The 132,489-nt window shown below is 39.0% G+C and overlaps 6 protein-coding genes across 11 annotated transcripts; 3 read left to right on the forward strand and 3 right to left on the reverse strand.

The window, feature by feature from the left end:
- The first annotated feature begins 836 nt into the window (after window positions 1-836).
- Window positions 837-25,704, forward strand: LOC103466157 (SITS-binding protein). 2 transcript variants are annotated; one of them, XM_008411552.3, is made up of 11 exons: window positions 837-1,109; window positions 1,192-1,867; window positions 4,036-4,207; window positions 15,363-15,570; window positions 15,652-15,802; window positions 18,289-18,486; window positions 19,816-20,084; window positions 20,163-20,299; window positions 20,988-21,109; window positions 23,522-23,701; window positions 23,838-25,704. In XM_008411552.3, exons 2-11 carry the CDS (start codon window positions 1,397-1,399, stop codon window positions 24,009-24,011), a joined length of 2,082 nt encoding a protein of 693 aa, XP_008409774.1. In that variant the 5' UTR covers window positions 837-1,109; window positions 1,192-1,396; the 3' UTR covers window positions 24,012-25,704. The 2 variants fall into 2 exon arrangements, with proteins under 2 accessions (XP_008409774.1, XP_008409773.1); XM_008411551.3 differs by having other exon boundaries at window positions 837-1,867.
- Window positions 25,705-29,515: 3,811 nt separating this feature from the next.
- cpt1ab (carnitine palmitoyltransferase 1Ab (liver)) lies at window positions 29,516-52,250 on the reverse strand. Of its 5 annotated transcripts, none has more exons than XM_008411548.3 (19): window positions 52,117-52,250; window positions 44,683-44,847; window positions 43,328-43,470; window positions 42,440-42,611; window positions 41,705-41,806; window positions 41,298-41,435; window positions 41,071-41,148; window positions 40,428-40,535; window positions 37,345-37,432; window positions 35,285-35,480; window positions 34,116-34,304; window positions 33,908-34,013; window positions 33,373-33,486; window positions 33,112-33,276; window positions 32,701-32,832; window positions 32,435-32,587; window positions 32,189-32,302; window positions 31,271-31,363; window positions 29,516-31,174 (listed from the first exon to the last, which is right to left on the reverse strand). In XM_008411548.3, exons 2-19 carry the CDS (start codon window positions 44,821-44,823, stop codon window positions 31,088-31,090), a joined length of 2,319 nt encoding a protein of 772 aa, XP_008409770.1. In that variant the 5' UTR covers window positions 44,824-44,847; window positions 52,117-52,250; the 3' UTR covers window positions 29,516-31,087. The 5 variants fall into 5 exon arrangements, with proteins under 5 accessions (XP_008409770.1, XP_017160836.1, XP_008409769.1 ...); XM_017305347.2 differs by lacking the exons at window positions 37,345-37,432; window positions 52,117-52,250 and adding exons at window positions 36,840-36,924; window positions 48,454-48,593; XM_008411547.3 differs by lacking the exon at window positions 52,117-52,250 and adding an exon at window positions 48,454-48,593.
- A 91-nt stretch (window positions 52,251-52,341) lies between these two features.
- Window positions 52,342-78,542, forward strand: LOC103466153 (uncharacterized). The gene is made up of 14 exons (XM_008411545.3): window positions 52,342-52,481; window positions 65,338-65,411; window positions 65,887-65,972; window positions 66,746-66,785; window positions 66,877-66,957; window positions 67,302-67,409; window positions 67,504-67,613; window positions 69,639-69,687; window positions 73,714-73,834; window positions 74,198-74,292; window positions 74,439-74,504; window positions 74,613-74,712; window positions 75,065-75,217; window positions 75,690-78,542. The coding sequence occupies exons 2-14, from the start codon at window positions 65,346-65,348 to the stop codon at window positions 77,093-77,095; spliced, it is 2,481 nt and encodes an 826-aa protein (XP_008409767.1). The 5' UTR covers window positions 52,342-52,481; window positions 65,338-65,345; the 3' UTR covers window positions 77,096-78,542.
- A 9-nt stretch (window positions 78,543-78,551) lies between these two features.
- Window positions 78,552-85,590, reverse strand: uevld (UEV and lactate/malate dehyrogenase domains). Its single transcript, XM_008411546.3, has 12 exons — window positions 85,381-85,590; window positions 83,849-83,933; window positions 83,017-83,082; window positions 82,780-82,943; window positions 82,116-82,257; window positions 81,928-82,022; window positions 81,712-81,817; window positions 81,331-81,501; window positions 81,093-81,257; window positions 80,031-80,118; window positions 79,817-79,940; window positions 78,552-79,347 (listed from the first exon to the last, which is right to left on the reverse strand). The coding sequence occupies exons 1-12, from the start codon at window positions 85,420-85,422 to the stop codon at window positions 79,183-79,185; spliced, it is 1,413 nt and encodes a 470-aa protein (XP_008409768.1). The 5' UTR covers window positions 85,423-85,590; the 3' UTR covers window positions 78,552-79,182.
- An 878-nt stretch (window positions 85,591-86,468) lies between these two features.
- On the reverse strand, window positions 86,469-91,538 carry spty2d1 (SPT2 chromatin protein domain containing 1). Its single transcript, XM_008411544.3, has 6 exons — window positions 90,980-91,538; window positions 90,546-90,660; window positions 88,525-90,111; window positions 87,891-88,050; window positions 87,098-87,175; window positions 86,469-86,998 (listed from the first exon to the last, which is right to left on the reverse strand). Exons 1-6 carry the CDS (start codon window positions 91,061-91,063, stop codon window positions 86,905-86,907), a joined length of 2,118 nt encoding a protein of 705 aa, XP_008409766.1. The 5' UTR covers window positions 91,064-91,538; the 3' UTR covers window positions 86,469-86,904.
- A 3,334-nt stretch (window positions 91,539-94,872) lies between these two features.
- tmem86a (transmembrane protein 86A) lies at window positions 94,873-113,566 on the forward strand. The gene is made up of 3 exons (XM_008411543.3): window positions 94,873-95,560; window positions 106,574-106,838; window positions 107,907-113,566. The coding sequence occupies exons 1-3, from the start codon at window positions 95,540-95,542 to the stop codon at window positions 108,332-108,334; spliced, it is 714 nt and encodes a 237-aa protein (XP_008409765.1). The 5' UTR covers window positions 94,873-95,539; the 3' UTR covers window positions 108,335-113,566.
- The last annotated feature ends 18,923 nt before the right edge of the window (window positions 113,567-132,489 follow it).

A 132,489-nucleotide genomic window follows, 5' to 3' on the forward strand; every position in this document is an offset into this window, starting at 1 on the left:
CCAAGCCGAAGACGAAATCACTCATTTCAATACATTACATATAATGTAATTAATATCAGACAACTCATAAAAGATTACACATATGTCAAAGATGAGTGACACCTTTTTTGTTTTGTTCTGTGGATAAATTATAATGAAAGAACCATTGAAGTACAAGGATCTGCTTCACCCTGGTGAACCAATGTGACTGGTCAGGAAAGTCTTAATGATGCACTGAGACACTGTACATTAAACATGTTGACTCAGTGGTGATCTCTGTGTTTTCACCTTAAATCATCCTTCAAGGAGTCATTTAAGTCCTGACTTGAAGTCGTGAATCTCCTCCACTTTTTTGAATGAGTTTTGCCTTGTGTTGCGTGTGCACATTTTTCAACCATACGATTTCCTTCCACATATCATTGTGATAATATGCTGGCATACAGCAGCGTCAATACCCAACTTCTGTAGTGACCATTGGCAGCTTGCCCCCCTTGTGGAGGATCTCATGGACAGCAACAGACTTCCCCATGATTGTGTGTACCATAATTTTGGCCATCACTTGACATTTTCATCATAAAAACACGATTTATAATAATCAAAGCTGATATCAAAACTGTGCAATATATATGTAATTGACTTTTTCTTAAAATAAATTTACTTTTTGTTGATTCTCTAAGTTATTGAGATGTACTTATGAATGCTTACCATCACAAGACCGGATTTTTTTAACAAACTAATTTACATGTACCCTAGCAATGTCGCGTAAAAATCAGACCCCTCACTCTCGATATGACATCTCTCAACTGTTTTTACGCACGGAGAGCGCAAGGAGAAGTTGCGCACGCACCTGAACTGGGAGGGGAGAGGGGTTCCTTCTCTCCGGGCTGCCCGCGCCTTCCTCACCCGCAGTGGGCAACTCCACGGCTCTGCCAACCCCTTTTTGATCCCCCACATCCCCCTCCGCCGTTCCCCCGAAAAACCCGGTGTTACGTCAGAAAGTGCACGACAGGCAGACTCGGAGGAGCTAAACGTAGATGTTGCTGCCAAACCCGGCTCGGGGCTGTTCACGAGCTCACTGCAGCCAATGCAACATAAAAACACAAGCCTTTTAAAAGCAGCGACAGTATGCGGTAAGTCAATTGTTAATTCATGCTTGTTCGTCTCCTCGATGGGATTTATTTTTTTGTTCTCACAGCTTTCTTCACGTGACAGGTCACTGTTGCTGGCACAATTACGCGCAAAACAGAGCAGGAGAGTAAACGGTGTACAGATAAGGAGTAGACTGACTTTACTGGTTTGAACAAACAAAAAAAAAAAAACAGTATGATATGATGATGCAACAGAGATTTTTGACACACGGATGTTTTTGCATTTTTTAAGTTTGACTCTGTGTTGATCTGAAAAAAAAAAAACAAACATGCCCCACGCTCGAAATAGGAACCCCAGTCCCATCCCGGAGGTAACATGGGACACGGGACTGAAGGAGATGAACGAGACGTGGAAAGGGGCAATAGCCTGTCTGGGGGTGGCTGTCTTCTTTGTAATGACCATCGGGATTATTTACTGGCAAGTGGTGGACCAGCCCAACAAGAACTGGATCCTCAGGGGAACTTTCAGCGGACTGATCTGGGAGAGAAGAACCCATTCGCTGGTCATACAGACTCTGATGGAGGACAGGACCTACGTGGAGATAGACGTCGGGAACGTGGGGAACCCCGACATCGAGGTTCCCTTTGTGAGGAACCTGTGCTGGCTTAATAAAACAGAGTTCTGCTACACCTGGGACTCGGTGGCCGAGGTGAAGATCTCGCTGGAGGTGAGCGAGGATGCGGAGGCGGAGTGCTACAGCATGGCCTGGACGCCGGTGAACTGTCATGTGGAGCTGAAGGTAGGTGTCCGGCCAAGATCCAGTCACTCCACCGAGGAAAATCTCACTCCGCACAGCATAGGACTAATAAAAAAAAAAGTTTCCAGCTTCATTTTGCGCGCACTGAATTTGTCTTATCAGCTACTGACTTCGTGTGCAAATGCAGTTAATTTTGTCCAAAAATAATTGTGAGAAATGTGTCATTCAAACCTTTGCAGCACATGACAATTACAGATCAAGCCATGTGGTCAAATAATTTGACTGTGAAAAAGTACATTCAGTTTTTCTGATTAAGCACAGTGTGCAATGTTCAATATCAACAACTGCTATTAGAATGTAGCTGAAGATGTAGTTGCAGGAAACCGGTATTTTTGTTCGACTTGTTGGATTTCCATCCCAGAGAGAGTCAGACTGAAGATTATGACGTCAGAGAGACGCAACAATTGAGCTAATTGGTTTGCATTTATTAATTTTATGTCAGGCATGTGACGCTTGGCAAATTTTCACTCAGATTCTTATTCATTTGAGCTTCAGCTTAGTTATGAAGGTTTCAGCTATGCTTAAGTCAAAGTGTTGGAAGTCATAGTGGGATTTGAAGACCTTGTTAGGACTTGAGAAACCATCTTAATGTAACACATTGACCACACTGTATGTCGTCTTTGTACAGTTTTGCTTAAAATAATTCCACGCAATACTCCAAAATGTTTTTCCGTGGTTCTCTCAAAAGAAGACAGTGAAAGAGCATAACTAATGAACACAAACACAAATGTAAAGAAAGACACTATGATATGAATGGCTCTACTCAAAAGAAGCATGATCAGTAGCCATATGCCTATTGTGATGAAATTACATGTTCATATGGAAGTTTGTTTTTGTATGGTATAAAATAAGAAAATTATTTTACACCTGTTAGCTTTAAGTTTGTTTTTAACTTTAACTTGTTTGCTCCAGACAAACTTTCTAGCAAGTTAAACTTTGGTAAATGCCAATGTGTGCTCTTGTGATCTGTTTTTTTTTTCCATTTTAAAAATGTAATCAGTTATTACATTATTTTAAAATGAAATCAGCCAATTTGGCATTTGCAAAAATCACAATGCAGTAAGCACAGTTTCTTTTTTTATATAAAACAGCCTCCACAGAGTAGCTGCAATCAGTTTAATTGCACCTTTAAAGAACTTTGCATCCAATAGCTTACTCACTGTAATCCACCCATCCCTCTCTCCCGCTTAAATTTCAGAAGCACTTACGATGTTTAGGGAGGTTAATCTGTTCCCACTGGAACATTCCTCACCATATCATTTGTGGCGTGACTGTTCCCAGCAAATCGTTTTGTGCCCAGGTCGCCTTTGTCGTCCTAATTTTTGAAACCCTGCCGTCTGCAGAGCCTCTCAGGTGACCGTTTGGCAACGGAGACCAGATTTGCTGACATGTTTGTGCATTTCACACGAAGGCTTTCCTTCAGAAAACCCTTGGTCATTCCCTGCTGCATGCTATACTTTCTTGGACGGCTTCATGTACCTGCATCACACAGCACTTTGGGTTCTTCAGTTCTGCAGTCAGGTTTCTTCATTTTAATGTGTTAAGACATGAAGCGTGCGCCTAAAAAGTCTAAAGGTGATATAGCTTAGTTTTAAGATGCATTTATAACTATTTTTGAGGCCTAATTTAAACAGCCCTAATGTGACCCACGTTTGTGTTTCAGCATAAATATTCTAATCATTCGTTCTACCTTTAAGTGTGGTCGTAATAGGTGTATTGTATCTTTTTTTATTGCTTTCTGTTGTTTTTCCCAAGTCTTCCTTTGTTACGCAAAGTGGTGGTTCTTGCATGAATTGTTTTTACAAATAGGATTAAGCATTTCTAAATATTAAACCAAGTTTTAAAGAACTATTCTTTGGGAAATGATCAGAATAAGATCCAACTCAGTTTGTAGTTTAGATTAAGAAGTAGATATGATCTGCTGCAGTGCTTTTAATTTAGCCCTGAAAAGGAATCTACACTCTGTATTATTCTGACAGAAAGGGTTTTTTTAGAGTCACTAACGGAAAGTCAGGGGTTCCCCATCAGGAAAAACACTGCTGATTCTTTTTACATTTGAACTTATTGTTATGCATCTTTGCCTGCATTTGTACAACTTTTGCTTGCAAGTTGTGATTCATTGTTTGACTGTATGTTTGTATCCCTGTTAGGACTGCTTCTCCATGGCCAATGTGTCCTGGTACGGCGGCGCGAATGTCCAGGGTCAGACCTGGCCCATTAACGATCAGAACATCACAACGCAGCCCTACGTCGTCAGCAATCTGAAGGACACTCCCTCTGGATATGGCTCTCCGCTGGAACGCTACTTCCTGGGTTCATCGGGTAAGGTGGCATTATTAGACACACACACACAAACAGAGATATATTTCCTAATGTGTAACATGACACAGAGTCAGCTGTTTCTGCACACTTCTAACAACGGTTGTGGAAATCTGACTCAGCACTAGCAGATTTGCAATTGCAGAGTGTGAGGGAAACCCAGCGGAGACTGTTGTGTTGTTGTGTTTTAGTGCATCTCAAAATCCTCACGTGTTTGTTTGTGTTTAAACAATAATAATAAGGAAACAGCTCTCAAGGCAGCACTTAAAAATCACAATGCTGGTTCGGTATGTCGTCTGACCCTCAAATAGAGCGCAACATAATCCTGTCTGTGGCATCTCGCTATATTAATTTTAGGATTAAACCACAAAGGGAAACAAACCACCTTTGGTATCTTAAATTAACTCTTTGGGATCCAGGCGTAATTGCCTTTTGTCTCTATTAAAAGGACAGTTTTGGATGAGAGCCCTCCCGACGTGTTTAACTCCCTGGGTTATTTTTGGGAGGTGTTAGATTTTATCCAGGGGGCAAAGCGGGAACGCAGCAACCGCCAGCGGATGTAAATGGTTAATGTGACTGATGGGGAATGTGTACATGTGCTTGTGTGGTAAAGTACAGCATTAACCTTGGCAACTTAATACTCTTGGAGTTGTCTTAATCTGGTGTTTGGCCTCTGAGCAGCTCCTCCCGATAAATTAAATCTTGTTCCTCGAAGATTTAAATTTGAATAACTATGTTTTATTATGCAACACAATGATAAATGTGGTGATGTCATACCAAAGGTGCTTTACAAACCGACTGTTACTAGAACGGATCTCGAAATCTGTCGGTACACGTCTATTCATCCCATTTATCTATTGTTAAACCTAACTATTATTAACTATTTAAACTCCATGAACCTGACCTTTTTGAAAAAGTGCCAAGAGAAATTGAGTTTTGAAAGATAACTCTTAAGACGTTGCTGTTGCAGTTTGCTGCAAGTCATGGAGGGGAAACATCCAGAAGCCTGTGCTCTGGTCAAATTGACCTAAAACGAATTTGTTTACATGTAAAACAAGACATTTGGTGCTGGCAGCAGGATCATGCCACCTTCAAAAGGTAGGGAAGAGTTGATGAAGTGATGGATGGAGCTACTGCATATTCTGAACAATCCTAGCGGAAAATCTGTTGAAAATGAAGACATGTACAGTAGACACTGAGGGCTGAAAACAAAGGCAAGCTGTAATTTTCAGATTATTATTTGCTAAAATAGAATCTGCACAATTTTCCTTCTATACCACAATCACTACTGTTCATATAGCATAAATCCACACACACTCCAGCAGCTAAATCCACACATCTCAGTGTGTTACATAACCAATGCAGCCTTAACAAGAAAGTCACATGACCTAAATCCTTTTCTTTTAATCTTGTAAGAAGTGAGCACACTTATCAGAACCTGGTCAGGTTTTGGTTCTCTGTTGATATTTGCACATGGAATTTAAAATATCTCAAATATGGCCGATTAGTCTGTGACAGATATGTTGTGTACTGTCAATAGACTTAAAACAGGGCAAGCTGTTGTTAAAAAAAAAAGACGCAGATGCTTGTTTGGGAATTATAAATTAACTAGCTCTGATATTTTAAAAGTACAAGGATGTTTTCATTCGTGAGTAAGGTTTGCCTACAAAATGAATATTTCTCAAAAAGTTCAGAATTTAATCTATTATTTTTTTTTTTACCTAACTTTTGAATTATTGTTATGCTTTATTGCACAAGTTACAAGAACATGTATTTGAAAACAAGAGTTGTCACCTCAAAATTAAATTCAAAGATGGCAAACTGTTCACAAGAGTGATGTATTTAAGCATATGAACGGAAAGCTTGTTGAAGGGAAAAATTGTGGTACAAAAAGATGCATGTGCAAGAGGAACAACTCCAGCCTTAATAAAAGATTTGTGATGCAAAACGCTGTACAGAGTCTGGAGGAGATTCACTTCGCATGGATTGCAGCTACAAGTCATTTCATTTGAAATAAAATCTCTCTCCATAATTCTGCTGAATATTAGTTTTAATTTCTGAACCACAGCAATTTAATTCAAATGGAAATTAAGTAACTGATTAAAAAAAAGGCTCCTTTTGATCATTACACGTGATTTTAACTTTTGCAAATAAACAATAAATCCCCATTCAAACCACACCGAAACCCTCCACTGTAACTACACACCAACATCTTAACAGAGATTTTCTTTTCTTAAGTCTCACAATCTTTCACTTTGTATTAAGCCCTTTAGACTCTTAAGAACTTGGAGAAGAACTGAACAAGAACTTCAATAAAAAGTCAAATCACAAACCAAGCAGCATTGTGTATTTGTATTGGTTTACTCTGTTCCTATTCAGATTCGTTTTTCAGCACGCACAGGCTTGTTATCATGAAGCTATTTACGTAAACTATAATTTTCAAATGTCTGTAAACCTGCACACGGGGGGACAACTGTGTACGTACTACATCATGAGGTGTATGCTGACACAACATGGTCCCCAATGCTCTGGTGCATAACCCTCATAGACTTTTAGATTTATTTATTTATTTTTGCAGCAATTGATTAGCTCAACGAAAACAAAAAAATAATTTGTGATAATTTAATAAAAATGTAACCCAGTGCTCCATGCACCCTGTGGAGTGGAAATGTTAAATGATGACGTTTGGAATGTCAGCCTGGATTCTGTGGAAGAATGTTAACACAAAACTGATTCATGTTGCCGTCTGTCCTGGTTCTTCTCTTTCTTTTTTCTTTCTCCCCATCCTCACAGATGAATGGTATGAACTTTGTGTTTAGTAGGTTTAAAGAGTGCAGCACTCAAACCATGACAAAAGCATAAACTTTTCATTTTAAATGAACTTTTCATTTTAAATGAACTTTTCATTTTAAATTGTTGGACAACAGTTAATGTCTGGTTGCTGCATCTGGTCAGACTTATCACAACAGTGCTGTAGTTTTGTACCGAGTGAAGACATTTAAACTCCAGCGTATCACTGCCAAGTTCCATAAATTGATCTCTTTTATGATTCACCATTTAGTTAAACAAATTATTACTGCCTGAACAACAAAATAACTCAAAACAAGTTCCTTCTTTGTTCTTGTTATGATCTGCTGTAGTTGCAAGACAACAGTGGCCAAATATTTAAAAGCCTCCTCTTCATGCACCTGCATAACTTATCTACTGTCTTTGAACTGCTTTGGAAACACATTTTTATATATATATATATATATATATATATATATATATATATATATCCCTGTGACATCGTTATTCTTATATTGCTTCTGTTTTCTGCACCAAGAACTTTCTTTTCTGCCTCACCATATTTAGCTCCATACCATCCGATGACAACGAGATTCAAATGAGAACAGGCGCATCACAGCGTGATCTCGAAAAGGCACGCACTGGATCACCTTTAGTGTGTGTGTGGAACAAAGGGACAGGAGGGAAGATGAAGGAACTTAGGGGTGTCTAATTAGTGCTGTGACTCTGTTACTAATCAACAGCATAAAACGCATAGCCACTTTTTGCACTATTGCCTCCATGTCATACTGTGTCTGCTGTACTTTTTACCATCACCCTATCAACAAACAAGCTTCAAAAATGCTTTTGTTTCTTCAGAGATCCCAGCAGCATGGTTTGATACTTGATACTGATAACATACAGATTTAACCTTTAAAAATAATTGCATTTTCTAACTTGATGGTATAATCAATGGCCTCCGCCACAGTATTGAGAGTTACTAAGTTTTTAATTAATAAAATCAGAAGAATGTTGTTGCTTTTTTGTTTCTTCTTCTCTGTTTTGGTTTCATCTGAGACTCGCTGTCTGAATGTTTCCCTTTCACAGATTCAAGAAATACTCCAAAAATAACCAAATGTAAAACTGCGACCACAGCTCCGCAACATTCTGCTGAGTGATATAACTATTTAATGTCATTAAGAAATTCCATCTCGGCTTCAAGCCTTCACTAGACCTCCGGTTTGCTCTTTCTTTCCGTTTCTGCTTTAGGGGAGTAAATATACTGCAGCTTTAATATAATATTAGGACAGCTGCTTGAACTCCTTGACCATTACACACGAGGTCCGGGCATGTGACCTGTCTTCACTTACTTTAGTTAGTCAGTGGGGCACATTATAAATGTGGTAGGGTCTGAGTGACACATGCAACCTAATAGGACCTCTGGGAGTCAAAGAAACTGAAGATTTTGTTGCTGACACACAAATATCGGGCGGCTGTTGGCACAGATGCATTGAGCAGAACCAACAGGGCAGAGGTGTTTGCAGAGAAGCAGAAAGATTAGATAGAGGATATATGGAAGTATAGGAGCGGCTGACATTTGAGAATACTGGCAGCTAGAGGAACGTCTCGCAGCCCCACCTGTCTTTATCCATACAAACATAACTGAGCTGCGAGGAGCAGATCAGTCAATATTACAACATTTTACTCAAGCTGAGGTAGGATTTTACTCCGTTTCCAATGGAAAAAGCTCACCAAACTAGCATGTAAACTAACAATAACATTTCTGAGGAACACCTAAAACCGTTGTTTCCTCTTCCAGGACATGCATCTGTTTTAAAAAGTTGTATATCTACCGGTAATTTAATACAGCACATGCAAGCAAATAATTAACATACAGCAAAGGCCAAAATAATGCATGTAGTTTCAATGTTATTTAGTTTTACCAACCATTGAGAATCAGTGAAGTGAGTGAAAGATTAGGGTGGTGATAAGGAGGTCTTCAAACTTCAAAGACTTTCCAAGAATATACTTAGCTCAAAAGTGTTAAATCGTTTGGCACCCATTTATTTAACAGAACTGCTCCAACCATATATCCTCAAAAGGAAACTGAGATCATCTGGACAGATAATCGTTGGTAGGAGAACAGGAAGAAGGGCAGAGAGTGAAGGCCAGGAATCGAACCCGGAACCTTCTTGCTACAAAACAACAGTGCTAACATCTGTGCCACTGAGCCCCCTTTAATACAATGCTTCTATAAAAAGATGGTGATGACCACACATTTAGTGTCAACACTGCTGTTTATTGTGATCAGCAATTTATTTTTCCAAACAGAAATTTTTGTCTTTCATGTAATCGTAGACGTTGGAGTGGCCTTCTTTCAGGTAGCTGACAGGCAGTGTGCAGGAATATTGGGGAAGTGTTGTTACTCCAGGGTAAACCAATAAACAAGTTAGAGTTGGATGCTATCCAACTCTAACTCTATAATAATTAATCTATTTTGTTAATTCCCATTATGACCAGCCAGCTGCATATTAAAAAAATAATTGAAGTTCTCCTGCGACATGTCATAAAGTTTGGGTTGTGTGTTGTGAGCTTGCTTTTCACACATGGTATCAGAACCAATCAGGTTAATTTACACAGTCACTAATGTGTACTTATAATAGGGCTTTACATGATTAGGAAAACATCTAATATCCAATAACATTACTGGATGTTGTCATTTTGATATGACTTGCAAAAAATCAAACAAATAACTTAAATATGGTAATGCCTTTCTTATTTGGTCCAAAGCAAACACAGATCCAACTGGAAAATCTGTATCCTATGTTTTCCACCTTGCAATTTTATGAACTGATCTATCCCATAAAATCACAGTAAAAATACATCAAAGTTTGTGGTTGTAACATAAAGAAAAAACAAACAAAAAAAAAAAACGTGGAGAAGTTGTGCTGAGTCAGAACTTTTTTTCTGTCGTCTGCATTTCTCTAGACACAGAGGAGGAATCAGATCGAAATTCAGCTTGTCTCGTTTTTTTAAAACTACGACTCTTAGAAATATTATTTATTTTCAATGTTTCTTTGTTTCCTTCTATGACTCAGTCTTTCCATGTGGGATGATATTTGATTGCTCCTCCTTTACGGTTTGTGTGTTCAACTAGGCAGGAGCCAAGTATGACCGAGTCAGAGATAAGAGCCGTAAAACCGTCATGCATTCGATTTTGACTCTTTTGCACTGACTCCATTGCAATCAAACTGAGCTTTTTGATGATATGCAAAGCTGATAAGAACTTGAAAGTATTTTATTAAAGTTTTATTGAAAGTACAAACTCAAGATGCAATAAAATCAGTAAAACAGAAGGTTAAAGATCATCTGTTGACAATTCACCAGATAAGCTACTTTCATTATATAGCTCAACTTTGTTTAATTACAACCACAGACTTTAATGGACTTTAGCGTAATTTCATGTGTTTGAACCAGCACAAGTGTTCACAGTAAGATATCTGTGTTTTTTGCTTTCAATTCATTTGAATTCAGTTTATTCCGCACAAATTCACAACACATGTAATCTCAAGGCACTTCACAAAAAAGATTGCATTATGTCACCGACTTGCAGCAGTCACTCCTCCTGGACGAGCATCAGCTGCTTGTTTTGTGTCGCTGACGGTTCCTTCCCTTCATACTGAGCATCCATGTAATGACAGAGGAAACGAAAACAGAACGTGGCTCAGTGTGAACGACCATCTGCCACAATGACCGACTGGGGATTTGAGAAGACAGAGCATTACACACACACACACAAAAAGAAGCAGATGCACTGAGTACAAACAGAAGTAAAAAGTTAATGGCAGTAATAGCTCCTTTAGTGGCTTCATCGCAGAGAAAAACATAGTGAACCCGATAAGCTTTGAGCTGGTTTCAGATTGTGAGAGCACAGACAGTTAGTTCCAGTCAAGGCTCAGCCAATGTCAGCGTCTAGGAGAGAGACACTAAAAGAGCGGGTCAAAACTCTCATCTACAGAATGACAATGTTAAGTTGTTGGCAGCAGTAACTCAGCTAATCCCCGTTATGAAAGGAGCCAGAGATAAAGTGCCAGAAATGTAGCGTCTCAAAAACTAAGAGACAACATACAGCAAACAACTGGAATAGCAGCAATGAATGGAAAACTGGAGAGCAGGAGCAGAATGTATAAAAGTCGGGACAAGTGACAGAACTTATAAGGTTGAAAAGTAAAAGAAGCATGAAAACTGTTAATATATAATAGAGGTAACAAAGCTGAAAACTGAAATGCCTTCCTCTTATTGTTTGACATATCTTGTATGTTTTAGGTTAGAAGAAAAAATTACATTAAGATGATCTAAATAACTAAATTATACAAGTGAGAACCAAAACAGAAACAGTTGTGAGTTATGACAAAAACAGGAAAGGTTCAGATTTATTTAAACTCAGACTATGGCAAACAGCATATGTAGCCATCTAGTAACAGTTATATTTAAATTAATTAAATAATTATGAAATAATTGATAAAAGCTTGTATGTTTAAACTGGAAAAAATGCTCGTGTTTCGCTTTACTTCTTTTTGACTTCTGAGTGGAGATGTTTAGAACCAGTTATGTGTTTTAATTGCCTTATTAGGTCACCAGTAAGTTTATGGCGAAACTCAAACTCTACTCTGTTCGACAAACATTAATCTGAAACATTTTCCAGTCAACCACCTTTTATTTTCATCAAAATCATGAAGGTAATAAAGTGGAGTGATGAGAGGAGTCGAGCTATAAAGGTTCCTCATTGTGTCATTATTGTTTCAATAAGGGGGGATTGGAAATTTACTTACATGGCAGGAACCCAGTTTTGTGGCTATCAATTACTTGAGGTTGGGCACAGAAACTAAATTTCCATTGTTAAGGAAATTCATGCCTTGACACACACACACACACACGCACACACACACACACACACACACACAAACACACACCCACACACACACACACACACGCAACCACGCACACATTGAGAATTGTGCACATTTTTAAAACTGAAGTCAGGTTTGTCAGGGTGCACTGGCATCATAAATAACAGTATAAATATGACAGGTAAAGGAGTGCAGCCCATCTGGTGTGCAGCAGGAGGAACTCAGGCAGCAGTGGTTTTTTTTCCTCTTTTAGAGACCCTAGATGCCACATTAAATCCTTTCTGACCCCTGAGAAAGTGTACCAATCTATCTCCACATGCCACCTCCAAGTGTTCACCTCTGCCCCAGCAAAAAGGAAGTGCATGGAGCCTTTATGGTGCCATCAGACCTACCCTGTTTTTCTTGGATGTCAGCAGTTTTCCATTAAAGAAAGTGTACATGAGTGTGTGAGTGAGTACATGCATCTCCACGTTGTGCGAAAGTTATTTGATTTGTGCGCTTGCTCACAAACTGTAAAACTGAGGAATGCGTGTGTCAAATCGCTCATTTGTGCCCATTAAAATGTCCTGCTGCTTTGAAAGTAAGAGGATACTTCTAGTAAGGCAAATAATTTCACCTTTGAGAGCTGGTGGATTTTTTTTTTCTTTTTATGGTTAGCTCGGAACGTTTAAATAATTGTTCTAAAAATAGGGTCGCCCCCTTTTGCTTCGTCTTCAGTATCCCACCTTGGCTGTTAACACAAGGCTTCAATTTTGCGTCATTTTCTTTTGAATTTTCTGGTGAATTTGGAGACATGCGATGTTTGTTACCAAAGCAAAGAGCTTGTAAGACTCTGCTTAGACAACAAAAAGCATGATGCTGTGTGCAAAGGGAGATAGATTGTATAAAAATAGAAAATAAGATTTAGTACAACGTTGGACCGCTGCAGTTTTGGATGATGCTGTCCCATTTCCTTGACTCACTTCTGTTTTACTTCCAGTAAGAATTACAGTTCAAACCAGTTATTTGCATAGACTGCATGAAATATACGGCACAGTGTTTTGAGGATGTTTTGCTACAAGAAAGGCCAGTGCATTACATAAGATATATTGCTTTATGAGGAACATCTCAAGAAATCAGCCAGGGAGCTATAGATTGGAGACAAATTTAGATTGCAAATGACCAATTTCCCCAAGAATAGAATTAAATTAATTGTTAAATGCCTCAAATACAACAAAATTGGTGTTTTGGAGTGGCTAGCACCAAGCCCTGATCGCACTACAATAGAAGGTTTTGGGAAAGGGTTTAAAAGGTGATTGCGAGCGAGGCAGTCTTGAAGCCAGGTAAAGCTGTATCAGGGATAGACCAAACTACTGTGGTTAATCAATTCTAATTAGTAAAGAAATGTATGTAAACATCTAAATTTAACTAAGTGAAAAATCTAAAGATATAAATTTTGCTGTTATTCCACCATTTTGTAAATATCAGTAATTTTCCTAAATCTTACCGTGGTAAACTGCAAAAGGTTTAGTGTGAATTCATGCCAGACGGCGTGAATAAAAGATTACACATATATTCCTACGCAGCGTACTGTATGTAAATATCTGGTTTCAACTGTAAGCATCTTTGGAAGTCACCCTCAAACGACACGTTCCGTCCTGTGCACACTTTTAGTAAAACACAGCATGCAGCCTGCGGTATCTGCTCGTCATTCTGTGCATCTACTTGGTGTTTGGTTTACTCTCACTTCATCTGTTTTCACTGCTTGTGTTTCACTTTCATCCCTTTACGAAGCCATAACATTTTCTACGCTGCTCCACTTTCAGCCACGCTCTACACATTTGCTTTAGTGCAGACTAATTCAGCAATATTCTTTTGCAGTATTTTACTGTTAAATTCAGTACAATTCATATACGGGTATCGTGGGTTGTATTGTGCAAATGACAAATATATTTGACAATTGTTTATCAGGAAAAAACAACATTTAGCTCTTTAAATCTGTATGACGGAGAGAAGTGGTGACCTAATACCTTGTGAGAAGCAGCTGAGGTGTTACCAGTATCTCTTTGACATTATCCATTGCAAACACATGAGAATTACCTTCAGGTTAAAGGCTCTTCACTGGCTTTATGCAGCACTTAAATGTGGATCTCTCAAACTATTAATCTGATTATAAACTGGTACGTGTGTACCCTGCCCGCTTTTGGTGGTGGCCTGCATGAGAACAGTAAGGGCATTGAAACCAGAGAGGGTGGCGGAAGCAGGCCAAGCGCTCACCAGCTTCTCAGACCATTTAATCTCTTCATATACCAGCTGCAGAATCTGAAATCCTCAGGTTGGGCACTTTAAGCAGCTTGTGGCAAACCCCCCTACCCCCAGAAAAACCCCGAGTCAGGGGCCGGGGTCAGAGTCTAGGTTAACGACACTGATCGATAGCAGATTTCGCTGGCCTTAGATGGGAATGGCCCGTAGCCGGACAGAACAGAGAGGTAGAGCGGGTGCTTAAAGCAGGAGAGTGGTGAGGGGAGAGGTAACCTGAGATGGACAAGACATTCCTTGCAGGGCAACAGTTACATCTGGGGACAAAATTTTCTCATGCATTTTTTTTATCGTTTCACTGCTTGCAAGGACTGCCTACACTCATGGGACACTTCCACTGCATGACAAAAGTCTTGATTTGTCCCTCACTTATTTATATTTCCAAAGCCAAACTATCTTTACGACTGTCACTGTGCCTCACAACAGTATTCATACCCCATGAACCTTTTCATACTTTATCATATTACAACAACAAACAGTAAGAGATGCTTCTCTTAGGCTTCCAGTTTTTTCAGGTTTATCTTTCCATCACGACTAACCTCCCTGTCCCTGCTGGAAAATTATTCCCACAGTATGATGCAGCCAGCACTCTGCCTCATAATATCAATGGTGTTCTACCACTCAGTGTTGCGTACGTATAGGCAAAGATGGTCTCTCTTCCAAACTTCATCGCTTGCGTCAATCGAAAACATAAATTAGTAATCTTCTGGTAACTTTTGGTCAAAGGTGAGATTTGTGAGCATTTCCACTGCTAGCAAAGGGATTTTCCCCAACTACCCGACTGCCTCTTCTACCCTAGGTGTGCGGTGCAACCTGCTGCCACACTCCTTCAACGGCGCACCACTGCCGCCACTCATCTCAGGCAGTGTTTTTCTTACGTCTGATATCAGCTGACACAGCCCGCTCTCTGCCTCCCACAACAATCTGCCGCACTCATCCAGGTCTCAGTAACACTCGTACACTATGTCATGGAAGTGGAATCTGCAACGGATCGTCTCACTCACACTGCCTCCAGTTTGAAGCCAACTGGAGAACTGAATACAAAGTGTGTGACTAAGTCCCTGTGTCAGTGTGGCTCTGTTTTATAAAATTTGCGCGAAAGGTTGCCAAATGTAGTATTTATTTGGTTCTGACGACGCAGTACATTAACGACCCCCTGTCCTGTCTTTTTCCCCACTATGCAGGAGTCACAGTGCTTGTGTCCCCTGACATCCCCGTGCAGCTCGGGTTGGACTGCAGACAGCAGTTCTGCTTGAAGTCGCTGCCTAGTATGAAGCGCCTCCCTCTCCAGTACACTGTGTGTGTGGCCCGCAACGTTAAAGCCGCTCACCTGGAAGGCGTGCAGCAGCTTTCCGAGCTTAGCAGGGAGCTGCCAAACATGAAAACGTTGTGGTGAGTTCGGGTTAGAAAGAGATTTTAATTTATTCCCCTTCAGTTGTCACGAGTCATGAACAAGCCCTGTGTTTCTGACAGGCTGCCGTTCTGGAAGTTCCTCACCAACGTGGACACGGGGCCGAAAGTGGAGAAGGAACTGAGAACCTTCTCCAATCGTCTGAGGAGACACCAGCTGGGGGAGGGAGTCATTAGCCTCAATGAACATTCCACCACCCTCCTTTCAGAAATGGTACATGCTGTACACTCGCTTCTTAGACTTTTAAGTCTAAATCGATTCTCAAGTTTAAACTTTAAGTAGTCTCCCTTAAGAGGCCTATTCAAATGAGGGACAGATGTAAGTCTTGATCTAAAGCCTAAGTACGCTAAGACCATAACCATTGCAAAACTGCTTTTCTGCAAAAATTCAATCACATTGCAACATAACTACAAATACAGATCCAGTGAAGATTTTTTTTTGTCGCCCATTCCTGCGTGAATGTATTTAAAACAATATAATAAAATATAATGTTGGCGTTAGATACCCAAAGTGTAACTCGAACCTCTAGATCAGGGGTGTCAAACTCCAGTCCTCGAGGGCCGGTGTCCTGCAACTTTTAGAAGTGCCTCTGCTGCACCACACCTGAATAGAATAATTAAGTCATTAGCAAGGCTCTGGAGAACTGAGGAGGTAATTAAGCCATTTGATTCAGGTGTTTTGTACCTGTGGCACATCTAAAAACTGCAGGACAGCGGCCCTTCAGGACTGGAGTTTGACACCCCTGCTCTAGATGGCAGCAAACATCTTCAACTTTGATCCTTAGAATGTGCTGAATATGCCTTAACGATAAGAAGTGCATTAACAGGATTAAACCACATTTCTCAGTGGTCTTCATCGAGAAATGTCTGACAGAGAATTTTAATCTCCGATACTAACATGACACATTTAAGAACAGTCACTTCCTCATCCGTTCCTGCAGACTCTCCTGTCAGATGTTTTCTCCCAACTGGAGATTCTGCATATTGTCCTCAACAAGTTGGTCCAACTGGGTTCAAGTAGGTTGAGAAAGAAGCTCTAGTAACATCCTGACACCTAAAATGCATTTTTGGTAATTTAGTTAATAAATAAATCCCTGATTTGAATAATACAGTTACAGTCCTGCAGCTAATGTTTTTATGTGGCATTTAGAGGAAAGCCAGGCTAATGCAGCAGAGAGTGTGTGCAACATTAAAACGTCGTCTATTTTGATGCAACACATTTAGAACTCAGATAACACACTTACTGGCATCATAATGCTCTTCTCATAGGGTCAGCTTTTTAAAATGTCAGCAATGTATGTCAACCACTGACTGAAGATGTCCAACTTTTTCTTTTTAGGGTTTCTCTTTTTCATTCACTTGTCCTTTTTCTAAAATGTGTGGCTCTCGTGATCTTCCTCATTAACAGTTAGAGCAGTGAGGTTGGTTCACAGGTCATGTGCATAAAACTGACACAGCTGAAGGAATATTTTTAAGTGGACCTCCACTGTGACTGAAACAGGCAGGGAGCAAAAGAGGGAGGACAGGTTCACTGAAATGGCAAAGTAAAGAAAACATCTGTCTGTCTAAATCTTCCTAAAACATCCTCGAATATTTTGTTATATTCCAACATGTAAGTATTTTGGGATAAAACTAGCTTAATATGAATTGTATGTTATGGTTTCATGTCCGTCAAGTAGCATCCTCTGAGTGATATTCCAACATGCACAGAAACATACACCACAGTTAAGTGGATCCATGTCAATACCTGGTGATGTTCCATCACAAAACAAATATAGTTTGGAGAAAATAAATAGAGCTTCCCACTCAGAAGGATCTCGGGTTGCTGAGAGTGTGGTAACTGCAGGATGGCGAAGAACTGGGTGTGCTGAGGTTCAAAGGGATCTCAGCCAAGATAAACTCCAGCAGGTGATCCTGACACCAGTGCGATGCTGCGATCTGACTGGGAGTTCGCACTGGAGCGGAAAGATGAGGAGCTCATGGATCTGTGTTTGTACTGTAAATACACAATGGTAACTGTATGTTCCTTTTCACAGATCAGTAGGTGTGAAGCGACAAAGGGAGGAGGTAAATCGTGGGAGTAATAACGTACATCTGTAGTTGGTGAACGAGACGTTTCTAAAATCAAAGTTTTCTGTTAACCTGCGGTTTCTTTGCGTCTTCATCCTGCTGTCCTCATCCCCTGTTTTGATATACAGTAGATGCAAGGAGTCCTACAGTGCGTTATGGAAAACTTTTACAAGTATAGTTGAAAGGAATCCAATATTGTAGATCATTAGTAAGTAGATCATTAGCTGGACTTTGCCCTTTCTTTTCAGTTCCTACAAAGATTTTTACCAACTACGCTGGCTCACCATAATTTATTTCCTTTCATTGTTTGGCATCTTTCTGAACAAAGACGAAACGTCAAGGTTAGAATTTAGCTTTTGTTTTGTCTTGTTTCTTGTTATGTAAACTAGTCATGCTTTCATACATAATTTACAAAGCAAACCCAGAAACTTACACAATACGAGTTAATCTATCTTTTGTTTCCACAGTTCATTCGCATCCTGGGATAAAGCTTTGTATTCTTAAGAGCTTTGGTTGCGCACTTACGTAATCTGAAATCTCCATTCGTGAGAACTCATGTTGAATGTCTTTATTGTCCACAGTGAGAGCTACCTGCGTAGCATCATTCGGCATCTCTGTTCCCTTCTGTAGGACCATGACTACCTCAACAGCAGGAAAAGAGGGATGTCCAAGAGACTGACCAGGGACCTCCCACTTGTCAAGCTTCTTAACATTTCCATCACCCTGTCTCCTTTCCTGGGCGTGGACACCACGCAGTTCCACACCTCCCTCACTGACGGCACAGAGGACTACTGGCTCAGCCTTCCCTCAGCCACTCAGGGGAAGCTGGTGAGAACCAAGCAGCAAAAACATTCGCCACCACTTAAAATTTACAGTATTTCACCTAAACTAGATTTATTACTGTCCATATTCCATGTGAAAAAGTATTTACTCCCCTACACATTACCTTTTTGTTTTTGTTTTTTTTGGCAAATAATGCCTCCAGTGAAAGTAAAAACAAATGTGTATCGTAAGTTGGAGCGAATGTCTGAAGGGAATCACTAAATATTATTAGTATTTTTTTATTATTTGTATCTATGTTAAAAAAATATATATTCAGTGGTTTTTAAGTCAACTATCTCGCGCACAGATTTTGAGAAAGTAATAAGTTTTATGTGGTAAAGTAATTACCAGGAAAACGATTAATTTTGTAGTGACCCTCTGTGGGTTTGTATCTGCCACAGGGACATTATGTACCTTATGTGACCCACTAATTTAAAGTACTTCTCCACATTGTATTCAGAGCCTGCTGTAAAAAAATATATTGCTTTAAGATTCCAACGAATAGAATATAACAACAGGGAGTCACTTGGCCAGTGTCATAATGAATGGAGATTTTGTGTTTCTGGTTTTCACTAGATTGTGTTTTTTGCATTATTTTGAGCTGTTTATTACTCACATTATGGGTGTTGAATACTTAATTACTTTGTGTTGACTTGTTTAGTTCTTTTTGGTGTTCTGCTTCTACTGTAATTTCTTCTCCAAGTGTTGATCTTTAGTTTGTGGTTCAGATTCCATTTTGTGGTCGTTCCCTCTGCCTTCCCTTTCATTCTCCCTGCTCAGGGTCTCTGGCTGCACTGTGTTCATCTGTTTAGTCATAACAGGCTCTTATGCCAATTATTTTCAAAACTGGCACTCATTACACAATAGTTGGTTATTTTTTGAGAAATGCCTGTCTCTTTTGCTGATTCACTGCCAAATTAAAACCATCACTATCTAAATCTGCCACGGCCAAGATAGTTTTAATATTAACTGCATTGTTATATCCTCCATTTTTAAGTTGCTTTATCAAATGCATAACCATGAATGACTATGGGCTTGCCTGTTGGTGCAATTATGTATTGGCAAAGGGGTAAGTTGACCCAGGGTCATTACTTTTACTTGTTTACTTGTGCAGCACTCGATCTTGTACTGGTTTTTTAATAAATGGCATTCAAATTGTGAAATAGACACAAAATATTCTAAAAGTAAACACTTCACGCTATGCACATTCAAAAAACTATAACCAAGTTCATAAAATCTATCATGGTACTATTTAGATCTTACAAAACTGAAATGCTACAGTGACATCAAACAAACCTGCATCACTTGCACTGTTTTCCTGGTCCGTTTCTGCAGATCCCAGTGCTGACCCAGTGGCGAGGAAAGTTCTGCGTAAAGCTGAACCTCACTAACCCAGCGGCTGTGAGCTGGTTCCTGGACAGAGTGGAGTCCCTGCAGGCCCATTTGGGGATGGAGTACGTGGTACTGGAGGGTGGGGAGGGGAATCTGTTCGAGGAGCAGGCCCTGCGAACGCCGATGGCTCTCAGTGGAGATAAATACATTGAACTTCTGGCTGACATGGCCACCAGCATAGGAGACTCCATCATCATGACAGCTGGAACTAGGTAATGCATCTTCCTCTTCAAGTAAGTATTTATATTTTCATATCAAGGTTTGTTAATTACAAACATTTTGTGTCTCAGGTCAAGCCACATGCCTCTGTTCATCAAGATGGCATCGCTACAGTCTGACTGGAGTCCAACGGGTTTGAGGGCGATCATTCCCTCCTTGTTGCACCATGCCTTGGTGGGATACAACTTCCTCATTCCCGATGCAGTAGGTAATGCAACAGCCTCTTTATAAAATGTTCTTTTTTGCAAGATCAATAAGATGCTTCTTTTTTGAAATTCACAAACTTTGGTTTTTGGCAAAAAACTAAATCAAACATACTCCAGTCCTTTTCTAAATTCCTTCAATGGTGGCTTGCAGCCAAGCAGACAGATGATGTCTGGGTGAAAACTATTTTTTTTGAAGTGGAGAAAAGAGGCACTTTCTGAAAAAAAAAAAAAAGTGCGATCTATTCATTTGTCTTAAGTCTAATTCGGTATTTCTCTGAGGCCCTCGGGGCGACTGTGCTGTGTGTTTAGGTGTTTCCCTGCTGACACACACCTGACTGAAACTAACCAGTGATTAATGGGCTTCTGCAGCATGTAATTATAGTATGAGGAGTTGATGAAATCAATTTGAATCAGGTGTGCTGGAGCAGAGACTCATCTGAAACATGAAGAACTGGCAGCACTGAGGAGCAGGATCAAAATGTAAAACTTACACACAAAGTTGTAGTTGATTTTAAAGCCTTCGTGTAAATATTTACATCAATATTGCCCTCCTAGAGCCCAACATTTATTAAGTTAAAATCTATGTAATACATATCTATTTCTGTCTTTTTCAAAAACTTCATGTTGTTTTTAGTGAATCAGCTCTAGAACTAGTATCACCCCCTGAGTCGTGTCTTATTATTCCCTTAGGAGGCTCTCTGTCTGGAGACCTGGTCACAGATAAGGAGCTGTTTATCCGGTGGCTGGAGATAGCAGCTTTTCTTCCTGTTCTCAGCTTCCATACGCCACCCTGGGTCTTTGGTGAGGACCAGGTACATGCAACTGTAATCCGACAATACTCTTAACCAATCACAGACCATACAATTACATTTCATGCGTTTTTGTCTTGTAGCTAATGAAAATGTCAAAATGTATCTTCTCAAAAAATATAATCAAAATAAAAGTTTTCTTTTTTGTCAAAAATATTACCCTGTGTGACCCAAATGATTCTGGGTCAAACTGCTGACTTGCGAGCTGTGTGGCAGTCACTTATACTCTCCACAATCTTAGTTGTAGAATAATGGAAAGTTGAGTGGAAGGAAGACATGGTAGAAAAGTTGTCCATCAAAAAGATCTACTCTGAGAGTATTGTGACGTAAAATACTCCAGCAGTTTGGTAGAAGCAGAGGACATAGATGACAGCTGCTGCATTTCTTCTGCTTAGACATTTTCAACTGGAGACAACTTGGTGGTGTTTTACTGGGGCTAAGGAGAAAAAAAAGGGGCAAACTTGGACCACAGTGACGCAGTCCACTGTGAAGTTTCTGCAGATTGTAGTAATCTGACAATTAGTTTTTTGTTTTTTTTAACAGGTGGGATGTCTGCATATTATAAGTCTTAAGATTAAGCTACAGTAGCAGCTACTTTTAAACAAAGATAGTAAAGAAGTAGCATACTGACAGTTGTTCTCATTGATGCTTTTTTTTTTAGCACCGTAACATTTTTTCTACACAGGAAAGAAGAAATTAGCAGTTTACCAAGCTCAGCAGGAACACAAGGTGTCTAATCTCCGGTGATGGATCATGATGCTTTTCCTAACAACTTGCAAGAGCTCAGATTCCTGAAAATACACTGTTCAAAAAAATAAAGGGAACACTTAAACAACATAATATAACTCCAAGTAAATCAAACTTCTGTGAAATCAAACTGTCCACTTAGGAAGCAACACTGATTGACCCGACGAGGGTCCCCGTTGTCAATCAGTGTTGCTTCCTAAGTGGACAGTTTGATTTCACAGAAGTTTGATTTACTTGGAGTTATATTGTGTTGTTTAAGTGTTCCCTTTATTTTTTTTGAGTAGTGTGTATATTCTTTATTTATTTCTAGAGGATGACAGCTGTTCCACCCCTCCTCCTATCCTTCCAGTCTTTCGTCATCTCAGTCACCTGTGGTTAAGAGTCCATCTGTTCTGAATTACTATCCCTGTTCTGGATTTATGACTCACTCTCACTCTCTAGAGTCACCTCAACTGGAATAATGATTCCAAGGCAATTTCTGGTAAAAATATTTTACTGTCGCAATTAAGGTTTCCATTAATGACAGACAATTGTGACAGAGTTAAAATGATGAATTACTTTTTCCGGAACCAATAGCAATTAAGACGGAAGCGGGGAAAGCGTACTGGTAGCAATTTGTATTGCGTGACGAAGATAAAAATAGAGCTTTTGGACAAGTTCTGCTAGACATTAGACAGCAACAAGTTTTCCACTTTGGTATGTAAGTGCAGCATTCAGCTTATAAAGTCGAATGACGCAAGACCGAGGTGACGTTTACTGTAAAACAGTCTGCTGAAATACATGTTGTAAATAACTTTAATATGGCTTTTTTTTTTTTTTACTGCACTTTGGTGCACCTTGTTTCCAGAATCTGTGAGACTTTATGCAGTCACAGACAGGTCACAGCAGCAACTGCAGCGGAGTCAAATAGCAGCGAAAACCTCAAAGCCACACACACGCCTGGATTCTCAATTAGAGCAAGATTCACTCAAACCTGGGCAGCAGTTCAAGCTCATTCCAAGTGTTCCCAATCCCCAGCTCATGAAAATACATTTTCTTTTTAATAGATGTGGTCAAATTAGGTTTTTGTCACGGGACTCTGAGGAGGATGTGACCCTTTTAGGAATGCTACATTCGTTTGGCTAAACGCAGTCCGGAGCAGTGCTTGGACAGTAGAGCCACTGTAAGGGGAAAATGAAGCACTCTGCACTGGCAGGCACTGTTTTATTAAACACAGGACGCTGATGGAGTATTTATACCCCTTAAATTATTTCACATTTTTCTTGTTACAGTCGCAGCCTTTAATGTTTCTTATTGGTGTGATTGTAGATCATCACAAAGTGGTGCATAACTGGCAAGTGGATGCAATTCTCAGTTAGTTTCAGTTCAGTATGCTTTGCTGGAAGATGAACCTTCAACTTTGACCAGCTTCCTTATCCTTGCTGAACAAAAGCATCCACAAAACATGCTGCGGCCACTACCATGTTTTCCCATTGGAATGGTGTGCTTAAGGTGACAGTAATGCGCCGTTACTTTGGTTTACCGTCTAACAGTGAATTAAAAAAAGAAGTCGTAGAAGTAAAAGAGAGAGACTACATTGCTTGACCCGACTGGTAGCTGCGCTGTGTGGTGTTGCGTCAGAGTACAAGCCTGTACGCATTAACTTTATGATCTGTGTCAACCCTCCAGGTGTTAAATCTGACCCGGATTTATATCACAAAGCACCAGACGGATGTGGTTCCACTACTAGAGAAGTATGCAGAGGAGTGGCAGTTGACCGGAAACCCCATCTACCGTCCTTTGTGGTGGCTCAGTCCCAGCGACCCCATGACTTTCACCGCCGATGACCAGTTTCTAATTGGAGACGAGGTAAAGAGCCACCTGATCCCTCGCTGTTGGGAGAGGATCCAGCTTACGTTTTCAGCCTCTGAGCCCCATCCAACTTCCAATTGGCCACTAGATCAGTTTTGGTAAAATGAACTGGTTTAAACTCGTGTGCTTTCAGGTCCTGGTGGCACCGATAGTGGAGAAGGGGGCAGTCCAGAGGGATATTTATTTACCAGACGGGGGCTTCCAGTGGCAAGACAGCCAGAGCGAGCAGGTGTTTGATGGCGGGACGTTTCTGGAGGATTTCCCTGTTCCTCTGGAGGAGGTGGCTGTTTTCTTACGGAGAAGCTGAGTCCTGACTAATCTCTTTAGTCACCCAACTGTTACTATTTTGAGTCAAATTCTTAAAAAAAAAATTTTTCTGAAAGTGTTCTGATCTAAACTTGCACTTTTCCACTAAAGACCATTGACACTGTCTCAACATCTGACTTGAGATGACATGTAGAACGACTTTTTTTTTTTATACTTGCACTTTAAAGTTTGAAATTGTTACCTTTTTCTCTTTGTGATATTTTTTCTTCCTTTTTTAAGTTAATCAGTGTTACCTCCCGGCTGATTTTCTGGACTTTTATTTTTTTAATTCAATCATCTTTCTTCTGTGTATAGTTCCTGAGAGATCTGTGTGTTTACATACTGCCTTTCAACAGTCTTTAATTTTTTTTTTTTTTGTTGTTGTTGTTGCTGGTTCTCTTCATAAAGCGGAACAAAGCATTGTTGGCTTAAAAGAATCTTTCAAGAAGACCAAATGAAGAAATGGAAAAATACAGGAAGACCTTTGAAACAGCAATTTTTTTTTTTTTTTTTTTTTGAGGGAACTGCTTGGTAGAAGAAAACTGGGTCACACACCAAAAGTCACAAATTGGGATATTAGCACTGTGGTATTGAAGGACTTGTTCAGTCATTGGAAAAAAGGCTTTTACTTGAACCAAAAGAGCTGAGAGGCAGATGCTTTATGACTGTACCTCAGATTTTGGATGCCCACTGCTTTGTGAAGCTGTTACAACAGTTCATCACCAACCAGCACGTTTTCAGTGAATAGTTTAACTGGTTTAGTACAGCTCTCTTGGACATTCTTAGTACTGTATTCACATGAACTTGAGGCCAAGCCACTGTTTTTTATAACTGTGCATATTTCTGCATCTAGATCTGACTTTTTTTTTTTAAAACAATTGATTAGAGCTGGTTATGAATTCAGAACGTTTTGTTAGTACAAGAACTAAGCATTTATTGGTAAAACCTTGGAAATTTGCTAATAGGAAGCTTGACACAAATACAGTCTCTGTGTCTTAGTAATTTATTCACATATGTCACACTATTCGGTTTGATACCTTATTAATATTCTGAATATTCTTATAAGATTTGTGCTTAAATTCAAAATCTGCCCAGATGAAAGAAAATATATTTTTTACTCCATAATTAATCACTCTGTCTTCTTATATGGTTGCTGAAGATCTTTAGAAAAGTTGATCTTAACTGATTTGCTCTCTGCAAAACTCTCTTAACTGGCCAGCAGTGATATTACAGGCTTTGTGTCTCCGTATACATTAGCTGAGCAGATATCAGTACTAATCAGCTAATGCACTCAGGTCTAATGACGCTTATCAGTTCACCAAATGTCTTATAGCGGCGTAGCATATTGTGATCACACTGATGTCTTAATCTGTCACAGAGCAGAACGTACAACGTGCACACAAGGATTTTCCAAAGCCCTTCTGGTGAGAAGTTCTAGTTCCGATGAGAAATCTTAAAAGAATGTTTTTGCTCTTTTTAAACGTGTTGCTGGAAGAGCTTTTACATGTTGGTCGTTTAATGTACGGATGGAGCGAACCAGATGCCTTATTAATGTGCTAAACTTAAAATTCACACACTAAGACGTGTTTCTGGATTATTGCAGCTTTAGCAACTGTGCCATTACATGTGTTTATCTTTTCTCTCTTCTGTAAATTGGGATTGTAGAATGATGCAATAAAGTTTACATTTTCTTATTTCAGGTCCTCCAATTTTTTAAGTTTATGTTGATTTCATGACACAGAGGGGCGGGGGGTCGGGGGGTGAGGGGGTCGCAGAATCACTGGCAGCATTTATTGGACAATAACAGATAGAATGAGTTTCACATGGCATAAACATGATCAAAACGAAATGGAAACATTTTTGGTTCCAGAACCTTCCATAACAAGTATTTCTATAAATTTCTGTTAGCAGCAAAACCACTTTTCATTCCCACTTGGTCATTTTTGCCACTTCTTTCTTGTCGCATTCTCAAGCTTTTTCTTTGCAGGAATGGCAGATTCCAACTGTGCCCAAATTGTCTTTATGGCATTAAACACCTTTTTACTCACAAGTATTTTTTTTTTAATGCCACTTTGTTTGAAAGCTCAATCTATTGCTATTGCTAATTGCAATTAGCCGTAAGCAATACAGGCAATGTTACAGACTGGCAATGTTGGCCATAAAGTTGGCCAACTTTTTGCAAAATACAATGTGTGTAAAACTACACATTACCCCCAAATACTCTCTCCCCAAGTCGGAACATGGCAGTGGAAGCATGCACTGAAAAATACTTTGTTTTTGGTCATTCCTGTTTCTGATTAAGCGTCCACGTGACAAGCAACAGCTCTGGTTGCAACTGCACAGGTGTACAATGGAAAAGTATCTGGCAATGACTACAATTTTCAAACTATAATAAGTGTCATAATTTTTTTGTCAGAAGAGACATGAATGTCATGTTTTACGTGTAACTACAATCAGTCAACTACTATGAGAACCTGAGAACATGTCAGAAAAAAAATTATTTGTTTCATTAGCCAAGTCTATGTGTCTATAAGACAGAGGGGGAGCAGCAGCAAGGTACTGAATCTGATGTCTCTTTTCAGTTCAGCACTCCACAGGAGGCAGATTTCCACTCTTAATTCCACTCGAATCTACTGGAGGTTATTTATAAGTTTGGTGGAGGCTGTGGGAGAGATCCTCAGTGGGTTTATATTCAGCCGTGCCGTCTCTCAGCTTCTCCTCTTTACCTTCCTCTCTCCCACAGCCGCTTGGCCGAGCTCCATCTTGAGGCCCTAGTGAGTCCCTGCTTTTTAGACAGGTGCAGCTGGTGGCAGACTTGCAGGGTTCCTCCACGCCAGCCACCGAGCTCCCCCTCTCCGCTTACACCCTTTACTTCATCACACAGATTAATTTGACTCTTCTTAAAATTGGTGCAGTTCTCAGTCGGATAAGGTTCTCCTGATGTGCTGGTGTGGCAATGTGGTTTGTGAGGCGACAGAGTCTCAGAGCGAGAGACTTGAGCGAACTTATTTCAAAAGGGACAAAACTTTAATCTTGTTACTCTCATTTTCATTCATTTTGCAGTTCCTTTCTATAAATCGTCATAACTTTAGTTTTCTTTGGAGCCATTCGTGGAAATAAAAAGAAATGTGTTCATTACCGATTCTGCTGTCTAGAGCTTAAGAAAAATCGAAAGTTAATTCCCACCACAATAGTCGATTTCTCTTGAGAAAAGCTGCGGTTCAAGGCGCCCACCCTTAGACTGCTGGCTGCAGAACACAGACTTTCTGGATATTCACTGAACAAACATTTAACATTCAACCCAATTAGTTTTGAGCATCAGAGAGAATTACGTAACCTCTCCATCGGACCGAGAAAAACAAGCTGTCCTGCCAAAGAAACAAATCGAGAATGGCACATATAAACTACATACAGTAGCAACAATTTGAACAATGCTGTTCTCCTCTGTTAACAACTATGAGTGACAAAATGGAATAAAGTCGTCGGGTGCATGCATGAAAAGCTCATAAAACAAGATAGGGCCACACTGGCTCCACACTTTTCTTTGAGTGTGTTGTGGAGCAGGAGGCACATGAATTAAACCGGTGACAAGCAGAGACCGTGGATCTCTCCAAAGTCTACTTTTAGAAAGTGCAAGTCAAGGTTTTGGGTTTCAGCGTCTGCTCACGAACAAATGGCTTTTCCAGTTTGCCAATTAGACTGTACGATTTGGTTTAAAAGCTTGTGCAGAATCAGCCATCAATTTTTTGTGGGTTCGTTTACGCATGTCTTGAATTTTTATTCTCAAAACGCCATTTCCCACTTTTTCCTAAGTTACTTCTTAATGTGCTTGAAACATGCACACTTCGAGATCTTGTTGAAATCACAAAGCACGACAAGCTAAGATAGATACGAGTTGTAACCATTTATTCCTGATTTGACCTTGTGTATTCCCACAGTTAGCTCCTGGGAAGACCTTAGGCATGCATGGTGGAAATGTCAGCCTCACATCGGAAGCTGAGGGAGGGGTGACAGTAAGAGGAAGGAGGTGCCATTGTCAAGGTATGTTGGAAGTGAAACAGAAAATCTCACATGTGATCAGTTTCTTTCTGCTCAATTTTCACTTGTAAAAAGCGTTTTTCTATAAATTAAATCTGAATACATATTGTTAGAGCTCAGACAAATAAATTAATACCCCTAAAGCCAGAACTGGCTCCTGGGCGACAACCACATGAGCCAAGCCACCTGTCCACTTGTCAGTGTAATGCCCCCAGCCAGTTTCCCTTTAAATAGAGATTAAAGAGAATGGAAAGATCACATTTTCATACAGTTATATTATGGCACTGGTGGCCTTTATTGAACAGTAAGTAAGTGTCAGGAAATAGCGAAGAATCCAACCCTGGAAAACCACATTGACCACTGAATGCAGATTGGGAGGGTGCTCTACCAACTGAGCCACCCAGCATCCATAGAAATCGTCTGTCAGTGGTTAAAAACATTGCAACTTTAGTTTGTATCTCACATAAACAGAGGAATTATCGCTACCAGTTGGACAAATACAACTCGAATTTAACACATTTTAATTTTTGTGTTTTTGCCAGGGACCACACAGACCACTCAAATATTTTCTTGAGGCACTATGAAGATGCCAACTTATCAAGAGGGAAGCTATAGCTCCCTCTAGTGCCCTACTGACGTCACTACTCACTGCAGTAAAATATCCGAGTTCCCTCCTTTACACACTTAGTCTCTTTGGTCTGTTTGCAGCAATCGTCAATCCAAAACACCTTTTTGCAAGGAAAAAAAAAAAATTGCAAAGACAGTGCAGTCACATGTTGCAAAATCATTACTACTGAAACTTTTTCCCCTTAAATGTTTACTCTGAGCAAAACTGAACAAGTCTGAAATATTACTTGGTTCACATTTGGAACATTATTTGAGAAGCATGGTCTTAATTAACCGTCTAATCTGTTGGCTGTTCTATACAAGCCCCCCAAATATTTTGAATTAAGATTTTATTTAAGTCAAATTGTTTCAATATCATAAAAAATGTTTGCGATCCCACTCTGACGAGTCCAACTCGACTTTCAGGCGAGAACTAATCTGTTCCTCCAACTGAAGGTTTTTCTGAACTCTGTCTACTGTGAGTAAAACACTGACTAATCATTCTAACTCTACAGAGACCAATTAAGTCAACCAAAACAACTTATTTTGAGATGCAAAGAGCATCTGGCCAGTTTGCTACATTCCCCAAATGGTACTTAATTAATAATGTTCTCTGGGGAACCAAAGTTGGTGAGAGTGACCAATTAGTGGGTATCATTTATAGGCCACTTACCTACACAATACAAAGAACAGAATAGAAATAAAGTAATCAAATAAAATTCATCCTAAAGTCAATTAAGTGATTAAACCAAAGTTTTTAATAACAATAGCTGTACTAAATGTCAACTATTGGTTTTCAGTACAAAGTCCATTTAAAAATGAGGTTAATAACACTGGAAATAAGAGTCTAAATGAGACCAATACAGCTATCTGACATTCACTTTATTGTTAAAACTTTGTTTGGTATATCAGCTGCTTGTCTTTTTACACAACTTTAAATTAAAAGGCAAACATGTACAGCTTCATCTTCAAATAACATGCAGCAGTGTAAACATGAGATCTACCGAGATAAAAAGTCAAACAACTACGACATACTGGCAAAGTATAACAAAAATGTCATGTTCAAAAAAAAAAAAAGACTCCTCTTCATAGATCAAAACAAGCTTCAACTTAGTGCTCATCAATCACTACGTTCAGTTGGTAAATATGCATGTTTGTGTGAATTAGGAAGGTTTAAATGAAACAAAAACAAATTAAAAACCCATAATGGATTGACAACATATAAATAAAATCCCCAACTTTAACCTAACGTTTTTGAGAGTTTTTTCGAGAGAAACTTCAGTTTTCCTACAGTCCTGGAGACCAACGAGCTGCTACGGTTCAGACGACGAGGCAACAACAGCCATTCAACTACCACCAACCAACACGTCGTCCATAAAAGTTCACAAATCATCTCAAAGATTATTTTCTTAAATAATCTGAATAAAAAGTTACAGTTAAGCACATTGTGTCAAGTTTCCTCTCCTCTTATGTCACTCCAGTTCTCACTCTCAAAGCAAACTTTACTTTTATAACAACCACAAACTTAACAGGGTCGTCATCCGCAGAAACCAGAACGAGCGCCGCCAAGAGCACCTTACGATAACAGGGTAGCTTAGCAAAACCTGAGTATGAAAATGAAACGCAAACGTCAGAGCTGCTTTCATGGCAACCTCGTAAAAATCATAGCAGCTAAAACCAAACAGACTGTACAGAAAGGCCATGGAGATTAGACAGTGGCGCCCGTTTCCTGTCTGGCGTTTTGTTCAGAATCACACTGACACATATCATATCATAGTTACATATCAGAGCTTCCCATCTACGATTCTTGTGATTACAGATATACAATTTTACCACCAAGAGAACCTACTTTCATCTAATATGCTAGCCCAAGTGAAATAGGTGGACACTGTGTAACCTAGAAACAAGCTGATATTTAACATCATGTTTGCCATGTCAGTAATGGTGAGTCAAGAGCTGCAACAGAAGGAAGCAAGTGATCCCCACATGCACAGGGTGGAAACTAATAAAAGTATTGCGTAATCTTGCAACTTAAAACACCGTTTGAAATTGAATGATGCTGCTGAACAAAACTTCAACCAAAATGTTATTCAGTGTTACAGCACAGATTTGTTCCCAGACTAGAATGTTCTCCTCCCTTTTCTGCCCCTTTTTGCTTTTACATTAGTGGGTCACTAAGGCACCGCTAAAGTTTAGTTTCGCAAATAAATACTTTGATCTGCACACCACCTGTGCTGGAGACTCGCCCTAAACCAATCTGTACACGCAAATCTCTTCACAACATATTGACAGTGACGCATTTTAATGCCTTCCTTATTTATGTAACATTAATTAACATAGAAATCCCAATTCCACGAAGTGATTCTGTACAATCTACAGGAAGATTTGATAAATCAGAAAACCAGAAAGAAAAAAAAAAATTGGGGAAAATCATCAGATGGACGCCTTGTTCTCTAGCTGGAAGAGACCTAGTATGTCCAGCATGGACTGTCTGATGTTGTCACCGAAACGACGTGAATCCTGAAACATCAGAAAGAGAGAGAGAGAAAGTGGTTTTAGAAAGACAAAATACCTGAAAGAAGAGCACAAGATATGCCTTAAAACTAGGAAACTCACAGTTTCTGGACTTGAGTATTTGCTGGAGATGTGGAAGTTGATGAGCTCCTCACCGAGGATGATGTAGGAGACACCATACCCATCATCAGCCACCTAATGAAAATAAAATCTGATATTTTATCTCAAATTGCATTGCGAGATTCTACCTGGCAAAGGATGCAAACGGCACCTAACTCTTTCTTTTTCTGTCGATAATTAGAAATGTAAAAGTGCATGGTAGGGCTCCAAGCCTACCAAGATATGGCCATTCACTTAAACTGAGGCAAGGAGAGCAATGGAAACTATGTAGAAACTACAGAGATCCATCTATTAGTTGCCACATGTGAGAAGAAATCCAGAGAAAGTCACAAGTGGCCCTTCTCAAAACTCGCAATAGTCCACATAACAAGCATGGACACCCAGTCGACTGACCCCTTCAGGTTGCAGAGCATTCCAATGCGCCCCACTCAACCAAACCAAGCATTTTGACTTGTCAACTTGCAACTACAACACAGCTGAACTTCGACTACTAAATCACTGCAAAGGAAAAATAAAACGGCAGATTCACAAAACTAATTAGCCAGCAATCCATGAATTTGTTTAGCAGTTCCACAGTAAATGACATAATAGACAAGGAAACGTGATAGGGAATAGAGAAAAATGAACAGGTGGAGAAATATGACCCAAAAGGAATATGGAGATATCTTGCAGCACTGGGAGAAAATAAATTTTTATTTTTTGCACACCTAGACACTCCAAGTACACAGAAAAATGCATTTAATGGTTAAAGGATTTTGCATGATATGTCCCCTTTGAGGGGAATGGAAACTTTTTAAAGATACTGTAAAGCACATCATTTTGCCTAATTAGATATTAACAGTCCACCATTCCCTCAAACTTTAAATATGACTTTCCAGACAGATGGAAATTGTGACTTACTGGACCGAATCCGCCTCCAGAGGACACCAGCTCTGGATGTCTGGCCAGGTCAAACAACTCAACCTGCTGTAGAGGGGTCTGACTGGTGGACAGCCTCCATGGCTCAGACAAGACCTGCACATGAAGTTATTCAACTTATTCCCATGTTCAGCAAAAACACACGTTGTTCTCCAGTGTAAAGAAAAACAACTTTTTTTTTTTTTTTACAAGTAAGGTGCAGGAAAAATATTGAAACATATCTCAGACCTCCTTGAGGAAGGGCGATTCCTCTCCAAGGTATTTAGAAACCACATAGAGACAGAAAAGGTGCCGGTCGATGCCCTGCCCCGTCATTGCCAAGCGGTACATGTCTTGGTGTTTCTCTGCTGCCACTTTAAGCAACCTGAGGCGCTCTTCTCTCTGCAGAGTCAGGAGTTCAGAAGAAAACCACAATGAGATGACGATTTACTTATTGCAACAATTCTCCCGCTGTAGCGCTGCAGAAAAAGTTCAAGGGGTTCAGTAAAACTCACCGTCTCCTGTCTGACCATGGAACGGACAAAGTCGCAGGTCTCCATGGTGCAGGAACGCACGGTTTCTGTTCGACCCTCACGGAAGAGTCGTGTCATGGAAGCTTCGTATGTCAGGCAGAACTTCCCTTTGTTCTGTTGAGAAAGAACATTATCTAGTGTCAATTTCAACACTATAACTGAACCACAACATTAAGAAGTTGTTTTCTTTTAGACATGAGGTGCACATCCAAATAACATACAACGGTTTAACAATTGCTTTGGGTCTTGGCCTGATTGTTACCGTCCTCTAATGCTGACAATTTGAAATTGCATCAATTGCCAAACACACTGGCTCAAACCCTGGTGAGTTTTGTGTTTTGGTACAGTAAATTGGTACATTTAAGTGAAACTGAAAATACAACTGGGACTTACTCTGAAATGGGCCAGCTGCAAGGCAATCTGGATGAAGGCGTCTGGACTGGTGCGGCACTTCTTAATCAGACCCTTTCCGAAGTCATTGAAGGGGATTATGTGGCAGTCCACGTCGTCTGCCAGAGCCCTGGCTACCCTCAGTGAGCTCTCAATGGTCTCCTGACACTAAGAGATCGGAAAAAGTCGGATGTTTTGTTTGGAAAATATGAGCCAATATGAACGTAAATAAAACATACTCAGAAGTAAAGTATCCAAAGTTACCTCTTTGGACATGTCCCATTGTAGCCTCTGGGGACCAGGAAGGTTTGGGTGAGGGTTCCCTTGGCAGTGACCATCCTCAGTATAGCCCAGCTTAGGATCCATGGACAGTACGTGCTGGTTTAAAAGAAAAGATGTAAAGACTGCGTTATGCTTTTTTGTATTTTTTTTTTTCCACATTCATGTATTTTTTGTGTATTAATGATCAATAGTTACTGAATGCATTTTCTTGTTGTAGTGCTTTGAAAAATGCTCCTAGCATGTGAATATTTTTACATTTTATCACAAAATTCAATGTAATGTTTTGGGATTTTATGCAATAGACCAAAATAGTGTTTTCATAACCTTCGGCAAATAAAAAGCTAGAAGTGTGGTGTATATCTGTTAAACTCCATTCATCAACTCTGGGCAAGGAAGAGTTAATTTTCCATCAAACATACCATTAGCTTAGCAACAATATAGATAGAGGTTTGAGTTTATAATGTAAAAAAGGTTAAAAGAAGGAAAATGATAAAAACATAGAAAGTATCTGTCGAACCTCCCACAGATGACCAACGATTGGAGCATCAGCCCAGGAGTGCTCTGCGTTTAGTCCCATGGTGCCGTTCTTGTAGACAATCAGATTGAAGGACTTATCAAACCACCTGAAAGGAAAAATATAACCAATCAACATCCAAAACTCACTACTAAGCATTTTTAATATGGCTCATGATACAAAAAAAATATCTTTATTTGTTATGCTTCACCTGTCGTAGCACTTTCCATGGAGCAGGGACTTGGCGTAACAGTCCAGAGACTGGACTTGGTTGTCTGCATCATATCGCTGCTCGGTGTCATCAAGGCTTACAAAGAAGGCCGCCTTCTCGATGGCATCCAGGGACTGCTTGTTTTTACCACTTTTGAAGAATTGCTCTCGGGCCTTTGCCCATGGGGTCCTAAAGAAATAAAAGAGCAGAAAAAAAGAAAATGTTGATATTGTAGCAAATACAGAGAGCATGAAGACTGGAAAAAAGGTTTTGCATTTATTAACAAAAAATAAATTATGTATGTTTCTCATGGCCAGGTGTGGTGAAAAAAAAGTGTCTGTTCTGCATTTCGTAAAATATGTTTGCTCCCATGTTATCAGATGAACAATCTTATCACTTTGTATTTTCTGGCAATTTCGTATTGCAGCACAGATTCACATTTTATATTACACACCAAACAAAAAAAGTAAGTCATTATAAAACATGCCTGTCACAAGCATTTTAGTCATAAAATAAACAAACTAACAAGGATGTCTTCACTGAATCAGGAAAACACAAACAAAACTGGCTATCATCGCAGAAACGCATTGTAAAGTCGACTTGTAAGGTTATGCACAAGAATAAAACCACAAAGTTTCTCTGCGTCCGTTTCATTTTTGTAGAAAGTAGTGCTACCCTTTGCCCCCCTTTCTTTTGTTGGATCATTCATGACCTGAACAATCTACAACAATCCAGTTTCAGAGGTGAATTGGCAATTCCTTCTGGACAGCGCCGGTTGCTGCTCTGAATTATGCGGCATTGTAGCTTTCCTTCATTGTAGCATAACATCTGAATTACTCAGTAGGAACTACAATAAACCAGAATGAAGAAAGGCAGCCAATATATTGCTGAGAACAAAAAAAATCAAAAACTGTTAACTGAAGAAAAATATTATGAACAAATGTTCATAGTTACCTTAAATCTAGAATCCAGAACAGAAACATTTGATGCACTTAAGACATTTTAAAGTGAATGTTAAAATGAATAACCTGAAAACTTTATGATCCAGCAAAATACCCTTATGCTCCAAACTGAAATCTATGAATGCCCTTTTCGTAGCTATTGTTGTCAATAGACATTGCTGTGGATGCTTCCCCAACTGCAGTCTCTTCATCTCTGGCTCCACCTACCTTTCTCCTGCAGTAAGTGCAGCCAGTTTCTCCTCTCCTGGCATCGGCTCAGACTCGTCTGCCAAGATCCTCTGCATCTGCTGCTCGATCTCCCGTGGCAACAGCAGCCGTCCGTCGTAAAACATCCACACCTTGAAGAAACGGCCCTTGTGGTACACAGCAATGTGTTTGCTCTCGTTCATGTGCTGGAGAGTATCTGATAGGTACCCACGGGAGGGGAAAAGAAGAGACGTAGAGATGCAAACACAATTGGAACCATGTTTGGAGAAAAGATGCGTTTTGCTGACAGTCAAACTGTATTTTTTAAGTTAATTCTTATCATTATTGTTTGCAGTCACTACATTTTAAAGTTAATAATGTTTGAATTTTAGTCTTTTTGGGGGTTTTTAAAGACACTGAGGGACAGACAATGAATGTCACATTGTTCCATTTCTAAAAAAAAAAAACAAAAAAAAAACACACTAATTGTGTTAGTAACCCATTCAACACTGATGAATAAAACAATGTGACATGTACAGTTTAATTTTAATGAAAAACATTTAATGTGTGAAATTTACAGGAGAAGTGCAGTTCATGGCTAACAAACATCTAATTACAAAACTAAAGAAACTTGGAAAAGGGGTGTGAAGGAAGTGAAATGAAATGAGAAAGCCATTTAGGGAAAGGACTGGACTGGGCAGGAATACATTGAACTACAGCAATGCTTGTTTGAGCAGCACAGGGCACAACTAAACAAACATGTCTAGAGAATTACTTTTGAATTTTGAGTTCACTAATGATTTTCTGGTGATACCAAGTGTTCAAACAAGCATTGCTCAGGTAGCAGGCAAGAATATAGACAGATGGTATTTAAACCCAGGAGGAAACCACAAGAAAACAACCCAAGTATGGTGGCACGGTATTAGGATATCATGCAATGTACAGTAACATTGATGAATGTTTCCTTGTTTGTTTGTTTGTTTACATAAATATTGAAATATCTACTTATACCCTAACTAATCTTTAAGATAAGCTTGAACACTTTGGCTGTAGTCCTGATTTTTCTTATTCACATAAATCTTCTGAAATGGGGCAGCATGACATCAGAAACATCATGTGATTCAGACATTTCTGGTATGTATTAAGTTGAACACATAAGTAGAGTGAAGTCTAACAATTTGCATTGCAGTCAGTGATATAAGCTTTGAATGCAAATAGTTGGCCGTCAAAGTCCACTCCATGCTGCTGTTGAGCTAATCTGAAGACTAAATCAGATTTGACTCTGCAGAAAGTTGGCTAACTTTGATCACTAGGGCCTCGGCAGCCGTTTCTGGGAGCAACCTATTCTTTCCCGTCTGTCTAGGTTTGACTGGGACCGGATTGAATTCGACGATTTTTTTTTCAAAACGGAGAAACTGGTTTCGAGTCTCATGCAAATTAAAATGCGGAATTCTATGCACGTATGCATTATTAATTCATGGAAGTTTGATTATTTCTAATTCAAAACACAGAAATGTCCCGTTGAGAAGGACAGCAGGAGAAGAGTGGAGGAGGTGACACTGCTAAAAGACTCTACCTGTCTCTACACCTGGGACACGAGTCGTGTTGAACAAACGCTCGAATTGGGCTGAGCACATGGGAATAGTTTGTAGGAGCATGAGCTGAAAAGCAAAAGGGGAGAGTGAAAAACAAAACAAAACACAGAGATGATAAAAGTAAATCACTAAAAAACCCCAGAGACGAAGCAGCGGACACACGACTAGATGGAGGAGATTGTGGATGTAGTGGATAAGGAATTAAAATGGATTTAGGAAGAACCTCAGAGGAAAAGAGGCAGGGACCAGAAACCAGTTGGCTGCCATCTCAGTGCCACCAACAAAACCCTGATGCAACAAGAAGGTTTTATTTGCAATCAAGTAGACTTTAGACAATTAAATACTAATTGAAATAGTACTGTGAGATCTATGAGACTGTTTCAGGGTTGTGCTGATGGGAATGAGTGATGGAGTCACTGTTTCCGAGGACTGTAGGGTCAACATGGCTGCGGGTCTGAGGGCAAGGCGGCTGTGCCCTCCTCTTACCTGTCTCCACACCAGGGATGCGGGAGGTGTTAAACATTCGCTCCCACTGAGCAGAACACAGAGGCACCTTGTTGGCCAGCAAGTATATCTAACGCAGCGTCCATCAAAACGAAAGAACAAAACAGTAGAACAGAAACAACCAAACGTGAGCGTGTAACACAGCAAGCTCATGCATTTGAGTCTGTATGTAAATTCAAACAATTGATTTTAGAACAAACTATTCATTTTGACTTTGTGGTAAGAATGAAAATTCTACCAACAGGCATGCTGAAAAGATCATAATCAAAAAAAGATTAAACAAATGACGGTGGGTAAGTGTTAGCAACTGGAAACAACAAAGCGTTGCCGACTATTACTACTATGTGTTTCCAGTAGGAGAAGCAAAAAAAGCTCAGAGGTTTTAAAGGTTAGAGTAGGACAGTGTTTTTCAACCTTTTTTGAGCGAATGTACATTGTTTTAATTTTGAAAAATCACGAGGCACACCACCAACCAAAAATGTAAACAAAAATACTCTGTAGCCACCTATATTACATATATAGTCATTCTTATCAAAGTGTCTTGAATAGAAATCAAATAAACACAAAAAATTATTTTTATCATGTTTTACATTTCTTATTTCAAATTGCACTTAACATATCCACTTCAAAAATACACCTGAACAGCCACAACACTGTGGTGTTAAATTTAAAGAAGTTGTAGAAAACTTCAAAGTGTTCTACAAACTAATCCACAAGCATTCTTTTAGCCAGAATACAGAAAATAATTCTTATTCTGAAAGAAGCAATTATATTTGGGAAAGATTTCACTTCATATTCATTGTTATAATATGAAGAGTTGCATGTACAAAATATCTGTATATTTTACCCACCTAGTGTGAAACTTGTGCATGGTCGGATGAAAACAGATCTGATTTCCTGACAGAAATTGAAGAAAGACAAAGCTCTTCCTCAACAGCTCTCAGTCTCTATTTTTAGTTTTTATAGTAGCCAGGCTTGAGAAGCTCACTTCACACAGACATTTTGTGGGAAATGGACTCATGCTCTTTCCAACTACTGCTGAGCTTCACTGTCTTTTCCATCACTGCCGTCACAGACTTACTAGATACAATGCTCTCACCGCTACCTGTAACATTTATGCATCACTAATTCTCTTGTTTTAATGTAAAATGCTTTGTACCTACTGCCATCTAGTGGTAAGAGAATTACATGATTAAGCCGCTAGTCTCTACTACAGCAGAGACACTCGAAGATGGCATTATTTGCAGATAATCAATTCATTTTCAAAAAAATCTTTCAAGACCAATTACCGTATTTTCCGGACTATAGAGTGCACCATACTATAAGCCGCTGGAATCTCTGCTGCTCTCGGTTTTCCATAAGGACCCAGCAATGGGCAGCAGAGGCCTGCGTCCTAATAAATCTGCTGGATATAGGATGCAGCCCTCCGCCTCCAAAGCCGAACCATTGATTCGTTCACGCCAAGTTTACGTGCAGCAGCTCTATTTCCCTCCTGTAGTGCCAGATTGAAAGCTCTCACAACTTAAAATCTGCATCATATGAGTTTGAAAACATTTCTCTGTCGTCCCTGCTGCTAGCAGTGCTTGTTCTAAATGAAAATTAACGCGTTCTTCTTTGATTTACAATTTTGACTTTGAATGATTCACTTCCTGCTAAAGAGTCCCCTGGTGGTTGAAGAAAAATCCACAGAAAAGCCGAACCGGGCTACAATTCGCATGGTTCAAAGCTTAGGAAAAAAGTAGCGGCTTGTAGTCCAGAAAATATGGTATCGTAGGTAAAATTGGATCATTTAAACGGCACACCTGACGATCACTCACGGCACACTAGTGTGCCGCTGCACAGTGGTTGAAAAACACTGGAGTAGGAGACAGTCAGCTGGGTTAATATGCATCAGGTATGGGCTAGTTACACGCATTGAGGTATATCCAGGTTTTAAAAAGTGACAGTTTCAAAACTTTTAAAATCTTCTGTCATTCTGTTTATACATTTTAAAGTCTGTTTATGAAATGCTAAAGGAATTTCTGGATTGTTGTTCTTTTTCCTCCTGCTTTTTTAAGCTGAGAGTAGGACCAAACTCCCTGCCTCCAACTGCTGCTGCGCACTGCTAGTCAGCTGGTTGAAAGAAGGCTTCTACCCTGTTCCCTTACTAACGAAAAAGGAAAAAAATGGTCAGTTTGAACATTTTTTGTAAAATCAATGAACAGTTGTATTTTGAAAACTAAAACTTATTTTTAATAAGGTGACAGTATTTTGAAACTACTATTGGCAAACTAACAGCATGACGGATAAATAGTTTAAAACAGGGTCAATTAACCAGCCGGTTACATTATTGCCATTTCATAAAACGTACAACACAAAATAATTACAATCCAAACTGTAAAAAGTTAAAAATATACAGTAAAATTTAGTTAAAATTATACATTTCACAGACATTAACTAATCATTTGATCAGAGATCTGAACTAAATCTAAACAGCAGGACAAATACAGAAAAATCTCATTTTCTAGTCTTTGATGAAAGACTTTGAAGCTGAATGATAAAGGCTAGAGAAGTGATTATTTAAATGAGAATTATGAAAAAACAGAAATTGGCCACTGCATTATTATTCTCAGAATAATCTGAAAGTTTTATTCATTTTAAAGCTGTGTAAATTGTTATTGTTTTTTTGTTTTTAAAGAAAGCTGTCGCATTATGTTTTTGATTTTCCGCGTAAAAGTTTTGGTATTTTTACAAGTTTTCACACTTTAAGGATTTAAAACCAGCCCATGCCTAATATGAACAGAATTAGTAGGATTGTGGATTACAGGCTTACCTAAAAGAGCAAAAAGAAAAAGGTTGTGAAAAATAAGTTCTTTATGTGAACTTGAAGGACAAACCAACTGAGATAAAATGCATTATTCATTAACCTCTAACAAAGAAAGTTAAACATTTAGAAAATAAGGTGTGGTCAAACAGATTCCTATATAATGGTATTAATTATTCATTTACAGCTTGATTCAAATAGATAAAGTACAACTTAGTAAAGTAATTGATTGAGGCAAAAGACCAAATTGCTCTGTACTCACTGGTGTGATCTGAGCTCTGTCCAGTTTTCTCCTGTAGAGCATGATGGCATGAACAGCATTACCGGCCCGGGCAGCCTGCCTGAACGTGGGGAACACGTACAAAAAGTCCTGCAAAAAAGATGAACCTATTAATGAATCAATCAGCAGCTGCATTTCAGTAGGTTACGTTTACAAAAAAGGTAAGGGCAGCATGGTGTTCTTTGTAATCGCTGTAATGACCGAGTTTGGCCAGAAGTTTACATGCACACATGACGGGCATAAATGTCAAAATAAATTTGAGCTTTTAATGATGCATGTGAACAGTTCTTCTTCCAGAGTGAAAAAGCAAGTTGCGCATCCTTAACAAGATTTTTTTTTCGTAGCCATCAATACCTGACATAAGTGGTGCTGGATATTTGACATCTCATCAAGAAATTAAAGTGTATTATAACAGTGAAGCTTTCTTGGGGCCAATGCATGATAATTTATGCCTCACTGTTAGACCATGGCAAGCCGATGAGAAATGTGAGATTTGTTTCAAAATGTTAAAACTCCGACAGTTAACAAGTTCTGAAAATAAGGAAGAGACACACACAAAATAATTTAACAAACTATTAAAAAGAAAAAAAAAGGAAAACTTGAAGCCTGAAGACAGGTGACTCACCATGGCATAATAGTTGCTGTTGACCATGATGGGTCCACGGCCTCTCAGGTAAATATACTCTTCCCACCAGTCACTGACCTGTGCCAGAAATGCAGAAAGGATAAAAAGCAATAGTGTAACATTATCAGACAACCTGCTTTTAATTAAGTAGCTTATTCAGTAATAAGGACAGTGTGTGAAACTATAGCAAAAAAAGCATAAAGCAGAAAAAATTCCTTCTGGCTTACATAGTTGGATGCCCACCAGGACTTGAGTTTGAGGTACCACTGCACCCTGGGTCCCAGATTCTTCTCAAAGTCTTTTGACAAGGCCTTCATCCTTTCAAACTGCTCGTCATCCATCAGTGGGCGCACCGACTCCAGGTACTGTCAACAGAAAGAGTCCCACGGGGAGATACAAAGGACTTAGCTATTTTGAGAAAGAGAGTGGTTAAAAATACCAGAAAAACTGGAAAGCTCTTTTTGTTGTCGCTCAGAAAACAAGTTCTCGTGCAGGATTTTCAACATTTTAAACTACTTTAGTGTCCCTCCTCAAAAACACAAATATAATCTCCCTTTCAAATCTAAAAGCACTATAAATTATAAATAGGCACAATCTAAGTACAAACTCAAAAGGAAGTGGAATGGGAGATTACCCTTCTGCATGTGTCCTGGACAGAAGGAAGAGGTAGCCGAGGCAGTGAGTTCTGGAAACTGTAGAGCAATGGCTTTCTGCCAGAGAACACCTTCACCAATATCTGAACACAGAACAGATAAGGACAAAGTTAGAGTTCTGTTTTATTTGTACTTTGCAGAACAGAATACAAAATGTAAATATGTACTAAAAGGCTTAAGCTAAAAAGGGCTAAAAAACGACAAGTTAGTTTGTAATTTTGATAAGACCAAACAGGATTTAAATGACCAACAATAAGATTTCTAACCCTCTGATATTTCCCAACTCCTTACTTTCCTAAGCTTAAATTTTCCAAGATATTTTTATAATACAAGCACAAGTGTCTGCTACGAACTTATGCCACATTTGTACACTGGTCAGACTTTTAAAAAATGCAATGTGTAAAACCACAGAATGAATGTTTCAGAAGGAGGAATAGATGGAGATTTTATACAAAATGAATTCTGGAAATAGAAATGTTTTAGTACTTTTATTTTTTCCCATATTCATCCAAACCTGGAAAATACTCAAATTAAATTGCATACTTTCCCCCAACCTTTATAAAAAGCAAGCATATAAAGCATTTACATCAAATTATACAAAACAAATAAGCCTAATGAAACAACAGAACAAGAAAAAGTGCCGAATGTAACTTTTATTATAGACATATCGTTCACATATTTTTTTTAAGCTAATCCTTGTAAGGTCAACATCTCACCAGCCACAAACGAGTACCAAACGGCAGAGAGCCGTGGCGCGACTCCATCCAGCCGTGCCATGACAGCAGGGTTTTCAGGACACTCCTCATGATCATTATGATGGTGACCCAGAGGCCCGTGCCCACCAGAACCCCTCCAACTATCCTCTGGCTATTTGTGGACATGTATCGGCTGCAGGTAGAGGAGAAGAAAAGAACAAAAAGCTTTCAGTGGCACATCTTAATGTTATAAAGACATGGCTCACTAGAAAGTAAAATGTGATAAAAATATATATGACTGATAATATTGTGTTGAAGATAATTGGAGAATTGAACTTTTAGAAAAATCCCAGTCTAGTGTATTGTGCAGCATTCAATTAACACAGGAGAATAAGAGCCACACAGCAGCTGTGGGACAAGGCCTAGTAGTCTAAAGTCAACAAAGACAGCTTGCATTATGAGTGATAACAGTTGCATTATTCAAACCGACATGTGCACATGCAGACACTCAACACAACTCATTAAATCATAAACGCAGTGTAGTCGTTATTAAAAAAATAAAAAACACAGGACTTTCACCACCACATATTCTTAGATTATGCAACAAAACCAAACTACAAAGGATTTCTGGCACCCCAAGTTGGCTGTATGTTATAGAATAAAACCTGAATGAGGAGAGCACTCATCTGTGTTGATAAACGGTGTACTACGGGATTCAAGAGAGCACAACATGTTCCCTAAACAAGGATTAACATCGTTATCAAACAAAAGGCGTGGAAGAAAACTAATAAGGAAGCGTTGTGGATAAAATTATATCCCTGACAGTTCCTGGCCAGTCTTCAGCGGAATGTTGTTTTATTGGTGTTGTTACCGTTTGTGTTTATTCATTCAGAACAACCCCACGCTCACCTGATGGGTATGTGTTGGCCAAGTCTGGCAATCAATCCCATAGAAGGATCCAGTTGTTTGTATCTGTTGTAGGACATGTATGACACGACAACTACCATGAACCCAGCCGGGCTGCCCGGGTACACACCAGTCATTACCCCATTCTGGAAAAATGAAACATAAACTCAGAAGCTGTGATAACAATCTGTAAAATGTTGTAACACACGTGATGATAAAGACACTAATTGCCTATTTAAAAAAAAAAAAAGTTGGCAAGTCTGGGGGGGTTTGAATGATTCAGTGTGACTGTGTGTAAACAAACCACTAGGCCAAAGGTTAGGACACAAAAAACACTCGGGAAGGTTACTGTCACAGTTTGCAGTTCTTGTCAGACAGGGGTGACCTTCTGGTGTAACAGTTTACAGTAACACCACAGTAAACAGATTTACAGTACGGCAGAGTAGTGCTGTGCACAGCTGCGTTGAAAGTTTCTGTTGCCTGTAAACTAAGGCAAAGAAACCCAGAAACTGGAGAAGAGGTCTTTTTGCACTGCAGGGCCCATCCTGCCCCCTTTTAGCCCGGCCCTATTGTACTCCAGCCCTGGTTGTTTTGCATTGAGCAGAGTGTCGCTTCGAAGGTGACCAGGGACAATCACGTCAGTCAAATTTCTGCTAAAGCTGCCAAAGCGATTGCCCCCTGAGATTAAGGAATACTTTTGTTCTTGGTTGTCGAGTCCAGCTTTTCTGTACGCTCTTGTCAGCGAGAAAGCTGTGGGAAACATTTACCTCAGAATTTTTTGCAATCATTTAATTTTATTGTCTGTATGCAGTCATTGGACATACATCAGCATGTTTTTTTTTTCTCACTGCCAAAAAAAGTTACATATATTTATCCGTTTGATGTGTGATGACATGATGTGAATCCTCCGTTCAGCTTTTTGAATATTATTTCAACCGAAATAAAATAAAATGCAATTGAACATGTCATCATTATCGTTTAAAAACTTACAAGTAAAAATAGATTATGATGGGAATTTTTTTGGTGCCGCAAGTTAAAAATACAGACATCGAGAAAGTCTAGCGCTCCTCTGACCCAGAGATCTGGAAAAAGACTCCACTCTTGTCCAGCCCAGCAGCGAAATGCACCAATCAACAGCTGACTCCAAACCAGACCTGTGTGGCAGGCTCGAGAGTGGAGCGGGACAGGGCATGAAGTGCTAATGCAAAAACGCTCGGCCTGACTTTGAAGCCAGGCTCTGCAGTGCAAAAAGAGTTCAGGACACATCAACCAGATGAAGAAATTACTTTATCAATACTGTGTTTTCTTTGAAAATAACCATCTGGACATTGCCCTTCAGCACATCCAGCGACTCTTACCTTGAAGCGAACGAACCTTTTCTTCCAGGAGTGGAGGCCAGAGAGGTAGACCTGGCGTAGGGCCTCGTGGCACAGATGTAGGTCGATACCATCAGGGCCGACAGTGAACTGAAAGGCCACCGCCTGATGCGCTTCTGCCATGGTGGCTGCTCAAAAGTAAAGTCACTGAAAGAACAAACAAAACAAATATGTCACAATCTGCATCATCATTCAGCAGCTTGAGTTTGCCTAGTTTCAAAACGGCAAAGAACTACTCGGAAAGCAAATTACAAGAGTGAAATGCAATTAACTTTTATTTACAGTAGCAGAGGTTTTAAAATACATTAAGATGTTTTGCCAATACATTTAGAAATGGTATTAGCCATTTCTAAATGTATTGTCTCAGTTGGAATTAGATCCAAGCCATTGTAATGTTCAATTTTACATCGCATTGATCATTGTAGCTCTGGCTGCATGGTAAGAGTAGTCACTCTTTCTGCGTAGTACTGCAGAAAGAGTACTACTCTTTCTGCAGACCTGCAGAAAGAGTAGTACTGCAGAAAGAGTACTACTCTTTCTGCAGTACTACTCAGTTCTGCAGTAACAACTGTTTCTAAGTTGAGTTACTTAGAAACTCAACTGAGTTTTTTTGTTGTATTGCAAATTGCAATGGTTTCCCACGTTGCCATTTACAATTAGGCACAAACTTATTTATACCCCTAACAGGTTAAAATTAACATTTTAATTTGACAAAATGTAAATATTTTCCAGTCAGATTTTTTTATCTGACTGGAAGTAGCATTCCTGACTGGAAGCCGATGGAGAATCTGTGAAGAAAGAAATTGAACTCTGCAAAGATAAATTGTCAAAATACCATTGAAACTTACAAAAAAGTGGACAATAATAAAATGTTTGGTTGCTCTGATAGCAAAATAGATTTTGTATTAATTATTGAGAAGGGTGTAAATTTTTTTACATGCAATTTGTTGCTTTAGATAAAAAAAAATGGATTGTTCTTTGTACATTGTTTTATCTTTCGGTTGATGCCCATGTCATTTCAAGTTACAAAAATTTTTTTATGATTGAATAAAAACATCTTTATATGTAATCACTTAAGGATGTGAATATATTGCTTCTTTATTGTAACTCATATTGTGACTGAGGAATTTAGCCATTTTAAATGTGATTTATCTGACATTTTAATAATAATATCCAGTCCCAGTCCTTTTCCTGCAGCATTTCTGTTTAATAATTATGTAGGTGGAATAATTATACAGTGTGAAGATCAGAGCTAAACATGGTTAGGTGATTTCCTGAACTGTTTCATCATAGCACACATTCAGTCTCAATATGTGGATATCTGCACGAAGCTGGAAATAGCCCAGAAAAAAAAAGAAGAGAACAATGTCTCATATTGATCAGCTTCTGCCACAGTTCTTTAAAGTCACTAGTCCACATTATGTGATAACAGTGGGAATTACCCAATGCCTCCAATTCTATCACATTGGATTGTCTGCAAAAAAAAAGACTGAATAAGATACTAAAGGAATCTTAAAACTCAAAGATTAATTTACACGAGAAAACTATAATCACACTGCTAACTAATACTTGTGCTTTAAATATTGTGTTTGCTTTTTTTGAAGACAACATCTGCACTGATTTAGATTGATCGCAAGTTCTGAATATACATAAACTAAAACTATCCAGACATGTTGCATGATGGGACAGTTGGCAGCAGTTCTCCACATGCATGAGTTCTTCTGGCTTCCTCTCACAGACCAAACAAATTATTATTAGGTATTCATTGTTTCACTATTTGACCTGCCAATCACTGATCACAGCCAGAAAAATTTGCTGTATTGAAGGATATCTTATAATTATTGTGGACTTAAACTTAGTAAACTTAGTGCATCATCAATACGTTGCACTACACTATCAGTCTATGAATGCATAGATAGACCAACAGCATTGGCTCTTTTAGTCTGATTTACATCAGATAGATGCAGACATGATTTTTGATATACAACAGGGGAATACTCGTTTGTATTCTGCCACCTTTTTTCCTCTATATGTGTTATAGCCTTGGGAAATAAAATTGGTCAGACCTCACAGAAGACCAGATATCAAATGGTCAGAGCCTCAAAACTATTAAATACTACAAGTTTGTCGACTTCTATGGCAAGAAACACATTTCAGAATCTAGAGCTTTAGTTATATTTCCCCTGTTTCATCCATGTTTGAAGAGAGGAATCTATACATCTGCACGTCCCGGCAGAGGTGCAGATGTATATATTTAGTTATATTTCCCCTGTTTCAGCCATGCTTGAAGAGAGTAATCTATACATCTGCACGTCCCTGCAAAGCTGCTATTTCGCGGTTTGATTTGTGCACTCTGAAATCAGGACGCGTCGTTTCTACGCTAGCAGTGGTCGGAAAGAGCAGAGCAGCATCCACAGAGCAGCAGTGTTTGAGCAGCCAGTCCCTTCCCCCAGCCACTCTCTGAAGCATCACATGATCCACCCTGTGCTGCAGAAACTAGGGGAAAGGTCGCAGCGCTGCGCCGCTTAGAAACAGGGAGAAAACTGGCAACAGTGAGCAAAACGCCTCGTAAACCAGCAAACCCGGTCATTTGTGATGACGATGCAGCAATCAGAGGTGCACTGTTGGCTTTATGGTTTAAAAAACAGATTACGTTTTTTTTTGTTTTTTTTTGAAAAAGCACATACGAAAACAAAGGCAAACGCTGATAAAATATGTGGTTCACCCTCCTGTTTCCAGACGCTGTGTGGAGGCGATTTGAATTATGCTACTAGAAACGTCAGCATCCACCTGCTAAAACACCTAATACCGGCTGGAACATTTTTAATAACAATTACACCATAAAATACATAGGTAACGTGTCCAGTAGTATCACCTACGCCACCCAAGTGGCTAACTTAAAATAGGGTCATTTGTATCTCAATTTCCATATTAAAACAAATCCCTTAAGTTGGCAAGCAATGAGTTTTGTTTGAAATCTGATCATGCTCGCACCTTGAGGACACAGTGACCAGAGAGGTATTACTGACCTTCAACAGGCAGGTGACATTTTAACACATGCATACCTTCTAAAAGTTGTAACACTGCCATAATTAGATGCGCAGAAAATTGTCCATAATTGTCGCATTATAACATTACTTAATAACAGGATAAATTATGTGCTGTAAAGAACATGACAAGTGATTTGTCCAGTGAATGACCTCTACTTGGACTTTTGCCTACATTCATGCTCTGAGCAACAGCAGCAATTATTTACATACAGGTTATTGAATGAATCCTAAAAGAAAATACAATAAAATAACAGTCGAGCCATTTTCCTAATGTGATTTTTTTTTCTTTTAACGGAGGCATTTCAAAGATAAAATATAAAGCCGGCTGTCACAGTGGGCGTAGCACTGAATTGTGCATTTCAGCAACTAAAAAGCGCAAACTTTGTCTTGTCGAGTCTGCAGCCTAAACAAGCTCCCAAGCCCTCGGGTCATGACGACGCAAACAGACTTTTAGCAACAACCTTTAACCCAATTCAACCCCAACAAGGAAATACAACACACTGACGTTTATGCCGACTGTGAGGTTGAGTGAGGAAATGGGTTTTTTTTTCACATGGCTTCCTCTCACTTATCCAAGCTATTGCTTCTCCTTTTTCAAAGCCCTGCAGCAACCGCCTGGACCTCGACTACGACAAAAGAGAAAATGCAAGAAACCCCCAACATAAGACACGCGGCCTTCCTAAAGACAAGATAAAGACCTCACCTACGCTTTCTTTCTCTCTGGGAGGACGAGGCTCTCTGCTTTAACGAAGATGTGGAACGTCTGGTCTCTCTGCGATGGCTGCTAAAGCTCAGCACTCTACATGAATGGGAGCGAAGACTTGTACACAAGGCCTTCCCCCCGTTTGGTTGCGTCACATATGACTTCTTTTAGCGTGGGTGAAACAGCGTCCCCTAGCGGCCACACCCCTATGTAAAATGTTGCATGCTCATTTTGAACAGGTAAGAACTGGAATAACGTGATACTGTAGATGTCTATGGCGTAGATTGCCTGAAGAACATAATGTTCATTCTGTACCCCCAGGCTGTTAAGTAGTATCTGATGTTGGATAAATGCAGTAAATATAATCATTTATTGTCTTGGTTTCACCCTTAACAAATAATTATTTTCAAAATTTGGCTTAATCCACAATATAACTAATAGTAAATATAAGATATTAAACTGCAACAAATATGATAATCATGCATTTTCACAAATCAAAAGAATTACTTATATAAAATTACTTCTTGTTAAATAATGTAAAGAGGCATTTGTGTTCATCCCCTCTGAGTCAAAACAGTTTTCATCCCAGCTGCAAGCTTTTGGGTGGCATATTCCTACTAGCTTTGCACACATAAAGACTGGGCGAAATAAACAAACCTCAGACTGAGGACACTGGCCATTCTACACCTATGAACATACTTTAATCTAAACCATGCCATTATACCTCTATGCATATTTTTGGCCATTGTTTTTGTTGAAAATGGACTTTCATTTACAAACAACTTCCACATTGTTCTTTACCCAGGCCAAAAGGTTATGTTCCGTTTTCTTCTGACCAAAGCCCATTTTTCCACATTAGCGGTTTCCTCTCCAGCATATTCTGTGGCAATTTTTTTAGGATGAACTTCCATCGTAATAAAATATTACGATGGAAAATGCCAGATAAAACATTAAAAGTTTGTCTTTTAATCAACACCGTGTTTGACTTTCATTTTGATTTTACAGTAAATCACAAAGGTCCAACGACTTTATCAGCCATACATCCATCCGGGAGTTGGTCACGGAGATAGCGGCCTAAGTAGGGAGGCCCAGACTTCCCAAGGCATTCCCAGGTCAGCCGAGAAACATAGACCCTCCAGCGTGTCCCGTCTTCCACTGGGTCTTCTCCAAGTGGAACGTGCCCAGAACAAATCTGTACTTTAATACTTAATTTAAAAAATAATAAATCATCTTCTTGTGACCTGAGACTACTTTTGACTTGAGAATTTTACCAATTATTGCATCCAAGCATTTCTCTGAGACTGTGATTCAATCTATTGTGCAGTTCTGAGTGGTATCAGAGAAAGAGGAGGAAATCATTTTCAGAATTTTTTGTCTGGAAAAAAAAAAAAAAGAAAAGAAAATATTTTCTGTTTACTAGAAAATTATATGCTACATTTTGTTTGGTCTAGATATTAAAATAAATTAAGATTAAAATAATAAAAAAAACATTTAGATTTTTAATTATAATGTGAAGAAAATTCAGAAATCTTTGAGAGACAATTTATCAAGTAGGCTAAATTTCACATTTTCAGCTCACTTATCTTTATTATAATTATTATGTACCTAGTATACCTAATAATTATTACTGTTTCTTCTTTGTTCAAGGAAGTAAAGATTTTTGTTGGATTACATTTTGTAAAATACCATTATTGGTTTAACATTTTGTAATAAAGATATATTTTTAAAGAAATACACTTTTTTTTATTTGATTTATATGAATGTAAAACATTTTCTTGGTTTATTGGAATATTGTTTTATATTGTCATGATGACATAGCACATCTAAACCCTCTTAACACCAGAATTGTATATTATCAGTTGGATTTATTTAGATTTTTGTAGCTTCAGGATTGTCAAAAACAAAACAGCTTTTTTCTTCTTTGTTTTACAAAACATGCTCCTGTCAGTATTAAGCATTTTTTCATTATGTGTGCTTGATTGTAAAGAAAAATCACTTCAAATGCAAAACAAAGGCCAAAAACCAAATTCAGTCTGCACTGGCAAAATGATGACTTAAATATTTAAAGAATCCAGGTCATCCAGTAAAGAAAAGAACAGTTGTATAATGAATTGCTGTCTAAATCAGTATTTCTCAACCTTTTTTGGGCCAGTGCCCCCCTATCCTTTATCGAGGTCCCTCACTGCCCCCCAATAAAGAATTTGTAGGCTACTTTGCACTGACTATTATTTTATTATTAACATTACTATCACTATTGTAAATGTTTAGATTTTTATGCTTGTTTCTGTATTTATCATCAAAAATAATTTCCCAGAGAACAAAAAAGCCATAGGAATAGAAATTATTTTCACAGATGTCTACAAAAAATGCAATGGATATTCAACTTAAAATTGGCCTAACAGCAGCCAATCATCCATCCATTTTCTTACACCCTTGTCCCTCAGTGGGGTCGGGAGGGGTGCTGGTGCCCATCTCCAGCTGACGTTCCGGGTGAGAGGTGGGGTCACCCTGGACAGGTCGTCAGTCTGTCGCAGGGCAACACAGAGACACACAGGACAAACAACCATGCACACACATACTCACACCTAGGGGCAATTTAGACAGATCAATTAACCTGACAATCATGTTTTTTTGTTTTTTTTTGGACTGTGGGAGGAAACCGGAGTACCTGGAGAAAACCTACACATGCACAGGAAGAACATGCAAACTCCATGCAGAAAGGCTGGGAATTGAACCTAGAACCTTCTTGCTGCAAGGCAACAGCTCTACCAACTGCGCCACTGTGCAGTTGGGCGGCATCCAGACGGAAATAAAACACTTTTTAATATAAGTTGCTGCTTAACATGATCACAGCACTGCCAAAACATATGTACAAAAATCCTCAATAAAACATAAAATATTTTAAAATCAGACTAAAGCCAAGTGAATCACAGCAACGTCATCAGCTGGTGTAACGCTGAACTGTTGGTGAGCTGTGTTAGCGTGGTGAAGCTACCAGTAGCAGGAGTGGAGCTGCGCCAAGTAGCTACAAACACTGAATAGAAGAAGAGCTGCCATCGATACCGTTGCAGCCAAGCATGTTTTAATGTTACACAATACAGTTTTAGCAAGTTGCTCAAAGTCTAAACTGGTATTGTTGTGCATATAAGGTGTAAAGTTTACCTTCGACCAATCACCCCCCAAAGGAATCACAGCGCCCCCCTTTTGTAAAAATTTCCGCCAGCGCCCCCTGCCGTCCTCTGAACGCCCCCTGGGGTGCGGTACCGCCCACTTTGAGAACCGCTAGTCTAAATTATATAGACATAAACACAATTTCTCATTCCTGAATTTTTGGTGTATGTAAGCCACATGGTATCACTACTGCTTGACCAGCAGATGGCGACAAATAACTTCCTCTGGGGAAGATAATTCATTATTTAATTTATTTTTCAGTAAAAATTTAAAACATATTTTTGTTTAACGTAGAACACTGAAAACGTATATGTGTTGAAACATTAAATGTCACAAAAACAAATATGTAAATATTTCACCACCATTAGCATTAAATTGGTTGGAGAAGATACAAACAATAAGCAAACTGATACAATTTCAATTCAACTTCTTTCTGTTTTGTTTTCTTTTTCCTCTTTTTTTTTTGTGTCGAATGCATGAGTCACAACCTACCGCGGCTCAGGTCAGTTCCTGCAAAGCAAACACGAAACCCACGCTCAGAGCTCCATTCTCAGGTCCGCGAGACACGCCCCTCGCGCCGCTGTCGCTGTTCAGCCGTTTGTCAGACAGATGCATCCAGCTCGCGCTTCGCCTCGCGGCTTGTTCGGAGCTTGTCAGGGGAGAGGGGTGACTCGGTCCGTCTGACCAGCATCGATTTCAGCGAAGCTTGTCCGCACACAGAGCCGGAGGAGAAGCTTTTATCTCAGCGACAACATCTGTGTGGCGGCTCCCCTTTGACAGCGAGGGAAAGAATGAGAATAGAGGATTTAGCTTCTTCTTGTAGGCACAGACGAGCAGAGGAAAAGTCACTCCTAAAGGTAAGCTGTGGCGACGGTGGATATTTGCACGTTGTAAGTTTTGAAATTGTTGGAGCTAGAAGAGCAGTTTGAGAGCTCAAAAGACTCATTTCCTAATATGGACCTGTCACGTTTGCTCAGTTATTTCCAAACAAATACAGAAATCAGTTTAGAGAGAATACAGCGACTGGTCACACGTGTATAGATAGCCCCTGCCAATGTAATCTATTAGAAATGTTTTTTTCTTTCTATAAACTGTTGCTATTGAATTTAAGTGTAGACGGATATCGTAATTTTCTCTCTGCGGTAGGAGCTATGAATAAGGACTTCTCTAGGGGAATTTCAGATTCTGCAACACTCTCTTTGGGCTTTCCAGCGGGTCAAAATACCGAGTTCAGTGTGGTGAGGAAAGAAGGTAAATGTGTAGGCCTATGTTGGCACGTTATTCTCAAAACTCAATCAATACTCACTGTTCTGAGTATAGTGAAATCAGGAAGCATAACTTCACATCTTCACATGGATTAAATACCAAAAGTAAACATGCTCTTAAGACTTTAAATAAGAAGGATTACAGAGACAGATTCTCCAGCAATCAGAAGTAGGCCATCGACTGGTGAGTGTGCGTCACATGCCATGTGTGTCTTCTTTGAAAGGGTAAAGCAGGCTATCTCAGAGTGTTCAATGTGGGGTGGGGGAGGCTACAGTCTGGGTGAAGGTCTCCATCAGGATGCACCCTACCTTTACCATCACATGCCTGTTGTCTTTTACAGTCAATTCTAAGTGTTTAAGGCAACTCTGCTTCCCATTTTTAGTTTCTAAAGACATTTCTCCTCTCGTCTATAAGACTCTGAAAGTTCCAAACATTGCTTTCATCAAGACAGTTTTATCTTGGAGTAAATGTAATTTTTCCCCCTAATTTGCCACATTACATAGCAACTTCCTTAAATAATCAGTAACCAATAATCAGTAATGTACATCTTAAAGCTGCAGTATGTTACTTCTATGAAAAAAATGTGATTTTTACATATTTGTTAAAGTACTTTCCTGCTACTATGATGACAGGAAAGTATGAGACCGATATTATGTAAAATAAATAAATAAATAAATAAATAAAATACCAAGCTCTTACACTTCCTCCCAGTGCTTCTATTGCCATCAGCAGAAATGCACAGTTCCTGGTCAAAAACAACCAGTCAGAGCCACTGAGCCAGGAGGAAGGTCTTAGCTCTGTCAGATGCGGCCATGCAGGTGTTACTCAATGTACTAATGACAGAGAAACAACTTCCCATTCCAGGAAAACTGTTTATACACCTTCATTTATACGCCTTCATTGGTGACCATGCTGACAGGTTCTGCTATTGGGAAGGAGCTATTGCAGCAGAGAGCAAGTGGGAGGATATGAGCAGTGTGTACACAAGCATGACTGACAGTACTAAGACCCTCCTCCTGGTGTATTACCACCAACCATCATTGACTGGGAGAATGCACAGTCATTTTTACAAATTATCTGTCCCATACTGACACAACATTGTGACAGTTTTAACAAATGTGTAAAAACCGTATTTAAAAAAAAATAAAAGTTGCATACTGCAGCTTCAATGCTACACTCAAAACGTTTCTGTAACTGAAACAGAAAGAAAAATACATTAGCAGCCAATACACATCGTAATGCTATTTACTCGAAGTTACTGCTCTACATTTTATCAACCAAAGAAAAAACATCAAGTCTAAGTGTCTTCCAAACTAATAAATACTTACAAGGATGAACGTTTTCCAAGATACAAAGCTTACAAAGTAAATTCAGAGTGTTCATGAGCCGTTCACGTTCTCCTAACTGGCTAAATTCTTGTTGACAAGGTTACCGAAGATAAATGGTCAAAGATAGTTTGCTGCTTAGAGAGATCACTCAGTCATGTTTCCGCAAAAAAAAAAAAGAATGACAAAGATTGTTTGTAACACAATGTCACACTCTGATAAAATTTCAACCCCCCCCCCCCCCCCCCAGATTTTAACCATTCTCAGCATAAATTCAGTCATACAGTTTGTTAGCCATAAACTTATTTGCCAGTTTAATAAAGTGAAACTGTTTTAAGATTATAAATGAATTTGACTTACTGGCATCACAATATCACATGGTTATTTTCAAGTGTACAGAAACTCTATGACCATTCCTTAATCACCATTCAAGCCAGCCATGTTCTACACAGATGTTATTTTTCACGAATTAAGCCAGCATCAGGGATGCACATGATGTGTGGATTGGAACTCCGCAGGGTTGATTCTGAGTGTTACAGATGAAATATGTGTTGGACGTCTGCAAAAGTTGCCATAAGATATCTTATTATCAGTTTGGTATTTGAGGCGTCACCTTGAATGAACTAGCTAGCGACTGTTGATGTATAGTGGCATATACGCAGTGATCTATTTCAATAGATCAATGCATTCTGCCTCAAAGCAAAAATAAATTTTAAAAAAGTTCAGAAACTAGAAGTTTTAGCCGTTTACTTGGCCTCCAGATTCCACAAATCTTAATCCAGTCGAGTATCCGTGAGATGGGTTGGATGAACAAATCCGATCCATGACTGCCTCACGTCACAACTTCCAGGACTTAAAAGATCTGCTGCTAACATCTTGGTGCCAGATTCTACACCACACCAACAGGGCTCTGGTAAAGTCCATGTCTCCATGTCTCGTTGGTCAGAACTGTTTTGGGAGAAACGTGCTTAGTGCTTATGAAGCACTTGTACACTGAATATCTCTTCAGACGCTGACATAAAAAAAACAGTTAAGCATTCAAAGTTTAGTTTTCTTTCTTCTTAAGATCTACTGAAAACCTTTAGCTTTGAGCTGGAATAGAGCTGTGTGACTTTAAGAAGTATAAAACTGTGTTGTTAGACAATGATCTGACAAACCACTCTTTTACCAGCTGAAGTCACATGTGAGGCAGAGCATGTGAATATGTTTTTGCTTGTGAATAAGCCTCTGGCAATATTAGTCTCTTTATCAAACTTTGTTTTCAAGCTAGAATCTATGATTGAAGACTTATTATTCTTAGTCAAAGTCAGTGTTACTCTCTGACTTTGTGTAAAAGCGTTTAAGCACAGAGAGCTCCTGTGGAAGCAAGAACCAGAAGTGCATTTTAATTAAGCTATAAATAAGTTGTTAACTAATAATGAGTCAGTAGGAATAGATAGTTTTTTTTCTTCCTTTTCTGGTTCGGCCAAAAGCCTTCAGTCAGTAGCGTACATTGTTTTCACTTGTGATAATATTATTTCACAAGGAAGGCAACAATAGCCTTTTTCTCCACTTGAATGGAGGCTTTATGATGGACGTCAAAGGGCTACAAATGTACCAGTCTCCCAAAATGCACCAAATGGTGATGCTTTAAGCTAACTATAAAAACAGGCATTATTCTTTCTTTGTGACTCAAAAAGTTTAGAATTTTAGTTTGATCTCTTCAGATGTTTTAAAAAGGACTTTGGACTTTTCTACACACTGGAAAATAACTATTGGCATATGCTGGACCACATGGTCTATTACAGGATTTCCTCTTAGAGACAAACAGTCAAACTCACACCTACTGTACATGTCTTCTCTAGATTAAATCTGCATGTGTGCTACTCCAGATAAAAATGAATATTTTACCAACTCTGATCTGTCAATATTGCTTGTTGCTAGGCAACATTTTCATTTATTCAGCATTTTACTAAGAATATGCTTTTCTGGCATGAAAATTAATTTAGCAACACATTTGTACTGGGAGTGTTACACAGTATGTCAGGCTTAAATTTTATCATGATTTCTGCTGATTAAAGTCTCTACTGTGAAATTGCACTTTTTCTTTATTGGGTCCTGTTCAGTTTGCTGAAAGCAGACTTTGTGCTCGCCAACAGGAAGACATGCCAGCTCAAAGCAGGCAAAGGTCTTTCAGAGTCATCAAAATTCATGGTGCTTTGCAAAACCCCTTATACCCCTTGGAATTTTTCACATTTTGTCACATAGCAATCACAACCTACAGTGTACTTTCTGACACAAAGTGATGCATAAGTGTGAAATGAGAGAACATATGAAGCTGTTTTCTGCTCAGAGAAATCAGAAAATGATGTTGTGGATTTGGATTCCCCCAAACCAGCTTTTATTGCAGTTGGTGCAGATTTTTTGGGATGTCTCTGACCAGTTTTCACATTTGAAGACTGAAATCTTTAAACATTCTTCTTCACAAAATTGTTAAGTGCCATTGAGATTAGATGGAGAACACGAGTCAACCATCAAATTTCAAGTTTTGCACCAAATTCTCAACTTGATTTGGTTGTGAACTTTTGACCCCTCTTAGACGTGAAGGAGGTGCCTTGGTCTGAACCATCCAGCTGTGGCTTTGCCTGTTTGCTACGGGTCACTGTCCTGCGGAAAGTTGATTTTTGCAGCCCCTTTCTTTGTACTTAGTTCATCATACTTAGTCCATAAACTCTGACCAGATTCCATCTCCCTATTTCAGATAAACAGCTCCAGATCAGGATGTCTCTACCAAGTGTCAGAGTGTGAATGATGTGTTTGAAGCAGTATGCAGTGTTTATTTTCTGCTGCACATAGTATTTTGAATGTATGCTAAAAACTATCACATTTTGACCTTATCTGATCAGAGCAACTTTTTTTCACATATCTGCTGTGTTCCCTACTTAGAATTCAGCTAGCCACGTTTACTGGTCGTTCTGCTTTGCGATAAATCGGCCTGCCTCGTACAGAACAGAGTAAATTTGTCCTGTGATTCCTTGGTTTCCATTACCTAAAGCTATTTCCAGCTACTTATCACTGGGGTTGTTGATGTCACACTGTTTTAGAGTGTGAGCTGTCACCATCTCTTAAGAAATCAGTGATGGCTCCATGGGATAATAGTTGTAGACCGAGCATTCTTTGGCATTTCTGTAAAGGCTATATTTGGTTATCTTGGAATTTCCCCTTCATGTCATGATCATGTCAGGTCACTTTGTCTCTTTTTTAAATGCCACTTTGACTTAGTTTTTGCTCCAAATACTCAGTCTCCTTCTGTTGTTCAGGAAGCTACACATTCCCTCCCATCTACGGCTGTTTCCTTTGCAAGTACTTCAGATGTCTGCTTTTGTTCTTTTAAACATAAATTCTATCCAAACCCACGTAACAGCTGATTGTTTGTCATTTATGATTGGCCTTTAACTCAAGAGTTGTTTAATTTGACTGTAGTTGGGTAGCTTACATTGTTTGCTTTGGGATTTATTGAATTATTTTTCCCATGTGTAATTCCACTTTGATTTCTTATGCACATCTTTGTCTCTTAATTTGTGATTTACTGAAAATTTGAATAATAAATCAGGTCTGAAGAGAACAGTTTGTCTGTAAATAAAAAAACAGCTTCAAAAAAACAAAACAAGATGTGATGTATGTTGCAAATAAAGCACATTGTGTACTTCTTGTATTAATTGGATCAACGTTTTTTTTTTCTTTTAGTCTCAATGCTTATGTTATGGCTGCATTCATGCCAGTATGAAGATCCAGTTATGAGAATGTGGTTTTCCCAGCAGGGTCTGGTGGTTTTGTGTGTTTATGAATACTGTTCCCTTGACATTTCTGTCCTCTTCATACCCAAACGTCCTGCTTCTCCTGAAAGCAGGGCCTTCCTTGATGGGCCCATTATAATCAAACATCTTAACCTTTCTGTTATTATAAATAGACTCCCCCGTCTTCATTTTCTTCAACTGGAAACTGCTTTCAGGGTGGGTCAGATGCAAGGTGGGGTAACCCAACTTCCTCTGCCTCCAGCATGTTTTTTCCCCTTTGCTAATGTAAAAAAAAAAAAAGGTTTTGGTGCTTGAATGTAGGTATTATTACTGGGGAATTTTTGTTTTTTTAGCTATTTAAGTCAAAAAGCATTGGGAAAATATGAATACAGCATCAGGCTGGACAGAAACCCCCATGGGAACACAGTTATTCTGAGTCCTGTGCCATTCCCAAGTTGCCTTGCTCTGGATGTCTGCATAGTTCATGTGTTCTTTCTATTTTCTTTGCATAAACAGGACAGGAAGACTCCACATCCCCTGTAATGGGGTTGTCTCAAAAAAAATTCCCAGAAGGAATATTTTATGTCATTGGTTGAACTGAGTATTATAATTGCATTTTTAAACATCCATCCATCCATCCATTTTCTTGCACCCTTTTTCCCTCAGTGGGGTCGGGAGGGGTGCTGGTGCCCATCTCCAGCCAACGTTTCGGGCGAGAGGCAGGGTACACCCTGGACAGGTCGCCAGTCTGTCGCAGGGCAACCATTTTTAAACATCAACTTCTATTTCCTATTGTAGCATAGTTTGCTTCAGTTTGTTTTAGAAAGAAGATTAAGTTCATGTACAGTTTGTCCTGTTTTGTTGTGAGTCAGCAGACTGTTTGAGAAAGTACTTTGAGGAATTCAGGGGTAAGGTAAACAGGTCTTCACTGTCACACCGTCACAAAGAAAAACCATGTCTGCTTTAGGTGATTGTTTTGTCTGAAGAAGGCTGATAGTAGTGTTGCATTTCCACTAAATGTTTATTGCACGATCATCAACAAAAATTCCCCAGTAATAATACCTACATTCAAGCACCAAAAATGGAGACGAGCAAATTTTAGCGCTTCTTATGCCACATATAGTGGTTTTCGTTTTGTTAAATAAGACATTGTCATGAGTTTTAACTATTTTAAGGTTTTGTTTTTTTTAATCCTGTTGTAGGACAACCATTTATCTTCCAAACAATTAAACACCCCAACATTATGATTCCTTAACTGCCATGTTTCACAGTGGGGGACAGTTTATACCTGTTCAGAGCATGTTTTTATATATTTACTAGACATGGCTTGTAGAAAACTGAAAAATTTGCTTCTTACAGGTTTGTACTAGCCAATCATTCATAAAGGGAAGATCTATGGTGTGTGTCACTTATACCACTATCAGTAGATTCCCCTACCAGATCTTTGTATTTCTGAAGCTCCTCCAGAGTTACAACAAGCATCATACTTACTTATCCCCAGTTGGTTTAAATAGACTGCCATCCTCTTTTCAGTTTGCAGAGAATAATTTAACATTGCACTGTGAGATGCTCAAAGTTTAGGATGTAGTTTTGGAACCCTTTGTGTTCGTCTATCACATAAAATCTAAATATAATATGATACATCTTAGTTTGTGGTTGTGACATCACATAAAATTTTCAAGAGCACAAATACTTTTCCGCAATATGTTCTTTAAGCATATTGAGCTTAAAGAACAATCTCAGAAACGGCACACTGGAGGCTGTGCTGTTTCTGAGAATCTTATTCCAAACCTTCCTCTAAAGAAAGAGACAGCTGTTGAACGTCCTGTGAGAGCTTGCTTTGATTTGCTATGGGGTGACTTGGTAATTCATGGTTTTTAAAGGGGCTTCCTTTTAATTATGTGGATCTTATAAAATGCCAGAACATGTTTATGTGGTGAAAGAAAATTCAACAAAAACTGTGGCAAGGATGGCCTTGATTGTGAGAGTAAGTGTGAAATTATATGTACCTTGGAGTGGAACTCCTGTCCCATTACCTACATTTCTTTACTACTTGCTAAAAATAGAAACATCACCTCCCTGTGATCCTAGCGCTCTCTTGCTGCTCTCTTCTCTTTTATTTTTGGTTTGGGCTGAACACAAGCACACTTTAATGGACACTTTGTACGTCTGACTCCCATTACAAATCTAGAGCTCTGAAGCCATCTGGGACCAGAAACCTCTTCATGTGGAAACTGAAGTCATGTGGTAGCTTGTTAGCTTACTTCTTTCAAATGGAATGATTTGAGTGGTGTTTACCACCATGAAGCTCGGCATTAAGCTAATGGCATGTTGAGGATAAAACCATATGCTACATTGGAAGGCATTTTTATTTCTTAATAATATGAAAAGGTTCTATACTAACCAGCGTAAAAAGTGCAATAAACCCAGATTTGATGTGGGTAGTTTTTTAAAACATAAAAAGTACCTCAGTCATACAAATCCAAGCTGACAGAATGCATGTGACTAGTCATACGGTGACATAGTTTATGTAACTTAAATGCTAAAAAAGTATTTACTCACTCACATATCTGCTTTTTAGACAGGCTGAATGGTTTAAAAATTAATATCAAATAAATATAATCTGGGAAAATACAAATTGCAGGTTTAAAGTGATGATTTCACTTATGGGGCGAACGTTTTCCAACCCAACCTGAACCTGTGAAAATTAATTGCTTCTTAAATATATAGATATATCAAAACAGCTTTTTATTGTACCTGTGTAATTGTAATATTTAGTAGATCTGAAACATTTTACATGTAATGAAATCAAAAGCTATTAAGTGTCCTCACTGCACATGTGCTTAAATTTGTTTTCCCCAGGTGAGTTAATATTAGTCACAGATTAAGCCGATTGTACTATAGAGATAAGAGAATTATCCAATAAGGGTTTGTGTGTTGTCTGACTCCATATCCGCAGCTTGTTTGGTCTGAGTCAGTGTTCTTTGGCTCTTGTACAATTTTCTACTCATCCTGTGGTAAGAAGTCCTAAGCATCTGCCCTCCTCTGAGTCATGCAATCAACATTTTGGGGTTAGCTTTTTGAGTGCTAGTCAAGCAGCCTAAATTAAAATTTAATCTGAATTCGGTAATCCATAAACCAATCTTTTGAGGTTTAAGTGCAACAACTACCTACCATACTTGGTAAAGAGTCACGTTAGATTAACATCCTTCTGCCTTCACCACGCCCTGAGGTTGTTTTGGGTTGCAGGTTGAAGGTTTCGCCCTCTGAAGCACTCACTGAACACACATGAATATACACACACCTTACTGTACAGTGCAGCTCTTGTGCTGAGTTTTTTCCATAGCCCCACAGTTTTCTGACTGTTTCCAGACTCTTTCTAATCTCAGGCTTTCATTCTTCTCGTGCTGTTGTATAATCCTCATCCTCAAATCGGATTCCATACAGATTAAGACTGATTAAAGACCAAAAGACGGATGACAAAAAAGTTAAAATATGACCAGAAAAAGCACATCGGTTTGTTTTTCTTCAGTATAGCAAGTGATGTGTTTTGCATTTAAGTTGGTTTACAAAATAAGTTTTCTGTTGGACAAGATAATTAATTACAGTTTTGTTATCCATTTACAGTGTAATTGCATTTTTATCTTATTTATTTTACCCACCCGTGTTTTTACCAACTGATTTTTATTTGTTGTTGTTTGTTTTACCTCTGACTTCTTTTGTGATGCTTTTAATGCACAGTGTGCAAAACATGGAGAGGAAATTTAGTTGATAAATTGGTAGAGGAAGTCTTGACTGCCGCCCCTCTTCCTACAACCCTGTGATTAGCTGAGTGTGATTCAGAATGCTTTGCAAGCTGTTTGTGGTTGCAACGAGGCACTGAGAACTTATAAACGCAAGCTCAGTTTAGAGCTCTATGTCATAACGGGAAATGATGTCACATCAGCATGAGGCTCAAAACAGCCTGTCCTGTCAACAAAACAAGTTGGCAAAATATTTGCTCTGTTAAAAAAACTTTCTTTCATTGTATGGTTATTATCTATAAGCATTCAAACAGTCTCTCCTCTATCCACACGATTTTGCTTTAGACACCATCCTGCTGGTGGTTCGGTATTTGTTGCCCCTCGGCCCCAAGTCTGTGAACTTCTCTGCTTCCTGTCAATTTCATTTGTTTGTTTTGTCTTTTCTAATATTTAGACTTAGTGTGATGAAATTTCATATGAAGTGACCATAACTTGTGTTTTAAAAGCAAAGTCTGCCATTGACCAGAAAAAGGCTTTACCAGTAGGATAACCCAGTTTGTTGTCCCATTATTGTTCTTACTAAACTTGTTATTGAAGGAGTGGCAGCCACTGGTTTCCTTTCTTCCTAACACAATAGCAACAGCGTTCAGGAGACACAGCACAGGAAGTACACGTCCACTACCTAAGTAAAAAAAAAAAAGCAGACCTTTTATGGTAATTGATCTAGTTGGCAACAATAAAAAGGAGTTTAATTTCCTAGTAGGTGAATCATGTGTTGGGGTGGAACTTTGCTTAAATATGCTGTTCATGTTTTGCAGCGGGGCTGCACAGTGACGCAGTTGGTAGAGCTATTGCCTTGCAGCAAGAAGGTTCTGGATTTGATTCCCGGCCCCGGTCCTTCTGCATGAAGTTTGCATGTTCTCCCTGTGCATGCGTGGGTTTTCTCCGGGTACTCCGGCTTCCTTCCACAGTCCAAAAACATGACTGTCAGGTTAATTGGCCTCTCTAAATTGCCCGTAGGTGTGAGTGTGTGTTTGCATGGTTGTTTGTCCTGTGTGTCTCTGTGTTGCCCTGCGACAGACTGGCGACCTGTCCAGGGTGACCCCGCCTCTCGCCCGGAACGTTAGCTGGAGATAGGCACCAGCAACCCTCCCGACCCCACTGAGGGACAAGGGTGTAAAGAAAATGGATGGCTGGATGGATGTTTTGCAGCATAACAAATGAATATTAAAACCCAAGATTTTTTTTTTATTAACACTTCACCCAACATATTAGACTGTTCAACTGAATCTCTTAAAATGGACGAGGTTATCGTCAGGAGAGTAGCAGCTTTGAAAAAGGCGCCCTTTTAAGAAAAACCAAAAATGATGCTTACAATAATTAGGTGATATATTTTAGCACTTCCTCTCAACAGCCGAAAACTAACAGTACTGATAGCATGTCATAGTTGTATATCAACAACATATTGCAAAAAAAAAACAAAAAACAAACTAAACCTAGTTTTGAAAAATGTGTGTTTGTCTTGTTTTTGGGACAAACACACAAAATCTGACAACACAAATGTCACAAACACAAATGTGTTTGGGACAACAAACCTTGTGTATCATGTAAGCTTACATTGATATGTCGCATTTGAAGTTTTTTCAAATTGAAACAAAAAAGGCCTTGAAATATGTCAGTGGAAAAAGAAAAGGTTATTGTTTGAGGAAACAAGTGTTTTCCCATCTGCCGCCTTTTGGCATGGCGCACGCTGCATGATGTTTGACTCGATGAAGCGTCATTAACGGTGCTCCTCAGGGTATACCATTTGTTGTCATGCACTCATTTTTATATTCTATATGATTCTTTAAAACAAACTCCATTCTCCCCCACAAAGTTAGGAAGAGTTCTAGAGTATATATTTTAGCTGCATGGTATTGGTGGTTTCCTCTCTGTGTAGAAAATAGGTTTCCCACACATATGTTTAGTTTTTGGGTTTTTTTGCTGCCTAAGATGAGTATCAACGTTGGTGGAGGTTCTTTAGCTGATTCTTTATCAGAATGTCCAAGACTCTACATGCTCGTGTAGCTCTTTTATCTTCCAATATGTTTTGGAGGCGTGGGAAAGAATTTGTGTTTTTCTTATCCAAACATGACTTTTAAATGCTGATTGACTAAATAAACCACGAGGCCACTCTCACTCTGAAACCACTTTGCTGAAGCACACAGTCATGGAAAGCTAGAGAATGAGGCCAGACTTCAGATTAAATTAAAAAAAATAATAAAGAAGGGTCTTTTGTTTATATTTGAATATTTATTTCTCTTTGTGCTATGGCTTCATCTTTCTTCATAATCATGCCAGTTTTTGCTGTATATAATGGGCTGCGTGAATTAATATTAGTGCTGCTGTGTGCGTGTGTGCACACGACAAGTGTGTGTGAAACAAACTATTGATGGAACAGTCAGTTTCACACCTTATGTGAATAGTTGGTATCTGACCTTTACATTCTCTGGAAAGTCATTGGTTACTATAGGGATACTTTTTCTATTTGTATCAAGAAAATTTAAGCACTGCTTCCTGAAAACTGCTTGGCCGCGTAACAGTATGATGAAACTTAAGAAAATTATTTTGCAATTTTACACCATACTTCTGCAAAGAGGGGAGACGGGGTTGAAAACCTGTTTAGAAATATTCCACATCGCAAGTTATTCCGTGTTGTAACAGATTAAATGGTTCGGTTTATACACATGTCGAATAATTAAGATGAAACGTTGACAGTTTGCAAAAGGAACCGGTTTTAAAACTTTTCAAACAGGACATTATCTTTTGCTTTAATAACCATATCTAAACAACAAAATTATTCCTAAATGTCTGTTATCATGACCAAACACATCAACATTTTTTTTGAAAGACTAGTATGCATTTCTAAAAATATTTTAAAATCACAAACTGTTCTATCAACAATCTGATGTTCAGAGTTGATCACTTCACACTTAAAGTCTGTATGCACTTTACCGTTCACAAGCACACATACACCTTGACCATTTTCACATTTTGTCATAAACGACAAACTATTTCATTGTGATTTCACACAAAGTACTACAGAAGATGGGAAGCAGAGGAGAAAATCTACAATGTTTTTAAGACCACAAATAAAAAATGAAAACATAACTGCCAAAGAGTGTACTTTGCACGCTTTTAAATTTAGATTTAGTTTCTCTGGAAATTTTTTTGATTCAGAATTGAATATAGCTAATTACATTCTAATTGTTGTTTCTGTCAGCCCTCCTTGAAAATGAAGTGTGGGTTTTTGTTCTGTATTCTTTAGATGCTAATTCAGTAGGCGTCAAGTGCTTCCTGATAATGAAATAGATATATAATGGTGAGAATATCTCCAAAAGATCTTATCCATTAGTAGTGTAAAAAGCACAGTATGAAAATATATGAATTTTATCAGCTATATTTATCATACTATACACCTTTGGGTAGATTATTCCGTTTGCTTGCCTTAATATCAAAACAGCTTTTGAAAACAAACAAGTTTGGAGTATAAGAAAAATTGTTCTTTTCATGTTTGGATGCCAGTTGCATTTACTGAGATCTCGTTTTTCTGCCTGCTTCTAGATTTTGACATGAAGAAGGATATAGATGCATTGATAGCAGAAGAACGGGCAGAAATTATCAGTAAATATGACAAGGTAAGTTGATGTTCATCTTATGATGCCTTATGATAAGGATGGCCTGCAATTTTATCTTTTGTTGTACATTGTGAACAGGATGACGCATTTTGAATGTGTGGCTTATAAATTGACATTGGGAAATTTTCACTAGGAAATTACAAATGAGGTTTATTTTAAACTGACAATGAAATCACTAACCACTTCATATTGAATCAGAATCATACGATGTCAGCCTTCAAGTTTAATGGCTGGATTTTTTTTGAATCTCAGAAGTATCAGGCTTTATGTTTTTTAGTCAACTATCTTGATTGGGATTAGAATTTACAATGAATCCCTAAACTCTGGTGCCGTTGATAAAAAGGAGACTTTTTCAGATTGCTTTCCTTGTATATAAACCTTAAGTTGAAATAAAATGGGATAAAGGTAAATATTTAGTGACAAACCAGCATGCCCTGATCTTCTCAATCTGGACTAAATGTGTTTTGCTTTTTAGGGCAGGCAAGAGGGCGTCAGCATTAACCCATGGGAGGACGCTGACTTTAGCATTTATAAAGTCACTGACCGCTTCGGCTTCCTGCAGTAAGTAACTTTAAAACTGGGTTGTTGTCATTTTATTTCATAATGTGAAATCCATGAGTGAAATCTTTCTGTCTACTCATTAATAGTATAAATTTAACTGCTTTCCGGCTCTTTATGACTTGGAATTGTTGCTATTCCTGGGGAACGATCGTGCAACTAACAACTTTAAAGAGTTGTTAGTTGTAGAGTTGAAAGTTCTTGGCTTCTCAGCAAGAACTTTCAAGTTTTAATTTATTCAGAATTTCCTATTTTGAATAGGTTAAAATTATGCCCACACAAGATGAAATATGCATGCATGTACATATCTGCCCAGGAATTTGGTTAAATGTCTCTTCGGGGGGGGGGGTTTTGCAGTGAAACCACATGAATTTTGAAACCATCAAAAAACTCTTAGCAAAATTCTGACTGGACTTTTGTTGCCATCATGATTGATTGAAACTTATAGTTAACCACATATAACCTTGGTCAGAATAGAAAATAGCAAACACGATATTTAGTCCAGTTTGTAGATTAAAGTTAGTGCTAAATTTAAACTTAAACAATTCATAAACCCCCCCCCCACATATATCATTATTGTCTAAAAAAAAACAATAATTCAAATGTGTCATTATAATCACAAAATTCCTGTGTATGAAGAGTGTATCTAAACTTCTGACCATAGCATCTGCTTTTATTTTTTTACAACTTTCTGTTTTTTGAATTTTTCACTTCATCGTAACTAACTATTTAAAGCGCATAATTGAGTCACTGATGCACATGTATTTCTGCTCCAGTGAGGAAGAACTGCCGACACCCACTGCACTTGAAGAGAAGGTAGGGACTTTCTTTACTGCTCATGCGATACATTTTTGCCCTCTCACTCATGCATTGGACACTTATGATGTTCTACGTTTTGCCTTTTCAGCAAAAGCAACAGGAGTTGGAGCGAGTGGACAAATGGCTGAAGATGTTGAGGAAATGGAACAAATACAAGAACAGTGAAAAGGTTAAGAGTGGCTCCCATAAGATGCCAGCATGCCGTCTCAATTTAGCATCTTTGCTTCTATTTTTTTCATTCTGCTACGGGATGTTTAATTTCCATGCCTTTTTATAATCTGTTTTCCATTACCTTTTAAAGCATTGCTGATTTTCTTATTTACCACCCACCACCACCACCACCACCACCATCTTTTCCCCGATTTCTGTGGTCAGCCACAAAAGAAAAATGACTACAAGCAAAAGTTCTTAACCTTTGAGATTTGGAAGTGGAATACACATGAATCTGCGCCTTTCTCCTGTGATTGCTGTGGTGAAGATTGATTGCATATTGTTACATATTGTGTATTTCAGCTGGTGAAGCGTGTGTATAAAGGCATTCCTCTGCAGCTGAGAGGCCAGGCGTGGGCCTCGCTTTTGGAGGTCGAAAGAGTCAAACGAGACAATCCGGGAAAATATGAGGTATGGGGATTTTTTTGTTATTATTATTACAAGGACAATAGTTGGTAGTGTTTAACTGACGGATGGTATTGTGGAAAAATCTTTTGTGGTTCAGAAAATGAAGCAGCAGGCTCAAAACTTCTCTACAGAGATCAAGCAGATAGACCTGGACGTCAACAGAACATTCAGGAACCACATCATGTTCAGGGACCGCTTTGGAGTGAAGTGAGTTCTTCATTTGCATTTCAGTTTTTTACTATTATTCACTTTATTGTTTACAGCCATTTTCAATAATTTTTACTTCCTATTTTTGGCTTAATCCAAACATCTACTTGTAGACAATTTTATTTTTTGACATAATGTTTTGGGTATTTTATGTAAACATTGATGACAATTTTTTGTTTTTTTTATTTGCCCCAAGTGGGATTCCTGCAGGGTGTGACCTCTGGCCTAAACTATAAAGCACACTACGCAGTTACAAAAAAAAAAAAAACAGAGAGGTGGTTTCCTTCTCTCAGCATTTTATTAGCCTTCCTGTCAGCGCACAAAGCCCCACAGGAAATGGCGCTCACACAGAATGTGCACCGGTACAAAGGCACATGTGCACAAATGCCAGCAAACAGTGACAGATTTCACACCAATTCAGAGACCTACTCAAATCTTTATATTTTTTGTTTTTAAATTAGAGGCAGTTGCAGAAGCCACTTTTTGTATCTCTGACAGTAGAAGAGTGCTCTCATCTTTTCCTTTGTAATGTACTTCCCCTTGAATTCAAAGCTGCTAAGTCCAAAACAGACCAAAACACCACTTCATCCTGCCTGACTACCCACTCCTTCCCTGCAAGTCAACAGCTGTCCACAGACACTGAGACACTGACAGCTATTTAAAGCTCCTTTCCTGTCTCTGACACTGGATTTGTCATTGAGGCCTACAGGGGAAACATCCTCTTTACATTTACATTATGTTTTCTCAATGCCCCCCTCTCCCCCCACTCACAAACACATTCACATGTGCAAACAATAGGTGCTTTGTGCCGACTGTCTAAAACTTTTGAGTCTCAACATGTAATTCGACAGATGCACACCACAAAATGCTTGAGTGAGAAAGGATTGATTGAAGATGCAAGATCGTAGAGTTTTGCAAAACTGTTCATCTCTCTTACTGTTTCCTCATTTTTAGACATCAAACACAATCTTCAGTTTGTTTGATTAAGATTTTAAGAAAAAAATAAAATGTAATTGGAATGTAAAAGGAAATGGCACGTTCGACTTCCTTTATTCAAATGTCCCTGAAAAAAAAATTAATGCCTTCATTCAATCCATTATTTGTAAATAAAGAGGATGGCACAAATGCAAACCTACCAAAGCATGACCTATCTACCTAAACTGACAGGCAGGGGAGGAAGATTAATTAAATAAGCAGACAGGAGGCCCATGCTGGTTCAGGAAGGGCTGAAGAGATCTATAGCTCATGTGGGAGAATCTGTTAACAGGACAAGAACTATTACTTGTGCTTTCCACAAAGCTGCCCTTGATGGACAAGTGGTGAGAAGAAATGTACTATTGACAGAAAACCATAAAAAGTTCTGTTTGCAGTTTCTGAGAAACTACATGAATAAAAATAACAAACATGTGGGAGAAGTTGCTCTGGTCAGAGGAGACCAAAACAGAACATCTTGCCCTACATGCAAAATGTAGTGTGTGGACATTACCTGAACATATTGTAAAATCCCCACATATAAGATGGTTGTGGTGGTGGCAGCATCATGCTGTAGAAACGCTTTTCTCCAACTGGGGGACTAGATTTGAGGATGAATAGGTGCAGGGCAATATCTGAAAAAAAAAATTGAGAGGCTCAAAATGGAATGACTTTAGTGAGAGACTCAACAGCCAGTAGAACAACAACCCAACACACAGAGCCAGAGCCGCATAGCAGTGGTCAGAGACCAGACCCAAATTCAGACGAGAATGTGTTACAAGACTTGAAAATTGCTCGTCACCAAAAGCAACTGAACTTGTTAATATAAGAACACGCAAGCAGTAGTAGCAGTAACATCAACTAACATATATACATATATATGTAAAATAAAAGACCTGCTAGCATTAACGTATAGAACACTTATACAGTCTTTATGTGATCCCTCAGGACAATATTCCTGTGAGTTTCAATGCTGTCATGAATATGTCTCAGGAACCACATCCTTGTTTAATCAGGTTTTTATTTTATTTTTTAATTTTTTTCCCTCTCCAGGCAGCAGGCACTGTTTCACGTACTGGCCGCTTACTCTGTCTACAACACGGTAAGTGTTTTCTGACAATCTATATGTGCAAACCCAGTGTTGTGCGCAAATCCAGTGTTGCGCAACAAGCTTTTTTTTCTTCTTTTTTTGAGTGCACTTGCCTTGCATTTAAAAGTAACACATCAGTGGAGCACCAACCACAAGTTCTTCAGTGGCGTTGGTTTCTTTTCAGTTTTGGTAGAGCTGGCTAAGCATTATAGACCCATCTGTTCTTGTTCTATTTGGAGCTTTTATTTATGAGTGTGGTTAAGCCTGAATCTGCTCCATCAGAATTTACCAGTGTGACCACCAGCAGCTATTCATCTATGTACATAATTAAACCAAACTCTGCTAAAGAATTTGGTTTATATAACTGAAATAAGATAATGACATTGCTCTTGTTTTCATTGTCAAGGAAAAACTATTCTCTAATAAATAATATATGCTTCTAACAAAACATTTGATCAAAGGATGTTCAACATCCTAATTTGCCATCGTAAACTCAATTACTGTATTTCTATGACATCAAATATCCTGCTATTACTAATATTAAAAATAAAAAGGAAGTCTTGTTGAACCAAGTCTCTCTGATGAAAGTGATTCAGAATCCAACCAGTTAGATTTAGTTGTAATATTACGATGTTCTTGGAGTTTGTTTCTCTCACGTGTGGGGCTTAACCAGAAACAGGATAATTGTGCCACCGGTATGTTTACAGTATTGACATTTTACAATACAGACGGTTTACCATTTTACATGTTTTGTCTTTTCTATCTTTGCTGCATTTTTAAATCTCTTCCACATTAAACATATATCTGCTAATGAGATTATTTTACACAGGTACAGATTTTGACAACTCTCCCATGCCTGTCCTAAGATGTGTAAAGCCTTGAAATAAATAAAGTTTTACAGCAGTAGCATGATCACAAACTAAAAAAAAAAAAAAAATAGAGAAAAACTAATTCTATGTTTATGGGTTTTAACAAATGTAATGGTGCCATAAATACTAATTCCCTTTATAATGTCTTTCAAAGAAATTGAAGTAATTTTTATAGTTATACTTTGAATTAAACTAATTAGTACATAGATTTCTATTTACCTTTGGTGTAGAAATAGGACATGATTCAGGGGCTAATTTCTATTAGCCACTGGGCTGGATACTGAGGTCGTAACATATTTCTGCCTGTCTGTGAACGTGAACTGTTTGGACTGTGTAAACAAGTGATCACCCCTGTTTATACTATTTCAAGCTCAGCTGAACGATCCTGCTCCATTGTGGTTTTCACTAAGAAGCATGGTCGCTCGCCTCTTAGCGATAAAACACTTATTATTTCTTAACATCCCCCCCCCCAACTGAACAAAATGACTCAAATTAAAGATTTTACTTTTCTAAAATTCTCGGTGTGGCAATATGGTACTGCAACAAGCCTTGGGTTACAAATTTATCCTCATCTGTAAATGCTAAATGCTTAATTCATCTCATCCACTTACAGATTGTTCTAGAACAGTGTTTCTCAACCTTTTTCGGGCCAGCGCCCCCCTAGCCCTAATCCAGGTCCCTCACCGCCCCCCACCAAAGAATTTGTAAGATACTTTGCACTGACAATTATTTTATTAATGTTACTATCATTATTGTAGATGTTTAGAATCGGCGCACCGATTATGTTTTCCCGTACATTTCAGCGCCCCTTACGCTCCTTCACCTCGCGCACATAATGGGGTAAATGTAGCGAGTTTTGCCCTAAATGTATCGGCGTCTGGAGGAGGGGGGTTGGGGGGAGGAGGCGAGCGTATGTTTCTACGCTCCTTTGTGGGGGGGCGCCGATTTATGTTTTCGCATCCACCTGAATAATGTGTAGTTGCGCCCCTGCCCATGGCACTTCAACAATATTATTTTACCTTTTATCTGGAAATAGTGTCTATTTATTCTTGCCATACAGTCTCTGTATTAATTATTGCTCTAAAGGTCTTGCCATACCAGTTTATTCCTCCGTATTTACTTTAGTTTCTTAGTTTATTCTTCCATTTTGTTCTTCATTCATTTCCATTTAGTTTCATTTGATTCGTTTTATCCTCTCTCGGTTTATTGCTATGTTTCTTTACTGTTGCTAGATTTATTTGATCGTTTATTGACGCTCAGTAATTTTCACTCATCACCTGCTGCGCCGCCTAATCGTCATGTGTTTCACATCATGTGTTGATTTTTCACTGTTCAGCGTCGGATTCTCAGTTTTTATGCCATAATTCACATCTAGTTTGTCGCTCCGTTTTATGTCCCGCTTCTCCAGTTTCAGAGTTTTGCGCAATGTGCGCGTCGTTTTTTTGTTTGTTTGTTTTTTAACTCCCTAAGGTGCAGGGCGGTCGGGAAACATATCGATGGTGAAAAGGCAGACTGACATAAACCTTTTAAAACAACGGAAACAATTTCGATGTTCTGATTATTGAAATTTAAAAGTGCTGTACCGTTGTTCCATCAAACCCGTTTCATACCGGACCACTTACAGCACCGGTGTTAACGCTATAAAATGATCGCTCTCTATCGTGGTATCACCCATGGAGGGATTTCTTTATTTAAATGGGTTCATTTTTCAGAGGGATACAAAGTGAGGGCATCGTGATTTTAGTAATTATATGTTTATAAGAGCGATTTTCGGTTGTCCTTCCATGGAAGCGGGCAGCCTTCAAACGGACAAAAAAACACTTTTTAATATAAGTTGCTGCTTTGACATGATCACAGAACTGCCAAAACACATGTAGCCTACATAAATACCAGACAAAGTGAATCACAGCAGCGTCATCAGCCGGTGAAACGCTGAACTGATGCGGAGCGGAGCTGCGCCATGAAGCTACAAACACTAAACACAAGAAGAGCTGCCATCGTTGCAGCCAAGCATGATTTAATGTTACACAATACAGTTTTACCAAGTTGCTCAAAGTCTAAACTGGTATTGTTGTGGATTTAAGGTGTAAAGTTTACCTTCGACTAAACGCCCCCCAAAGGCATCCCAGCGCCCCCCTTTTGTAAAAATGTCCGCCAGCGCCCCCTGCCGTCCTCTGAACGCCCCCTGGGGGGCGGTACCGCCCACGTTGAGAACCGCTATTCTAGAAGGTCCGATCATCGTATCTTTTCATGACACAGAAGAAATATTCTTTCAGTAAATTCAGCTTCACGGGAAATTATGTTACAGCTATTATTATTTCTAAAGCCTATCAGACTGAATATTTCTTGTATCCACTTTAAGGCCCTCATATTGCTGCATCTAATACATGTTCCGAAATGTACTGCTGTGCTTTAAGAGGGTCTAGTTAACATTTGTCTAGATAAAGATGGCTGTTGTCTACCTAGCAGTCTAAATGCTACCCCACACCCAGGACTGTTTTTCTGATAGGTTTTTTTTTTTTTCATCAGTTCCTCTGTGGTGGAGGTGCATGAGCCAGAGGAAATGGGCATGCGTTGCTCCTTTTTTCTCCTTTTCCCACTCTTCTCACACAATGCTCAAAAGAAATTGGGTCAGTGGGAGAGCTAAGAGAGAAAAAGGAAAGGCAAAATAGAGAGGAGGATGTTTGACTTTTTCACATATGTGCTGGTAGAGAAAAATGTAGGGAATGTGCAGTTTAACCTCTCTTTAACCCTAATTATACTTACCGTTTGGCCTTGACAGGACACATTTTGGGCTTCTATTTCTATCTGCAAAGCAAATCCTCCTTAATATGGACAGATACCATGTGCGTGTCTGTGTTTGCCAATGCCAAGGGCTTGTTTCATGTAAATCAGTGAATCATTCCGATGTCAGCTTGGTGGTAATTCAACAGGAAAACATAATAACACTGAGAATGTATGGGTATGACTGTAAATATTTGAAAAATGTTTACTGTAAATTGTTGTTTCAAAAATTAAGTAGAGCTATTTAGTTTTATACAGTTACGTCAGACTGTCGGGTGCGTTATATTTTGACCTATATAAGTGTGCTTTGTTAAATTATGATGAGTCCCTCTCATTTGTCCACTCTGTTTGACATAAACACTTTGCTCTGCTGTTTTTGTTCCAGGAGGTTAGCTACTGCCAGGGGATGAGTCAGATCGCTGCAATTCTACTCATGTACCTAAACGAGGAAGATGCCTTCTGGGCTTTATCCCAGCTCCTCACCGACAGCAAGCACTCCATGCATGGTAACGATAATGAGAAGATGCAGATGTACAAAAATAAAAGGCTGACCAATGGGTTTTTTTTCTCTCTCTTTTTAACTATCTTTTATGTGATTTTGGCAGTGGCCAAAATCACATGAAAATGTAGGGAAATCACACTCTGCACATTTCTTTAATTTGCAGATTAAAGAAATAATCTTCATGTGAAAACTGCACGTTTTTATTCAAGTTTTGTTTGTCTGGTGGAAATGTGTGTTTGATCGTTACAAAAAAATCAAAAACTAAAGAAATGTTTTGTGGGAAATACTTTTTCACAGCAGTGTTAATGCTGCGGTCATTACTGCACGCCGTATTATCACTTAGTCATTTTTTTTTTCTATCTTGTAGGATTTTTCATTCCTGGATTTCCCAAGTTGCAACGATTCCAGACTCATCATGAACTCATCCTCTCCAGAATGCTGCCCAAGCTGAAGAAACACCTGGTGAGTCGCCGTGCATGTCTGACTGATGCTTAAGCTCGCTGGCTTCATCACGATGTTCAGCCGGTTTTGAAAACTGTGATTTATAACAAGTTCTGTTGGAACATTTACTCTGAGACTCGGTTTCACGTTGATTTGTGTCCCCACAGGACAAGGAGCAGATGACGACAGGGATTTACTCCACCAAATGGTTTCTCCAGTGCTTTATCGACAGAGTCAGTATTTGGATGCTTTTTCAGCTTTTCAAACATGAACCGTCTGAATTGTTGCTGTTGTTTTTAATTATTTATTCCATTTTTCCCCCTCTGCTGTTTCCATAACAGACACCATTCACCCTCACCCTCCGCTTATGGGACATCTACATATTGGAAGGAGAGAGGATACTAACCGCCATGGCTTACACAATCCTCAAGTTACACAAAAGTGAGTGAGAAGCTCATGTATGTTTTATCTTTGTCTTTATGTGCTGCGCTGAGGGAGTTACTGCTGTATCTGGGCATCTTGTCTGACTTCTGAGTGTTATTGTGTGGATTACAAGGCAAGCTTCCTTGCATAACTCAAGCAGCCCATTACTGTGGAGAAGAATCAAAAGCTGACTTTTCATTGGATGCACAGTTGAGCATTCTCTCAGCGTATTGGTTGACTTCTTCCATTTAAATAGATGGTTGAATTGTCAACAAGCATTTTTATCTTTCATTTACCCCACACTTGGAATAAAACATTATCATGTAGATTAATTTAGCTGTTTTTACATCAATATCTTGTGTTTAATCAGAACGCCTCATAAAGCTCCAGCTGGAGGACTTAAGGGAGTTTCTCCAGGAGCAGCTGGCGGATTCGTTCCTCCTGCTGGATGATCTGGTGGTCGAACAGCTACAGACGGCGATGTCAGAGCTGCGCAGTAAAAAGTTGGATCAACCTCCTCCAGGTGCAGCAGTGTTTCATTGTCTTCATGCTCTTAAGCCTCAGGCATCACTTTGTCTGATAAACTCTGATTAGCAGTGCTGCTTTGACTGTTGTGAAGTTACAGAAAAGATGAAACATTTCTAAATTAAAGTAAAATAAATAAATAAGTATGCATTTATGCAGACATTGATTTACAAGATGAACTCTATGTACTTCTGTGACTTCTGAAGGTAGTTGCTTGCACTGGATTTTATTTAGGTGCATCAAGATAAAATATGGTTAATAAAAATGCACCACTGATTTTTCATATTTTATATGTAAACATTTTGAAAACCACACATATGTGTACTTCCACTTTGCAACTATTTTGTATTGCTCTAGTGAATAAAATACCTATTAAAAGCACACTGAGGGTAATGTGACAAAATATGATTCTCAAGAAGCACTGTATTTTTCTGTTTCCTTCTCATGCCTGTTTTCTTTCTTTTTTTTAGCTAAGTCAGATGAGCTCCCAAAGAAGCCTCTGGGTCAGGAGAGACCAGTTGTCCTTGTGCCGCTGCAGCCTAACTTGCATCCGGAGGTGAAAATAAACCTGCAGACCAACAGCAAGCCTATAATAGAGACCCAGAAAACAGATGCAACCGCCAATCATCAGATTCCTTCTCCCTCTGAACTCCAGAATTCAATGAGCCTCTCTGGAGCAAACACATTTTCCATGTCTCCAGTAGCTGTCCCCACACAGGGAACGCCTTCTTCCCTGAGGCATTGCAGATCACCTCCAGTACCTCCAAAGGAAAACAAACCATCAATTTCCATAGGTTTGGGTAGAGATATGAAGACTTCATCCCCAGTGGTTTGCCAAGAGTATAGAAAACCTGAGAACCAGACAACTGATGTAGAGTCTCAGGAGGAGTCCATGGACTGGCCTCCCCCCTATGAACCCTCTCCTTTGGATGCTGTGACTATGCAAGCGGAGGAGGAACTCATGGATCTTCCTGACCTACCACCTCCACCATTGTTTTACCCTGAGCAGATTGACCAAAGGTCTCTGGGCCGGGAATCACCCTGCCTGGGACCTGGGACTCATCCAGACCTGCATCGTCACTCTCCTTCCCCTCGGTCAGCCTCACCGCTGGTTGTTCCACTGAAGCCATCACCGAGGCCAAGTCCAAAACCTTCCCCGCACAACTTCACAAACAAAAATACTTCTACAAAATCTTCCTCTCACTTTGTTCACACATCACCCTCCTTGTCGTCTTCCAGAGTCCCACCCTCAAAACCAACCAAGTTCCCAGTTTCCCTTTATGTTCCTGGGTCCATGGGTGACAGGAGGCCCTCCAACACATCTCAGTATGATAATCTTTCTGAAGCTGATGACGAGGATCGCTTTGTGGAGAGACTGCTTGCCTCTACTCCTGAGGAATTTCCCTGCATAAACAGCAACTCCACCCATGCTACTGACAGAGCCTATGACCCTACCTTCTTCCCCGTTCCCCCACCTCCTCTCTTCATTCCCCCCTCTCCTCTTCCCCCTGTGATGTGCGCCCTCCCGAAGTTGCCTCAAGAACCAGAATATAAAGGAGACGCCAGCTGGGTGGATGATTCCATCATCCCTCCTCCACCACCCAGCTTTGCAGACAAACTCTCCCCATTTCAGTGCACCTCTGCCCTCTGCTCAGACCCAAACAGGTCCTCATCACCCATTTACTCTAAGAATTTCTCCAGAGCCCCCAGAGACCATTCTGCCTTCCCTGCACCTTTGCTTTACACAGGGTCTCCCCCAGCTCACTCCAGGTCCTCAGGACAGTCACCGGTGGGAATGGCAGGGGTACAGTCCAGCCCAAACTTCTGTAGGACGCCTCCTGTTGGACAAAAGCTTCCCAAATCAGTGACTTTTTGATTGGGCAGTTGATAATTCATCTAATTGATTTTCAAAGCTGTTGTAAAGATAAAAGGGCCAGTAGTCCCAATATTTGTCAAATATTTCTGCGTGCATGTGTAATATAGCATTTTTCATGTCCAGCTACTGTACCCACGTCTGTGAAAATTGTACCATGTTTCTAATGGAAGTGTTGTCAAACTTGTATTTAATACTGATGTCAAGAAGTGTGACTGCCCGTTGGTTAATCATAGAAATGCATTGTGTTTTGAACAGAAGCGTAGTGCACGTATCACCATTCTTCCACCTCTAGCTATGCTAATTTTGTTCCAAAAAGGTGTCTTAATATTAACATGGAGTACTTAGTACAGCAACTCTAACAAAAGGGCTACCAGTTAACACCATCATTACAGTCAAAGTATTCAGGTGGAGTTTGCAGTAAAGTGTGAGCAGGCTCACAAATCTTCCATTGGTCAAACGCTGAGAAAATGTCATTAGCCTACAATAAGCGTAGCTTAACGCAGGATTTCTACTAAACCAGAGTGTATTCATGGAGTACTAATACAACTACAATTTCCTTAACGTTGTAAGCACCAGCAGCAGTAAGGATGGTGCAATAAATGATAAATGTAAATGCAGAAAAAAGTATTAGACATTTCAGATTCTTTCCCTGGGAGGTTGCAGTGGGTACTCTGGGGCTCTTTTATAAATAAAATGCGTTACATTTTTGGGGGGCTTGGGAGGAGAAAGCTCTTTCAGTTATATACGTTTTTACAGCAAGGATATACTATGTATATGTTCATGTATATATTAACGTTGGGGACCTAATGTAATATAATATTGGCAGAGACCGTTTGTTTTTCAGTAGAAGTTGACACGTTTGAAGATGGCGCCATCTAGTGGTCAGAAAACAAAACACACCCCACAGTGTGTTTTTTTTATTACTAGTCAGTGTTATGTTAACGTTCAGAAAGCAAGTTTGAATACAAGTAACATGGGAGAGTTCAGTGTGTAATTCAAAGGAAAAAAGCTGTAGTTTGTGTGTGTGTGTCATTTATTTATTTAAATAGAAAACGTAATCTTTAGACATGGAGGCTGAGCCATAGCAGATCTGGGAGGGCTAAGCATAGTCAAATATTAAGTTATACTATTTTGGGTCCAAAAATCAGTATTTTCTTTTTTTTTTTTTTTTTGACACTTAGCAACTGTTGCAGCTATGTTTTTCTATCAGAGTCTTCGGCTTAAGACTTTGGTCTGTGTTTGCATTGCCTCACTATAAAGTACTGTTTTTGGCATTCATACATGTATGTTTGGCATGACAGAGTACTGGAGCTTTGTTGTTGAATGCCATCACATATTACACATCACTGCTCATTTAAGGAATGTTGTCATTATGAAAACTGAGGCTAAGACCAAAGCATACCTGCATTTATGCAACTACTTGAGTTTTATAAAGAGATTAATTATACATGTCTCGTTATGTTCTTCAAGCAATCGTGTGCTTTCAAATGTTTATTGCATAAAAACAAAATAATGTAGTCTTACAAAATATACAAGTCTTGAGTAGCTTCCGTTCATATTATGCAAGATTTTTTGCATAAAGAGTACACTAAGAGCAAGGAAACGGGATGACAGCAGATACAAAAGCTTAATTTAAGTCAGTCTACTGGTCTACAGCCCACACCCTTTCTGGGTTACTATATGCATAGTTCATCTTCATAATCCAAAACTGTGATTTACTCAGAATTATATTAGCTTGCATAAATAGACAAGGTATCCCGAATGGCATTTTCCACATCGAGTTGTTACCCAAGACTGCACTCATCTTTCAGATGTTCTGCATAAAATACCTTGGCTATAAAAGAAAATGAAACATTACCTCAATATAACATGAGTGCAAAATGAGCTTCCAATGCCTCCAAGCTAAAAAAAAAAAAAAAAGTGCAATTATATATATATATATATTTTACAATGATTTAGTACGCGATGTCCATGTTTTGAGGAGAAACAGACATGGGAAATTACATGGCTTTTTTTCTAAACTTCAGCGCAATCACTGTCCATCGCTGACTATTTAGCAGCAAGTATTCCCAGATTTCTCATTACATTCATATTCTGATCTGACTCATGAGGACGAAGAGCGAGTTGACGCTTTCCCTGAGCTTGGAGTCTTCTTCAGGTCCCAGTGTCACTCCAGCCAACCGAGCGGATCCGTTTGCTCCCATAATGCACGGCAAGCTGAGGAACACCTCTGCGCCTATACCACTCCAGCCCTAAGAAAGCAAAACGCAGATAAAAAAAATTATAAATCAATTCAAATATAGTCACCTGGATGAATAGTGCAATAACACTTTATTTGACAATTTGCATCATTTATACTTTTGTGTATTACTCATTTTCTAGGCTTCAGTCCATGCATTGTGAATCTCTCAAAATCTAATTTACAAAATTTTTAATTTTATTCTTGAAGGCTGTATGGTTGATTGTGCACCTTTTATACCGCCATTGTTCCTACACTTGTGACCATCTAGGGTCTCACTGATGTCCTTTTTCGGCTTACCCTCCTTGACTGACACAATAACTGCCATATAACTGAGATGCAAGGAATGACTATATAGAGCTGCACTGTTTGAATGGAACTACTAACATTACCTTTTCATTGAGATTGTAATTCACTGAAGTACACTTATAGGGTGAGACTTTGCAATAGTGGATCTATTGTTTTAATAACTTAAGAGCTACCTGAGCCAGTGTGGAGATGGAGTGAATCTTCATCTTATCTGTCAAGATGGTGTTGGTGATGTCCGCCACAGAAAGACCAACAGACCAGGACCGCTGGCCTCGATTTTTCATGAGATCAAATGCTCTGAATGGGAAAAATAAAAAATTTAAATATGAGTAATGATAAGAGATTAATAAAAGCTACGCCTTAAGTCCATGTTTGTAGCAAAAGTACCTGTCTAGCAACGGCTTTGTAGAATTAGATCCTGGGGCGATCTCAAGTTCTCCGTTAGAACTCAGTCCAATGTTACTTATTACAGGAACTATCAAAACACACACAGAAATACTGGTAAGCTTAATGGTACGCATGATGTTCCACATGCAAGATCTGCTGGAAGAACTACACAACTTGTCACCCTAATAATGGTGCAGATGAGCAAAAGGGACAAAAGTTAAAATAAAGGCAGATACATTTTCTAACTGTATTAGGTTTTTTCTTATGAGTGTAAAACGTTGTAGATCAAATTTTCCAATATTCTGAGTTTTTTTTTTGTAAACAAGCAAAACTAAAGATGTAACTACACACAGAAAATCTTACACTATAAATTAAAACAGATTTTACCTTCTCGGATATTTTGGTCAGAGTTGAGTAAATTAAGAGGAATAATTTTGTTTCCCACCTTTGCTCTCAAGGAGTCATGTGAAATTTACAGGTACATCTCAACAGATTTTCTAAACAAATATAACAAAAACTTTAAAGTTAAGAATATAGAATATTTTGTAAGAGCAATGAAAACAGATTTGAAACACAAAAATATTCTCTTATAGTCATACTGTCGCCTAAATACTCATAAGGAAGATGGCTGAGTTGATTGTTGTCCAATTCACCGACACCGTCCACTAGAGGGGCTACCCAGAAGAGACATTGGTAAAGAAACTGGCTATTCAAAAAATACTATATTCAAGCATTATAACGGAAAGTTGTGTGGAAGGAAAAAGTGTGACAAGCAACATGGATTATTGTAACATATAAATCCCATAGAGAATCTATGTAGCTTTGTCAATAGGAAAATGCGAGACATCAAAACCAAATATATTTGAAGTATTATACAAAGTGTAATGAATCCATATGTGAACTTCACTTTTAATGTATTTATTTTTTATTATTAAAATAAATGAACATATATTGAGATGCACCTGTACACTCTGACTCAAAGATCCATCAGGGTAAATGTTAAACCAGTTTTTTGTGAAAACAGCATTAACATAAACCTTTATGTAACCATCTCCCACTCACCTTTATTGTCTGAGAGCTCTCCTATGACCCAGGCAGGTTTGTGTGTATTCAGATTAATATCCAGAATGTGGCTCAGACGCTCGGAGTCCAGGTTACACCCTGCTCCAATCACCCGTGTCGGAGGGAGACCACTTTGCCTCCAAGCAACGTGCGCCATGATGTCCACTGAATCGGTAGGAGGTGAGGTTATGCGACAGCAATAAAAGCATAAAGCTTTGAAGAAGTGTCTTTTACTGACCTGGTTGTGAGGCAATAAGCAGGATGGCATTGGGGCTAAGATGTACCAGATTGGGGATTATTCCTCGGTACAAGTCAACATTAGTCTGGACCACCTTTACATACGACTCGTCATTGTTCCATGAGTTGACTGTCACCACTATAACCTTGGACCCCGCCGAAGATGAAATATCTACGTAATAAAACATTTAACACGGTCAGTAATTGCTGCTAAAAGTCTTCTTGGAACACAAGCACATCTTAAAAACTAAGCAAACAAGGTGGTGAGTCATCATGGAAAGACCTTGTCAGCACAACGCCAGGAGTCGTTTCAAATACCAAAAGTATTGTTAGCCAAAAAGGACCGATGAGTCATAACATGACGGAGCAGAAAGTGACGCACCTCTGGATACCTGCACCTTCGGCAGGTTGAAGATTTCCAGATCCGTGGCGCCGCCTTTGGAGGAGCTTTCAGCGACGTCCATAAAAACTAGTTTGTCCACATTACACTACACCATGTGAAAAAGAGATAAGCATTAACTCAGTAGCATTAACTCATCTCACAAAACCAAAAAAAATGTTGTCTGCTACACTGTCAAAAACTAAGATAGCTAGCTACCTTAGATAAAATGCTCATCACACACGCCATGCCCAAATCTCCTCCTCCAACAACTGAAACTTTGATGTTTTGCTGGTCTTGATGCCTGATCCCACCTGAAGTTAATATAAAATGACATAAAAAAAAAATAAATAAATAAAGTCTGATTTGTGAAGGTAAAAATTAAGAGTGAATGTAAAGAGCAGCACCATCATTGATCTTCAGATTAGACACATAAGCCATGAGCTCATTGGGGTCCTTGGTGTCTTCTGTGGTCCTGGAAGATAGCGGAGGGTCTTCCTCAAACTTGGAAATCATCTCATTCAGGAGACCCACGACGGATGACCTGGGCTGTAACAGAGTAAGGCTGATGAGAACGTCACAGCTAGGCTTGTGATAGTTATTGCTATGAGACACACAGGGTCAAATGTACTGTTTCAATAGTCCCAAAACATCCCAAAAACCCGAGGCTGTAAGATAAGCAGCAGATTACATGTTAGCTAACTCAGCAGATAGACTCGCTAATTTATCAGCTAATATCGGTTTCCTATACTTATGTTCCTTCATAGAACACAGAAAAATACTTGTAAGTTTAGCACTGTGCTTATATTTTTGCTTTGGTCTATTTACTAACATAAGAGTTTTAGCAGTATTACATCACTAATAATATATAATTTTAGAAGCGGTAGGAGTAAATGCTTTTTTTTTTTCCACAAAAAAAAAAAAAAAGGTTTGATTCCGCAATAGATTTTAGTGTAACAGACATGTGAAATCACAGTATTTTTACTCAAGATTACGAGACAGTGAAGGTCCCGATGCCAAATTAGACACGAGTGCAATTTTAGAATATAGATAGCAAACGCGAAAGCTTACATGATCCCAGTTGTGAAGAACCGGCAGGTGGATCCGTCCCTTCGCGTCGACATGTTTTCCCTCTCTGATCACCATGTTGGAGGTGGGCCTCAGGAGGCATATCGGAGGCGTGAACGGGAATGAATACAGAAGCCACAGCTCAATGGGGAAGTTGTAGGAGCGGCCTGAAGGAGAGAGGCTGCCGTTAGAACATCCTCTGACGTAAAACTGCATAGACAGTGTTTGTAAAATTCTTACCATCATACTTCACAGGAATGACGCCAGTTAATTTCAGGAGCTCCATCTGGCTGTTATCAGAGGATGCTGAAAAACACAATACATCACCTGTAAGTTAACACAGTATTGTGAAAATGTATTTGCCCCCTTAGATTTGCTTCTAGTTACATAACAGAGCATTTTAGGAAAGCTACATCATTGTGATGTCAAACATGGCGGTAAAACTGTGATGATTCTGGCCAGTTTCCTGCATCAGGACCTGGTCAACTCGTCAGTTGGGTCAATTAGACGCAACTAATTGACCAATTCAGTCCTCTACCAGAAAATTCCCATGGAGATTATTTGAGCAAAGATTTGTGACCTTGAGCTCAGACACACCAGCAAGCCAACACTGAACTGCTACAAAACACACAAAAAAATAAAAAAATCATGAATTTGGAGTGGTCTGGTCAAAGTCTGGAGAGAAGTCACATTGAGATTGCAGTAGAATGTCCCGAAAAAACTTTATCTTGCAAAAAACCTTCCAATGAGGCTGAAGTAAAACGCATTCTGAAAGAAGAGGTGGCTATAATTCTTCCACAGTGAGGTAAAAGACTCACTGTGAGCATTAGAAAACACTTGATGGAAGTTAGTTGGCGCAACTGATTAAGTTTGGAGGTCAATCACTTTTTCACATAGGCCATGGTTGGATTTGATAGCCTGGTTTGCCTTAAATGAAATCGTCATTTGCTGTTCATATTTACTCTTCCTGATACTGAAATGTGATTAATGAGCAGAAATATGTTAGGGAGCAAATACATTTTCACCAGAATGTATTTTGTCAAACAAATGTAAAGGTAGCACAAAAACTTACTGTACATGCCAGTGTACAGCTTCATGTCTGGGAAGATGCGATTAATTTTTTGAAGTTCCTCAACTGTGACATCTCCAAATTTGTACTAGTAGAGGGAAAAAGAAACGATTAGTAAAAGCATTTATATAACATTTATAAAGGATAAGTTTTTTATTTTAAGGGTTTTTTTTTTTGTGTGCTCAGGGAGCACAAAACTCAATTTGTTTTATGACTTACACAATAAAAGTCTGGATTCTCTTTAAGAATGATCCTCAGTTTCTGACCCTGAGGTCTAAATTCATCCAAACTAAATATTCTTAACTCAGGGTTAGGAGACATTATTGCCCATTATTAGATACACGACTCGACCTTTCATCGTTCAAAAGTCATTCAGCAGTAAGGATGTAGTTTTCCAAGTCACTCTAAATAAATCATGACATGGCGTAATATGTCCTGTTCTGTTGCACAACTGATGTCGCATCAGTGTGATTTTGACAGCTGACAAAAAAAGAAATGTTTTTTGAAATGTAGTCATTTCATATCAACACAACGTCACAATTGATTTAGAGCGAGAAAGGCAACTAAGTACATTCAGCTTTTTCAAAAAAATCAATTATATGTTAAAGATTAAGATGCACCACAACACATTTAAATATCTGGAGGGAGATACAGACATAAGAAGGATTGTTATGGAGAAAACATATTTTTCTAACCTTTATTTGTAAGGAAACCTTAATGGAAAAAAAAGGACTGACAAATTAACTTTCATCTTTTAAAACCTATTACTTTTGGGAGCAGCCATATTCGATGCACCCACATTGATTTGCACTCGTGTGGTATTTTCTCTAACTTTAGATTGCACTCTTTTTAATAACCCTTTTTTTTAAACTTATGAAGAATTATTCTTGTATATTGTCCTGTGTTACTTTTACTATGATGCTGTTTTTAATTTTTTATTTCTCTGCTTATTTTAAAATCTTGTACATCACTTTCCAACTTGTGTTAAAACTTTAAAGTATTATTAAAATCCTAATAATTAACACATCTGTACAATTAACTCAAAATAGTAAGAACTATTAAAACTTCTGCCACAAATTTCAGTTATTTTACAAACGAGCAGGGATTTTTATTTTTATTTTTTACTGAAACTGTCAGTTTCTTGAAAGAATTGGCCAATTAAATATTTATCATTTTCTACACAAATTCTAAATATTTTACTGTTAATATTTTTCTTTTTGCTCATTGTCATAGTAATGGTAAGACAGGAAAAACAGCATAAGCTTTTATTTTAATAGTTTTCTGTACAGGTAAATACATTTAAGTTGCTCAATTCAATGGGTTAATATTCTTCAAATCCGTCCAAAAAGAATAATTGCACTCTCACTTCGTAATCTTATTTAAGTTCCTTTCAAGAATTTCAGTAGCTAAGCTGGTTCTTCCAGTTTGCTCAGGCTGACAGAAGCTAATAGAAACTAGCCTACAAAGCTAGCCGGCTTTTCCAAATGAAAGTTTAGACTGAACACATTTCAAAGTTGTCATTTGTTCAAACTAACCTTTGTGAAGATCCGCTGTATTTTCTCTGACTTGAGGTCCATCTACTTCACCCGGAAATTAGCCAAAACAAATATGAATATACGAGTTATTCTTTAGGTTTGATGCTCCTGCCAGTTGTATAATTCCAGCTCTATTGATAAACTTCCGCAAACTTGGAGGAGCAGCCAAAGGCGTAGCTAGGTGACACTGATGTCACTACCGACTCAAGCCCCGCCCACTTCGAAAAATCCCCTACACCAAAAGTAAGGCAAGGCATTGTCATATATAACCAGGTGTCAAAATAAGCAGTCGGTCATGAAAACATCCCTACTATACGTAACATTAAAATTAAGAATAGAAATACCAAGCCTAATAGCTAAAATCAGGATTTCAATTAATGACATTTAGGTAAAAATGAAAACCCTAAAAGGAAATGCCTTTATTTTCATATTTTATGTTAAAATTGGATATTTGTCATTTAATGTTTAAATTATTTCTCAAATAGACAATTTCACACAAAATTATACCAGTCAACATTTCACACTATAAACATTATTCAGGCTCACACCGTTGGTTTTTCTAGTATCCTTTCATCTTCATTGTTCATTGTACTAAGCCATTTTGAAACCTCTCAAGGGAATGCTTTATACATTATAATTTTTATGAAAGTTTTCCTTCATATTTTAGGCATTTACAATTATTAAGACTAAAAATGTAGTTAAAATGTGAGTGTTTCTTGATAAGAATGCCTCTTTATCCGTCTACTGGATCCAGTTAAGAAAGCTGCGCATAATGATATCTAATGTTTTAAAGTAGTTTGTCCTTGGAGAAGTGTCAATGGATTGTGCAAGATGCTCATTGTGGGTAGAACCGATAATATTCTAGGGAGCTGAAAAACCGATTTGAAAGAATTTGATCACCAATAAAATTGCATCCACTACACAGCAATTACTACCTTAAAAAGCAGCACATAATTAGTAAAATATTATGCTCATTTTAAGACAGACAAAACCACTAGTTTTTAACAAAGAAAACTGGGACCAAACCTCTTCATATATAAATTTACCAAAATAATCTTAATCTGAGAAAAATTGACATCAGACAGTACTGTTAAATAAAAGCCTTTATGCAATTATTATTGTCAAAATATTTTACACAACATATGAATTGGTAATGTTTTATGCACAATAACTAACAATATGTTCAAATAATTGGTTGAAAAAAGTAACAGAAAATATGTTGAAAACTGTCCCTGTTATTGGCGAGATGAGAAAAACGGATTCATGTTTGTTAAAAGTTCAATTCTTTCCAGATTGTAAATCCAGAACTTTGTAGAGGAAATAAATATGGACTTGAGAACTTCTCATTATTAACTAAATGCTTCCAATGGGTTTTGCATATCATCTTTTGATAGATAATTCACAACAAATGACTTTCTCCATCAAAACACACGGTCAAATGTGGGCTTGATGCTGTAGGATCGCCACGCCGCCATGTCAGCATTCAGAGGACAAAGGATTATTTATCAAAACTGGAATGGAGCTTCAGTTGATTTTTTTCCTCTTGACCTTTTTTTTTCTCAGCTCTTCTTCCTCTCGCCGCTCTTCCTCCAGGTCCTCTTGCACAGCCATTCTTAGACTAAAGTAAGGCAAAGGTAAAAGTATAAAAAAATTATGTTACCGGTTACAATTACTTTAAATCAGGAGAGAAAAATTACAAAAATGCCCATTTTGATACCTCCTGGCTTCTTCTTTCTGCAGGTCTTTCCAGCTGCTCTCCATAAATTTAAGAGCATAGTCACTTTCATCTTTGTACCTGAGAGAAAAAAAACCCCCAACAAAGTAGCAGTAAATTGATATTTTGACAAATCAATTGCTTTAACATAGAAATCTATACTGAATATGTATTTGTAGATGGAAAACTGTGTAAATAAAAAAAATCAACTGTAAAAAAAAAAAATACTCCATGATTTTTCTTTTCCTTTTCAGGCAGATCTTCCACATCTGCTCAATATTTGAATGAGCTATTTTTCTGCCAGTCCATAGAAAGGTGCGCATCAGTGTGAGTGAGTGAGAAACTGCCAGTTTTTCTAGCAACTACTTTTTAATTAGTCCAATGAAATATTGACATTTTCAGATTAAGTACAAGTCATATTTATCACAACCAAGAATTCAAAGTGTGAAATATTGTGTTTAATGAATCTGTGAGATTCACCGTTTGGCCTGAAGTACTCTCATTAACTTTTCAATTATAGTCAAATTAATTGCGATGCCCCTCGAGTGAGAAATAAACAATAATCATATCTTTCTGGACTCTCGTACCACAATACTACCTTATACAAAACCAGTGCAGAAGGTAGAATAACAAGCTCCGAGTGTGGTGGCCATGTAACAGCAGGTTATTTGTATTATTACTGTATCTGGACTTTTTTCAGAGATCTAAATCCTTACAGTATGTGAGTGAATACAAAGTCCAAACCCATTTGTCACAATACCCCATTAACACCAGACACCATGAAGAGAACACTCACCTGTTTCGGTCATAGCCAAAGATCTCCTTAATGTGCCTGGAGATTTCGTCTTGTTCTTCACCTTCATCATCAATGAAGTCGTCCATTTCAGGGTCATACTCTTCCTCCTCATCCTCATACTTCCTCTTGTATGCAATTGTGATGGGTGGTAGCGAGGTTCCTGGAAAGGAAATACTTCAATTGTTGGCAACAGATTTTGTTCTTAGAGACTTGAGATGTGATTTGATTATTTTGATGGTGAAAAGAAAAGATTAAACTCTATTCAAAGACCGCTGACCTTGAAAGGTTTTAACCATCTTTGCGGATGTGTTAATGACAAACTTATCACAATCTGGTTAAATCCCAGTAATCATTTGCGTATTTAAAGACTAATTGGATATTAAAGGCACATTTCGTAAATTTAAAGATAATTTAGAAAACATAGTGATTTTAACAAAATAAGAAATTGGTAAGTTCGTATATATGGACTGCTGAAAGCAAAGGTCCCTTAGCAAGAACAAAACCGAACTTTAACCAGTTTCAGGTAATGCATTTACCAGTGATGATTTTGCGTTTTCATTAAAGCTTTTAAAATTATTTGAATAAACCATTTACAAATCTTCACTAACAACATCATACATTTCCTGGTTCTCACCTGGTGGTCTGTTCATCATAGGTCTGGGTGGAATCCCGGGTCTGGTTCCCGGCATCACCCCGGGTCTGATTCCCGGCATCATCCCAGGTCTCATCCCTGGCATCATCCCAGGTCTCTGTTGCATGCCTGGCCGAGGGGAGACCCCTGGCCTAGGTCCACCCACATTCTTGGATGAGATGGTCTCCGACACAACAGTGCACTTAGGTCTGCCCGGCCCTGACGCAAGGTTACTGTTTGGCCGCCCTGGTACCTGTCCTCCACTACCAGGTCTAAAAGGCCCTGGAGGTCGGGATCCACCTCTTTCAGGTCCGCTGCCACCTGGCCTACTCTGTGGTGCACCACCAGGTTTATTTTGGGGTATGCCCATAGGCCTCCCCTGACACTGGTTCCCTGCCTTAGAAGGACCGCCCAAAGACGGCCTCAGTGAATTACCGTTTGATCTCACCAGAGGATTATGTCCAGACCTTTGTGGGTCTCCTCTGTTGGATTTCATCTCTCCAGCTATAGATCCCTGCTTTAATGAACTGCCTTGAATGGGCCTCGTCTGCTGTGAGGTTGCATGTTGAGACCTCTGGCCAGCTCCAACTCCACTAGAATGCCTGTTCCCTTGAATACCTGAAGCTCCTTTTTGATGCAATAACAAACTGTCTTTTCTTGAGCTAAGGTCACTTGAGGTGCTGGGTTTTTGGGTAAGTGCCATCCTGGAGCTTACATGTTTGGCTGAGACCTGAGATGAGTGGGCTTTTGAAGGGCTTTTACTAACTGTAGCAACTGATGAAGCAGAAATGCCCATCTTGGATCGTTCTCTATCACCGTGAGGCGTCTTCTCTCGGTTCCTCTCTTTGTCACTTGCAGAGGGTTTGGAAAAAGAGAGGCCTCTGTCACTTGTTCCAGCTGATTTAACCTTATTTCCTGATCTACTGGGCAGACTTGGCTTTTCTGTAGAGTTCCTTTGTGGTTTGTTGTGTTTTGGTTCTTTCTCTGTAGTGCTTTTTCTAACTGAGCTAGAAGTGGACAAAGACCGTCCTTCTCTTCCACCATCTACCTTTGAGTCCCTGTTTTTGTCAGGTCTCTTAGCCTTGCGCTCCATCTCCAGTTCACGTATCTCTTCGGCTGTCCGAAGCCTTTCTTCCTTTTTCACCTTGGGTTTTAGCTCAACCGGCTCAAATTGCTTCTTTTCCGCCAATCTGAGTAAATCAGCAAAGTTCATGGCAGGGGGAGGAGGTTTGGGTGGGCCAGAATTTTTTTTAGAAACAGATTTACTGGGCCCACTGACACTCATAGTCTTCTGTGGCCTCATCATCTCTGGCTCCGGCTCTTCCTCTGAATCGGTCTGCTCATACTCGTAATTATCTTCATCGTCTAGTGGATCGATTGCGTTATTCCTAAATCTTTCAGGGTCATCTGGATGATCTTCCCGCCTATCTCCTTTTGAGCCCCTCTTTTTCGGAGTCTCTACCACTGGAATGCCGTTGTAGCCTTTGAAATTGTCCTTGGTTCTGGATGCCATAGCTCGTGCTTTGCGATCCGACTTCAACTCAACCCTCTTCGCCAATAGCTGCTCTTTTTGTTTCTTACTTTCCATTTCTGAAAAGAAGAAGAAAAGAGATCGTCTGTATCTGTACAGATTTCAGTCAAAATTGTACCAATAGGGCTTTTCCTGACTGAGACAAATATCAAATTTTAGAGGTTTGATCTTTTAATCTGAAAGACTGAGTTAGAAATGAGGTAAGACATCTGTTCCAATTTCTTTGTTAGCGATGGTAGCCTCGAATCCAACAGAAAATAGGAAAATTAAAAGTTTACCTTCAATGCATCCATGCTAAAATTGATCAGATCTTTATCAAAGTCAAAACTACATCAACACATGTACTAAATAGCAAAATTGGGAAAGTTTGGAATCTGACCTACCGATCAGAGGCAAAACTAGAGAAAACTGGCACAATTCAATCTCCAGCAAACAGAGCTGTACACCTCTAATTTGAGTATTACTGTGTAAACTGACTTAATGTCATAGATACCTTTCTGTTTTGTGTCATTTTGCCGCTTTTTTAGAAGTGCCTGCACAGCAGCAGGGTTTACACCTTTAGACTTTGGGTCCTTTTTGGGTGGTCCCGCCTGAAGACTGTACCTCTTCTGCGCAAAGAAAGACAAGGACGAGACATAAGATCAGCTGCTGAACGTAAAACTTCATTGAATTGTTAAAGAAAATATGTTATTTTTAAACAAACCAATTTCAAAGTTTTAGATGTGTTTTTAAAACCATAAAACTAACGAGGTATATATAATCAAATGGAATAACGTATTTGAGGCAGAAGCCATGCAGGGTCATGCTATTGTACGTTTAGCAGCCAGCTGTACTATAGAACCTTCACTGACACAGATGGAACACACTGAATTGTAACAATGCTTCCCACTTTACGAACATAGGTACAAGTAATCATCTTTAACTTACTTGAACACTACCGAGACCCTGGTTTTGCGAAGCGATGTCCAATATATTATCAAAGTCCATCATGTTGGCAGTAGATGATGACATACGTCAGCCTGAAGCGAATCAAGCAACCCACAGAAACCAGAATCGTGGTTCACGTTTAGGATTTAGACACTCACACTATCAAACCACGTTTATCTTGACAGCTACACAAAGAGGACCGTACGTTGTTGAACCAACGATACGGGGACCCAAACCCTTATCTTAACGGTGCAGACTACATTTACTTTATCACTTTTTAAGATAGCATAGGCTAGCGCATTTAGCTAACCGGGGTTCCACAGCTGTTAACGTCAGCTAACTGAGATTCCAGGAGGACCAACTTCCTCTTTGTACGAACGAAAACAACGCGACATCCATCAAAATACGTGTCTGACCAAATTACACTAAAATCACATAGATTTAAAAAAATCTATAATTTTTAATTCTGAGACGATTTAAAGCCAAACAGTGAGTAAGAACGACAAAATTAAACGACCAAAGCGGAATGTGCGGAAGTGACATAGTTCACTCAACATACTTCCGCTTTTGCTTATGATCAGAGAGTGTGTGTAGAATCATATCGTCTCGATGTAAACCAACGGACGGAAGTAGGGGGGGATCTATCTTGTCTGTAGGTGTGCACATGTACTATAATCGACCGTTCTTGGATGAATAATAGGTACAAAACGAGGATTTTTTTTTATTAAACGAAAAGCTGTGGAATTAATTTTTAATTTAGTTTGTTGATGGTATATATAGTATAGTAATATCGGTAGTGCTTTTGCGTACGGCTTCAAAGTGAATCCAATCCATTTGAAGTGCTCCCTCCGTATTTTACGTTTGACAAAACTTCTCCTATTCGTCATACGGTCTCATACGCAATATCCTTCCGAAAACATTTTTTTTACAGTAAAGAACCACTTGATGTCGCCACTTCATGGACCATCTCGAAAACTCTGGAAATTTCATTGCATGGATAAACCTTTTACGTCGTCTACCAGTTGTAACTTGTGTAGCCTTATAAAAGAACAAAAAAGTAATCACTCTCCACTAATCTCTACATTTATATAGCAGTTAAAAAAGTCACTCCTATACCAAAACGCAGCAGAATGTAGTTTTTCCTAAACGATATCCAAGAGTACTTCTGGAGTGTATAAAATCGATTTGTAAGCAGTTTATATTCTTTCTTCTCCTCCACATTACCCATTTGTTTCTGACATTTTAAACATTGTATTTAAATTATGGAATATTACAAGTTTTATAACATTACAAACCAGAAATACTTAAAATTGTGTTGTATTTTTATGTCAAAATGCTGATAAAATAGAAGGAATCTTGTGGTTGTAAAATGACAAAAGGATAGAAGAGAAGGATATTAGTTCTGTAGGGCAATGTATTTTTGCAAAATATTTTTTGTTAGATGTAATTTGGAATATGCTTTTTTAATTCTTTTTTAATTCTTTTATAATAAATATTTTACAAATAATATTATATTAGAGGATACACAAAATTGCAAATAAAAAAAAATACTGCAAATAATCAGCATTAGTCATGTACTAATTCTGATGTGGGGTATTTAGCCCCCACATTCAAGGGGGCTAAATACAAATAAATTTCACTTGTTTATTCAATTTTTATTTGTAAAAACAAATAAAACCAAGTTTATTTTTTGCTATGTGCTACAATATTTTGAGCTGCAATAGAATATATGTAACAGCATTTATAAATCAGTTTAAAGTTTTAAGTAGTTTACATTTCTACATTTTTATTACACAAAATTACATTAAAGTACATTAAAATGTGTGGCCTTTTATGTATTTATTAATTTTTTTACTTATAATTTGACAAAATGTGAAGAAAAAACAAAAGGTCAGATTATTTTTATTTGTCTTGTTTCTGAAGGTTTCTGAGCAGTAATGTGTATTTGACTTTAGGGGGCAGTTTGCCATAAAACCTGTTTTCTGATGGAAAAGATGCAATTTCTCTCTTCTCTGCAGTGCAGAGTGTAATACCTTTGAGGTTTTAACTTTCAAATACCTTTTGTCTCTTTAATCTCCTTATATGGCTTAACTTTATCAAATTGTTTCCATTTCTATATCAATGGATCCCAAGCCCAGGGCTGTCTGTCAAAAATAAATGATAAACAAATCAAAGAATGAGGGAATGGATAGATAAATAAATAAATAAATAAATAAATAAATAAATAAATAAATAAATAAATAAATAAATAAATAAAATAAAAAGCCGATTTGTGAGTCTGAAATGAGTTTTGCTTCTTTACTCTTCCAATAATCACATTTCAGATTAATCTGTTTATAAACCTGTAAGCAGCTCAAGGCATTGACTAAAACACTTACAATGCGCACACTTAAGCTTCGCTTTTGTAACTGGTAACACAAAGTTAAGCCCATTTTTGCCGCTGACCTCTGGAATCCGCTGGAATGAGCTCATTCGCTGTAGTCTTCACTTGTTTCAGTTCAGCCACAGCCTTACTCCTAAATAAATTTCAGAATTATCAACCTAACATGGAAGATTTACAGGTAGCTTCATGTTGATATTTAGGTAACAGTTTGAAGCAAAAGGAGATTGGATTTAGTTCCATTATAGGGCCCATTTTATCTTAACCTCTGACCCCAGAAGTCAGATACAATCTCTTTGCTGATAATCTTTTCTCCATTAATCTTTTTGTGGAACACTTTGTAACTTTGCAAAAGAAGAGGGAAGTAAAGTGTATATTTAATAATAATAATATAATATCACTGTCAGGATGCCATAAAATAGGGTGCCAGGCACACATAGGGATGGCACTATGATGGTGTGGCATGGCTTTGACCTGAACATGGGTAGAAGGTTCATGTTTCAGCAGGAAAATAACCCTAAACATACAACTGGAACAATAGTGTAATTATCTCTAGATGAAACCATATTCATGTTAAAAATTGCCTTGTCAAAGTCCAGACCCAAATGCCAATGAAAATATGTGACGAGATGCAAAGTGATGACTTTACATATGACTGATCTTAAGTTTATGTAAAAAAAAAAACAGAAAAAAAAAGGAAGAAGCAAAAATGAATGCTTGTTGTAGAGCAAAGCCGTTAGAAACATACTCTAACTGATTAGTGGCATTGTCAAATCAAATCAAATTTTATATGTATAGCACATTTCAGCAGCAAGACATTTCAAAGTCATCCATCCATCCATTTTCTTCCGCTTATCCGGGGGGGCAGCAGCTTCAGCAGCTTTTCTCCCCAGCCACTTCTTCCAGCTCCTGCGGGGGAATTCCAAGGCGTTCCCAGGCCAGCCGAGAGACGTAGTCCCTCCAGCGTGTCCTGGGTCTTCCCCGAGGCCTCCTCCCGGTGGGACGTGCCCGGAACACCTCACCAGGGAGGCGTCCAGGAGGCATCCTTACCAGATGCCCGAGCCACCTCAACTGGCACCTCTCAACGTGGAGGAGCAGCGGCTCTACTCTGAGTCCCTCCCGGATGACCGAGCTTCTCACCCTATCTCTAAGGGAGAGCCCAGCCACCCTGCGGAGGAAACCCATTTCGGCCGCTTGTACCCGTGATCTCGTTCACGGGTACCATGACCCAAAGCTCATGACCATAGCATTTCAAAGTGCTTTACATAATTAAAATAAAAATAAAAACAGAGAATGAGAGAAATTTAGAAAAAGATTAAAAAAAGATAAAAACATTATTAAAAGTAAAGATAAAAACATTAAAAACATCGATCCACGTGAGGACTTGCCCTTATGGGGTCTCCTCGAACAGAGTTTTAGCAGAGCGACATCTTGCAAGGATTCTCAAACCTTACAAGGATTCTCAAACCTAAGACATTAAGACCCGCAATTTGTCATTATGGATGGATGGATGGATGGATGGATGGATGGATGGATGGATGGATGGATGGATGGATGGATGGATGGATGGATGGATGGATGGATGGATGGATGGATGGATAGATAGATAGATAGATAGATAGATAGATAGATAGATAGATAGATAGATAGATAGATAGATAGATAGATAGATAGATAGATAGATAGATAGATAGATAGATAGATAGATAGATAGATAGATAGATAGATAGATAGATAGATAGGATACGGGTTTGTCCATCTGAAATCTTTCCTTAATCCGACATAGCCCAGCATAGCTAAGGATTCTATTACAAGATCGACTATAAGCTCAGCCCCTGATGCCGAAAAGCTCCATTTCTGAAAATGTAAATAAAGGCCATCTGCTTCAATATGTAAACACCGCTCTGACTCCTCCTATCAGGACGTCTCTAACGACTGGACCCGCCCATTTTACCACCACTCTCTGCTCCTATTGGTCAAATTGGTAGGCCTGCCCACGTTAACGTGCTTCTGTTCCCTCCTTCCGGGATGTTGGACCGCCCACAGGATCGAGGACAAAAACAATCGGCATCCCTCTGACAGTGCTGCGCAAACAAGGAGATCCAAGCGAATAAAAAAGCGGTTTAGATATATTTAAACTGTTTTTGTCTTTCAATCGACACGACGGCTTCAGGGGAGAAATGGTGTCTCCGGTAACAGTGGTGAGTATCAGCGTCAAAACCGGCGTTTTAAACAGTCACGTACGGGTAAGAAAAGCGGCGTCAGTTTATTTTCCACAGTGTAACATCCTCTGTTTCAGGCACATTCAGCGCATGCTGCAGTTTAGGGAAGTCAGCGCATGTTTTCTGGATGATTATTTAATCGCTAATAATAATAATAGAAATGTAGTTTCTGCATGTGTTCTAGGAACACAATGCGGAAACTTTGTTTTTTTTTCTCTTCTCTCTCGCATCTGTTTCATTTGTCATTTGGCGCTGCAGCGGCTCTGTCAGTTTTGAGACGATTGCTCATATTTCAGAATGCACCTCCGACTAAAAAAAAAAAAAAGAAAAGAAAGAAAGCGCTTCATCATGTGACTCAGTCGAGCCTTTCTTTGCCTTATTTCCTTTCCCGTGTCCCTCAGTAAACGCATGCGCCAAGCAGTACCCGCATATGGCTTTCCTTCCATCTCCTTTGCTTTAGCACAGCTAAACGTCGACTCCTCCGCGGCGAAAATAACCCGGGAAATCGTTTTATTTTGACAAATAAACAACAACGAGACGCTCATGAATAACTTACGCGAACCCAGCCTCTCCTTTACTTTGAAAGAGCCTCTATGAAATGTCACCCCGTGTGGAGGGGCCTTGAAGAATGGTGTGGGGTGTCTTGGCCTGTGGTAATCCCCGATGTGTGAGGGGAGCCTGTGTTGAGGAATGTCTGCCATACACAGTAGTTGCCTGAGTGATAAGGATGCTGTGCAGGTCGGCAGTTTTCCCTATGAAAACTAGGAGCTGCAGCTCCATGAAAATGTTTCCCTTTAAAGGGAAACATTCTGTAAAATTTGAGGACTTTGCAACTACTAGTAAAAACTTTGCATGACTTAAGAGTAATAATTTTTTTTATATCCTTTTAACCTTGTATTAATTTCAATACTCTTAAGTAGTGCATCATTTTGATGTGGAAGGATAATGGTAAATAGTTTTTGTTGTTTTCTTGTTTACAAAAAAAAAAAAAAAACTAAATGCCTGGCATTCAGTACTCTGGGGAAGCATCGAACATCTAGAGACTAATTTTCCCAGAACTGTTCAAGAGTGCCTCTGAAAATCATTTTCAAATCTTCACACTGGATGAAGGTCAGGCCTGGGAATGCACTATTCTAACACAATAAGCTTTGATGTAAACCATCCTGTTTCAATTCTGGCTGTATATTTATAGTCATTGTGCTGTACGGTGAACTTCCGCCACAGTCCCAAGTCATAAGCAGCATAAGCCAGGTTTTTGTTTAGGATCACACTGTACTTTTGCTCCATCCATTTTCTCAAGGCTAACATTTCCTGCCCCTACTAATATTTCTTTTTTAAAATTTTGTCCCCTTTGACCACAAAGCCTTCAGTTTACCTTCAAACCATTTTGTCTCCACAAATTTATGTTGCATTGTGTTCTTTTGCCTTTATGATCATTTCTTCACTCAGTGTTCTCCTAAAGACATGCAAGGTTTTCACAATACAACAGGATTATGTGCTGATTGACCTCCGTGGGCCATTATGTGTTCTAGTTTTTACTTAGACATGTCAGAGTCTATATTTTTATTTCTAAGAAATATTCTCTGCCAAAAAAACTGAGTTATCTTCCTCTCACTTCATACGTATATATTGCTTTATTTGATCTAAATCACATAAAACCCTAACAGTATATACATTCACGTATGTGGCAAATTGGGGAAAAAACTCCAAGGGGAACTGGTACTTTTTGCAAAGCTTTGCATCTGTTAAGCTCTTAAAATAAAAAGTATCAAAGTCAAATGAAACATATGAAGGTGTTTATTGCCCCCATAAATGCCATCATTTGTATCATTTGTGTGCAAAGGAGCCTACATGTTTGCCCTTGTAGGCTGTCTCTAAACTAGGTTTTGATAAACACTGCCATGCTCGGCACCATCTGCCAAGCCAACTGTTGTGTGCTCATAAGGGAAGCCATCAAGTTTTTGTCCTTCTGCAGGTTGCATCAAATCAAACACAGTTTCACAGAAAAATATTTCCACCTCTGTCACCGAGAATTCTTTTTTTTTTTTTTGTAGGACCATCATTATCCGTTTGATCTAATTAGGTGATTTTCTAGACATCTTTAACATAAAAGAAATAAGTGTTTGTTGCATTAAAATGGTCTTTCTGAAAATGAGCATTGTCGTATGATTAAAATGCCAGCTGTGCCTGCTAGGTTCTTACTTGTATTACACTTGCCCTCTTCCAGATTGAGTATCTGAGTGTCTTTAAATATTTCTGTGTATCATGTTACCCACCCACAGTGGTTGGGTAGATGCCATCCTGGATGGATCTTATTCGGCACTTCAGAGCGTCTAGTTTGTGTTGGCTTCTATGATAGCTGCTTGTTTCTTCCTGGACTAAATTTTTCAGGCTACATTGCACCTCAGAGAAGTTACTCATGGACATAACAATTTGTCAACAACTTTCATTAGTGTGCTTAAGTTTTCTGTGTAGTGTTTATTTTTTTTAACCTGCATCGTTTGTTGTTTCATGCAGCCTTAGAAATACAACCTGCACATGTCTGGAAAATATGTCAAGAAAGAAGAGGATATGGATCTCAGTTATTGGATATTTTTACTTTGTGTGGACGTTCCACCTGGTTGATCACGCCACCAAAATATTCCATGACTTTCTTGTAACTGTCAAGCCAATCATTAACAGTGTTATGGTTCAACAGTCAACAGGGAGACAAGTGTTTGCCATGCAGATTAATATTTATTGACATCCCTGGTAATTACATATAACAGGCTTGTTACGGTCACTGACCTCTAGGGGCTCTCTTTTTTTGAGAGAGCTCTGTGTTTTTTGTTTCAGCTCTGCCTGATTGCTGCAGGTGAAGTGTGTTGGGGCTCGTCAGCCGCTATATATAAGCAGCAAGCTGGAGATGCCAGATCTCTCTCTCTCTCCTTTTGTTTGACCTGGGCCATGAGCTGTGACTCTGCTTGAGAGTTTTTTGTGTGTGTGGACCGACTTAAGTTTGCTGTGAGCACCTCTGAAACTTAACCAAGAAGGTGGAAGCTGGTAGGGGTTCTCTGCCATTTTTGTTGTAACCTGTTTTCTCCTGTTTTTGGTTAGTAAGGGAGTTTAGGTTTTGTATTTTCTTTTAGTTCTCTTTAGAAAGTGGTTGTTTTATTTTATAGTTGTAAGGGGGTGTTTTGTTTATTATTTTGGCCTTGGAGACCCTGAAGCTTAAAGCTCCCCTGTGTTTTTTTTTTCTCTCCTGTACTTGTTTTAGCAGACTTGTATAATAAATTATATTTTTGTTACTCATCAACTGTTCGGATTACTTTTTGTTTTATGTTAAAGCCCAGTGCCACAATTTACTTTAGGAATTCTAGGGTGGGGTTGTAACATAAGTGGGGGCTCGTCCGGGATTATTTTTGAACATGGCACAGTTTAATTTGGAAGAATTTTTGAGTAATCCTACTGTACAACAGTTTGATGTCTGTAGAAAAGATGATTTATATGAAATCGCTTCATACTTGGGTATCCATGTGTCTAAGTCTCTGCTCAAACGTGACTTAAAATCTCTTGTCTTTAGTAGCTTAGTTGAGAAAGGAGTACTCGCAGTGGATGTGGACAACATTTGACATTAGCAAAAATATTGCCCTGGTTCCACCATTCCGAGAGACGGAGGTGGAAGCCTATTTAATGCGTTTGAACGTATTGCTGTTGCCCTTCACTGGCCCACAGACGTTTGGTCCCTTTGTTGCAGTGCAAACTGAGTGGTAAAGCACAGGAAGTATGTGCAGCACTCACAATAGAAGACAGTCTTGTGTATAACAAAGTTAAAGCTGCCATACTCCGGGCATATGAGCTGGTACCTGAGGCATACAGCAACGTTCAGAGCCTTAAGAAAATCAACTGCACAAACATTTGTTGAATTTGCAAGAGAAAAAGGAATGCTATTTGACAGATGGTGCCAGGCAACTAAAGCTACTGACTTCAGTTTACTACGTGAGTTGGTATTGTTGGAGGAGTTCAAAAACTGCCTTCCAGATCGTACGGTGTTGTACCTGAATGAGCAAAAAGCTACTACCTTACAAGAGGCTGCTGTTCTGGCTGAAGAATTTGCCCTTACTCACAAAAATGTTTTTGTGTGTAAATCTGACCAACCTTCTCGTGACAAGACATGGAAAGATGTGCCACAATCTCAGGTTAAGAACGCTCCAACTTCCAAATCGGAGAGGCAATGCTTTTATTGTCATAAAATGGGGCACATTGTTTCTGACTGTTTGGCCCTGAAACGTAAACAGGCATCCCAGCCACCAAAACCAGCTAAAGGGGTTGGCCTAGTCAAAACCCTGAGATCCTCCCCAGATCTCTCAAACCTGAGTGAACCTGATGACTGTTTCAAGCCCTTCATTTTTGATGGTCTTGTCTCCCTAACAGGATTTCCAGAGGATGAGAAACCAGTGAGGATACTGAGGGACACTGGCGGTTCCCAGTCATTTATTCTGTCCAGCCTTCTGCCATTCAACGCTGACACCTCCTGTAATGCAAGTACAATAGTACAAGGAATTGGAATGGCGTATGTACCGGCACCTCTACATCATGTTTACCTAAAATCCAAGTTGGCCTCTGGATTCTTCAAAGTTGCGGTGAGAAACTCATTCCCTGTTCAGGGAGTTGAATTTATAATGGGAAATGATCTTGCTGGAGACAAGGTACTTCCTATTCCTGAGGTGGTGGATAATCCCAGTTGCATGATGGGTGAAGATGAGATGTTGAAGTCCCATCCTGATGTGTTTGCTGTCAGTGCTCTTACCAGGTCTCAAGCTCGCAAGCTGAAGGAAGTAAGCTTGGATGACTCTGTTCTTGGTTTTGCTTTGATGGAGGACAAGCTGCCAGCAGAGGACTTTTCAGAATCGGCGCCTTTCAAGGACAACTTCACTCCAAAGACTGAGGCTTTTCTCCCGCTTTCAATATCACGTGAGAGTTTGAGCCAAGATCAGAAAAGTGATAATGCTCACTAAATGTTTTGAAGGGGTGAGTGATTCAATAAATAGTGATAAAACCCATAAGTTTTATGTGGAGAATGGATTACTTATGAGAAAATGGATCTCAAGGCCTGCCTTGCAACAGCAGGGTATTGAGGAAGATTGGGGAGTAGTACAGCAAATTGTCATTCCTCAAGGTTATCGGGAACAAATACTGCAGTTGGCACATGACCACTCATGGTCGGGTCACTTGGGAATCACTAAAACCCATGACCGTATTCTACAACATTTCTTTTGGCCAGGCCTGAAGAAAGATGTTGCCAGGTTCTGTAGAACATGTAAAGTTTGCCAAATAGTGGGTAAACCTAATCAGAGGGTGCCACCTGTTCCCCTTAAGCCCATTCCTGCAGTTGGTGAGCCTTTTGAGCGTGTCCTGGTGGACTGTGTGGGTCCCCTGCCCAGAACAAAGGCTGGTAACCAGTTTCTCTTGACTGTCATGTGTGCTGCCACTCGTTTCCCTGAAGCCATTCCACTAAGAAAAATCACAGCGCCTACCATAACAAAAGCCCTTTTGAAGTTTTTTGCAACTTTTGGTCTGCCTAAAGTTATACAAACTGACCAAGGCAGCAACTTTCTGTCCAAAATTTTCCAGCAGACACTACAGTCTTTTGGCATTAAACACATTCCCTCTAGTCCTTACCATCCCCAGTCACAAGGCGCTCTAGAAAGATGGCATCAGACTATCAAGGCCATGATGCGCAAATATTGTCATGAAACGGACAAAAGCTGGGATGAAGGACTCCCTTTTCTGCTGTTTGCAGCCAGAGAGGCTAAACAGGAGTCTCTAGGTTTTAGCCCTGCTGAGCTGGTTTTTGGGCATAGTGTCAGAGGACCACTGAAGGTTCTGAAAGAACAACTCCTGTCTGCTGAGACGCAGCCGCAATCCAACATTCTTGAGTTTGTCACACAGTGTCGGGAACGTCTATATCATGCTTGTTCGATAGCAAGAGAGTCTTTGTCGGCTGCCCAAGGGAAAATGAAACATCTATATGACAAAAAGACTGCACAGCGATCGTTTGAACCAGGTGACAAAGTGCTCATGTTGGTGCCCACAACTGGGCCGTCTCTTTCAGCCCAGTTTGCTGGCCCATATGTGGTAAAAAGCAAAGTCAGTGACACAGACTACATTGTTCATACTCCTGATAGGAGGCGCCAAACGCGTCTGTGTCATATAAATATGTTGAAGTTGTTTCATTCCAGAGAAAATGATTGCAAGGACACGTGTGGTGAGAACTCTACAAAACCTGCATCAATTACTCTTGTGCTTGGAGATGTCCACCATGACGGTTTGAAAAAGTGTGAAGGCCACTGTGGTAGGTTTTCAAACTCTATCATTCTTGAGTCCTTGGATGCATATCTGTCCTATCTTCCCAGGGGTGAGAAGGAGGAGGTGAAAGGACTGATCCAGCTGTACAATGCGCTTTTTGGAGATGTGCCCTCTAAGACCTCAGTACTAGAGCATGACATTGACGTGGGTGATGCATCCCCCATTAAGCAGCATGCGTACCGCTGTCCCCCAGTCAAGAGGGAAATGATGAAAAAGGAGGTTCAGTATTTACTGGAAAATGGTTTGGCTAAGCAAAGTCATAGCTCCTGGAGTTCTCCATGTCTTCTGACACCAAAGTCAGATGGTTCTCAACGCTTCTGTACAGACTTTCGAAGAGTAAATGCCGTTACAGTCCCTGATTCGCATCCATTGCCTCGTATGGAAGACTGCATAGACAGTATTGGTGCAGCCACCTATATAACCAAATTAGATCTGCTCAAGGGGTACTGGCAAGTTCCCCTGACTGCCAGAGCTTCTGACATTTCAGCTTTTGTCACACCAGACTACTTCTTACAATATACAGTGATGGCATTTGGAATGCGAAATGCACCAGCTACTTTCCAGCGGCTGATGAACACTATTTTAGGAGACATTAAGAACTGTAATGTCTACCTGGATGACGTCGTAATCTATTCATCATCCTGGACTGATCATATTAACACCTTGAAAACTGTGTTTGCTCGTCTAGCTCAAGCCTCACTCACCTTGAACCTGGCAAAATGTGAGTTTGCCAAAGCAGTGGTGACCTACCTTGGAAAAGAAGTAGGCCATGGCCAGGTACGTCCAGTAAGTGCAAAGGTGGAGGCTATCCTAAGTTACCCTGCGCCCACGACCAGACGTGAGCTCCGGCGGTTCTTGGGTTTAGTTGGCTATTATAGGTGTTTCTGCAGGAACTTCTCAATGGTGGTGGCTCCTCTGACAAATCTGTGTAGTCCAAAGGAACCCTTTGTGTGGACTACTGAATGTCAACATGCATTTGACTGTGCAAAGTCCTTTTTATGCAGTGCTCCTGTATTGGCAGCTCCAGATTTCAACAAGCCCTTCAAATTGGAAGTGGATGCCAGCGCCACTGGGGCTGGAGCGGTGTTGCTCCAAGATGGACCAGATGAAATCAGTCATCCAGTTTCCTACTACTCAGCTAAGTTCAAATCTCATCAATTGAACTATTCCACAATCGAGAAAGAAACATTGGCCATGCTACTAGCTTTGCAGCATTTTGAAGTTTGTGTGTTCAACCAGTCCTGTTATAGTCTATACGGACCACAACCCCCTAGTCTTCCTGAATCGCATGTATAACCACAACCAGCGGTTAATGCGATGGGCTTTGTTGGCCCAAGAATATAACCTGGACATCAGGCATAAGAAAGGGTCTGAAAACATAATTGCTGATGTACTTTCCAGGATGTAAGGCTGCTTATCTCAATGCATTACAGATGTAACTTAAAGAGATGTCTTCATTTCATGAAGGATTTTATGGGGGAGGGTGTTACGGTCACTGACCTCTAGGGGCTCTCTTTTTTTGAGAGAGCTCTGTGTTTTTTGTTTCAGCTCTGCCTGATTGCTGCAGGTGAAGTGTGTTGGGGCTCGTCAGCCGCTATATATAAGCAGCAAGCTGGAGATGCCAGATCTCTCTCTCTCTCCTTTTGTTTGACCTGGGCCATGAGCTGTGACTCTGCTTGAGAGTTTTTTGTGTGTGTGGACCGACTTAAGTTTGCTGTGAGCACCTCTGAAACTTAACCAAGAAGGTGGAAGCTGGTAGGGGTTCTCTGCCATTTTTGTTGTAACCTGTTTTCTCCTGTTTTTGGTTAGTAAGGGAGTTTAGGTTTTGTATTTTCTTTTAGTTCTCTTTAGAAAGTGGTTGTTTTATTTTATAGTTGTAAGGGGGTGTTTTGTTTATTATTTTGGCCTTGGAGACCCTGAAGCTTAAAGCTCCCCTGTGTTTTTTTTTCTCTCCTGTACTTGTTTTAGCAGACTTGTATAATAAATTATATTTTTGTTACTCATCAACTGTTCGGATTACTTTTTGTTTTATGTTAAAGCCCAGTGCCACAATTTACTTTAGGAATTCTAGGGTGGGGTTGTAACAAGGCTTTAAAATAAATTAAGCTTTTCTTGCAGTTAATGTAGTCTCGTCATGTAGACATAGCTGTTGTCATTAGCACCTCTCTGTCTGCAGGGTTCGCACAGACAAACACACGTCTCATGGAAAGTAAAACTATAGATAGACAAACTTTGTGTCTCGATGAACTTTAAGTTACACGTTGAGACGGTATCAACAACATCAACAGTACTAAGCGAAATCTCTGAACAGAAAAGCGAGATCAGTGCCGAGAGAAATAATATAAATATATAAAATACTGCTTGTATTTTTAGCAAGCAGTAATTTTTCAGTTCGTCTCAGATATTCACATTCGTTCATTAAATCCAAATTACGATTAATTTTCCCTTAAAAAGTAAAAAAAAAAAAAGCAATGTTTTTGAAGGTTTTTTTTTTTTTTTAAATATCTTACCTCTCTTAACTATATTTTCACCCTTTTGACACCAAACACATACATTCGTATTTTATCTCGAGCAAAACAAATAAACAAAACAGTGCAACATGAATATGTTGTGGTTTTGCTGTGCAGACACATGATAAACATGGCGGTGATGTTGGCTAGTTTCCGTTCGGCTCCCTTTTGGCCTCGGTAGCCACAACATGGACTCTCACGCACAGTACGGCAAAGTTCATAACGCTGAGATGTGACTTAGCTCCTGTGACTATTGCTGCACCTGCTTTTCCTGGAATCTGATAATGTCTCAAATAAATACACAAGTGAGGTTCCAGGGTTCTTCTGTCTGCAAAATGGCAACTTCTGTAAATTTGAAGTTCAAAAAATAAATGTAAAAAACTGATAGGAAGAATTGTAATTTAGATATTTAAGGTTGATAATTCTTCTTCAAATATCATTGTTCATAATAAAAACTATTTAATGTGCATTTCAGCATAATTAAATAACTGGTATTAGCAGAGAATGGTACTTATTTAAAATAAGAATAAGAAATCCTAGATATGATCATTCACCTTTTATAGTCCAGAGAGATAAGAAAGCCTATTGCCACTTTAATAGGTACACCTTACTCTATCAGGTTGGACCTCTTTTTGTCTTCAGAACTTCCCTCATTCTTCATGGCATGGATTTAATTAGCTATCACCAATCTCCCTTTGAGTGTTTGTTCCATATTGACATGACTGTATAATTTCTTTGTAGGAGCCACAGGTTGCAGACCTGACTGGTGTAGCAGCATATTTTACAACCTGAGTTGAAGCATATAGAAAGGCTGGTGCCCGTGTAGCTGAAGTAATAAGCTTCATAAAAGCTTATTACTTATTACTTAATAAGTAATAAGCTTCATAAAAGCTTATTACTTCAGGAACCTTTAAGCTTCCTCGTCCTTCTTTTGCTTCAAAGAAGCTGAAGTAATAAATCGGCTTTTAGTTTTGAACTAAAACTCTGAAAAGATTGTGGGGTTTTTTCTATACATTTCTGTACAACATATATGCTTCCTTGTTATTCTTCTTAATTAAAGTGTCAGCTTCATGCTGGTTTCTCTAATTTTGCTCTAGCATGTTACGGTGTGTATCTGCTCCCTGTTGTTTTCCTGCTGGCTGCTGGATTTATCAGACACACCAGGGCGATCTCATATATTGTACCCCATCCTGTAGTGTAATTTAGTTCACTCTTGTATTGAGGTGTTGTGCAATCTATGTCTTCTCTTTCCTCCGGGAGAGTGGGCTGTATGACCGACAGTAACCCCTCATTCTCTCTCACCTTCTGTTCCCGTCTTCACCTCCTATTTCCCCCAGCTGCCATTTAAAAGCTGATAAACCTTCCTCACATATTGTACTCCCACCCCGAAAGACCTTTAAGCTTCCCGGTCCTTTTGTCATTCTTTTCCTTCACCTTTATTTGAACTCTTGCAGTTTTCCTTTTACAAATCAACATCTTTTGCCCTGCCGCTTGTCATTCATTTTTCACAAGCACTGTTCTCCCTTCTTTCCTATCTGTTTTTTTTTGCCTCACTTTTATCCTCCTTACTTCTGCTTCAGTGAACCCTCACTTAATTCCTTTTCCTCTCAACACGACTTTTCCACTTCGTGTTTGTCTGCTGCTCTGGCTTGAGAATAATTCCCAGAACATTCTATGGTCTGCGCTTTTTAATCCTGCTGGGCCTTTTTTCTTTTAACAGGAAAAACAATCTGACTGATAATGCATTAGGGAACTGGAACATGAGACTGAATATATTTCTTAAGAACTTCAGTGATGAAAGGAGAAGATAGAAAAACTTGTATGGCAAAAAAATAAAAAGAGAAAAGGTTACTAAGAGTCAATGGCATGTGGCTGTAGACTTTTGCATTTCCCCTTTAGGTTTGCATTTCCCCTTTAGCTCTTAGGCTAAGCAACAAGACATGTGCATGTCTAGTATGAATTATATGAAAACCAAACATGACTTTAGCACTTTCAACCCAACCCATGATACTTTAAAAAAAAAAAAGTTTTGACAAAAAATTTTACATTTCTGTACGTCATACTCAAAAAGACCAGGGCTGTTTTAACCACTAGAATACCTTCTGTTATAAATAAATGCTAAATCTCCTTCCAGGTGAAGAGCGAAGGTCCCAAACTGGTGCCGTTCTTCAAGGCAACCTGTGTTTACTTCGTCCTGTGGCTGCCCACCTCGAGCCCTTCCTGGTTCAGTGCCCTCATTAAATGTCTGCCCATCTTCTGCCTGTGGGTGTTTCTGCTGGCTCACGGATTCAGCTTCCTCGGTGCTCACTCCAGCGCCCGCAAGATTCTGGCTGGTCTCATCTTTTCAGCTCTGGGTGATGCCTTTCTCATCTGGCAGGAGCAGGGATACTTCGTCCATGGTGAGAAGAATAGCTGTCGTATATTTTTAACAGAGATGATACGGTGGCAAAGCAAACATGATTCCTTCCCCGGCAGCTAACTAGTGCTCTGTGAAACATTTGAAAAAAAAAAAAAGCTTTAAAGATCACTTTTAGAAAACCTTATGAAATGGGAGATCTTGGGGTCAACAAGACTATATATGTCTACATATATATGAAAACCAGTTTCAAAATTAGCCCATCATCACAAACATTAAGATGTTTAGACTTGGCTAAACTTCATTGGAACCTTTACTGGAAATATGTGCTTTGACCAGTTGAGATACTGGTCACAGTCATCAGACCTAAGTCCAGTAGAACACAAGTTAAGCGAGATAATGAGTGTATATAAGAAGACCCAGACTCGTGACACTGAAAATGAAGGTTGCCTGCAATATTAACAGACACACATACCAAAACCGTAAGGCTGGTCTTACTGGTTTGCCGCATTTTTGTCTTGATGATTAAAATCTCAGTTTGACAGTACAAGACGAGGAAACTGCTTTAAGGATTGCTAGAAGGAAAAATAACCCACATTGGGAACAGCAAAATATTTCTACCGAGATCTAACAGTGTTAGTGAGTAGTGGTGGTCCACTTTTATTTCCAGACCACAAGTAATCAACTCAGCATTAATGGAAAAGTGAAAGAAATTAAAGCATCCTTACATTTCAGAATCTGGCGAAGTTAAAATTTTCTTTTTGATTACCAACTATTGGTTGCTTTGCAAAAACCCACTACATCTGGGTTTATTTACTACATTTTCTTGTGTACCCAATAAAGTGAGTCATTCAATTGCATGATTAAAGGATGCAATCCAGCTGTGATTTTTTTTTTTTTTTTTAGCAAATATACACTGGCAATGAAGTCAAAACTGTGTGATCACATATGGATTTCATCAGCAACATTTTATAAAATATAGTGTTTGTAAAAAGCACACAACCTCCTGCCTCCCAGCCATTTCTGCTCAGAGTGTTTCTGAGTCAATCAAAACTGCAATTTTCTATCCTGTTGAAAGTGCTTCTTCTTCTGCTTCTTCTATGCCTTGCAGGTCTTCTCATGTTCGCCATCACACACATCCTTTATTCATCCGCCTTTGGGATGAAGCCAATAAACGTGCGCGCTGGCCTGGTGATCACTGCGGTGTCCGCCCTGTGCTACCTCCTGCTGTACCCCTACCTGTCCGGACCCTTCACCTACCTGGTGGCCGTCTACATCGCTCTGATTGGCTTCATGGGTTGGAGGGCCATCGCGGGCCTGCAGCTCACCAACGACCTCTGGACCTGGACCAAGCTGTCGGCCTGCCTGGGCGCCGTGCTCTTCATGGTCTCCGACCTCACCATCGCCGTCAACAAGTTCTGCTTCCCCGTGCCCCACTCCCGAGCCATCATCATGGCCACCTACTACGCCGCCCAGATGCTCATAGCTCTGTCCGCCGTCGAGTGCCAGGACGCTGAGGTTTCCCGGAAGAGGACGTGAGGTGACGCGGTCTCCAGGAAACACGAGGCTGGGGAGATGGCTCCACCTCCGGCCTTGAGTGATCATGGACGCACCTCACTGCCAGATCTCAAACCCCCAGCCTTCATTGTGGTGTGGCGCTCCCACACAATTGTTATCATGGCAACTGATCCACTACACGACGATCTCCCTGCAATCCCACTAGTACGGTAGTCTCATATGTATCTCTTTATGAAGAAGATACCGTAGTATTACTCTAGCCTCTCTGGAGTGCAATCAAACCTTAAAAAAATGCTGTGTCTCACCCAAGTTATTAAGAAGGCAAGTGTAGAATTAATATCCTTCTATAGAACGCATTAATTTACTTGCAGCTAGGTTGATTCAAGGGGAGCAAGTTCCTGGGCACCTTCAAGTAGTGTGTATGAGAGAGCGGTTTTCTGCGAGTGTGTGTTTGCAGTTTTGTGATTGATTTACACTGTTACCTCACTGTCCATACAGTGCTTTTGACGCACAGTCTCCGTACAGATACAACGCCACACATTTGTACTTTGAGTGGTCCATTAAGACAATTTACCGGTGCATTTCTTGTTTTTGCTTTAGTTATGCAAATTCTTCCAAAAGGGATATTTTTTATACAAATCATTGCCCTTATCTGAGGCTCTAGGTTCCCCTTCACTAAGGGTGCTAATCTTGGAGCTAAGGGCATGTACATACTTATTTAATTAATCATCTGCAGTCCCTTTCATTTCATTCGTAACAACCTCTCTTCTTTTTTGTTAAATATGCTCTTTGCACTCCGACTGAGTCTGCTTAAATGAATAGAATATTTTTTTTCTTCCTTTAAGACCCCATCGAATAACTAGATAAAAAAAAGATGACTAGTAGATGTTGTTTTTCGAAGCTTGATCCTTCAGTTTTAGGATCTAATTGGTCCTGCAGGTGCAACATGTTTCACCGTACATGCATCACCTGTCGAGGTTGCACCTTCAACAGCGCCCACACCTGACACTAACACATCGTGCTGGTTTAGTTATTAGGGAGGTTCCTTGGGGGTCTTGTTGTCTGACTCAATCAGCTGACCCGTGCTGCTAATGGCCGTGTTATGAAAACAGAAAAAGAAAGGGCTTTGTCGCCGGCCGGACTCATTTCGTTGATAAACTCTGCCGGCAGAGTCTGCAACCATGAAGGCATTCACTCACTCGGAACGACACGCACACACAGATTTACGCAACGCGGTAAACAAAAAAAGAGCGGGTCGGCTTGGCAGACACAGGGAGACAAGAGAAAGCGTCTTGTCGTGCGAGGGAACAGTTATCCCATTATTCCAGACTCTTCCTTAGCACAGGAAATCTCTGAAAAATCCTCGACGAGACTAATTGTAGTTTTTCTTCCCCTTCATCCCCACTGTTGTTTCTTTTAAGTTATCTTATTTTGAAGTGTCTTACTGAACCAACTCTACATTTTTGCACGCCTTTTAGAGTGTAAGTGTTTTCGTCTTAACTGTTGTGAGGAAGTCAGACCCAGCTCAAATACTGCGACCCGACAGATGAAGCAGACACACTGGGTATGTTCAAGTATTCGTATAAAGACTCCTAACTCTTTTTTTTTTTACTCACTCCTCTTTCTAACTGCAGCTGTATTATATAAGTCACTGAAACTGTCGGTTTTAATTACTTTTGGCTGAACAGATCCAAACTCTGAACTTTACTGTTTCTGTTGCTGGACGTGCTTTGCTTTACCAGGCAGCGCCTTGGTATTACTATCTTGAAATTTTCCACATTTGCGATCACGAGTCTTGGATAGATTTTGTGTGACAAAGAAGGACATATCTATGTCATAAAAGTCTTCTGGTGTATTTCTCTACCAGCTTTCTCTCCCAACGTCTATTTGTCTTACAACTGATGTAAGATGTTTTCTTCCAGAATTATCTTGAATTTAACTCCATCCATCACCCCGTCCATCAGCAATTTAATTTAAGTTAATTTCCTTGAGAAACAAACAAAGTATTTTTGATTTAACCGAATTTCATCTTTTGGGATCTTAACCAATAGTTGCCCTGTCAGCAGATTCTCTCACCTGGGCTGTTAGCATTTCAGAAGTCCTGAAAAGAAGTTTTGACTGAACTAATGAGGGATCACATTTTGTCCTGTAGGAATATGCTTTAGGAACTGATAGGATTACAAAGGCTGACATGGAATAACCTGTGTGTTGAATGTTTGCACTATAAACTGGCATGGAAAATGATTGCTCCTCGTTCTGGGTCAATGACCCACAGAGCTGCCAGCATCGCCAAAAACACACACACACACATCAAAATGCGTTTACATCACATGAGCCACCTTGACAAGATCTGCAGAAAGACCACGGTGTCATGCCTGACCAAGGAAAACACCAGTTCCCAGCAGCCTTTTTTGATCACTTCTTTATCAGACAGTTCCTCAATCTCCTTTCGCCGTGTCAGTGCGTTCGTCAGCACTATCTTTCTGCTTTGTCCACCGATCTCTTTCCCTGCTCTGCACATATATGAGCGCCAGTCTTGTGTTCCTTGTTTTAATTAATCCTCCCGGCATTGCAGAGTTCTTGCACAGAGTTTTCCACTCTGATAAAAATAAACCTTTGCGCTTAGAAGCTATCAGAGGTCTACTAGAAGACGTGCATTAGTCTGCCTGCTGCGTCCTAAGAAGACGGAGTAAGTGGAGTGAATAAAGAAGTGAAGTAGAGAAGATGGATAACACGGATGATTCTAGCATACAGTCTCGAGTTGAACCAAGAGGGGGCTGGTAATATTAAGCCAGGCAGGCTTATTTATCCTCAGTGTGTGGGCAATTTATGTAAGCAGTGCTCCTTTATACGGAGCCAGAAAAAGCTGTCTGACTTTTGTTCCTTCTTCTGGAATGGTCCCACGCCAGAGGCACGATTCACTGAAGTATTGCTAAAATATTCTTGAGGAAGCTTATGTCTTTTGAGACAAGTATTTTTTAGAGAGTGGTGTATGGTCATGTTTAAGTTGTCTTTTTTTAAAAATATTTTCCATTGATTAATCAAATGCGTTGCAAAAGTATTAGAACCTCTTGAACCTTTTGACATTTGTCTTAACAGCCATAAATCTCAGTATGTTTTGATGGGATTTTTAAGGTGTTTGACAGACAGGAAGCTGTGCTGTTGTGATTTAGTTGAAAAAGGAAACAGGATTTTATGACATGCTTACAAATAATCGGAAAATTGTGCCGTCAGCATCTATTCAGCCCCCATCGAGTCAATATTTTGCTGCAGGTTATTTGGGCGGGTATGTATGAAGAAAGAATTAACCTCCTACAGGGCCTCCAATTTGCCCCGAAGATTTTCATTTTCTTCCCATATATCTTCCTGTCCATTCAGATTCTCTGCAGCAAACCATCCCCACAGCATAATGCTGCCACCACCATGTTTCATGGTGGGTCCAGAGTGTTAGCATTTTTCTCACTGAGCTGTGGATCTCTGCAGCTCATCCAGAGGTATCACAGACCTCTGGAATGAAGAAAATCATTCTAGTTAATTCTTTCCTTGCTCTTGGCTGCCACATTTTGCAAGTTTGGAGATACTCATTTGTATTGCCTTGTTGCTGAAAATGTGCTATATAAATAAAATTACCTTTACCTTTACTCATTTAACTTAAAGCCTGCTTTAGATTTCTCCACATCTTTATCCCTGACCTGTCCAGTCTGTTTCTTGATCGTCTAGATCTTCACTAATGTTTTCTGACAGACTTGTCTCTGAGACCTTCAGATGCAAGATCACTTTTCTAACAACATGACCTTTGAAGGCAGCTAATTGGAATGGATTTTATATTAGGGCGAAAGGGGCCAAATGCGTATGCTTACCACACTTTTCATATTTTTTTTGTGGGATCAAAATTTAGAAAACCATTTATGATTCACCTTCACAGAATCATAACTCACTTTGTTTTGATCTATAACATATAATCTGAATAAAATACTCTGGTTTCTTGTTGCAACATGAAACGTAATTTTTTTTTTTATCAAGATAATAAATCTTCTGCAAGGCAACTGTTTATTTGATTGAGGCAGACATAACAAGAAACTGTTTATAGTACTGGGTCTAACGTTTCAAACACCCTTTTGTCTCCGGCTCAGCGTTGCATATGGCCGTCCTTCGCCCTGGGGATGTTATTGCTGAGCGGCATTTCACTTGGAATAAGGTGAGCCGCTGAAATATGACACACAGCGGGAAGAGTCTCCCCCCATCCATCAGGTTAGCTCCCATCCTGTTGCCCCACAGGTGGCAGACCAGCAGGCGCATCACTTTACCCGGCTCTGTCAACAACGCTGTTGTTCTGAGCTTTTCATGCACAGACAAAAGGAGACCTGGGAGAGTCGGAACGCTCTTGGCCTGAGTTAAGCTGGAACCAATTGCTGTTGTATTATAAAAAAAAAATGTGTGTGTTTTGAAAAATGCTATCCCTCTGAGTTTCTATTTTTCGTTCGTCTGTGTTTTTAACTAATTTTCTTGTAGTTTTTACTTTGAAACATTTGCTGTTAATACACTGTGCTCATGACCATCGGCAGGTGACAGTCAATACAATGAGCTGGAACGTTTTTTTTGTCTTTGCTCCTGCATGACAGATTGAATATATTCTCCATGGGATTGAAGCACTAAACACCCAGAGGTTTTCTGATGATGATAGTTCTCCAGCATCAGTACAAGTTTATGAGAAGTATGTAAATTGCCACCTTCTCTTTGTATTCAAGCTGCTGTGTGCTGCACTTTTTTGTATCCAGGTTAAGGCCAGTCAGTCTTTAAAACATGATCTTAAAACAGACTTTTTTTTGTACATTATCAATTGAAAGTATAGTCTACATTTTTTTTCTTTTGCTGGAAAGCAACAAAAAAAAGAAAAGTAATTTTAAAAGAAGATTCCTTTCCTTTGAAGTGTTATCAACCCTGATGTGTGCAACTTTCTTTAAAGTATTATCCTTTCAGTTCCAGGAAGTGAGAACCTGAAATATACATTTTGCCATTTGTTTTTGTGTAAAACAATGTTCATTTCCACAAACACACAAAAATAGTTGTTAAAGCCAATAAACATGCATCATTTCTTACAGTTTACTTATTGTCCTGGATTTTCACTTTGAGATTGATTTTTTTTTTCCCCTTCATGACTGTGGATATAATATAATTTGTTTGCTGTTGTGAAACTCTGCAATGAATGTGAATATCTGTTGGAGAAATAAATGCAATTGCAATGCAACTTCAGCATAATGTCGTTTGGGCTTTGTTCTTTCCTGGAAACGAGAGGTTCTGCGTCGAAAATGTCAGCTGATATTTATAACTGCAGTGTTTTGTGTTTTGTTTGAAGCTGCTGGTCCTCAGCTGCTAAAGTGCCATGATGGCAGAAAGGGCTGGAGGACAACAGAAAGCTCTGTTCTGGTAACTGCTGCGCTCTGTTGTCCCACTGAGGTGGAAAATTTGCTTTCAGCGCCCTTTAACCCTTGAAACCAGGGACTCTTTCGCTCTCGCTCTATGTCCTCATTTTCTATTTACAGCGATGTGAAAAAACTATGTAGCCACTTACGTATTTGTTCTGTTTTTCAATATCTGACGCACATAAATGTTTCATGTCATCAAACTAAAATTGAGACAGAGATTAACTGAATAAATGCAAAATCCGGTTTTGGTAAACCACATCAACAAGACTGTAAAGAAAATAAATAAATCACTTAAACTGAACTTTGTGAAACAGTCTAAAAGCAACATCTTGTGCCCAGAGTGAAAGACATTTAAGAACAGAAACATTAACAACAACAAAAACTTTACACAACTGTGTTGTTACCTGAAGCTGTTAATTTTTCAAAACCGCTTTAATGGGGCTTAAATGAAACAATTCTGCAGGGAACTGAGTGGGCCAAAATTACTTGTAAGAGTTATTGGCAATAATCTCAAAGTCTTGACCACAGCAGTTCCCACCATGAATGGTGCACCCAGTTATGAGGATCGGAGGTAATTAGTTTTTCAGATAGGATCTGGTTCGCTTGGCTGACTCTTTTCTTTATTCAATGAAACCATCGTTCAAAAGCTAAGTTTTGTATTTATCCAGCTTGTCTTTGTATGTCTGCACAACCTGTAAAAGTACCAAATAGATTTTTTTTTCCAACATCTAAGCCACTCCTGCCCCTTCCCCCTTTGACTCTTTTGCCTTTCAGGTGCAGATTAAGTCATGTAATCAAAGAACTCCAGTCTTAGTGGTTCACAGAGGTTTCTTTGTGAGGACCTCTTTGTGAAACACACTATCATCATGTGAACTCATTGAAACACATAATAAACGTGTGTTTAATGCAACAATCTCATTCTCAAGTGAACTAAAAGGTTTGCCTCTTAAACTCTGACACAACACTCTTTCATGCTGTTCCCCCTGGGCAGCAGTCTCCAGGTTCTGTATTCAAGGTTTCACTTCACTTCCACTTTATTCTTCACCACCGAGGAACCGGAAAGCACCAGTGACGCCTGTTGGTGCTTAATTGATTTGAACTGGCAAGCTTACTTGACCGGTCTCTGGTGGGTCCTTAGAATTGGTGGGCGCAGTGGGAACCAGGACCAGTGATGTAAGGAGTAACTTTGCTCTCTCAGATTGACAGCTAAATACCAGAACACACTCACTCTTAGGGAACAGAAGGCCTCTTTTGAAAGCAAAGGCTTTTAAAGACGCCGTCAAGCACAACAGAATCCATCAATTTACACGTACACCGAGAACACAGCACATCAGAACAACATCAGCCCTGAACTCTGAAGTTGAGGGAGTAAATGGGCTGAATTCAACTCAGCTGTTGGGTCACTTGATGACACTAGAAAAGTTCCTATAATAATAGAAAGTAAAACTATATTAAGGGCTGCAGTTCTTGCAAAAACCAGAATAATAATAATAATTTTAAAAAAAAACACATAAAAAGGTCTTTCTGACTTTAATGGCAGAGTGAACAAAGCCTGATTGCTGCATTGGTTTTCTATGCAGGCTTACATGTTTCTACTTTATCAATCTTGCATCTAATCTGATATAGAAAATGCTGTTGGACAAGAACTGGAAAGGCAGCAGCCGTCAATACACAGCATTAATCTGCTACTGAAGACAGAAATGGAACACTGACATCTAGCGTCCATTTAATTAATTACCAAGTACCAGTAAAATAAATTAATGATTATAATCATGACAATGATCAAAATTATCACTATGATAATCATAATCATAATAACACCTCATTCTATCATAAAGAAGCTCAAAGTGACTGAAACCTTGGTAGTTTTCTGGACCATTGTTGCATTTCAACTAGATTTAATGGACTTAAAAAAATAACCAGAACATAAATTGACCACAAAGAATGTCATGGTATGGAGCAAGTACTTTCTCATTTACCTGGAACATTTAGAAGAAATGTCGTAGAGTGGTCACTAAGTGTTTCAAATTTTTAGAACCCTTTCAGTATTACATTTAGACATGCTAGTTTAGAAGTGGCAACAGCTCATATTTTCTGTTCACTTAAAACCCAAATCATGAACGTCTGTGAAGGGGGGAAAAAAGAAGTAACTCCTACATTTAAAGTAATGTTATAAACATCAAGTTATGTTCTAAAGCTCTAATAAAAACAAACACAATCTCAGTGGATCATTCACAATATTTTATGAACAAAGGGGCTTCAGCATGAATGTGGTTTATGTTCCCTCTGGACACATCACTCGTGTTTTATTTATTCAATATGTGAATGTTACTAAATTCCTTTGATTCTGAAGTGATTATAGTTCAGTTTTGCATTGTAAACACCATGACATTACCATGAGTTTATGGCTATAAACACTGGGTTTCAATCCTAACAAGATTGAAAGCCAGTCTCGTTAGACTTGGAGCAATCTCATGTTGCTCCAGTAAATGGGAGAATACTAAAAGTCTGCATTTGGTGAAATCCCTTTTAAATTACTTACAATTACACTTTTACACAGGATTTGTAACGACTCTATATAAGTTCTAAATGGTTACTGTGACAGAATGACATGTCTTATCTTATCTTAATGGGTATATTTTTGCAAGATGAGCCTCTCTCCCACATTCCTTACTACTGACTTTATCTTTCATCCCTGCCTCCTTCATTCCCTTTTTCTACCTCCTTCATCACTCATTTTGATGTTTGTCATTTATACCCTTCATAAAATGAAGTTCATAAAATGAAAGATATAATCCCCACCTCATTCATCCCTCCTTTCTTCATCAATCATCCCACAGCCCTACCCCATTTATTGCTCAACTCTGCCTCCTTCATCCTTGAGATATTTTTCCTCATTCTTATCCCCTTTATTCCTTTTACCTTCGTCCCTTTACTCCTTATCCTTATTTTGTCTCATCCCTCTTCATCTCAAAGTTCCCTAGAAAACTCATCGATCTTTACCAATTCGCCAAGCATAGCATTGTAAAATTTTTCAGTTTTCTTTTTCTTAGCAAAATATTCTTGTTTTTCATCTGTCCATCTGTAAAACAAAAAACAAGTATTTTTTTTCTAATTTCTTCTATAAAGTAAACTATTAAAGTGTAGTAAATGTACATTTACTAAAGATCACTTAGCTCTGAGAGGTGATCCCAGATGCTATCTTGAGTGAAATAAAAACATTCAGTGATCATGACGCTGAATGAAAATTGAATCAGGTTTAAAAGAGACACATTGAGGTCAACTTTAAGGTGTGAATAACATTTCATTGTAATCCCTTAAAGAGTTAATGAGACTTTCTTTCAAACTACAAATGCCAACCTTACCGTGGCATTTGAAGAAAGGTCAGAAGAAAGTTGAGGTTATTAGGAGTCTGCTGCTGCACGGCATAGACTTGTTCAACACATATTATGGGAACAAATCAGCCAAAGCCAAAACCTCTTCACACGATTTTTTGTAAAATGGTGGAGAAACAGTTTCAACCACTGAAAGGCGAAGTATACAAAAACATGTTTGGATGTTTTAATTCACAACTAGTCTATGCGGTTCTGAATTCGAAATATGTGACTGGGAATCTTAAAAACAGGAGATATTTACAATTTGCAGAGTACACACAGGGCCTGCACTTATTTTGCTGAATTGCCCAAAACACAAAAATGAATCACCTTTGACCTGTTGTAACGGCAACATTTTCATGCGATCTCACAAGTTATTGCTTTACATTTTGGAAGGAAGGTTGAACATGTTAGATTTAATGTTTATTCTCTAATTGTACACCATCTTTCTTCTCCTTTAATGCAAAAAAAAAAGGAATCTGTAATGGGATAAATGTTTTTCACAACGCTGTACTCTGGAAAAGAAAGGTGTTTTGCTCTTTTCACGTTCCCTCACCTACATGTGCGCATTCTCCAAAGAACTGGTGAATTTGACGGAAATCCCTGAATAAAATTAGACATGTATTAGAAACAAAAATAAATTCAAACAGCAATCTGTCCTTCCAGGGAATATAACTTAAATTAAAAAAGAATTATATACATCTTTAAAAACAAACTGTTCTCCTTTGAGTTCCTATGTATAAGGAAGATGATTGTTTTGAGCTCATGCTTGAAAGAAAGTTTTTTTTTTTTTAGAACATCTATAATTAACACAATCTGAATTAATATGCCTCCCCTGTTTCTGGAACCCAGAGAGCACATGTCCTTGTGATAATGTTTACATGCCTTAAAGTTGCACCTTGGGCAACCAAACATCTTGTTAGGCAGAGCTGCAATAAATGAGTTTGTTGTGAGGAGGGATTTGCTGGGATTACTTTCAACTCGGCACCAGGAGGGGGAAATCATCATGCAAATTTAATTTGGATGAGAAGGACTATGGCGGTTAATGTGTTTAATGTTGCTGAGGGGGAACAGAGCTTCTTAGTCTCTGGGGAGGAGGCAGAAGTATGAGCCTCACCAAAATAGCCTTTTTTTTACATGAAATGACAACGTAAACAAAAATTCACAAAAGTTTTTATAATGGTAAAAAAAAATCTGTGAAACTTTCCCCCCCCCCGTATTTTATGTAAAGCAGCACAATAATGTGAAGAATAGCAAGTGCTCAAGTTACGGTAACAAAACTACACCCTTTTCTGATTCCAGTTTTATACATCAGGACCTGATATGAAAATATAATCTGTTCCTCAAGTCGTAAAATTTGACGATGCCAAAATGGAAAAGCAGTTTATAAAAAAATCTTGTAAATTTTTGTTGCTTTAAGAGGGAAGGAATCAGTAGTCGCTGATGAAACACACCCGACTGATTACCAAAAAATGTGACCACCTCTAAAAAAAAACAAAATCAGTTGGCCGATCTTGAGCAAGTTGGTGAAATCAGCCATGATTTTAGCTAAGCACTTACCACTGCTCATTAATCTGGTAAGGGTTTATAATCCATTACTCCAAGTAGTTACCAGCCTTCCCAGGAGTGACTATCCTATCAAAAAGGTCAGACTGTGCAAAGAACCGAGCTCCATCTTAGTCTCTACAGGCCACAGTTAAATGTCAAAGTTCACTACCGTACACTTAGAAAATGAATGAATAATGTTGGCTTGGAAGAGTTGTTAGGAAAAAAGCTCTTTTCTCTTCAAGGAATATCGGAGCACTATCTGGTAGCTTTGCAAGGCTGCATCTGAATCTACACCTCACAACACCTGCCAAACGTGACGACAGAGGGCTGATGAAATGGTTTTCTTTTGGAGCCGTAGGCCCTGAGCACCGTACCGTCACTGTGTTGACCTCATTGTGGGTCAACACAGTGACGGTACGACTAAAGTCGGGTCACCCCAAAGTAAAGAAGGATGTTAGACATATGTTGACCTGTGGAACATGTGGTTTATTAATAATAATTTTAAAAAGTGACCTACAATTAATCACAAATTAAAAATTCATAAGTCATCTTGGAGCAAATAAACATAAGAGAACTTAAAGCAACCAAAATTAGTCTCAAGGGAACTCAGCTATGTTGACCAGGTTGACATAGAAAAGAAAATGACATAAAATTCCATTTAAATTATACTTTTACATGGTAAGAAAATATACTTTACACAACAAGAAAGAAAGAAATCTATGTTCTAACAAATCACTACAGGGAGAAAACCAGACATAGCAGTAGTGGCAATTGTGACGGCAAAAGAAAAGGCAAATGGTCGAATGACTCTAAATTATGTGAAATTATTTCTAGAGCATGAGGTGCCATTATTCAATCATTCCAGAATATCAGTGAAAATAGTTCATAGAGTTACATTTGAAATCTGAAATGTGTTTTTGATCTGTATGACTGTTTTATATGAGGATATTACATGCACAAAGCTGTGCAATCTGATTTGTGAATGAAAAACAAACAAGGGGAAAGTCCAGCGTGATTTACATTGTTAAAAATAGACAGAGAGGAGTCAAGTAATTTTTCCCTGATGCAGTTGTATCCTCACCCAGAGATTCTTTTTTGATTTCAAGATGTGCTCAAGATGACATTGGCATCTGTTTTTGCAGTAATGCTCTCAGTTGGTTTCAGCATATCCACCATTCAGTAGAAGTTCAAAAGTTCAGAAAAATGTAGGTTTTAAATAGTCCATAAAACAGGGATATTTTCATCTTTACGTCGCCTGACGTCACCGTTACTCTCTTACCATCCTGTTTACCATCCTGTTTAACTTTTCCGTCTTGCTCCTTTTTTTCCCTCTCATCTATTTTGAGCTGTTGTTCTTTATCGCATCACAAACTTTCTCTTCGCCGTGTGATCCTGTGACATGTAAACAAACCATATGTGGCCGTCCCAGTTTTATTTTAACTTTATTTTTCATCTCTTTTAGCTTTTTGACAAGGCGTCTGAAGTCAGTGCAGCAGAAACCCAGCATGGATCCTCTCATTGTCCTTGTTGACAGCTCCAGCCGGGATCTTTAACATCTCTTTCCCTGCAGGGGGTTCATTCTCTTCCTTCTTTTCCAAACTGTTGCAAACAGAGCTAAACCTTAGATGGGAGAAGAGGTGTCCGTGTGTGTTTGAAGGCGTGTATGTATGACTGACGATGCACGTATATGAAGAAGCAGCTTCCGTAGCATCTTCTGTCCCTGTGGGAACATTGGCATAGGTTGCAGCTCTATGGATGCCGTCCTACTGATGTTTCTGGATGCACGAAAGAAAATAGGGACATGGACTGGATTATCATGAGTCTCATCACACTTTTGACAGGTACTGGGAATCTCATTGCTGGTATGAGTCAACAAACTTGTGTTCCTGTGGTTTTTGTAGCATCTTTTTTTTTTTCCCGGTTTGTTTCTAAATTTGGTAACAAGAAGAAGCATCTCTTTGATGTACTCTATGAACACAGAACTCACACTGAGCAAAAAGCTTCTTAATACTTCTCAGTGTTTAGTTGAATTTTAAACAATTGTTGTGCTCTATGTGATAACAGACTCACAAAAAATGTTCACAAAGCTGTAGGCTTCCATAGAAGCCTTTTCTTCCAAAGAAAACATTAAAGTCTGGTTAAAAACTCCCAGACTGTTTTTAGTGAATTTAGAAAATAACCTTGTGTGTGAATCAAAAGATGCTCCACTCAGTGAAACATGGTGGTGGTAGCGTCATGCTCTGGGTTTTTGTTGAAATGGAAGAAATTGTGAACAGTCAATACTAGGAAGTTTCCCCTCAAACCTTCAGGCCACAGTGAATCAAGCTTCTGACAAGACGCCTTGAATGTTGAAATTGAATCAAAATGTGTTTCCATATAGTTTGAAACCCAATTTGTTTGCGCTTCAGTTAAATTTTTGTACAGGACAGGCTACATTGAAAGTGTAAAAGGATTTATCCTGATGTAATCTCTTTCACAAGAAAACCTGGAGATGTGAGGACTCTATGAAGAACCACTGTATCTGCAATACAGATAAGTCAAAGGTGGCTTCTTTGCAAGTAAATATATTTTCCAAAACCTAATTTAGTTTGAGAGAAAGTAGCAGGTTGAAAAATCACAAACTGAGTAAAGAAATAAAAACTCCTCCTCACTTACTCTTCCTGTGACACTTTAACCCTGGTTGTCATTACGATGACGTTAGTTTTGAATTTCCTACAGCAATTCTTAATCCCAGCAGTAGGGGGCAGTGGCGTGGTGAGAACCCCTGTTTACGTTAAGTATTGAAATTTACCAGTCACCCTTACCAGGAAAAAAGAGATGGCAAAAGGAGATGCATATTATGTCAGCACCCACAAGTTAATTGCTTTATAATAGCAATTTAAACTTCGCTTAGGTTCCCCTGTTGGTAGAGAGAAAATCCACTCCAGGCTGATTATAGATAAAAAAGGATAAGAGGATGTTTTTAATTTCTACTTTACACGTTGATTTATTCGTGTCATCTCTGCAGAACCTTTGCAGAAATGCTTTCGACACTTTGTCATATCAAAGTAAAGCCCTTCTGTTGTCACAATCATATTCACATCTCTTTATCATCATGCAGAGATTAGGCTTTAGCTCTGTTCAAAAACATAAACAGCAGAGCGTAATGTTACACGTATGCTATTTATTTTTTGTGCTGTAAGCACTCAAGTTACTCTCAGTCAACGGAACATGGCTCTAACAAGAGTCATCGCTGAATTAGATTACGCAACAAGCAAACAAACAAGCTACTTTTTATGATCAAATCATCCATTTATGGCTTGATACTGCTCGTGATTCCTGAAGAACTGGAGTGTATTTTATTATTCTGAGATAGATTTGGAGCTCCATTTGTAATAAGAAAAATATATAAAAACCAATTTTAGAAAGGCATGAACAGTTATTGCCCTGTTGCATTTCATGAAAAGGATCAAGCCAAGGCAAATGAAATGTTTTTGGTTAAACAGAAAAGTCTCTCAATAAGGCTAACAACAACACAAATACATTACATCTGGGGGAAGCAACAGATATTAGGTTGCTTCAGCCCAAAAACCAAAACATACATGTTTTATTATTGTTAAGATCATTTTAATTATTCTGTTGTTAGACTGCAGTCATCTCAATCCGACACTGACCTGAGAAATCCCTTAATCGTCTTATAAGAAATACAACAGATAATAACAATAATCTAGATTAATTAGCAATCATGTAGCCATTCAGCCATTTTTTTATGGTAAAATACATACCATTAGAGTATAATTTAAAATTTTAACTCAAATGAAGAAAAGCACAGATTAATAATGATCTTTCTTTTCTTTTTTTCTGTTTTCCTTTAACAATAAGAAAGAAATGCTTGCACTCTGGCTGCTTGTCAGTTTTGTGTGCGCTCTGTCAGGCTATCTTCTACCATTTTCTTAATATATAATTCACAGGTAGCGGCAGAGTGAATCGGGTTCAAAAGCCTACAGTTCAAGCAGAGCAGACATCCGCATTCATTAAAAGCGACAAAGTCTTTCTTCGGCAGCAGGAATCTTCTGTTAAAGCACTTTCTGTGCGTTGTGGGGTCTTTTTTTCCCCTCATATTGAGAAAAAGTTTTTTTTTCTTTGAGCTATGACTGACTTCCTTTTTCCTTCTAGGGAAACAAAAGTCTGAGTTTCTGGGCAAACTACAGACGAGTATCTAAAATTAGTTTAGACAAAGCAATCTCAAGGGTTTACAGTTGTTTATAATGTATCATGAATTTATGATATAAAGAGAAATCTCAAGTTGCACTTAGAGGAAACCAGTGGTTCTCTCTGTTGGTCAGTATTGGGGGAAGGGTCCTCAAAAAGTGGAGCAAGCTCTCCGTCTGAAACCTTCAGGGATTCTGCACCTGGCTGAAGGTCTTCGCCACGGATGAGGACCAAGAATTGAATGGAGAGTGATCTGATGCACCGAGAAACACATCACGGACACATCCTGTGGTATTTGATGTTAATAATTGACTTGACCTTCGGAAAAGTCAGCTGATGCCACAAACCAAGTGTCCATCTCCTGCTCCATCCTAATACAAACACTTGACCTCCTGTGTTTATGGACGGGGCTGATCTGCAGAGGGCAGATTGAGAACCATGGCTACAGAACTGTTTGAATTTCTGTAAATTGCTGTAAGGGATAATTAAAGAAAAGAACAATCTGAGTACATTATGTTCCTGTACTTGAATGTAGGGATTCTATTATTCAGTTTCTGTGAGTTTCTTTAGGAAATAATTGCAACATCCCTGTTGTCCTGTGCTTCATCATCCTTCATTGAAGAACTTTGCCTTCTGCTGTCTCAGACAAATGCGATTAAAAGAGTAATCTGCACAACTGCTGTGTGAGATTTTACTCGCACAGCAGTTGTGTGGATTACTTTACCTCTATGTCCTTGTTATGTGGAGGATCTATATTCATTTCTATCTGCATTTTTTTATTTCTGTACACACCGACATTCTGAATTTTGGGTCATATTGTGCTTGTGAGACACCAAGCGCAGAGAATGACCCAATTTTTATGTATTGCACTGATTTCATTAAAAGCCCAGGCTTTTAAACATCGAAGCATTCTTTATTTCTGAGTTTCAGTTGTTTTTTTTTTATTTTAGGGGATCCACCACTACCTTCCAAAAAACATGAAGTGTAACGAATATAGTCTGCAGTACAAATCTGGGGTTTCAACCAGAGCTCCTTCTTACTGACAATTGTTTAATTAAACGTTTGCAAAATATTTTGTGATCATTTTCAGTTGAAACAATTTGCCAGTTTCTGTAATAGTAATTTAACAACTCGGAGAAATCAAAGAGATTTGGGGCATTTTTGTCTTCTACTTTGACCTGCACCATTGGGATTCCATTCTTCTTTCTTGCAAACATCAGGTCAAAATATATAATTTTTTAATAATATGAGCTTGAGTTAGATATTAGCCTTCTGATGGATTAGCTCCAAACTATTTACTATTCAGGAGGTGGACACACCCTGGACAGTTGCCAGTTCACTGCACAGAAAGGCACAACAAGGAGAACATGTGAACCACATGCAGAAAGACCCCAGGTAGGAATCTGAACTCACAACCTTCTTGCTGCAAGGTAACAGTGTTACCATACGTGCCAAGGTGCTGCCAATGAATTTGAATAGCTCTAAAAATGCCTTTTTTAATTGTAGGTGGTTGTTTTCTGCATTCACCTCCACATTGTGTTTTTTCCAGTATTTTTAGAAGTTGTCAAAAAACAAATCTTGTCTAATGTTAAGCTAAACAGGAGATATCCTAGACTGTAAATGCTATCAAAATTTCAAACTTAATCCTCAGAAATATATACTCACTTCTCCACCCAACATTTACTATTAACTGTGGCTTCACAAGTCAACGTGGAGACAACTTAACCACAAGACAAGAAGTGTAAATCCACAGTGCTTTATGTGTGATATGGCTCCTCAAGGAGAATGTTGAGGTAAGGAAGCTAATTAGTTTGGTGAGCTTTGATACCTACCAGGGGAAGTTGTTTTGAGCAGACACAGAAAAGCCTTTGATGGTATAACTCAGCAGTATGAACGAGTTGAAAGTAACTGGAAGCTACAAAGCACCAAACAGGTTGATCCCTCACTGCGAGTGCCACACTACGGCATCCTTTCCCCCCCCCCTGCCTACTTCTCTGCTTCTTTGTTTCTGAGTCCTTGATCTTCCTCTCACACAGGTCTCAGCATGGCAAATTGTAAAATGACTTTTTTTTCCTTTCCTTTGCTTTTTTTTTTTTTTTTACTTCCCTCCTGGTTCTAATATTTCAGGGGGAAAAAAAACAAGCCATACAGCAAAGCTTTTACTTTCTAACAGATTTAGCTGGTGCCCCAGGTTTTCAGTTCAGCTGCTCCCAGCCTATATTTCTCCTCTTCAGATGTTTTCACTCCACTAACTGCTTCCCTCTCAGTAGGGTCCAGCACTGCTTTATTGGTTCCTTTTTGGTCGGATGAGCCAAGATGAAACACTCAGCCTGAGCACCTGCTGAGTTATGTCTCCAGACAAATAACTCTTTGATCTGCACACAGTTTGCTCTGAGCTGAAAACATACAATGAGGCAATACGTTATACAGGTGAGTTGCTGATATGTCGAGCAGTCATGTCCTTCCAGGCAGATTTTCTTCTCTGTGTCGTTAAATAGGCGACACAAGTATTTCAAAACACATCAAACATTATTATATCCCATCATTGTCTGTTTTTCAGAGAACAAGACCGTTAGTGTTTCTCTGTTTTGGTTGTTAAACTTGATGGAATTTTACAAAATTGATCAATTTTCAGTTTTCACAGGGGTTTTGTGGAGCGACCATGAGAAATAAATGTGTTACTTACATGACATTACTTTATTGACGTCTTTACTTTGATGAAACGGATTTGTTTTCACGCTATCTGCTAGACAAATTGCTAGACTAGATTTTAAAAAAAATGTTTTTATGTATGAATGTTTGAGAGATCAGATCATACCTGTAGTATCAATCAATCAATCAAATTTTATTTGTATAGCACATTTCAGCAGCAAGGCATTTCAAAGTGCTTTACATAATTACAATAAAAACAGCATGCGACATTGAATAAACAGTGAGAAAGAGAAAGAGATTTTAAAAAAAAGATAAAAACATTAAAACCCACAACCCTTTTAGGAATTCAGTTAAACGTCATTTAACTGGGATTCTAACCCTCAGGGACTTTAGTCAAAACACCATTTGACAAGGACTCCAACCTCTAGGTTTTTAGTTGAACGCCGTCAACTGGGACTTTAAACCCCGTAGTAGTATCAAATATGCAAACAAGTACAATTGTATTATTGATACTCATTCAGATTTATACCAACAATTACCACATTCATGTGCTCCATAAAAGAGAGTAACTTTAGTAACTATATAGAGTAACTATACCTAAAAAACCCTAACATTCAATGCAATCTAAATCCTTATCCCAGCTTTGAAAAAAAATCTGTCAAGGTTCATGCCAGGATATTTTATTACAGTTCTATTTTGTCAGTAATGGATATTCTTTTCGAGCTGACACAGGGGAACACTTACATGTTATTGTTTGGTTAAAAAGAGAAAAAGGTAGAAAATAGGGGAGATAGATACCGGCAGCCCTGGCGGCATTACTTCTCTCTAATCCTCTTTGTGCTTCACCTGGTTGGCATATTAATGATAGGGGGAATGACCTAGATTTCTTTGGAAGCACACTTGCATCTTTACAATCCAAATCACAATGAATGAGTTGGTTGAGTTTTATTTTAGACTGTTTCTTTCATCAGTGCAGTAGAGAAAGCTTGTGAGACCATTAGTCGCTTTGGTTTTGTATTTTTTTAGAACACTTATAATGAATGCATTCGTGTTTTCAGATATAGACTTGAGAAGTCAAACTGATGGTGTCCTTTGATAATTCCTGCTTCCTGAACAAACGCCTCACAATTAGCAAATCTGACAAATTCACATCTTAATGTGTTTCAGACTAATGTAAAGCTGTTGGCAGAGCTATTTTTGAGCTTTTTGATTTTTAGAAGCTTCACTTGGGAACGTGCAATGCAATTCGCGACATTCACACCACCGACAAAATGCGTAAGCTGCAAAATGAATTCCAGTAGTAGCAACAAATGCCGAGGCGCAGTAGTAAGGGTGTTTTGCACTCTGTCAAATGAGACAGGAGCAAACCAGAGTCTGACTCATGACAAAGAACTGTGGTGTTAAACTGTGAAATGTTTTATTATAGTGCATTTTCTTCATTTTTACATATCACAACCACAAATTTCAAGCGTGCTGTATGAGAGTTTTATAGCCCTTGTTAATCTAATACGCTAAATGAAACTGAAGCAACCACTTAATGAGTCACCGAATTGGTAACAAGAGTTCACATATATGCACTTTATGTATCTGTTAGAGAACATTAGTAAACAAGAACCTTTACGAAGATGCAAAAGGAAAAAGGGGCAGGAAAAAAAGTTGTGGAAGAGTTAGAAGCAGGGTCAGGTTATAAAACAATACTGCAAGCTTTGAATTCAAGACCCCATTATTCAGAGAAGCAACGAAGAAGTCCATAGTGACTCCAGAGAAACCTCAGAGATCCATACAGGTAGGACTATACGTAAAAAACACTATGGGTAGCAGAAAAATAGCTCTGCATATCAATATGAAAAGCATCTCTGCTGCATGCTGTTATAGATTTTTGGTGCCACCATCATGACTTGAGGTTACTTTTTTTCTTTAGGAGTCACAGGGAAGCTGATTATAATAAATAATAAGAAGAACTATGCTAAATAAAGGAAGCTCCCAGAAGAAAACCTGTTTGAGACCGTTAAAAACTTGAGGCAGGAACTTGGCATTGTTCACTTTCTGTTTGTCACCATGACATGACCAATAGGGTAAGAGCTCCAAGAAAATGGTTTCAACTGAAGCATATGCAGCATGAATAGGTTTGGAAGGCACTGACAAAGAACAAAACAAATATCCAAAGAATGAGGATTATTTAGATCGGCCGAAACTAAAAGAAATCTCATTTCCTGTGGAAATATAGGGTGAAATGCTGTAAGCTGAATATTTTTAAGGAAAATTACAGAAGTTTTGAAATCAACTGCAAAAGATATGTAAGAAACAGGCAGAAGCAGCAGAATGAAGCAAAAGCCTGCAAAAATGTAAACAGAAAAACTCAAGAAGAGGAGTGAAAACGTTCAGTCAATGCAAAAAATCCCACGTAAAGAGTATCAAAAATTTGCACGGAACACAGTTTACAAATAAACTGGATAACAACAGTTTGTTACCTAAAAGATGTGAAAAAGCAGAAATAAACAAAAGTAGTTGAAGGATATGACTCCATTTTACATTTTGAAATGAGTTTTTAGTTAAAAATACCCAGAAGTGGTTAGCTGTGAAAGAGCATAAAGTCTTTAGAAGAATTTGTTTTTCAGACACTCCATTCCATTCATTTCAATGGGGCCCAAGATGATCACAAAAAGCAGAATATTTCATAAACCATAGAAAAAGTTAATACCAAAAGAAATAGCTGTAATGTCCTAAATGAGCAGAATATGATACAAGTTGAATGGTTGAAAAAAAAAGCAGAACTTAAGAGCCAAAAAAGTGCACGGGAAATGCCTACAGCATTCACACTAATGATTATTTTAGCCAATTTTAGAAAAATACAGTGAGCTTACTATTTTTTTTCCATTCAGTATTTCTTTTCTACTGCTGTTTCAATTACATGCTGCCACAGAAAGCAGCTTAATATGACACAACACAGCAGGAGAAAATGTCACTCTGTGCTTGTTTAATGGAGGAAGAAACTCAAACGCACGGGGCAGCCAGAGTTGATCCGAAAGGGATGCAGTGGTCAAAACCTCCTTATGCCTCTGACATTTCAGCTCAGGCCTCTCATCAAAGCTGCTGTGCTGCCCAGGAAAACAGTGAGGCGGGGTATTTGTGAGAGAGTGACGGAAAGAAGGTGAAAGCTGAAGGACAGGAAAGCAGACAAAAGCATTCAGGCAGATGTTGGATGCATGTGACGTGAGAGATTTAAAAGAGCTTAAAGGAAAACTGAAGCCGAACAGTGTCATCTCCCTCAAAGTTAAACGTCTGAACGTCACCGTACTTTGAGACGGTGCTGCAATCCCCCCTTGGCGATCCTCGGTGGCAGATCATATCACAACTTCGGCTGCACTCTCGGACACCTGTCACAACCAACTGGACAGAGACTCACATGTGTGGGCACAGTCGCTGGAATACACAGTGAAACAGCAACTCACCCGCCTCTGTCGGCCTCCAACCTTGTCTGTCTGTATTATTCTGATGCACGCCGCTCCTTCTTTCTTCAAGCAAAGAGATCCTCGAAGGGAGATTGAACGGTACCAAATGCTTCTTTGATGGGGGAAGGCGTGTTTGCCTGCATAAATAGACTATAAAGTCTTTTTTTTCTCTGTTTCACACCTCTAATTGCCAGTAAATTGAGCCACATGTGGTCTTTGAAGTTTTAATGGGTCCATTGTTAATGCAAGTTAAAAGTCTGCACCTCCCCTGCTGTGTTTAAGTTGAAATAAACTCAAAAACAAAAGAAAGACATTTAATTAGTTTCTCTTTGCAGTCTGGTGAAAATAAGTTTTGCCATCAAATATGATTGTATAATTCATGGTGTGCTTCAGCCAGGTGATGGAGGGGGAAGCATTTTAAAGTTATATATATATATTTTAATCGAAACCAGTGAACATGATAAACAGCTACAGATTTCACACAACAGGACATGAGTTTAAAGCCTATGATAAAGTTAGTTTTACTAAAAATCTTAGGTCACACTGTAAACCGTAGTAGGTCAAAGGTGAAAAGCGAAGAATTCTTTTGCTCAAAAGATGATATTATTAGAGTAGTCATTATACATACAGTACATATGTGTGTGTGTGCGTGTGTGTGTAAAAACTCCCATCAATGCAAGAAAGCAGGAAGAGCTGAAGGTTTACCACAGTGTTGCATCACCTCACCTTGCAACATTCAATGCCTTTGAGAACTGACAATTAGTTTCGAAACTGACATGTTTTCTTCTCTGCTTTTGCTGAGATTTGTTTCTGAGCTTCAGTATTTCACAGACGACATCGTTGTTTTTGATTAGTTTTTTCATAAAAAAATTATATTGTATTGTAAAATATGAGGTCAAATACTATGACGTAGAATATATGAGATAAGAGATAACGTAATTGTGAAAGCAATTAAAGAAAGTGTCATAGTTTTGTAGTAAAGTGCTGGACCCAAATCCAGACATTGACCATGCTGGAGATGAGCCGAGTCTTTAATAACCAAAGTATAGAGAAATTTGCACACGAAGAGAGCAAGACACCAAAACCAAATTAGAATAACTGAGGAAACCAATGAAAATATTCCCAATGTACGGAAACAGAACGTGAATAAATAATGCTTTACAGCAGAATAGTGAAATGAATAAAAAATTGGTATATACAGACGATGGATGAGGCTGTTTTGAAAAAGGTTGGAGAAAGAGACTTCATTCTATTTTTGAGAGATGTTTATTTTTGCAGATGTCTGAATCTACGACAGTATTTCAGACCCTAATTAACAAGACATGTTTTATTCTCACTGTGCTTAAAATGCAGAATAGACTGAAGATAATAGTGCATCCTAGTCAGAATATCAACGGCTGAAATTATGAAGGTATGTAAATATAACAGTAAGTCAGGCTTGAAACACTGGACTTCAGCTTTTCAGTTTTCTTGAAGTTTTTAAGTAACTGTTCCCTAACAGGACTAATTTTACATGACAGTATTGTTTGTTTTTAGTTATTGGAAAATTTAATGTCAATGTCATAATTTTAATTAACTTTTAGTTAGAATGGAATTACATTGTTATCAACCGTATTAAAAGTTGTTATATTAGTAATGACATGAGGCAACAAAGAACCAACTTTCTTCTTTATTCATGATGTTTAACAAATTCTTACAGTGTGACATGACCCCAAACTGTAAATCTAACAACTGATAGACCTGAAAACGTGTAACAGAAAGAGTGACATCAACTTTAACATGGTGTCCAATATGATCAAATTCAGTCATGTTTATTACAGAACTGATTCTCACACATTTTTTCTGGTCAAATGAAGCTTAAATGAAAATAAATCGATGCTCTCTATGAAAAAAACTAACTCCCCACAAAGAAATAATGTAGGAGATTATGCAAACATTTTAAATTAGAATTTTCCAATAATTTCAAACACCTTACATCAGCAGTACAGTTACTGCAGACTGTTGCCCTAGTTAAAACACGCAAGCATGGCTTGCCTTTAATTTGTATTCCACCACCAGGCGGCAGTCTTGCGCTCACATAGAATGATCTGTCACACAAACATGAGTAGAAATTAATTTAGATGTCTGGAAATCTGAAAGACGTGAGGTATACACTTTATTCACAAAATAAGTAAATAATTTGAGCTGTTTTTAGTTTCAACATTACCTCTTGAAGAGATCAACTCTTCATCTCTCTTTTTTCTTAGATTACTTTAGTATCATTTTGGTTACAATATAAAGTTTTTAGTATTTTTCTTTTTTCTTTTCCTTTTTTTAAATCTTATTTTCTATTATTCTTTACTCCCCTCCTCAAATTTGCTTTGCACTGTCCAGTTGCCTTAATCAGACTCGGATTTGTTGTGGCATTAAGTTAATCAAGTTACTCCATCCCTGCGACAGACTGGCGACCTGTCCAGGGTGAATCCCGCCTCTCGCCCAGAACATTAGCTGGAGTTAGGCACCAGCAACCCTCCCGACCCCACTAAGGGACAAAGGTGTAAAGAAAATGGATGGATGGAAGTTACTCCATCCAGGCAGCAACATTTCACTTTCCAACTTTGGTTGAGAAAATCTGATCTGATGCTGAGAAGCAACCAGACCCACCATTCCAGGCATGTGGATGTAGCTTTCCTATTAATTTTACTCAGACTGGCTGGTACGGTGTGTCTGCACTCACAGGTTTTTGAACAGGACTCAAAGAAGAACGATCTCGAATCAGTGCACAGCTTCAGTTGATACTGCTACAAACCAGTGATCGGGCCTGAAGTCTGGGTGTAGTGACAGACTCAGACTTGAGCCTTCAAATACACATAAAGACAGTTACAAAGTCAGCCTTCTATCACCCGAAGAACATTTTCATGTCTGAAGAACCATCTTAAATCACATTGATTACTGCAACAGACATAAGCAGTTGATCCAGAACGCTGCTGCTCACCTTCTCACTAAATCCAGGAATATAGAGAATATCACACCATAAAATCCTTATCTTGGCTCCCTGTAATTCAGAGACTGTTAGTTTATAAGTGACTGAATGACTTAGCACCTAAAAATTCATTAACATCAACCCTCCAGGCCACTCAGGTCTTCTGGTTCTGGTTCGCTCTGGATTCTCAGAGTCGGAACATGTAGAAGCAGCATTCAGCTTCCATGCACCACAAATATGGAACAAGCTTCTAGAAAACTACAGAACAGCTGAAACACAGAGTGACTTTGAATCGAGGCTAAAAAGCCGTCAAAAGTTGCTTTCAACCTATAATTGTGATGAAATATGAGTTGTTATGTGAACCAAGATGCAGACTGGAGCTGGGAGCATGCTGAATGTTTAATGAAAAAAATGATAAAAGGCTTACAAAGAAAATCCCACAGGGAACACAGGAAGCCAGGATGGAAAGAAAATAAAATCAGCAAGGAGACTCGAGAAGAACACAGGGCAGAGGGAGGAACCAGCAAGGAAAAACTGAGGATGAGTTGTATATGTACTAGGGAGGTTGATT

The sequence above is a fragment of the Poecilia reticulata genome, chromosome 6 (assembly GCF_904066995.2).
Source record: "Poecilia reticulata chromosome 6, P_reticulata-male-v2, whole genome shotgun sequence".
NCBI classification, from domain to species: Eukaryota; Metazoa; Chordata; class Actinopteri; order Cyprinodontiformes; family Poeciliidae; genus Poecilia; species Poecilia reticulata.

Excerpts from the sequence above, each read along its gene's own strand:
- LOC103466157 (XM_008411551.3), top strand. The coding sequence starts at position 1,397 with ATGCCCCACGCTCGAAATAGGAACCCCAGTCCCATCCCGGAGGTAACA. Across the intron at positions 1,868-4,035 it reads ACTGTCATGTGGAGCTGAAG|GACTGCTTCTCCATGGCCAA; the intron begins GTAGGTGTCCGG and ends TATCCCTGTTAG. Across the intron at positions 23,702-23,837 it reads AGTTTCTAATTGGAGACGAG|GTCCTGGTGGCACCGATAGT; the intron begins GTAAAGAGCCAC and ends GTGTGCTTTCAG.
- LOC103466153 (XM_008411545.3), top strand. The coding sequence starts at position 65,346 with ATGAAGAAGGATATAGATGCATTGATAGCAGAAGAACGGGCAGAAATT. Across the intron at positions 67,614-69,638 it reads AGGGACCGCTTTGGAGTGAA|GCAGCAGGCACTGTTTCACG; the intron begins GTGAGTTCTTCA and ends TTCCCTCTCCAG. Across the intron at positions 69,688-73,713 it reads CTTACTCTGTCTACAACACG|GAGGTTAGCTACTGCCAGGG; the intron begins GTAAGTGTTTTC and ends TTTTTGTTCCAG.
- cpt1ab (XM_008411548.3), bottom strand. The coding sequence starts at position 44,823 with ATGGCAGAAGCGCATCAGGCGGTGGCCTTTCAGTTCACTGTCGGCCCT. Across the intron at positions 40,536-41,070 it reads ACAGCAACTATTATGCCATG|GACTTTTTGTACGTGTTCCC; the intron begins GTGAGTCACCTG and ends TCTTTTTTGCAG. Across the intron at positions 34,014-34,115 it reads CATGGAAAGTGCTACGACAG|GTGGTTTGATAAGTCCTTCA; the intron begins GTGAAGCATAAC and ends TTTTCCTTTCAG.
- tmem86a (XM_008411543.3), top strand. The coding sequence starts at position 95,540 with ATGGTGTCTCCGGTAACAGTG. Across the intron at positions 95,561-106,573 it reads TGGTGTCTCCGGTAACAGTG|GTGAAGAGCGAAGGTCCCAA; the intron begins GTGAGTATCAGC and ends ATCTCCTTCCAG. Across the intron at positions 106,839-107,906 it reads GCAGGGATACTTCGTCCATG|GTCTTCTCATGTTCGCCATC; the intron begins GTGAGAAGAATA and ends TATGCCTTGCAG.
- spty2d1 (XM_008411544.3), bottom strand. The coding sequence starts at position 91,063 with ATGTCATCATCTACTGCCAACATGATGGACTTTGATAATATATTGGAC. Across the intron at positions 88,051-88,524 it reads TATGATGAACAGACCACCAG|GAACCTCGCTACCACCCATC; the intron begins GTGAGAACCAGG and ends TTTCCTTTCCAG. Across the intron at positions 86,999-87,097 it reads CAGAAAGAAGAAGCCAGGAG|TCTAAGAATGGCTGTGCAAG; the intron begins GTATCAAAATGG and ends GCCTTACTTTAG.
- uevld (XM_008411546.3), bottom strand. The coding sequence starts at position 85,422 with ATGGACCTCAAGTCAGAGAAAATACAGCGGATCTTCACAAAG. Across the intron at positions 83,083-83,848 it reads GCTGTACACTGGCATGTACA|CATCCTCTGATAACAGCCAG; the intron begins GTAAGTTTTTGT and ends TGTGTTTTTCAG. Across the intron at positions 81,818-81,927 it reads TGATGAGCATTTTATCTAAG|TGTAATGTGGACAAACTAGT; the intron begins GTAGCTAGCTAT and ends CACATGGTGTAG.